Consider the following 144,179-nt stretch of genomic DNA (forward strand, 5'->3'; position numbering starts at 1 on the left):
AATCCAATGTGGTGGTGGTGTTATGGATTTTGGGATCCAGGCTTTTTGACAAGTTAATGGTTTCTTAGAAGTGGTTTTTATTGAAAGTAATTGCCAGCTCTGTAGCTTTAGTGGGTGTGTTGGTAATGGATCACTGAAAACAAATCACAAAAGACACACTGGGTTTCATGTTCCTTCCAGTACGCATGTGTTCTCACAGCCATTGGCTACATACCACATAATTGCACTTATAAAAATACAACTGCATACAGTATATTGGTCTGTTGCCATTTTACCACAGTTCTGAAGAAGCTGCAGTACTGCAGAGTTTGGAATTAATTATTATTGAACACACCTGATTCAATTATCAGCTAATTAACGAGGTATTCAGGGCTGATTTTGGTCTTGTAAGCAGTGTTCAGAAAGGCATCTCAAATTGGACGTGGACAGTCTGAGCAGCTAATGACCACATGAAATCCCACCTTTTTCAGTAAGAATCAGTCCAGATTTAAATCTTTGAATCAGTACCGAAACTTTACAATGAATAAAGCAGTAATGAGGAAATCTCTCCCTTTCTTGCTGTTCTTCAATGGTCAGGACCACCACAGAGCAGGTATTACTTAGGTGGTGAATGATTCTCAGCACTGCAGTGACACTGACATGGTGGTGGTGTGTTAGTGTGCGTTGGGCTGGTATGAGTGGATAAGACACAGCAATGCTGCTGGAGTTTTTAAATACCGTGTCCACTCACTGTCCACTCTATTAGACATTCCTACCTAGTTGGTCCACCTTGTAGATGTAAAGTCAGAGACGATCGCTCATCTATTGCTGCTGTTTGAGTTGGTCATCTTCTAGACCTTCATCAATGGTCACAGGACGCTGCCTATGGGGCGCTGTTGACCGAATGTTTTTGAATGGTGAACTATTCTCAGTCCCGCAGTGACAGTGAGGTGTTTAAAAACTCCAGCAGCGCTGCTGTGTCTTATCCACTCATACCAGGGTAAAACACACTAACACACCACCACCATGTCAGTGTCACTGCAGTGCTGAGAATGATCCACCACCCAAATAATACCTGCTCTGTAGTGGTCCTGGGAAAGTCCTGACCATTGAAGAACAGCATGAAAGGGGGCTAACAAAGCATGCATGAGAAACAGATGGACTACAGTCAGTAATTGTAGAACTACAAAGTGCTTTTATATGGTAAGTGGAGCTGATAAAATGGACAATGTGTGTAGAAACAAGGAGGTGGTTTTAATGTTATGGCTGATCAGTGTATATATTTATGTGTTAAGGGACAATTTGTTTTAATGTAATTTTTAAGAGGCTGTGATGTAATGTAGATTTTTATTTTTAGTTGAAGGAAACAGAACACCTAAAGGTCCATATCAAAGTCGTCGAAGAGAAGGTAAAACCATTCATCCAGACACAAACGTTACACATTTGTTTGTAATACTTTCATGAACGCAGTTCTTTGTGCAGAATGAAAAACTATTGCATGAGAGGAACTGTGCTGAGGATCGGGTGGCAAAACTCAAAAGAGCAAACACAGACATCAGGGTGAGCGCTTCTCCAACAAGAATGCACTGTTCTGTTCTAATAGGTTCTAATTTCTTGCTAAAATATCAGTACGTGTTTACCCATTGCAGGAAGAACTGGAAGAAATGCAGGTGTTGCTGAAACTAAAAGAAAGTGAAATTTCCAAGGCAAGTGTACAAAGTTTTAATTGTGTATACTAAAGCATGTCCAGTTCATAATATATGATGAACCAAAACATTATGACCACCCCCAAAAGGTGCATGGCAATCCCTTTTTTGTTACATTTGTCCATGTGATGTCAGGGATTTATTAAATGTTAGTAGTTTTTCGTAGTATGCATGTTGAATACAGCAGATATGATCAGCGTAAAGACCCAAGTGACATTGATAAGTACCTTCAAAATAGCAAGAGGTGCTATTTTGGTGAGTACCCACAGACAGTGGTCTGAGGAGAGACAAGCCATGAACTACTGCATGTTGTTGGGAGGCCAAGACTCATTAATGCCATGGATCTAAATGCATTGGCATCTGGTATGAACCAAAAGAAGAGCTACTGTGGCTCAAATTGCAGATAATTTTAATTCTGCTAATGAGGTAAATGTCATAAAACAGTCAGTAAATTTTATTTATATAGCACATTCAAGACTAAAGTGATTTATAATAAAAAGACAAAAAAAGATTTCCACGTTCCATCCACTGCGTCCAAATACAAATGTTCCAAATGTATACATTAAAAACAACAATGTACAGTCCTCAATCCACAGTTCAATGGCTTAACGGCTGTTGAATGTTAATCCATAAAAGTGTGTTATAAGCTTAGTTTTAAGATCAAAGATGGAGCATGTGAAGTGTCACTTGGGAGACCATTTCAATGTGCACCGAACCCTTCTGTGTATGGGGCTGCAGAGTCACAGACAAGGCAAAGGAGCCATTGCTAACTCCAGTGGAAGAAAGATGACTGGTCAGCCAAGAGATGGCACCTTGCAACGTACAGAAGTACAGGACCTGCTGGTACCACATACCACAGGGCTCCTAAAGATGTAACATAGTCAGTGTCTCAGCAGGTCAGAGGTTTTGACAGCATATCAGGTGGGTGGTCCTAATGTTTTGGCTCATCCGTGTATAATCCACATTGAAAAGTGTTCAAGTCATTCCCCAGTTATTTCATTAGAACTGTGTGTATATATAGGGATTGTATTTCATTCTGTTAGATTAACACTAATGTATTTGTTTACTTATACTACTTCAAGCTGAACTTAACCAAACTGTGAATGTTAATATTTTAGAAAAACATCACATTGCAAAAGCTAACGGACACATATCTGGAGTACAACCGAATTACAGAGGTACGTGTTCCAGTTATTTATACTGATGATTTGTAAGATACACCGTTTAGCCATAACATTAAAACCTTCTCCTTGTTTCAACACTCACTGTCCATTTTATCAGCTCCACTTACCATATAGAAGCACTTTGTAGTTCTATAATTACTGACTGTAGTCCATCTGTTTCTCTACATACTTTTTAGTCTGTTTTCACCCTGTCCAAAGACATGCAAGTGAGGTAAATTGGAGATACAAAATCGTCCATGACTGTGTTCGATATAACCTTGTGAACTGATGAACCTTGTGTAATGAGTAACTACCGTTCCTGTCATGAATGTAACCAAAGAGTGTAAAACATGATGTTAAAATCCTAATATACAGTACAAACAAACTGAAGTACTATGGCAATCTCTAATAATCTGCTTATTACCAGTGTCAAGATGTGTCTGATGGCTAGTCTGCAACCCCTGTTGGCAGACGTGATTGTCGTGCCACTAGAGGCCGCCAGAATGCACAGGGGTATTAACTAAGTTCAACATTGTGACTATGCTGCTTAACAAATTTTAAACTGCATAAACACACCAATGGACAGAATATCCTCATATGGACCAGACTACTATCCACTAGAAGTTCTCCAACCACTAGAAGTTACTTGAACAATTTATTACTGTAACAATTTATTATTATAACTAGAGATGCATGAGTACCGATACTGGTATCGAGTATTTGCCCGATACCGCGCTCATTAACTTGTACTCATACTCGCAAACGAGGCTCCGATATTAAACATCCGATATCGTGTGCCTAGTGCACGTTGCTGCGTTATGCCTAGTTCACACTACACGATTTTTGCCCTGATTTTCGCTCGACGACTGGTCAGCGCTAGATTTGCCGGCTCGGGACCAACTCGGCGTTCGCTCGGCGATCAAAACTCGGCTCTCGCTCGCTAAGTGTGAACTATCCAACAACTCCATCCGACCGGCTCGCTGAGTGCTCAAGTTTTCTAGCACGTCAGATATCTGATCTGAGATGTGCGACTGGGAATGAGTGACATGTCGAACAGCCAATGAGAATGCAGGATACGGTGTGAGGGGAAACGCAGGAGAGGAGTATAAACAGGTGGGACAGGGGGATAATATAGTTTATGTAAGAATACACCGGCACACACACGGTTTACAGTATTTCTGACCTGATCGTTCTCTACAAAACATAACAACAAAACACCAACATTGCAAAAATATTTATTAACCTCCAACTCACTACAGAACAATCCATGCTATTCGTGTTGCCAAATCCACTCAGATTCATTTTTTTTTCCTCCTTGATTTCATCACATCAGCGCACAAACACTTTGATCACTCGCTACTTGTTGACGTGCATTTTTGGACGTGGTATCATTAAACTTCTCGTCACTTCTCACGTGTGTTTTTGTTTAAAAAAAAAACGGTATTCTCAATGGGTATTGGTATCGGTATCGGTATCGGCAAGTACAAAAATACATGTACTTGTACTTGTACTCGGTTGGGAAAAAATGGTATCGATGCATCCCTAATTATAACTGACTGGCTTCTTTGTCAATCCAACTAGTTAAATAGAGCACAGAAAATCTGTAAAATCACCCAGCTCTGCAAAAATAAATAAATAATTAAACTTTTTGTTTTGCTTTTTGTTTCTCTGAAGGGTCTGCAGTTTGATTTGAAGAGATTACAAGAGCAATCAAAGCAAGTGATTTTGAGGTAAATGCCAGCAAGGACTTTGTATTAATGGCAAATTAAGTAAAATTATTGATAAGCATTATATTATTGATCCTGTATTATTATACTTGGTGCACTGAAGCACTGTTCCTGTGTTAGTTGTGCAGAATAAATAACGCAGTTTGCTTCTGTATGGCAGGTTTGATAAGTGTCCTGTGAGTAACTCTGGCCTGAAAAGTGGTTACATCCCCAACTACTACTCATTACATCATGAAATGCTAGAGGCTCAGCCGGTAAGGCTTTAGACACATTTAACACAAGAAAATTTCTGCATTCAGTGTTTAATATTGTTTGGCCAGGACATTGTTTTGGAGCTTAAAGCAATGATCATTTACATTACAGTTGCAATAACAGACATTAAAAACTCTTAACATGTTATTCCCTTTGGTATTAGAGTGCATGTACAGATGGAAACAGTGGCTTAGGGCCTGAGATTCAGACTCCTTCCTCTTCAAGGAGAGGCTACCAGAATATAATTGACAAGATCACATCTGCAGACCTCAAACAGGTCCTTCATGCACCATACATCAGTAAAAGGGTAAAAAATGTATTTAAAATGCTTTATCAATAAAAGCTGCTAGGCATATAGCATATAGCATTGTAAAATGATGTATTTATTTTTTAGGATGCTTTTACAACCAAAATACTACAGTGCCAGCAGGACAAGACACGGGAGACAAGCTCCAAAAGAATAATGACAATGTAAGGAATTATCACTGTTTAAAAGTAATTTTGGGGTGAAGTGGGACATTGCTTGAAGTTACACACTTAACCTTGATCCTCTGTATCAGTGTAAATATATGAAAATTGTTAATTTATCTTAACAAAAAGATAATTTAAAGTTAAAGTTAATTCAAATAATTAGATTTTTTATATGAATTATTGTTATTTATACATGTACACTGATCAGCCATAACATTAAAACCACCTTCTTGTTTCTACACTCACTGTCCATTTTATCAGCTCTGCTTACCATATAAAAGCACTTTGTAGTTCTACAATTACTGACTGTAGTCCATCTGTTTCTCTGCATGCTTTGTTAGCCCCCTTTCATGCTGTTCTTCAATGGTCAGGACTCTCCCAGGACCACCACAGAGCAGGTATTGAGGTGGTGGATCATTCTCAGCACTGCATTGACACTGACATGGTGGTGGTGTGTTAGTGTGTGTTGTGCTGGTATGAGTGGATAAGACACAGCAATGCTGATGGAGTTTTTAAACACCTCACTGTCACTGCTGGACTGAGAATAGTCCACAAACCCAAAACATCCAGCCAACAGCACCTCATGGGAAGCGTCCTGTGACCACTGATGAGGGTCTAGAAGGTGACCAACTCAAACAGCAGCAATAGATGAGCGATCGTCTCTGACTTTACATCTACAAGGTGGACCAACTAGGTAGGAGTGTCTAATAGAGTGGACAGTGAGTGGACACGGTATTTAAAACACACACTAACACACTACCACCATGTCAGTGTCACTGCAGTGCTGAGAATGATCCACCACCTAAATAATACCTGCTCTGTGGTGGTCCTGTGGGGGATCCTGACCATTAAAGAACAGGGTGAAAGCAGGCTAAAAAAAGTATGTAGAGAAATAGATGGACTACAGTCAGCAACTGTAGAACTTCAAAGTGCTCCTATATGGTAAGTGGTGATAAAATGGACAGTGAATGTAGAAACAAGGAGGTGGTTTTAATGTTATGGCTGATCAGTGTATTTCATTATAAAATATTAATTATTATTAAAAAAAATTTATAGGGCACAGCAGTCTGTTACACTTCACAGGCATTCTACAAACTTATAAAGAAGAATGTGTACATGTGTAAATGTGTACAGAGATTCGAATGTTATTGTGGTTGCAGTCTAAGAGAGCTGGAGCAGCCACAGCCCGTGTGTGACCAGCATCAGGAGCACAGACTGACCCAAACAACCCGGCAGACGAAGGAGGTACACAAAGCTGTGACCTGGTGGAAAGCTCTCAGGCCGGAGGGTGAGAGGAACTGTACCAAGGACACGACGGACAGAATCAGGGTGCTGGAGGCTGAGCTGATTGCTGCACAGCTCGAGGTGATGGTTCTGCAGGAAACACATTCAGGAGTTAGTTTGGATGTCCCGCTACTGTGTCCAGTAATGGAAAGGAAACACCATAGGACCACCACTGGCCAGCTAGAATTTGGGTGATGGTGCTTGTACAAGTGCATACACCCCATCAGCAATACTGATGTCTTTAGTTGTTGTGTGTGTTCTTTAGCAATAAGTACTGAAATGAGTAAATAAGTCTTCGTATTTTGGACAACATGACAATTCAGTATCTCACAACTACAAGGTGAACCTGTACATACCTGCCACTTTATTCTCCAGGTTGACTGGATCATCAGCCAGTCCACATAAAACATCATAATAGACTATTGGACATTGTTGTTGGTGCCATACAGGCTGGTTATGTCAGAAACTTGGATACAGTTAAGATTAAGGTACAGGTCTAGTAATCGGAGGGTTGCTGGTTCAAGCCGGTTCATTTACATTTACATTTTCAGCATTTAGCAGACGCTTTTATCCAAAGCGACTCACACAATGAGCAACTGAGGGTTAAGGGCCTTGCTCAGGGACCCAACAGTGGCAACTTGGTTGGTAGTAGTGGGGCTTGAACCGGCAACCTTCTGTTTACTAGTCCAGTACCTTAACCACTGAGCTATCACTGGTTCAAGGCGAACATGTATGTGAATCCTTTGAGATGTGTTTTAGTACTATTATTTATTTCCAAAATAGTTATTTACCTAGTTACTGTAACCCTCTACTCTAAAAAAATTTTTTGGTTTATGGTTACTTCAGGTCCAGAAAGGTAAAAAGGAGCTCCAGAATGTTCAGGTCCTGACTGAGAGGAAGGATTGTGCAGTCCAGACAGAGCAGATGGGAGATGAGAGCAGAGATGAAGCAGAGAAACAACACACGGCTGCAGAGAAGGTGCTGGAGTCTCTGAGAAAGGTGGAGGTGATGGTGGAAAGGGCATTGCAGGCTGCTGAGGTGCTTACTGAAAGTGAGAGGATGATAAAGGATAGGATGAAGATGATTGGTCACAGGGTGGAGGAAGCTATCTGCAGAGCAACGGTTACAGAGAACCAGATGAGCACACTGGAGGCCCAGGTTGCCCGTACACTGGTATGTGCTTAAGCCTATTGCAGCATTTTAGCATTGTCAAACTTATGATTTGGTAGCACTAACTCAAATATAACAGCCAAAAGTATGTGGACATCTGACCATGAGCTTTAATGTGGAGTGCCTCCCATTGGGGCGATAACAGCTGCCCTTTCTGGGAGGGCTTTTCACCATTGTAAGTCTTTGGGAATTTGTGCTCATTTTGTAAAAAGAACATATATGAGATCAGGCATTGGGAAGGTTTTTAATTGTTTTAATGCAAATCCAACATGGCAAACCATTCTTTGAGCCCACTTGTGCATTGGGTGTTGTCATCCTTTCCATACCCGATTCTCTAGAACCTTGAATATGAACCTTGAACCTGAACCCTTCCAAGGGTTTGAAAAACCCTGTACTAGATGATGGTGTGATCTATCATTCAGTCTAATGGCACTGTGTTAACACCTTCCAGTTGACTCTTGGCATTACGCATGGTGATCGTTGGCCGGTGAGCAAGCAGCTGCTCTGTCATGGAAACCATGAAGCTTCTAAAGAGAAAGTCTAGAACTAATATTTGGAACTCGGCACTCCGAGTTGGTCCTGTTTTGTGAGCTTACATGACTCATCACAGTTGACTTGCTGCAGCTCTGGTTGAAAACTGTCAAAAACTGACTTGTTTAAAACGTAGCGGTAAAATATGCTAGCACACCAGTATACATCGTGAATACATCGTATCGAATCTCAGCTCTGCCATCCGGCTGGGCTGGGCGGCCACATGAACAATGATTGGCTGTTGTTCACAGGGTGGGAAAAACCGGAACAGGGTTCCTCATAACTGGTGCAATTACGACCTCTGCTGGCTGATTGATGGCATCTGCGCAGAATTGAGGAATAATGCTGCTCAGGGTGTGGCTCTCCGTGCACAAGGCTGACCCGCATATGAACTCACCTCATGCAGGTAAAAAGATGCAGTCAGTACTACACACGTGTCGGAGGGGGCGTGTGTCAGTTGCGAAGCTCCTCAGTCAGCAGTGGAGGGTTGTATTGGTAGAGGTGAAGCTTAACACAATCAGGGTAACTGGATACAACTAGATTAGGGGAGAAAATGACTGTTAAAAGTCATGAAGTTCAGTGCAACTAATTCTGATTCCTCTGTGTATGGAAATTGCTTTGTTCTGTTTTTGATTTAATGCATCTGTTAGCAATTGGTGTGGCAGAACCACAACCCAACAACTATAAGAAAAGAAAAGGGTTTTATTCTTGTCTGCAGAGAAGACTGGCACTGACAGAGTCTCACAAAGAAGCTCTTCCATTAGTGACTTTGTAGGTCAGTGGAAGATTCCACCGAGATTTCTTAGCTAGAACAGAGGAACTAGTCTAAACCAGCTAGAACTAGGTTTTGGAGGTCATGCAATGTAATTCATGCACTTCTTGTCACGTAAACCACTTTCCAATAACATTCCATTGTAGCTGTATTCTTGGAATATTGGAATATGACTACTGGCAATCATGCCCTAAATATATCAACATGTTCAAATAGGGATGTAACGATACACCACAAGACAGTTAAAAATCGGTGCACATGTGCCACGATTCGAGTCGGTTATTCATTTAAGATGAATCGATATTCACTTTAAACAGTAGAGTGCACTGGTGCTATTCAACTTGCCTGGTTGACAGCACTTCACAAAGTTGCCAGGTAGGGGAGTTTCCAGCCAAATGTATTTATGTGAGGATACTTTTTTATTTGTATTATTCACTTATTTATATAATGTTCATTTATTTATATAATGTTGTACCTACTTCAGAAATAAAAGGGCATTCATTATTTAGATGAATAAAAGATAAGCACAAATACAGTATTTTATTGTATTTTTTTAAGAGAAATAAAGGGAAACTTTGTCATAATTTGTATTCAATTTAATTTTGTTTTAAAAAAAAAAGGGAAAAAATCGTATCGTGAACCCAGTATCGTGAATCGTAGCGCGTTGTGGGTAGAGTGTATCGTTACATCCCTAGTTCTAAGTATTCATAATACATTTAGCATTGATTAACATTTATCTCCTACAGGAAGAGTTCACACTTATTGTACTGAACCACACTAACAGAGCAATCGAACCAAAGCTGACGAGTATAAACAGAACCTTAAAGTAGTTTACATACTGTACTTTTGGCCTTGAAAACGTGTTCTTGAATACCAGTGTGTACAGCTTTAAATTAATTTTTGAAAGCCTTATTTCAAATAATCTGTTTTGAGTGATTTAACAATTGTATTACTTAAGTCATCAGATGTATCTGCAACCCCTGATGAAGCTGATGTCAGGCAACCAGAAGTTTGCAGGAACATGACTGAGCCTGGCAGCCAAAGCTCGTCGTCTGCAACAAAGGGTAAAGATGAATTTCTTTTCACATAGTCCAGAATCTCTGCCCACATAAGATGTCCTATATATTGCTTCAGTGTACTGTTATTTTTTTTTTTTTTACAATTCGTCCTCTTCCTACTGTATCCTCAGGGGCTCTGTGGCTTCCTTCAAGCCTCTTAAATCAAAGTGGGAGGATTACTCCTCCTGCATTTATCTTGGTTTAACACACTGGATAGGATTACGAGAATCATACAGTAGTACCTAGTATTCATTTTATATTACAGTGTGTGTGCTGTTCCAATCTATGTCCGATCGATTTAAATTGCAAGATAGGAACTCCATTTAAGTTCAAGAATATTGAAGAAATCTCAAGAGTAATTAAAGCAAACAGGATGCACTTTACCAAAGAATTTTCAATTCGGCACGGTGGCTCGTTGGGTAGCACTGTCGCCTCACAGCAAGAAGGTTCTGGGTTTGATCCCCAGACGGGGCGGTCCAGGTCCTTTCTGTGCGGTTTGCATGTTCTCCCCGTGTCTGCGTGGGTTTCCTCCGGGAGCTCCGGTTTCCTCCCACAGTCCAAAAACATGCAGTCAGGTTAATTGGAGACACTGAATTGCCCTATAGGTGAATGGGCGTGTGTGTGTGTGTGTGAATGAGTGTCTGCCCTGCGATGACCCTAATTGGATGAGCAGTTAAGAAAGTGAGTGAGTGTTTTCAATTCGACATTATGGTTAATTCAGTAAAGATTCATAGGTAAAAATTACCATTATATCCTTTCTAAATCAACCATAAACGCAGCACAAAGATGAGATCTTCAGCTTTTCAATCTTATCATGTAACTGTTGGTTTCCTTGTTTTACCATGGCGTGATAGGCAGTGTTATTTGCTTTGCAAATTAGCAGGTAAATGAAATACAACATGTAGGTTCTGTATTGTAGCAGCTACAATAGAGATCCTTTCGGGTGGATGTTTTTTTGTTGCCACACAATTTGTCAGTATACATTTTACATAAATCACTATTAAAAATGGGGGTGGCCTGACAGCAAAAAGGTCTTGGGTTCGAATCCCAGGTGTATACAAGATTTTCAACAGTCGAACAGTCAAATGCTATTATAAGTGTGTGGTGCTGCTGTTTGTCACTTTACAGTGGCATGTTGGGAATCATAGAAAAGTTTGAGACAAGACCAAGCTTACTCTAATCCTATGTAGAAAATTCCATTCAACCTAAACATGAGGCCAACATTACAAAAACAAAATTTTTGTTGGTTACGTCTTATTCATTTATTAAACATTATTAAAAAAATAATACAGAACAGAATAGAAAGCCTTCATTGGTCATATTTACATTTACGCATGTACAGTACAATGTTTTTTCTGCATATTTCTGCTTGCTTGAAGGCTGGGGTCAGAGTGCAGGATTTTTCTGCTTTCTGCTTTTACATCCAAGATTTTACCAAGCCATAGACCCAAACAAAGAAATAATGTACCATTGCATTGGATGCAGCTTTTGCAAGTGAAACCCACACTTTTTAAATGCATTTTCTTTCTTTTTCTCCTGATTTGTAGTGTGTCTAATTTTTACCCAATTGCGTTATGCTTCCTCTCTACTGGTGCTGACCTCCACCCCGATTGTGGAGAGCGAACTGACACACGCACCGTCTGACATGTGAGCAGTAGTTGACTGCATCTTTTCACCTGCACGAGGCGAGTTCATATGCGGGTCAGCCTTGTGCACGGAGAGCCACACCCTGATCAGCATTATTCCTCGACTCGGATGGCATCAACCAGCCAGCAGAGGTCGTAACTGCATCGGTTATGAGGTCCCTATCTGGCTCCCTCCCTGGATGAACAACAGCCAAACATTGTTCATATAGCCGCCCAGCCCAGCCGGATGGCAGAGCCGAGATTCGATAAGATGTATTCAAAATCCCAGCTCTTATCTGGTGTGCTAGTGTATTTTACCGCTGCGCCACGTGAGGGCCTGTGAAACCCACACTTTTGATCTAAATCTGCAATAGTCCCATTTTAAAGAAATTTTCTACCATATGTTTAGCACATAAGTGGGATGCTTGGGTGGTGCAGCTAAAGTACGCTAGCTCACTACTGCTTAGATTTGGGGATCTGGGTTTGAATCTCAGCTGTTCTTTTGGAATGGTTGAAACTGCCTAGTCACTGGAAGTCCCAAGCCCGGATAGAAATAATAGAGTTGCGTCAGGAAGGGCATCTGACATAAAAGCTGTGCCAATTCTGGTATGTGGACCTGAGCCAGGTTGATAGCACAGCTGAGATTCAAATTTGACAGCTCAAGCTTATGGGTTTTTTAATAAGTGGGCTATTATGGGCTATTTTAATAACAACACTTTTCATACAGGTTTACTGTATTGGTGTACAAACTAGCGGTAGCTTTTCTGTTACTATTAATGTTTTGTTTGCACCCCTCCTGCCTGTCCATTAGTAGAACGGGGCAACTACTGACAAAATGGACCATTCACAGTGGACCATTCTTAGAAGTATACATACCAAGTGCACTAAAATGGTCAGTTGATGTTACAACATGATATTTTATTGATATAAAATATTTTAAACCTGTAGCCTAATCTGTTTAAAGCTGTTGGATTAAGCTTAGAAATTCACCTCAGCACATTACACAAGCAGCACAACTTGCCGCTTACCCTGTTGGAGTCTTCTGATGGACAAAAGGATGATCCTGTTTGATCTTGCCGACCAATGATAGAGGCTCCTTTCTTGCATAAATTATGATAATCATTTTTCCAGTCTGAGTTTTTATTTATCCTCTCTGTGAAATAAATAACTGTGAGATATGAACATGGGGTCATGTGAGTAAGTATTTCAAAGTTCCAGGGTGGCAAATGACCATCAATTTTCTACTCAGCTAAAAGTAATAACAACACAAGGGCCACGTGCAGCGTGTCGTGCGTTCTCAGCCTGATGATTAAGCGCTTCATGTAAATGGTTGCCAGGTTATTGTTGCCCGTAGATATGGAGGCAGAGTGAGAGGAAGCAAAAGCATAAAAAAAGAAGTATGGAAAACCAGACGGCCAATCATACGTCCGATCCTGCTGTAGTACGTCATAGCAAAGGACAGGCTGGCTTTTTATTGCTTTGTAACACTTGATTTACATGTCAGCTCAGTGAGATGCAAATAAGACAGTGTGCCTCTTTGTAACTGCTTCTCTTTAAACAGGTGGCTTGCTTTTGTGCGCAGGAGCTGAGGATCATATCCAAGAGGTAAGAGCTCTATTTGTGGCATTTTTTTTGCAATGCTATATCATATAGTTTGTATAGATACAAATTGTGCTAGAATCAGTTGCTATTATGGATCCTGGTTGGAATAAAACAATTCCTGGGCTAGGTGATTTCAATTTGAAACATCTGGAAGAAAGTAGCACAAATTCCTCTCTGTCTATTACAATCAACAGAGACGGTTGTTACGCAGCATTGCTGGCATTTTTTTATGTTTCATAATTCCTATTAACTAATACTACTGGGCACCAGGTAACAACAAGCTAATTAAGAGTCCCCCCCAACATTAGAATGACCCGTCAGTCCATAATAGGAAACAACTGGGCTAGACATTTAGATTAAATATTGAAGTTTTGAGCATGTGTGTCTAATTTCAGTCTGGTTTCCAGTGAGAAATCCTCTGTACTCTGAATGTTTATCTCTTGGCAAAGCCTTTTCTGGGCAACATGGTAAGGACCCACTTTGTAAAGGCTTGGCACCAGGTTAACATGTATGTGCAGAGCCTCAAAGTCTAAAACTTCCAGTTGTTTCTACATTACTTCCATGAAGAAGATGCAAGTTGCATCTTGTGCAGTGCAGTGTGTAATGATAGACTATTTATTTTTAAGGTGGAATCATGCCCAACTATTCTTCACTTGGTCTTTCTTATTAAAGAAAAAGCAGGGTAAAAACGGGCCTGACGTGGTACAGAGGACACCCTCATTTTTCAGCTGCGGCTTGCTGGAGTGTCAGGAAAGAGAGCGCGAGGCAGTAGCTGCCCAGAGAGGAACAAAAAGCCTTCTCCTTAAATGGTCAAAGCTCCCAGGAGTCAAATGGAGGCTGGTGCAGGGAAAATAAGTCAGGGAAAGGAAAAGACAGAGTGTTTAAGTTTTGAGGAGTGCTGAAGTTACGGAGAGGAGGGGGGAGCAGCTGGAATCAGGAGAGTTTAGTGAAAGTAGGGAACCGGTGAAGTTTGTAATGCCAACAGGATTTTCAGGTACAGTCCATATCTATTGATTTTTTTTATATAGATGTTTGCATGAGTGCAAGAGTGAAGTTCCTTGTATAGCTGAGCTTTAAAACAAGTGATTGTTGATAGGAATGTTTTTAAATTCTCATTTATGGATGAGGTATTGGTTAACAAACGTGCTGTAGATGATTGAAGCTTTCATAGCTACATTTCAACTGTAATAGATTCTGTTATTCAAAGCTGAACTGTGTGCTGTTCCTTGATGTAGCATGTATACATGTAAATGTATTATTTATTATGATTTATAATTTGCACCTGCTTTTTACATAGAATTTTCTACCTCAGACATATCTGCATAATTTTATACATACATAGTATTCCTATTCCTATGCTTATTTTACTGTAGAAGCACTTTTTAGTTCTACAATTACTGACTGTAGTCCATCTGTTTCTCTACATACCTTTTTAGCCTGCTTTCACCCTGTTCTTCAATGGTCAGCACCCCCACAGGACCACTACAGAGCAAGTATTATTTAGGTGGTGGATGATTGTCAGCACTGCAGTGACACTGACATGGTGGTGGTGTGTTAGTGTGTGTTGTGCTGGTATGAGTGGATAAGACACAGCAATGCTAATGGAGTTTTAAAATGCCGTGTCCACTCACTTTCCACTCTATTGGACACTCCTACCTAGTTGGTCCACCTTGTAGGTGTAAGGTCAGAGACGATTGCTCATCTATTACTGCTGTTTGAGTTGGTCACCTTCTAGACCTTCATCAGTGGCTGAAGGTTTTTGGTTGGTGGACTATTCTCAATCCAGCAGTGACAGTGTGGTGTTTAAAAACTCTTATCCACTCATACCAGCACAACACACACTAACACACCACCACCATGTCAGTGTCAATGCAGTGCTGAGAATGATCCACCACCCAAATAATACCTGCTCTGTAGTGGTCCTGACCATTGAAGAACAGCATGAAATGGGGCTAACAAAGCATGCAGAGAAACAGATGGACTACAGTCAGTAATTGTAGAACTACAAAGTGCTTTTATATGGTAAGTGGAGCTGATAACATGGACAGTAAGTGTAGAAACAAGGAGGTGGTTTTAATGTTATGGCTGATCATTGTATATGTAAATAGTTGTAATTATTATATTAACCATAGATATGTAAGTTGACTGTTGTTAGTTAATGATGCTACTATTTGCACTTCTGGTAGATGCTAACTGCATTTCGTTGACTAACTGTACTGAGCAATGACTAAGTTGAATCTATCTAAATGTAGTTTTATAGGCAGTTGAGATAAACATGGTTTGCTCAGCTTGTTTTTGCTGATCATTTATTTATGACAAGGCTTTAGGTGGTGCACACCTGTCTTACATTGGTTGTCACAGTTTCATTTCTGCTCTGTCTCTGCTCTTTGTACACCCAATATTTTAATAATTTGCCTAGCTGCAGCCAACTTACATAACCAAGGGGCTATGTAACTTTCTCATGCAGCCTTTGCGAAAGCTTTGCCGTCAAGCGACTGTGAGACTGCTGCGGATCTCGAGGGACCCGGCAGCCGGATGACCCCTCATGTCCTCTCTAGATTTATTTTCTTCTGAGAGCGGAACTTTTCTGAACGAAAGCCTGCTAAGAATAGCTTCAGTCAATGAGAAGATCATTCACATTAACCAGAGCAAACACACAAACGCGGATGCACTGGGGGATTTGATCACAATGCTGTATTCACATGTGTCATGCTCAGCAGGTTAACATGCTGTTGCATGCAGACTCTGTGGTCATGCAAAACGATGCTTTTGTATACCGTGGGTAATGTGAGTCCTGGTAATTAGACAAAGCTTTGCCTTAGTCACAGGTGAATAACGCTAGAGTTTTCAATAATAATTTCGTATGTTATTGCTCTTAACTTGGAAAATGTCACATCTGTCCGATTTTTGTTGGAAATAAGGATGTTTTAAGCCTGACAGCCTAAATCTTGTGAATAGAAATCACAGCAGAAACCCCATGTCTGGATAAGTTGGGACAAAACTCTGTCATTTGTTAGTATTCTTGAAATTTTATTTCCCTGACAAAAGTGCAAAGAAAAGTTTTCCACTATGCTGATTGACCATATTTATTTATTTATAAGCAAGTTTAGATTTTGATGCTTGTAACACACTCGAATAAGTTGGGACAGAGACATGTTCACCCCTGTAATGCATCAATTTTTAAATGAATGACACTTTTTAATGGTTCAAGAACTGAGGATACTAATTGTTTAAGTTTTGCAAGTGGACTGGTTGCTCATTCTTGATGGAAGAATTTAGCGGCTCGACAGTCTGTGGTTGCCATTATCTAATTTTCCTCTTTATGATGCATGATACATTTTCAGTAAGACGGATCTGGACTGCAGGCAGGCCAGTCAAGCACATGCACTCTGTGTAAACAAAACCATGCTTTTTTTTTTTAGCATGTGCGTATTGTTTGCTATAAAAACTGACAACAACTTGATGGCAGCATCATGTCTCTCTAAAATCTTATTGTGTATACTTGTGTATACTTAAATCTTGTCTGATTTAGTGGCTGTATGCCAGTTGAATCCATCATAAAGCATGGCAGATATTGGGGCACTCAGGTGACGCAGTGCTAAACATGCTAGCACACCAGAGCTGAAGATGATTGGCCTCATTCGCAGGGAGGGTGCCGGCGGGGGTTCCTCATAACTGGCGCAAATACGACCTCTGCTGACTGATTAATGGCGTCTGAACAGAGACGGGGAATAATGAGGATCAGGGTGTGACTCTTTATACACAAAGCTGATCCACATATGAACTCTCCTTGTGCAGGTGAAAGAAAAGTGTAAAGAAAGTTTGTCTTTGTCTCTGTCCCAACTTTTTTTTATAATTAGAATTTTGATATTTTTTTGCATAATACCATTACGCTTATCATTGAAAATGGGCAGCACAGTGGCTTGGTGGGTGACACTGTCACCTCACAGCAAGAAGGTCCTGTGGTCCTGATTCCCAGGTGGAGTGGTCTGGGACCGTTCTGTTAGTTATGTTTAGGACCTCCAGTTTCTTCCCACAGTCCAAATACCTGCAGTCGGGTTAACTGAAGATGCTAAAATTGCCCTAGCTGTGAATGTGTGTATGCCCTGTGAATGAATTTAACTGACACATGGACTGAGTACCACCTGTCATCTTACCAACTAGGAATACAGTAAGCTTATTTTTTATCTGTAATTAAATTTTAGTAAAAGCAAACAAGAGGTTTTGATGTTATTTAAATAAAATGTGTTTTGCATTTAATAAAATAATAATTTATATAGTCATGTAGCTAGCCTTTTCAACAGGTGAACAAAGGTCTGTCTCACATCGCATACTGCATATTACATACAGTATATCAAAATACAGTTACACCTCTGGTAAGGTGCTGATTTGATAGTCAAATTAGTACATGACACCTTTATATGCTTTGGACAATTGTGGCTTTCCTTCTAAAATTCAAGCATCTTTGTTGTTCTGGATAGGACTTATTATGTTATCACAAATATAAAAGCAAGAACCGGGAACAGTCCCACAGAAGCTAACATTTTCCCAGCAGATAGCAGATTAACTTATTATCTCAAATTCACTAACAAAGCTAAGAGCATTTCTCGTACTAATAGGGTTTAAAATATACCAGTCAATTTAAAACCTAATGTGTGTATGGATTTAATTTATGTAATGGCTGGAATATTACCTGAATAATGTTATGTATCGATGCACCGATGAGGCATAACATTATGACCACTGGCAGGTGAAGTGAATAAATAAATAAGGAAGAGTGGTAAACTGGCGACAGGGTCATGGGTGGTGAGCGAAGGCTGGCCCGTGTGGTCCAATTTTTGAAGAAGTTAATGCTGGTTCTGATAGAAAGGTGTCAAAATACACAGTGCATCACAGTTTGTTGTGTATGGGGCTGCATAGCTGCAGACCAGTCAGGGTGCCCCTGCTGACCCCTGTCCACCGCTGAAAGCGCCAACAATAGGCACGTGAGCATCGGAACTGGACCATGGAGCAATGGAAGAAGGTTGCCTGGTCTGATGAATCACGTTTTCTTTTACATCATGTGGATGGCCGGGCCGTGTGTGTCGCTTACCTGGGGAACACATGGCACCAGGATGCACTATGGGAAGAAGGCAGTGTGATGCTTTGGGCAATGTTCTACTGGGAAACCTTGGGTCCTGCCATCCATGTGGATGTTACTTTGACACGTACCACCTACCTAAGCATTGTTGCAGACCATGTACACCCTTTCATGGAAACGTGTTCCCTGATGGCTGTGGCCTCTTTCAGCAGGATAATGCGCCCTGCCACAAAGCAAAAATGGTTCAGGAATGGTTTGAGGAGCACAACAACAAGTTTGAGGTGTTGACTTGTAACAGGTGGTACGTGTCAAAGTAGCATCCTTCCTTGGACCACTTTTAATAGACACCCACAAGAGCTGCAGTTTTGGAGATGCTCTGACCCAGTTGTCTAGCCATCACAATCTGGCCCTTGTCAAACTCGCTCAAATCCTTACGCTCGTCCATTTTTCCTGCTTCTAACATCAACTTTGAGGATAAAATGTTCACTTGCTGCCTAATATATCCACCCCCACTAACAGGTGCTGTAATGAAGAGATAATCAGTGTTATTCACTTCTCCTGTCAGTGGTCATAATGTTATGCCTCGTTGGTGTGTATGTATGTATGTATATATGTATATATATATATATATATATATATATATATATATATATATATACTGTATATACCTGTATATATATACTGTATATACTGTATATAGATACAGATACAGATACAGATAGATAGACAGATAGACTAGATAGATAGATAGATAGATAGATAGATAGATAGATAGATAGATAGATAGATAGATAGATAGATAGATAGATAGATAGATAGATAGATAGATAGATAGACCAAGAGTAGGTAAAGTAGTTTTTTAGACTTGACTGCTTAGAAATCTCAGTGTATTTATTAGCATCTTTGTTCCAGGGCCAAGGAGCATCTCAGGATACAGATTATCTACCCCAAGCTTCGAATGATTCATCTGAACCATTGGTGATCTGTGTCAACACTGTTATTTTAGAGGCTTCAGCTTCAGGTACTGAACATTAGTCATGTTCCCTAAAAATATCTAGCTTCTAAACCTGCTTAAGCGTGTGCTCAGCTACTGTAATGCAATTTCTTTAAAGCATTCTAAACAAAGCAAAGTCTGTGGGACATCTTCTAAACAATGTTGATTTCTGTTTTAGATTATTTTCCTGTGGGACTGGTGAAAAGTCCATCAGTACAAAAGGAGACCGTCCAGGGCAGCAAGAGTGGGTGGACTGCTCACAGAACTTCAACAGGCCCTACATGTGAAACACAGGAGAATGTAGCTGGGTCAGTGTTTACATTCTCCCAGTTCTTGCAGGAGGAGTCGTATGTATGTTTATGTAAAATCCCCTAGCAGATAGGGCCTACGCAAACTGAAACTGTGCAGAAACTGCAGAGTTTACATTGTCGCGCACTAAAGCTCCAATTAATTACTACTAGTTCCTGCAAAAATCCACACAGAGCTTTTATTTTAAGATGAAAAGCTGATGTGTCACTAAGCAGGGACATGTTTTGTCTTAGCTAATACAACAGGATGTGTCCTCGGCTGCTATTATGCAAGTGATTAATTGATTCGAGTAAGGTCTGTTCAGTGTTTATAGAGGACAATATTTTCCAAGCACGTGTCAGTTGAAAATCTCCTCCTTTGTGTTCTTCAGACCAGAGGAACCAAGAAATGATGACGACTGTCTTTTGAAGTCTGAAGAAACTGAAAGCCATGTAGTTTTACCTGAAAAACCTAGTACTGGACAAACACCCAGACCGCAGGAGGGCAAGTGTTTCAGTAATAATCAAGAAACTAACGGAAGGCTCCAAGCAGAGCCAGCAAGTTTTGGAAGTTCAGAATCAGGACCTGGTCAAGTTTCGGTGCTTGTGGAAAAAGAGCACTGTGAGCAAGCTTTCAAATCAGCAAACCTTGATTCCAGTGAATGTGTATCAAAGTACAGTGGATGCTGCAAAGAACAGTTGGATGCTAGTGGCAGGTGCCAAGAAAACAACCAGAGCTTAAAGGAACCAACTCTCAGCTGGAGCTGTCAAACATCAGAATTAGGACAAGCCAATCAACCTGGAGCATCCACAGTAAAGGTGAGAGAATGTGGTGTGTTTATACAATTGAATACTTAAGGGATTCTTCCTTAAAACAGTTGATAAAGAAATATTGATAAAATGCTTATTGGATGGATGGATGGATGGATGTGGATGGATGGATGTGGATGGATGGATGGATAGATAGATGGATGTGGATGGATGGATGAATGTGGATGGATGTGGATGGATGGATGGATGCTTGGATGGATGCTTTATTGATCTCTAAGGAAATTAAAGAAGAAGCTAAAAAAAAAACCGAATCTATAGCTATGCATATTTATGACCAGGTTGTCAACAAAACATCCTTGCCATTCTAGTGATCACTAAAAGCATTTTTCTAAACCAACTAGATCATTGTATCAGACATGAAAATGTAATTTTGCAGTTGGGTATCTGTGCCAAGCTAGCAATCTTCAATTGCAGATTTTTATAGCAGTCCCTTTGATGATGCTCCAAATTTAGATGATTTAATGGCATTTTTAAAATAAGTAGCTTTGTGTGTTGTTTACCCGACTGCTGGAATAGATGCACATGAATAGAAAACTAAAAAATTATAAAAACTAAACACCGGATGCATGAGCAGCAGTTTGGAGGTGGTGGCAAATGTCATTTGTTCTATTAAAGGCATGTTTCAGCCCTTACTGTTCGACCTAGGTGGCTGTCATGTGATTAGGGCAAACTGGGAAGTGGGCACCAGGAAAACTGGCTGAAATTGTGTGGTCAAATAAAAAAAACTTGTTTGCAGGTACCTTCAGCTGGCCCCTGACCTGAAACCTGTTAAAACCTTTTTAAGGGGATTGAATGGTTTTAGTCTGCAGAGAATATCCTTTGAAGGTGCTTCTTCCTTTTAAAGACTTTACCTCTGCAAAGCCTGAAGTTTTGAAAATTCCCGGTGAGGGGATATGCCTAACTAAATGTAGTGTAAGAAGAACAGAGAATAGTTCGATCAAAAATGCTTTACTAAATGCACTCACCCAGCAGACAATTTTGAGGTTTTAAGGCCATGTTGGTAAGCCACCTTTCTGTGATAATGCTATAATAATATATTCCAAGAATGACCAAACAGATCTGGCATGAATTATAAAATGCTGGAACACAGATGTCCCTGCCCACAGTCAATTTAGTTTTACAATTCAGGCATTGGGCTTGATAGACTTGAACGCTGCCATGCAATACAGCACCTTCTTTAAAACTGCCACCTTAAATCTTAACTGAAGTTTGCTGGATAAATAAAAGCGTTTTATGAGTATTTCTGGCCAGATTGGGTTATTAGGTTAGAATGAGAAGAAACTGCAGTACGTCTAATGCCAAGTTCACTCTACACTACTTTCCAAGTTGTCAGGTCGCTGTACAGTTCACACTACACGACTGGATCTCTTGTAATCGAGAGTCTTTCAAGTCGGTGTGGCTTTCACACTACATGACTGATCAGCGATAGGGGGTTTCACACTCCACGATCTATCACCACCTGGAGCTTCTCTGGTCTCCCAAACTACATTCTGTAACGAAAACAAACACGAGAAGTGACGAGGGGTTTAATGTCCAAAAATATCATGTCCAAAAATGCACGTCAACAAGTAGTGAGCGATCAAAGTTTGTGTGCTGATGTCCAGTGTAAAATCAAGGAGAAAAAATAAATGAATCTGAGTGGATTTGGCTACGCAACCAGCATGAATTGTTCTGTAGTGAGCGTAGAGAACGAAAAGGTCAGAAATACTGTAAAACTTGTGTGTGCCGATGTATTCTGATATAAACTATATTATCCCCCTGTCCCACCTTTTTACAACTCCTCCCCTGTGTTTCCCTTCACCCCGTATCTTGCGTTCTCATTGGCTGTTTGACATAGCACTCATTGGCAGTTGGGATACTCAGATCCAGATATTTGACATGCTAGATATCTCTCTTCAATTCGAGCCGCGAATGCCGAGTTGCTCTCGAGCCGGCAAATCTAGCGTCGACCAGTCATCGAGCGAAAATCAGGGCAAAAATCGTGTAGTGTAAACTAGGCATAAAGGGGAAAGGGTGAGAGGCATTCAACCCAACAAGAATGTACTTACTGTTAAGCATGGTAAAGATAGAAATATGTTTGGGGCTGTTTTGCTGCAAGGGGGATAATTGCATTGTACAAAGTGGGAAATCATAAAAAAAACAGTAAGTTTACCTTGAATTTCATTCCTCTAGGATGGAATATGGTGTTCCAGCAGGATACTAATAAATAAAACATGTAAAATCTCTTTTTGGAATGACTATACTTCGTTTCACTTCCCATCACTGATAGTGGTCATGTATTGAGGGCAGAATGTTTGTTATTTTTTTAAGTTCCGTTCTGGGCTTGAACAGTCAGTGAGTACACAGTGAGTGGTATCTGAGATGCCATCAGTTAAGCAGGAGGGACATGAGAAACAATTTCCTTTCAGTCCCCTCTGGTAGATGCCAGGCAATGTTTCTCAGTGATAAAAGGAAATGCATAGGGTGGCATCAACCAAGATGCCAATGTTGTGGATAACTGACACTCTGAACCCATGACCAGCCGATTGATTTCCCAAGGACTTGGGTTCTGTCCCAAATGCTTTACGTTACATCCCATTAGGTTTCAACAAAGCACTTAGGAGGGAGGGCCTAGATCCGATTCTCATTCATGGTTACATCCCTGGTTACTGTCTGAGGTATTTTACCCATTTTCTTCGTGGATTTTCTTAATATAATACTGTTTCCTTTAACCTTTCATAATATCAGACAGGGGATAGCTGTATTAAATTGCCCTAGGTGTAAATGAGTAAGAAAATGTAAAAGTACTGCTGTACTCCAGAATGTACTTTTGCTTTACATTTACATGGCAGGGGCGGCACGGTGGCTTAGTGGGTAGCACTGTCGCCTCACAACAGAAGGTCCTGGGTTCGATCCCCAGGTGGGGCACTCTGGGTCCTCTCTGTGTGGAGTTTGCATGCTCTCCCCATGTGGGTTTCCACCGGGAGCTCCGGTTTCCTCGCACAGTCCAAAAACATGCAGTCAGGTTTATTGGGGATACAAAATTGTCCATGACTGTGTTTGATGAATCTTAACGAGTAACTACCGTTCCTGTCATGAATGTAGCCAAGGTGTGTAAAACACGACGTTAAAATCCTAATAAATAAATAAATACATTTACATGGCAGCAGAGTCACTGCAACATTTCTCAGAATAAAGCAGCATGAATTCGACATTTGAGTTAAATTAAGCAAGCCCCAAGTGATTTGTTTACCTGTGTAGGCAAAATCTGAACCCTCGAACCCTTCTCTCACATTTCTTGACGTTTGTGTTTATCTACAGCAAGAAAACGCTTCTGAATGTGAAGCAACAGCTCCATCTCAGACTGAACCACCTTCTCCTAAAGCTTTACACCTTGCATTGCCAAAGCCCCTTGCTCCTTTCTTCTTCCCACACACTCGCTCGCGACCAGCAACCGCCCCCACTATGCCCACACTGCCTGAAGAAGAGGAAGATTCTCCTGAAGAGATTGACAGCTCTTCCTCTGAAGTAGGTCCTTTTTTAACATACGATCTAATTTCAATAGCTGCGATTTTTGTGTGCGGATCTCCTGCTACTGCTTGTTTTAAATCTGTCAATCATTGTTGTAGGCTGTTTTCACTGTGAGTCATCCAGAGTTTATCCTGAGTTGGGGTTGCTATGGAGAAAGGTTGTTTTGAATACACTGTAAGCTGAAAATATATACTTTAACACCGAAAAGATAAGATAAATCTATTAAAAGCGCCTGGTTTCTCAACAAACCATATCAAATCCTGGCACTGTAACAAATTCTTTAATACAGAATGTAACTGATTCATGTTTCTATTAATATTTTCGTCTTTTAATGTTGCTTGAGTTGAGTTGAAGGAGGTTTTACTCACAGCCCTGTAAAACAGGATGTCAAATAATTTATCATCCAAATTAGGCACAATGGCACCCTTAAAATGCCCACAATTCATTTAAGGCCACAGTAATTAAAAAGTTTAAAGTAAACAGTGCTTAATAAACCTGCTTGAAAGCAGATTTGTAGAATAGTAGCATTCCATGATCAGAAAGTCCTCCTTGTATAAACTCAGACCACCTCCTTGTTTCTACACTCACTGTCAATTTTATCAGTTTTATTTCTTTACTGTAAGACAATATGACATAAACGCATACAAATATATACAGTGATTAAAACCATGTCACAATAAAACCCGGGAGGAACTGGATTTACTTTTCTGTTCCTTTTTTTAGAGAGCACAGATTGTTTAATAAATCAACAGACTGTAACAGGCTTTAAAGTCTGAGCACTCACAGAATCTTACACAGCCCTCATAAAGTTTAGGACCCAGATAAGATTCCACTCAGGGACTATATTAAACTCTAGAAATCTAATCTTAGTCTTCAGGTAGAAACAAATATAAGTGGTTCTTTTTGCTGAATGATGGCTAAATTGTTTTAAACTTAAGCACTCCGCTTTCACCGGGAAACACTAGGTGCAAGGCAGTAATACCCTGGACAGGTCGCCAATCAATTGCATGGTTTTGACCATCCCAACAGGACACAGCTGAATGTGTTGTTTTTGCCCAGAGTTGCACTGGATGGGTAGGACTCTCCCAGGACCACTGCAGAGTAGGTATTATTTACGTGGTGGATCATTCTCAGCACTGCAGTGACAATGACATGGTGGTGGTGTGTTAGTGTGTGTTGTGCTGGTATGAGTGGATCAGACACAGCAGCGCTGCTGGAGTTTTGAAATACCGTGTCCACTCACTGTCCACTCTATTAGACACTCCTACCTAGTTGGTCCACCTTGTAGATGTAAAGTCAGAGACGATCGCTTATCTATTGCTGCTGTTTGAGTCGGTCATCTTCTAGACCTTCATCAGTGGTCACAGGACGCTGCCCACGGGGCGCTGTTGGCTGGATATTTTTGGTTGGTGGACTATTCTCAGTCCAGCAGTGACAGTGAGGTGTTTAAAAACTCCATCAGCATTGCTGTTTCTGATTCACTCATACCAGCACAACACACACTAACACACCACCACCATGTCAGCGTCACTGCAGTGCTGAGAATGATCCATCACCCAAATAATACCTGCTCTGTGGTTGTCCTGGGAGAGTCCTGACCATTGAAGAACAGCATGAAATTGGGCTAACAAAGGATGCAGAGAAACAGATGGACTACAGTCAGTAACTGTAGAACTATAAAGTGCTTTTATTTGGAAAGTGAAGCCAATAAAATGGACAATGTGTGTAGAAACAAGTAAGTAAGTAAGTAAGTAAATTTTATTTATAAAGCACTCTTAAAACAACTTACGTTGACCAAAGTGCTGTACATCGAATAAGCATACATAACAAGGAGGTGGTTTTAATGTTATGGTTGATCGGTGTATTTTGGGGGGCTGTAGGGGGCATATTCAGATATGCTCAAAATGCCCTTCCCCAATACACTGATGTAAAAATTATAAACAAAACACATTCCACTCAACAGCTTTGCAGGAATGCCGAATATTCAATTAATGGCTACATAATTACTGATGGACTAGTTACTGATGGACTGTGTGCTAGTCACTAAAGAGTCTGTAACAAGTAATTGCCTTCAACTGTGGTTCTAAATGTTTTGGTTCCCATTATTTCATAACTGTCTCCCACTTTGTTTTACTTTATTTTAATATATTATTAATTATTGTGTATTAATGTATTATTTGTAAATCTTGTTTGTGTTTATAGGCTATGTCAGATACCAAGGTAGTGAGTGTGACTTTGGCACCCCCTGCAATTGTCCTGTCTAGACAAGTCTGCCAACAGGAATTGGAACCACTGGAGAAAGCCAGGTGTGTTCATCTTCACATTTACAGAAATCAGCAGATGCTTTTATTCCATTTCACTTACAATATACACATAGACTGACAAACAGGTGAGTCTTCGAGTTGTTATTGATTTTTTTTAAAAACAAAAAAAGATCATGCTACTACCTGGGTGCTAGTCCATTGAGTTTTGATGCATGTCTTCCTTGAGTCCTGAGGTGTGGCTTAAATCAATCCAAACTTGCGGCTCAGAGGGTACAAGGTATAGAATGGTAAATACCAAGTGATTGTGGGTAGCGGCACAGTGCAGCGGGATATTCCGCAAGCACACCAGCACAGAGATTCTGAACTCCTCAGGTTCGAAACTCGCCGTTGCCACCGGTCGACTGGGCGCCATCTAGCAGGCATAATTGGCAGTGCCTGCAGGGAGGGATGACCGGAATATGTGGGCTGACCGGAATATGTGGGCTGGGTCTTCAAACACTGTGTAAAAACCCTGATTGGCGGATAGAGGCGCCTGTGTAGAGTGCATGAGTGGAAAAGGGTTCCGTTAAGGGCTGCACATGGGTCGGAGGAGCAATATACCCTCTTCAACTGCAAAAAATCGAGGATCCCCAGCAGTGGAAGACAAATTGACTACACTAAATTGGGAGGAAATGTGAGAAACGCACATACGATATATTTATTTTTAAAAATTGCAAGTGGGATTTCTGTCTTTGATTAAGAATGCACTCCTGTAATATTTATTTCTGTTTGCCATCTCAGACCACACAGCCCCAGACCCCGGCTTTCAAGAAACACCAGCTCTGGCCCTATTACCACAGTAGGTATGTCATACAAAATCAATCCCAGACTTTTCATGTCGACTCGTTAAATGTTGTTTAATGTGCTGCTACTGGTCTGTTCCAATTTCAGAAGGTGTAAATCCTACAGAGAACGAATCTTAGGACTGATTCATGACTTGCTGATTTTGAACTGACTTACTGTGTCTATATTTGGTCAATATTAGAGGAGGTCCACTTGTGAGGCTATTTTTAAAAACAAAAACAATGGAATTAGACGATCCTGCTTTGATTACAGTTTATCTTGGCGTACTTCTCTGGGCTAAGAAAAGATGACACTGATGATGATGTGTGTGTGTGCATTCATACTGGCATGCATTTATGTGTGCGTTGTCAGACGATCATGGTCATGTGATAGACCTCGTGAAGGACAAGCTTCCAGAACTGCAGCTGTCGGAGAAGGACCGGCAGAAGAACCTGGAGCTGCTCGAGGAGGCCAAGAAAGTGAGCGATCGCTTCCTGAGTCGTAGGGGCCGTCGTTCCACCAGTAGCCTAACTGATTCTCCGACAGGTAACCCCCGGCCCTCTTTAGTCTTCCTGGCCTCCAATCTCCAACTAATAGGCTTAAACTAACACATTGCTTCCAGTCTCAGAGGCTTTAACTTGCTTCTCATCTACACATATGAACGTTTTCTATTCCTCAGGTCTTCACTCAGATGTCTCTACTTAGTTCTAAACTAATAGATCCTTAAACTGTAGTACATGTTTCAAGTTGCCATATAGTATAGCTCTATAGGCTTTAACATTCCATTCAGATCTAGCGTTCTTGACCTCCATTCTCCATTCATCACCAACCTTCCTGGCATCTACTCTCCCAGAATCTTTAGTTTTATTGAACTTTACTATCAAATCAGGTTCAATCTGAGTGTTGTATGTTTTACCCATTCACTCAGGCCTAGACTTTCAAGCTTCTACTCTATACTTAATCTGCATCCTATTGACTTCTGTTCTCAACTTAACTCTAGCTTTACAGGCTTTAACTCAGTTAAAGTAGTCCTAGTCTCACAGTCATCTTTACAGGCACTGCACACTCAAATCTAGTCTTACTGCTCTCCATTCAGCATTAGCATTACATGTCTGTACTAAGGCTTGGCCTTAAAGATCACAGACACTCAAACCTTGTGCAGGCTGCAAATCCAGGTAAATAGTAAAACTCTTGGTAGTGGTGGCTCAGTGATGAAAGTCATGGACTGGTAATAGATAATATGCCCATTCAAGCCCCTCTGATGCCACTGTTGTCTCTAAGAAGAGCCCCATTCCATCTATTGCTCAAATTTTATTTGGTCTTAATCGTAAGTAGGTTTGGAATAGTCAACTAAATTCCAAAAGCATCAATGCAAATCTAAACCTAAATTCATGCTCAACATGAGTCTGTTTTGGTTCCAGCACTCTCACCCAATCCAACTCCAGGCTCTTCTCCTGTACCCTCAAGAAGCAGTTCTGTTCTAATTATACACTGATCAGTCATAATATTAAAATCACCTCCTTGTTTCTACACTCACTGTCCATTTTATCAGCTCCACTTACCATATAGAAGCACTTTGAGGTTCTACAATTACTGAATGTAGTCCGTCTGTTTCTCTACATACCTTTTTACCCTGCTTTCACCCTGTTCAATGGTCAGGACCCATACAGGACCAACACAGAGCAGGTATTATTTAGGTGGTGGATGATTCTCAGCACTGCAGTGACAATGACATGATGGTGGTGGTTAGTGTGTGTTGTGCTGGTATGAGTGGATCAGACACAGCAGCAGCGCTGCTGGAGTTTTGAAATACCGTGTCCACTCACTGTCCACTCTATTAGACACTCCTACCTAGTTGGTCCACCTTGTAGATGTAAAGTCAGAGACGATCGCTCATCTATTGCTGCTGTTTGAGTTGGTCATCTTCTAGACCTTCATCAGTGGTCACAGGACGCTGCCCATGGGGCGCTGTTGGCTGGATGTTTTAGGTTGGTGGACTATTCTCAGTCCGGCAGTGACAGTGAGGTGTTTAAAAACTCCATCAGCATTGCTGTGTCTTATCCACTCATACCAGCACAACACACACTAACACACCACCACCATGTCAGTGTCACCGCAGTGCTGAGAATGATCCACCACCCAAATAATACCTGCTCTGTAGTGGTCCTGGGAGAGTCCTGACCATTGAAGAACAGCATGAAAGGGGGGTAACAAAGCATGCAGAGAAACAGATGGACTACAGTCAGTAATTGTAGAACTACAAAGTGCTTCTATATGGTAAGTGGAGCTGATAAAATGGACAGTGAGTGTAAAAACAAGCAGGTGGTTTTAATGTTATGGTTGATCGGTGTATGTTAAATCTTACATATAATATCTACAAATAAGTTCTGGGTTTTTTTGTATATATTGTAGCTGTATTTGCAGAAGTCACAACAAGCCCAAGTTCATCCACAAGTCAGGTGAGTTGACTAATTTGCATATTATACAAAACTATAACTATTCCTAGTGATTTCTGTACTTCCTGAGAACTGGTCAGATGAACTTTTTATATCACTGTTCACATGCTTTTGTATTCACAGCGTCTGGAGGTACCTGCTGTGCGAGACCATGGAGAAGCAAATAAGTCCAACCAGGAGGTCAGTTCAGCTGCCAAACATTATTTTAAACAGTATTTACTCATAAACTAAGTCGTTGTCTGCATTAAACATGTTGTAACATTAGTTATTTCCTTCTTCTATTTAGAGTCTAAAGAAGCTGGTAGAATGGAAGCCTCCTGAGAAACGTAAGGTGTCCTCTGGCACTCTGACCCCTCGCCATGCCACCTCTGACCAAGCTCAAGTGCCCGCTATGCCACAGAAGGAGAGTGTAGAGCCCTCATACACTACTGACAAGGTTAAAAAGCTTTCTCCGACATCTCCGAAACCTGAAAGCCAGACTCCAGCCACTGGAGTGGCCAAGCCGGTGCCACGTCCACCCACACAGCAAGCACCATGCACGGCTGAGATCAAGACCATTGGGGCCTTCCCACCCCTCATGAGGGCTGTCTCGTGGGACACAGTAGGTTCACTAAATATGAGGACTGGAGGGCCCAGAGGTGATGATGGTGGCCTTTCCTTCTCGGACACCGTGATTTCTCCTGGAAACCAGAAATTGTCAAAAATGCGAGAGGTATCTTGGACTGTCTTTTTTATAATTTTGCCGCCAGTTGGTCTGCTAAGATTTTTAGAGCATGACGATAGGTAGAGAAATTCATCATTAACTTTTCCTCTGGTGTTCTGCTGTAGCAGGGTTACAGTCGATGGAACCAATAAAAATAAAAATAAGAATAGTATAGTATATACTGGGAAGGAAAAGCAGTGCCTGTAGGTTGATTGCCTTAGTCTCTAGAACTTTTTTAAAGCTTCACATGATTCAAAAGATGAAGTAGATAGATAGATAGATAGATAGATAGATAGATAGATAGATAGATAGATAGACAGACAGACAGACAGACAGACAGACAGACAGACAGACAGACAGACAGACAGAGGTTACCATGTCAGTATGGGCTAGACTAGAGAGAAATGGCTAGCGAGAAATAAGAACAGTGTTATTGCTATCAGTACCATCATTGTCATTATTAATTATTATTATTACTAGGCGACACAGTGGCTAAGTGGGTAGCACTGTCGCCTCACAGCAAGAAGGTCCTGGGTTCAATCCCCAGGTGGGCTGGTCCGGGTCCTTTCTGTGTGGAGTTTGCATGTTCTCCCTGTGTCTGTGTGGGTTTCCTCCGGGAGCTCCGGTTTCCTCCCACAGTCCAAGACATGCAAGTGAGGTGAATTTTGTGTAATGAGTAACTACCGTTCCTGTCATGAACCAAAGTGTAAAACATTACGTTAAAATCCTAATAAACAAACAAAGTATAGTTACTACTATACTAATTTCTACTTCATTGGTGATCTGTTAAAAGGGTTCCTAGTATTATTTTTTTAAAGAAATTATTGCATTTTTATTTTAAAAATCATCTACAGCTGTTTTGAGTTATCAATCTGTAGTTGTTTATCATTTAGGAACATAAGTTGTTGAGAAACCAGAGCATCTCTGGGCCAAAGCTACCAGACCTGAGTGAGACGGCAGAACAGGATCGAGGTATGGACTTCCCCCAAACCCAACCCCAAGTGTGATAATTTACTTACTTAAAGCTCATACATGCATTTATTTAAAAAGAAAAAAAAGAATCTTATATCATTCAATTGGCTCATTGTGAACTGCAATGCTTGCTATTACACAAACACACCAGAAGGTGGCAGCACAGCCCACTCCCGAGATCCAACTACGAGCTTTTTAACTGCAGCAACTTTAATAAATGCAAACGTCGTCAGTGTATTACTATTTTATTACTATTTTACTAATACGCTATATATCTTTATTAATATATAAAATCTGTCATTTTTGCTAGATATCTCGTCTCCTCTAACTGCAATGGATGATGAGGCGAAAGAGAAAGCAGATGCCATGCCCAACATATCAGACATCATGCTGCGCAAGCTCAAACTACACAGAGGCTTACCAGGCTGGTGAGGAAAAACACACACACACACTACACTTACACTACACACACCACACACTGCACAAAATACTTCATAAATCCAAAAGTGTTTGAGACATAAGAGCTGTGAGAGCTCAGAAGTTTAAGAGGTGATGCATTAACAAACACTTCACACTGCAGAGAAACATTTAAAGAAGACACAACCGGGTGCCCACTATGCCACAGAAGGAGGCTGTAGAGCCCTTATACACTACTGACAAGGTTAAAAAGCTTTCTCCGACATCTCCGAAACCTGAAAGCCGGTGCCACGTCCACCCACACAGCAAGCACCATGCACAGCTGAGATCAAGACCATTGGGGCTATTCCACCCCTCATGAGGGCTGTCTCATGGGATACAGTAGGTTCACTAAATATGAGGACTGGAGGGCCCAGAGGTGATGATGGTGGCCTTTCCTTCTCGGACACCCTGAAATCTTCTGGAAACAGCCAGAAATGGTGTGTAAAAACACACGCTGCAACCAGAGCTGGCTCTCGAGTACGTCGTATCAAATCCCAGAGGCTTACCAGGCTGGTGAGGGAACAAAAACACACACACACACACACACACACACACACACACACACTACACTACACTACACTACACTACACTAGACACACCACACTAAACCACACACACTGCACAAAATACATCATAAATCCAAAAGTGTTTGAGACATCACAGCTGTGAGAGCTCAGAAATGTAGGAGGTGTTGCATCAACACTTCACACTGCAGAGAAACATTTAAAGAAGACTCAGCTGGGTAATGTGTCATTACTGGTACAGAGTAAAATATAAGAAAAACATCAAATAAAAATGTAAAAATTTGAATGTTTTTTTAAAAAGTATATTGATTTCAGTTTTTAAAAATATGTCTGACATTTTGCTAGATTACTAATTACTAGGGATGTAACGATGCACCACAAGACAGTTAAGAATCGGTGCACATGTGCCACGATTCGAATCGGTTATTCAATTAAGATGAATCGATATTCACTTTAAACAGCAGAGGGCACTGGCGCTATTCACCTCGCCTGGTTGACGGCACTTCACAAAGTTGCCAGGTAGGGAATTTTCCAGCCAAATAATTTTTTTTAAGGATACTTTCTTTATTTGTACTATTCATTTATTTACATAATGTTGGGTTTGTTTTGAAATTTCATTTCAGTTTTTTTACACAATAAGCATTATTTGGCATAGTTTGTACCTACCTTATAAATAAAAAGACATTCATTATTTAGATAAATAAAAGATAAGCACAAATACAGTATTTTATTTTATATTTAAAGAGAAATAATAAACAGAAACTTTGTCATAATTTGTCTTCAATTTCATTTTGTTTAAAAAAAATCAGGAAAAAAAGCGTATCGTGAACCCAGTATCGTGAATCGTATCGCATCATGGGTAGAGTGTATCGTTACATCCCTACTAATTACTACTACGTTTGTTTGTTTTTTTATTTGCTAATAAAGGCTTTGTAATGTTATAAATTAATTACAAATCATTTATTTATGTGCTTATTGTATGTCATTTAATTTACAGGGTTTGAAGAATTAATTTTGTTTTAAATAATTAATATTTGTGTTTATAATATTTGTTTTATAAAAATGTTTTAACTTAGTATAATATACTTCTACACACAGTAGATTTTTGAATGACCTATCCCCAAGGTCTTGTTAGTTTCTAAGACAGTTTCTTAATTTTGTTTAGATGTTTTAATTCTGGTAGAGTTGTTTCCAAAAAAGTTAGATGTAACTTCACCAGAAGTTATATAAACATTTAGTTACTGTTACCATGCTGTTTTGTTATTATTAATTTTGTAAGACTGTATTTTTAGATTTAGGTTCATTTTATTAATTTTTTCTCTCTCTGTTAAAAAGCTGAAGTCGTATTTGGCCTAAAACACTTAACAATCTAAAAAGTGGACATGCTACATGCTAAATGCCAGTAACAATATTTATTCACCTAATTCACCTAATGCACCCACAAGGTATAAGTGTAATTAATCTGACCACAGTCCGGGTTAGATTATTTACAGTTATAACTTGTCGGTGCATTAGGTCAGAGAGATTGAACAGCTGTCACCTTCAAAATGTAGTATTCTATTAAAATATCTAATATACAAGGGATCTTCAAAAAGTTTCAAATGGTGTCAAATGGTATTTTCGAAATGGTGAGGGTGGGAGGAGTAGTAATTGGTCATGTCTGAGAGACTGAGAGAGAGCTTATAGTCCAGATTTAGCACCATCTGATTTCCACCTTTTTGGGCACTCAAAGAAGCCTTAAGGGGAAGAAGAATTTTATGTGATGATGATGTGAAAGAAGCGGTGCATCAGTGGATCAGCTCAACCAAAACATTTTTGCTGATGGCATTAAAGAAGTTTGTACGATGCTGGGAAAAATGCATCGGATGGTGACTATGTAGAAAACTCTTTGAAGAACCCTTGTATATGATCTGAGTCTAATATATATAATGAATAAATATCAGCAAAGTGTATTTGCAATATGCAAAGGTGAATAAAGAGCATCAGTACATCAGTGACTAACATACACATGTTTTGTTTCAGTGCACCTCCACTTACAGAAAAAGAGGTCGAGGTGGGTATCTTATCTCCTCATCATCTTATCTCCTCATTATCTTATCTCCCTGTGACTTTTCTTCTGTTGGTGACTTTCTGACTTTGTATTTCTAGTGTGTAGTCGAGCAGTAAGGCAGGACAGCTGAAACTACTGGTGCAACTTTATTAAATAATCCCTGACAAAGGCAGGATTATGGGTCATTCAGAGGATGTTTTTTATTACACAAAGGTTGTACACAGTGGGCTGTCTAGCACAGCTGACTGGTGGATGGTACACCATGTTCCTGTCCTTTACATCTAGGCACAAACATGCTTCTGTGGATGCGATCTGCTCCCAGGATGACGCTAGCAAACTGGATGGGGTCAAGGCTGGAGGTCCGTGTTGTTTGTGGCTTCCCCTTCTGACATTCCCACTCTAGTTGCTTCACCACAAAACAGGGACGCACTGAGCATTTCAACTTCCTCTTTAGCTCCAGATCCGCTTTGATGTCATTCCTAATGGGTTGATTACTGAAGCATAAAACAGAGACAATGTCGCAATGACGTTTATGGATTTTTTATAGGGGTGTTTTGGGTTTATCGGGTGCCAACATTTTCTTTTTCTTGGCCTCCTCACATGACATTTCAGTTTTTGCATTAAGATTAGCCTTGTTTATTAGATTCCAGGTAAATGCAGGTTTCCGGGCTTCTGGGTGTGAGGGTCTTGTTTTTTTCCAGCTGACATCATTTGTTATGTATCCTCTCTCGGCAGAATGCTTTTGTACAGCTGTCTCTGGCATTCCGGAATGACAACTACACGCTGGAGACGCGACTGAAGCAGGCAGAGAGGGAGCGCAACCTTACTGAGGAAAACACAGAGAAGGAACTGGATGAGTTTAAAAACTCACTGAAGGTCAGCTTATAGGGGAAATAGGCTCATCTAAGTCAAAGTTAGCTCCAGAATTATATGTGTTATTGGTAAAGATGGGTAAAAAGAATTTGTGTAATTACAGGTTGGATTTCTCTCTTTTAAAAATATGATGATTAGCACCCTTATAAATTCTTATTTACTAAAAGTAATTTGGCATGCTCCCATTTCTATAGTACTTCAGTATTTGTCTTTAGGTAGGTTTATGTCCCAATCTTCCCTGTCTGTGGTCATGAATTGTGGATAATACAAGAATAAGTTTGCAGGTAGCAGAAATGAGGTTCCTTCCTCTGGGAGGCATTAAGCTCTTTTTTTTTTTTTTTTGCACAGCAGAGCACGGCATCACTGTGGCAGAATGCCGAGCAGAGGGAGTCCTACCAGTCCCTCATCGAGACAGTGGCAGTGTTGCATCGCCTTGCGAACCGACTTTCAGGCCGGGCGGAAATGGTGGGAGCAGTGCGCCAAGTGAGTGTCTAGCAATTAAATATCATCTGTGTTCTATATGCTTATATGTTCTATAAGTGAAACACAAACCCCTAGAGTATGGAAGTGTGATGCAACAGCATTCCTATATTATAATTAATATGCTAGAGTTAATCCATCCTTTGGTTATAAGGATGTTTTTTTATTAAGATCTTAAGGTCATGATTTATACTTTGATTACATTAATGACAGGACAGGTGGTTACAGGTTACACGTGAACCATCAGTTCAGTTAATGTAAAACGCCATCACTGCAAATTTGTAATCATCAACTTCACACAGAAAGAACCAGGACTGCTCCACCTGTGAATCGAACCCAGGACCACCTTGTTGTGAGTCAATAGTGCTGCCCTGGCTATAAGAGCACTTGGTTCAAAAGTGTACACATTTCAAATAATTCTGTTGCACAAATGGTAAAGCAGTGCATGTACATAATCCATACTGTTATATATTTTTGGAAACGGTGAGGGCGGAAGGTGTAGTAATTGGTCGTGTCTAAGAGACTGAGAGAGAGCTTATAGTCCGGATTAAGTGCCATCTGATTTCCACCTTTTTGGACGCTCAAAGAAGCTTTAAGGGGAAGAAGATTTTCATGTGGAATGATGATGTAAAAGCAGCGGTGCATCAGTGTTACATCATCACAAGTGCTTAACCAAAAACATGTTTTGCTGATGGCATTAAAAAGTTGGTACGACATTGGGAAAAATGCATAGGAAGGCGACTGTAGAAAAGTGTCATTTGTTTATAAAATATAGTTAAAAAAACTGCTGAAACTTTTTGAAGAAACCTCATAGAATAAATGTAAATAATTAATATAAATACATTTTATTGACAAAGTAGTATGTGTATCATTTTCCTAGTCACAAAAAAATAATCTGAAATCACAAGACTGTCATTACCTACCTTTTTCTTGACTTGAAGTGTACATTTGTACATTTTTGCTTTGCTGAAATGATTGCCCTCGGCTGTCTTTTAATAAACATGACTTTAGCACTTAGTAGCTTCTGAATAAAAAAGTAACATCAAAGAAAAAACACGCTGACTGTCTGAAAATGTCACAGATTGGTTTACGTGTTAAACATTAGTGAATTTTTTCTACATTTGTACACAAACGCAGCCCATGCCTCCACTTGAGTTTCTCAAGGGCCACAGGAATGTGTCTTTTTTCGGTGGATAAGATTGTGTTAGTGAAAGATTGAGCTCTGTGTTATGCTTACCCTTGAGCTTAATGTATGAGCCAAAGTAAACTTTGTGAATGGAGAAGCACTCAGAGATAGGTCTGTTACTCTGAGCAACACTGATGTTAGATTCTGCATGCTTTAAACCCTGCTGTGAGTTCAAATACCTCTATAACATCTATTTGAACTGGTAAAGGCAACAATCACACATACATCTATTTTTATATCTGCCATTTTTTCATCATTATAATCCAAGAATTTACCCATAAATGAATCAGTACTTGATTATGCGGCGGCACGGTGGCTAAGTGGGTAGCACTGTCTCCTCACAGCAAGAAGGTTCTGGGTTTGATCCCCAGGTGGGGAGGTCCTGGTCCTTTCTTGATTATGCACTTATTACTTTGGGTTTGAGCAGTAGACCAGTGGTATAGTAATATAATTAAAAATGGTATATTAAACCATGCCCAAGTTTTCTTGAACATAGTAGTAGTTAGTAGAGGTCTTGCTTTTAGACAAATTACAGGCTTTTAACACATTGGCTAAGTGGGTAGCACTGTCGCCTCACAGCAAGAAGGCCTGGGTTTGATCCCCAGGTGGGGCGGTCTGGGTCCTTTCTGTGTGGAGTATGCATGGTTTCCTCTGGGTGCTCCAGTTTCCTCCCACAGTCCAAAGACATGCAAGTGAGATGAATTGGAGATACAAAATTGATGAATCTTGTGTAATGAGTAACTACCGTTCCTGTCATGAATGTAACCAAAGTGTAAAACATGACGTTAAAATCCTAATAAACAAACAAACCTGCATGGAATTACTTACACTGCTTTGATGTGGCAGGAGAAACGGATGAGCAAGGCTACTGAGGTGATGTTGCAGTATGTGGAGAACCTGAAGAGGACCTATGAGAAGGACCATGCAGAGCTTATGGAGTTCAAAAAACTGGCCAACCTGAATTCTAACCGCTGCTATGGTAGCTCAGCAGAAACTGGAGGTAATCTTTCATTGAGTTTAAGGTCTGCTTGAATGCTGAATGTTATGAAAGTTTTTATGACTTATTGCATTTTTTGGTGCAGATGAAGGTGTTCCACGTACGGGTAGATCCATGTCTTTGACGATGGGAAAGGTATGGCATGTTTTCAATTTTGAAATAGCTAGGATAGAAATATAGTGATTAAATAAATAAAGCAAATTTTAAAATGTGTTGATCTGAATTTGGTACTTTATCTGTTAAGGCTTTACCTAGAAGGAGAGTCAGTGTGGCTGTAGTTCCAAAGTTTAATCTTCTGAACATCCCTGGTCAGACTCCAGCCACAGCAGGTCCGGTTCCTTTCCCTGGCATTGCTGCAGGTCTCAGTGCACTTCCTGTAGTAGTAAGTCCAATTTCTTTTTGCCGTTTCCTGGCTCACAGTAGTACAGTACTTTGTTCTGGGTGCAGTCCGCATATTTTGGGTGATTGTTGATTAATTCTATTTATTTTGCACCCAACATTATCCTAAATCTGTGCCTTTTATAATTATACAGCAAACTGTTTCATATACTTCATTTAGGCATAACATTATGACCACCTTGCTAATATTGTGTTGGTCAACCATGGATCGGACTTGTTTGTCCAGCACATCCCACAGATGCCTGATTAGATTGAGATCTGGGGAATTTGGTGGCCAAGTCAACCGGGAACACCCCACAAGAGCTGCAGTTTTGGTGATGCTCTGACCCAGTCAGCTGTAATATATCCCACCCACTAACAAGTGCCGTGATGAAGAGATAATCAGTGTTATTCACTTTATCTGTCAGTAGTCATAATGTTATGCCTGGTCGGTGAATGCTGGGATTCAATGCTGGCATTTAAGGAAACATCGGATGCTTCTCGGGAGCATGTGTAGGAGCTCACTAGGTATTCGGACAGACCCCTAGTTATTAAAAAATAGTATTCTAACAAGGCACTAATTTAATTCGTGCCCTGATTGTTTGAACCCACTTCATGCCCTGGAGATGTTTCGACAGAGCACCTTCAGACAAACCTTCAGCTGCCATCAGCCATATTGATACTCTTGTTTAATATATTCACACATATAAAGCTGCTGAATTGAAGAAATCTTAATATGCTTTGCGGTTTCATGTAGTGTGAGGCAAATGTGAAGACTGACTGCGCTTCAGATGCATCACAGCCAACTGGAGGGGAAAAGTGAGTTACTGAACATTATCTATTCATAATACCCAATAAAAACATGCCTGAGCAGTGTCAAGTTCTGGAAACGTCGTCTTTCTTTTTCTTCTTGAACTTCTCCTAAGACCGAGGCAGGGTCATTTACTGTTCTTTTTGAAACAGGTTCTGTTATCGTGGTGTACTGTGCTGCATGAGAGTATTATCAGCTTGTTTCCCCTGAGAACCCCCAATCACAGGATTAATCATTTAAACAGGAAGTACCACAACATATGCATCTCGTACAAAGTTTTTATAAGCCTAGGAGGGATGTAGCCTTTAAATTCTCACGTCCATTGAAAGCTGGTGTGAAAAGTTTAAATGCACGTTCAATTAACACTCAACACTCTCTTATCCAGTTTGCTAGTAGACGTTGATATACTATAGCAAGATGCTCTCAGTGATCAATTTCTGCTAATAATTCTCTCACATAGCTTTCCTCTTAGCACTGAATGAACGTATTTGAGATTCTCTTAGCTTTTTAATTCCTTTTAACATTAAATGTTTTAAATTATTATTATTTTCTATCTTCACACATTTTCCCCAATTCTTCTCCCAATATAATCAAATCCAATTACATCTGACCGAGGAGGGTCACTATTGTCACAAGCCCCCTCTGAAACACATGCAGTATGAGGCAGGTTCATATGGCGATCAGAATCACGTACAGAGTCACGCGTTGATCGTCATTATCCCCCATTTGATTGTGCAGGCTCCATCGATCAGCCAGCAGAAATTATGAGGAAACCCTGTTAAGCCATTGTCCTGCCAATCGTACATAAGTGCTCAAATTCTCAGCACTGGTGGGCTAGTGTGTTTTACTACTGAGCCACCTGAGCGCCTCTTTGGATTACTGAATTGATTTCCACGCACAACAGAAAACATAAACTCAAGTGACTCAGCAGATTAATATGCTGAATTGACCATTGTCTTGTTGGTCATTTCATACTAAAACCATGGTGATGCACCTCCCTCTGAATTAATGCTTTTTAAGACTTTTGAATGGGTCTGTTTAAAATTATTTCCATTCAATCAAAGGAGCATTCATAAGGTCAGGCACTGATGTTTTGGATACATTCAAATGTCAAATGCAGACCATGCCGTTAGAGGTGTTCAATAGGCTCCATGCAGGCCAAGGACTTGATCCACACCATACTTGCTAATCAATGTTGTTATGGGATTAAAAGGGATCTCCATATACATTTGGTCATATAGTATTGCTTCCCATTTAAAAACCCCTCTTCTACAAATGTTTTTAAGTGTAACTTATCACGTTTGTACCTTCTGACTTCCTAGTAACATACACTAGCAATGTGAAATAGTGCTGCAGATCAGCCCAACTCAGCTGCAGGAGGATTTACATGCCATTCCAAAATTAAATCCAAACATTTGTGCTAAAGTGTTTGACAAAGGCCAGGCTTAGAGCTCAGCGTTCATTCCTGTTAATACAGTGAGGCTGAAAAGACCAAGTCTGTGGGTGATGTGATGTGATCTCATGCCTCAATATCAAGCTTTAGACATAGCATGTCTTCATAGGCATATCGGCAGTTTAAATACTCCCTCAAAAACAAATTGTAGGTCCAATGTTGCTTTGACGACTAGCTTTACAGTTGGGTGCTTTTAAGGTAATGTCATTAAGGTAATCTAAGGCCTTAGCTTTGCAGCTGACCGTACTCTGTGTAATAATGGCTCAAGTTTATAGTTCCAGTGCTAACACCTCTTTCCGATTTGAAAACAATACAGTGGAAAAGTTCTTGCGGAGCAGGAAGGTGAAATAACAACCCCTACCAAAACTTCCTGTAATCTGGAGGAGATCAGAGCCGAGATGAAGACCAAGATTGAGGAGGAGGCTTACAATAAAGGGTAAGAGTTAAATGTGCATTATATAATAGGTAAGGTAAGGTAAGGTGTAAGTTGTTTTAGCCCTTTGACCAAAAATCACCAAAATGTTTCTCAAGCAATTATAATAAACTAAGAAACACATACTTGTTTGGGTGCTGTTTTTTATATAGGAGAGATGTTATTCCAATATATTTTGCTTTATATACTTTTGTCCAAACAAACGTCCACAAAATTTGAGTTATTTTACTAATTTTGTTCTTTAATTTGCTGGATCAAAAATGCAGAAAACAAAAAGTGGTCATTCAACTTTATGCCATAGCCTTCGAATTATTTGTCCTGTGATCAGCCTGTGACACAACTGGCAACTGGTGTCTGAGGAAGGGAGGCTGGATAGGGTAACGCCTCATTGCCGCTGCAACAGTTACACCTGCTTTTTGATCAAGGTGTCTGCACAAGAAGTGAAAGAATACTTTAGAGTAGAGGTGCCCAATAAATCGATCGTGATCTACCAGTCGATCGCACCGTGCAGGCTGGTAGATCGCACCTCATTCAAACAGGTCAACGTGATTGACATGAAATGTGACCACTGTTTCTCTAATTTGCGGCTCGTTACCATAGCTACACCTCAGCCCACCTAAAGCACGGCAAATCTAGAAAGTTTTCATTCATCAGTAGCCAGTTTGCATTTTTGCATTTTTCCCTTTTGTAACCTACACTGTTTGTGAAGATGAGTGCTCAACCAGGCACAAAGAAACCGAAAACGGTTCGATTCGAGCAAGACCACTGCAAATACGCTGTTTAGTTCATACGTGGAAGAAGCTGATGGAGAAATTTTAACCCTACAATCATGGGCCTCTGCTGGACAATTTCGTGGCTTGCTGGCTGAGGAAAAATATCCAAACATATAAAGATGTGCCACATATTTAATAACATTTTTTTGGACCAACCTGTATGTGTGAATAAGCCTTTTCCCACAAAAAATAATTGTCTAAATATTGGTCCACGCTTATTGATGAAGAATTGAAAGCCTGCTTTCAAAATTGAGAATATCAATATAGGCAACTGAAGCGCATTTAAAAAAGCTTCTTTAAATAAAAAATAATAAGGCCAACCTTTTTAAAAAGTAGATCGTGATGACCTGTCGACTGAAATAGTAGATCTCAAGCCATGACATTGTGGGCACCCCTGCTTTAGTGTATGCATGGTACGGCTCTGCCGCTGATTGATGGGGGAAAAAGAGTGGGGTGTGCTAGTCTAATTAAAATGATTTAGTTAAGGAGACGTGTTTACATAAAGTGTACAGTGAGCTCCCAGCTGAAATAATTTGCTCTAGAGAGCAAATAGTTTGTATGATATGTGTTTTAGTGTTATATTTTAATCTTCAAGTTTAGGAGGAATGGAAAGGGTTGGTAGAAAAACGGAACTAGATTTATAAACGTTTTCTAATCAAGAAAGCACTTGATTACACTGTTGTTGGTTACTGCATAACTGTACAATGGTTTCACATCATGTACATCATCAGGTATCAGGAAGGACTGAAAAGACTTAAAGAGCTTCAGGAACTCAAGGAGGAAGAAGAGAAGACTGAAGAAAATCAGACAGATTCAGACAAGATTCAAGAAGAAGAGTACGAAAATGAAAAGAAGACAAACAGGTAATGGTGGTTATTATTGGTATTAATGGTATTATTATTCTTATTTTTGCAAATGTCAAATATTTATTATGTTACAAATGTTTTTAACTTATAGACACATTTAGATAAAATAATGAAAAGTTAACTGCCTCCTAGAATTGTCTCTTAAACAAAACATACACAAAGAGAACATGCAAAACTTCAACCAACACCGGGTTTCTAATATAACACAATCATGCTTGAAGAGAAGAACAGTGCTTCATTCAAAAATATATAGACAAAACTACATCTTTTGTGGGGTGTTCCCGGTCTGCAGTTGTCAGTATCTATCAAAAGTGGTCCAAGGAAGAAAAAGTGGTAAACCAGCGACAGGGTCATGGGCGGCCAAGGCTCACTGATGCACGTGTGGAGTGAAGGCTGGCCCGTGTGGTCCGATCCAACGGACGAGCTACTGTAGCTCAAATTGCTGAAGAAGTTAATGCTGGTTCTGATAGAAAGGTGTCAGAATACAAAGTGCATCACAGTTTGTTGCGTATGGGGCTGCATAGCCGCAGACCAGTCAGGGTGCCCATTCTGACCCCTGTCCACCACCGAAAGCGCCAACAATGGGCACGTGAGTATCGGAACTGGACCATGAAGCAATGGAAGAAGGTTGCCTGGTCTGATGAATCATGTTTTCTTTTACATCACGTGGATGACCGGGTGCGTGTGCGTCGCTTACCTGGGAAACACTTGGCTCCAGGATGCACTATGGGAAGAAGGCAAGCCGACAGAGGCAGTGTGATGCTTTGGGCAACGTTCTGCTGGGAAACCTTGGGTCCTGCCATCCATGTAGATGTTACTTTGACACGTATCACCTACCCAAGCATTGTTGCAGACCATGTGCATACAATGGCCAGTAACTGTCTGTAGGACATGGGTGTACCTAATGAAGTGTAGTTTTTAATTAAGCATTTGATAATTAGCTGATTAACTACATTTTTTTATCAGTATTATTATTGTGTCAGCAGTGGAGTAGAAATCCCTGTTTCACTTCTACATGAATATTAAATTTTACCTGTTTCAAAGCACACTGACCAATTTTAACATCATATTTCTTTTTGCCTACAGTTGGTGTGAAAAAGCGACAGAAGTCCTGGATCGGATATGTCCAAAGGTGTTTAGGAGAAACCGGACGCTATGGATCATTGTCTCTTTGTTTTTTGCGTTGTTCTTTTTGCTCAATCTGATAAACTTCTTCAGCAACCTCTACAGTGATACACCTGTACACACTGACACATCGACAGAGAAATCTAGCGTCCCGGGCAAGAAGAAGTTTTTCGGACTGCACGTAGGACCGAAGCGTCCCAGTCCAGATTAAAACAAAGCACACGGATGTATACAGTATGTGTAAAGACAATCCAAGGAGTCGACTTGAACTTTAGAATTTGCTTGTGGTGAACATAATGTATTCACATTTAATTTATATGCTTTAGAAAAAAGTTTATACTATGAAGAGTAATATTGCATAATCATCTATGGTTATTTAAAATATCCAGTTGTCCTTGTGAAATTATATATTGATATACTAGACTGTTACATTTTACATAAAGGTAATAGAGATCTTTTTATGGCTGATGTTACATTTGAAGATAGTTGAACTTAACATTTGCATACATTTGTAGAGGATGTGTATTTAGGGCATTTCTGGCCTTATTTTCAGTTAATGATTAGCTATAGCTGGTGATTTTTCTATACCCTTATAAATGGGGCATTAAAGTACATTAAACAGAGCTCTTTTGCTAAGGTCAGGAAGAAAACCCAATCGATCACCTTAGATGGTAAGAAAATGAACCAGATCCTGTAGAAAGAAGAAACAATCTAGAAAGAAGCACCTGTTTTACTTTTGTCCATATACTTTGTCATATCTTCAGTCAAGCCCCTGTGTAATTCCTACCTGATTGTGGACAGAGTAAGTCAAGTGCCAGCAATGTGTTCTATCTTTAGGCAGGCCGTGTTTTTGGTGGATATTTGCAAAAGAAGCTACGCTTATTTATATGGGCCAAGAGAGTCACCAGCTGTAGTCCATCACAATTGCTGAAAGAGTAATTCATTAAGAAAGTCCATGCCCAGGTGGCACAGCGAGAAATTCTGCTAGCACACCAGCGCCGAAATTCTGAAGCGGGCATAATTGACAGTTCCTGCAAGGAGGGATGACCAGACTATGTGGGCGTGGTCTTCAAGCGCTGTGTAAGGACCCTGATTGGTGGATAGAGGCACCTGTGCAGAGTGCATGTGCATGGGTCAGAGGAGGCGTGAGCAGCAATATACCCTCCTAAACTGCAAACAATTGGGGATCCCCAGCAGCGGAAAACGATATTGACTACACTCGATGCATAAAAAAGTCCATGCCCCTATGTAAAATTACATTTCTACACAACCAAATTCATAATACAAAGTAACATGAATAATTCTAACCCAATTAAATTTTTAGAAAACCCACAATCAACAGAAATCATCCAAATGGTATTACATGCCCCTTATAAGTGTATGACAATGTCTATCTTTAGCTGTATACAAAACCCCACTACTCAACTCTTATGATTTTACTTCTCAGGTTTTTTGAGAAGCATAAGAAATGAAGTACACTCTTTAAGTCTTAATCTTTGTTTTGTTTTTGTGTTTTTACATTCTCTGTTTAGACTTTATAGGTTTTACATTCCAAGGTAGCGCCATACATGCAATATTTTAGGACACATGACTGATTTTGTATTTCTGAGGTCGAAAGAAAATTGATTGATTGATTTTGACGTTTTGGATCCTCTTTGAGCACATTAATGTAAATGTTAGAAAGCACCTTTTCTCTTCACAAGACGTTTCTTCATTTCTTAAGATGTTTGCACATGTGTGTTAATGGTTGTCCCACTTCACCTTTTAATAAAGGTGCCTAAAAGCAGCAGTTTCATCCTGTATAATGAAATGCAGTGTGGTACATGCCTTAATTATTTTTTACATCTGTTGTGTGGAAATTAGGAAATGAGCATTCGAGGAGTACATGAGTGAAGTGTGTTCCTCTGTGTGTTGTGTCCACTACTGGCTGGTCAATGTGCAAAGTTATGGAGACAGCAATCTTGGACAACTTATTTTTTGGGCAATATGATAATGTATGTAAAATCAAATAACACAAAGGCTTATGACTGTAATTGGCATTATGGAAATCTTCTCAACATTTCTTTCCCAAACCAGTAAATATATATATATATTTTTAATATATATTTTGTTTATGCATTTTTTCCCGACTTTTAGCATGTCCAGTTGCCCGATTGCGTCATGCTTCCTCTACACTAATGCTTTGATTGAGGAGAACGAAGCTAACCCACGCCCCCTCCGACACGTGGGCAGCAGTTGTATGCATTTTGTCACCTACACTACACGAGATCAGCTGCGGATCAGCTCTGTGTACGGAGAGACACACCCTGATCAATGCACTCCTTCCCCATCTCTGTGCATGCACCATCAACCAGCCAGCAGAGGTCATAGTTGCATCAGTTATAAGAGAGTCCCTATCCGGCTTAATACCCCACCCCAATATGAACAACAGGCCAGTCGTTGTTCATGTGGCGGCTCAGCCCAGCTGGCAGGCAGAGCTGAGACTCATTTACATTACGTTACATTTTCGGCATTTAGCAGACGCTTTTATCCAAAGTGACTTACAGTATCCAGTCTAAGCAACTAAAGGTTAAGGGCCTTGCTCAAGAGCCCAACAGTGGCAATCTGACAGTGGTTGGATTTAAACCAGCAACCTTTTGCTTACTAGTCTAACTGCAGTAGAGGAATACTTGATTACAACAGTGGCAACCTATTCACTAAGACTCGATGTGATGTATTCGAGAACCCAGCTCTGGTGTGCTAGTGTGTGTTTTTACAACTGCGCCACCTGAGCGGCCAGTAGCTTGTTTTTTTTTACAGCATTTGCAGGCTGAATGGTGAGAAGACTTATGAAGATTAGCATGACTCTCCGTGCACAGTAAAGCTCAGTGTGAGGCTTTACTGCTAGCCGATGAAAAAGATGCTTATCTCTCAAATAACTCGAATATTTTCTTCTTAATTTTTTAACATCTTACTACAAACCATTTAGGGTTAGAGCTGTTCTGAAGACAAAGGTTTGCTACAAGCTTCCTTAAATTAATATATTGTCAAGGGTTTTCATTAATTTATCCATATTTTGAAAAAATCTGCCTTTTTTGTTAAAGCTGTTTTCTCAGTTTATCAAAAAAGATCACAGTGGAACCACACCAGTTTTAAAGTGGTCGTAGTACAGTAGTTTGTAACCTTGCCAGGGGTTTGAGGTAATATTTTGCACACCTCAGCAGAGAACAAAAGTGCAAAATTCATTCTGACTGAACGGCTGCTGACTCACTGATTCGGGCTGATTTTTTTTCCCTGTGTTTCTGCGTCATTTCCCTTTTACTAATGGAATGATGTAGTTTGTGGAGGTGTTTTGCTGGAAGCAGGACAGGCTGTAGGTCAGTGACATTGCGGAAAGCCATTGGAACATTAACTTCTTGTCCTGTATACTTCTGCCATTCACAGGTTCAAATACAGTGGCAAGGCTGAACATCCCTGAGAGAGGATAAAATCTGTTTATCTCTAGGCTGTGAATCTGTCATGATTTGCACAAGGGAATAACTTCTGGGACACTTGTTTACAGGCACTCCCAGCAAGAACCCAATTATGGCATTTGATTAGTCACCATTATGTCCTTTAATGGATTCCGAAAGCCACATTTTCCCACAGTATACCCTCCTCCAACCTATTGAAGGCTGAGTAGTAACTAAATACGACGATTCAAACATATTGGCCACATTCAGCATTTGTCTTCAAGAGTAGCACAAAACTATATATCACTTAATGTTTCTTTGATAAGTGTTTTGATGAATATGTACAGTAATACCATATGCTAAAACGTGTCTGTACTATTTTTGATACCATGCGACTAGATAACTGTTAACTACCTACCTAATTATGGTAGTTACGTGCCTTTTTTTTGCTATTTTTTTTATATCTGTAAGAAACATACAACTGTGTTTCCTTTTCTTCACTAGGAATGTATAATTTTATTACTTCTTGATGTGAGGCATACTTGACTAGTCAAAATGACCTAAAGACTAAGAAGAATTCAAGAATACTTCAAAGCCTTCACAAGTAAAGATGGGTCATGGCTCACCACTTTGTGCCAAACTCTCTAAGAAAATTGTCAATGTGTTTTTTATGGATTTTCTTCCTTTTTCTCCTGATTTTTAACGTGTCCAATTTTTACCCATTTGCGTTATGCTTTCTCTCTACTGGTGCTGACACCCACCCCGATTGAGGAGAGCGAACTGATTTGTTATTGCATCAGTTATAAGGTGCCTATTCGGCCAAACGTTGTTCATATAGCCGGATGGCAGAGCTGAAATTCGATACGATATTGTTTTCAATATTCGAAATTCCAGCTCTGGTGTGCTAGCGTGTGTTTCAATTATGTACAACCTTGCCTAGAATTTTTTTTAGTCATTCCCATCTGCCATACATAATTTTGTAAAAAGATGTAGTGAATCTAGACAAACATAGAGTACTTGGACATCAATTCTGTGCAGAAATGCCTGAGCCAATCGCAGATACACACAAAAAAACAGTGTACTGGGGTTAGATGAGTCCTTGTTTCAGCTTGTTTTGAGGAATAAAGAAACTGTGAGTTTTCCATCTATTGAAAATGTATGACGTGGGATGATGAGAATTAAACAACGACAACCATGACTCTTGAGCAGCTGAAATTTCACTTGCAAAACTTACAGTCAGTACCTAAATGATGAAAGCAGCTTCAAATTCTAAATTTGTTAACATGCTGAATACAAGTAAGTTGGTCAGTAAAATTATTCTTTAAAATGTTTAATCTTTACTTCTTAATTGTCACTTAAAGGTTTAACAGAATTAACAAATCACAGAATGTTGTTTTATACTAAATAAATGAATGCATTTGTTGTGTGTTCTGTCTTGTGAAGCATTCTGAACTACTGCTGTATGAAAGGTGCTATATATAAAGATTATTAATATTATCATTATTGCATTCTATGTCCCAACTTTCCTAAAAACAGGTTTTGTATTACACTGCATCCGTGAACTATAATTTTAACTATAATTATAAACTATATTTGTTGAGTACATTTTAGTGTGTAATTTGCCAGGGCTGGGCTTCTGAAATTCACATTCCCTGCTGACCTCATCAGAGATGCAAGTGCACCTCCTGTTTCCTCTTCCCTGACTGTCTGGCCTTGCCGTAACACTCAGTAAGGCATTTTTGAGAAGGAAAAAAAACAAACAAAAAAAAACACCCCCTTACTTTCTCCACAGCATCCCAGGGGAGCTGGACACTTTATAACTATTGGAACACGAACATAATTCGGTCCAAGTCTCATCTTTGAGTGCTTGAAAAGGACAGACACAATGGCACAATTTGGGATGGTGTTGCTGCTTTTGACTCAATCTGTCACATCTGCTTTTATTATTAATCTCACAAAGATTAAAGGTGAGTCTAAATATCTAAATTATATTTAAATTTAGATTATTTATTATTTAGGTTTTGTCTGTCAGAACTTGATGCAAATCAGAATGCACTTGATTTTTCTTTTCCCTAATATAAACCCAATTTAATATAACCTCTGGCTGGCTCATTTTTCTCTTTTTCTCCAACAGTCTACCCAGAGCATGGCACTATCTATGGTGTTTCTCAAGTATCCCACTTGGATGGCTATGCATTCAATGCATCTGTTGCAAGAGATGTGTGTCACCAACTGGGTTTGACTATAGCAGACAAGTCGCAGGTGAAATACGCTCTGGATCATGGCTTCGAAACATGCAAGTACGGTCTGCAACAATTCAGTAAACTTTTCATGCACAGTTCGTCCTATGAATTGCGTCTTCAGTGGGTCTTTGTTTTGTCTTTCAGGTTTGGCTGGATAGATGAACAAGTTGCTGTAATTCCCCGAATTCAATCCAAAGCAAACTGTGGTAAAGGTGAAGTTGGAATGGTTGTGTGGAGGCAACATCTTTGGGGGAAATTTGATGTGTTCTGCTTTAATTCAACAGGTAAGCTAATAAAAAGTTCAGTGTATAAAGGTTTTTGTTGCCTGTATGTGTAGAGTGACAAACAGGTATTCAACCACTTTCTTTGTTATTTAATATATTCCCAGTGCATTTAAACTAAATGTTGTTAAACTGAAATTGAAACAAGTTTGTTAAAAGCATATTGATAAGGGGAAACTTTCAATTTGTTAATGCTACAAATACAGTGGTACCTTATAACTCAACGTCCCATAAACTCAAAATCTTTGAAACTCAACACTTGTTGAGAAATTTGTAACCTTAAACTCAAAATTTTCCTTAAGCTCAACATATGTTTGCGCTCGGCTTGAGTGGTGCGATAAAATGTTATGTGAACATGAGACGAATCTGCATTCGTGTGGAATAACTGTCAAATTTACTTTGAAAGCTCCACATGTATCTGTGTTCAGCTGGACTTTTTCCCTGTTTCACTTTTAAACTTGTGTTATAGCTCGGGGTTCTGAGAAATTGTGAGAATCAGCTTTTCCAAGAAAGTCTAAAAAGCTTATCATTAAAAAAAAATAATGTGACTTAATGTATTAAAAGAACGACATAAAAAACGAAACCTCTCTTAATTATTACTGCTTGTTATTGTATTTTTTATTGATTTTTAACTGTTTTTTAATTGTATTTCAGTGTTTTTATATTATACTTGTGTGGTTTTCAGTATATAAGTGTCAAAAACAACCACATTATTTTACATTAGCCTAAAATATATGCAGTTCCATGGGACCATGTTTAAATTGTAACTACTACTTAAGTAAACCTAAAGTCATGTATGCATGTTCAAGGGTCAAATGTTAAAATCCCATCATAAAAATCTATGCCAAGTGGTACTTGGCAGCTCAATGAGCTTTCATCTTTCTTCGAGCGTATGTACAGTTTCCTGCTCTGCTAATCTTGTGTCTTTTTTGGCTTTAAAACATAACAGGGTGTAGTGTAGGAGGAAATGGGAAATTTTGAAAGTGAAATCATCTCGAATTGATTTCCTCTGACATTGGATAAAATAACACAAAAGGAAATTAATGGGAATCACTGACATCTCACAGATTTTACCAAATCATATAACAATGACTGATTTCATATGCAGATTTATATTAGGAATTAAATATTAGGCTTAACAGGCTTTCCATACATACTTATGGGAAAAAATACCTTGAAACTCAACGCCTTTAAAACTTAACGCCCCTCCCAGGACTAACTGACGTTGAGTTTTAAGGTACCACTGTACAAACGCACACATGATTTTATTAAAAAAAAAAAAAACATGCTGTTTTATGTTGGGAAAATTTTGTCCAAGAAGTAGTAAATTAATCAGCACACCCCATGTTCATTTTTTCAACACTGATTTCTGTTTCTGTTCCTCTCTTGCTGCATACCAAATGCACACCACTGCCATAAATGTACATGACAAATGAATAGTTGTCAGTACTAGTGCAAATAAACTCACATTGTTGCTAACAAGTTTTACACAAATAAGAAAAAAATTAATGGGAATCACTGGCTTCTCACAGATTTTACCAAAGCATATAACAGTGACTGATTTCATATGCAGATTTTGAAGCACAAGAGTCTCAAACCACCACTGCAAACAGCCAACCAACCACAGCTGGAGCTCATTCACATCCGACTACTCATTCAGCTTCACACGGCTCGCAGTTTAATCTCCAGGTCACTTCCTCCAGTCCTTCTCACTCAGTCAGGCCAAACTTCCTGGAAGAAAAGGGTGAAGCACATGCTCTTGGCAGCAACAGCCCTGCCAAAGGAGGTTGGTGCATTTTTCACTCTAAATATTGTTAGATTTATTCTGCATGCAGATGTTTTAAGTCTAAGCCAAACAGCTCAGCTCATCTGAAATTCCACATGTGTATTGTCTTATTTCCTAGCTGGCTTGATTGCTTCACTCGCAACCATCTTTATCTTCCTGCTGGTCATTGTGATTGCTGTGTGGTACTTCAGAACGTAAGTGATGGCGTACTTTTTTTTTTTTTTTAGTTTTTGACCCCCAACACCAATTCCAATGTAAATATACAGTACGTAAAGCCCTGCCTCCCAGACAGCATTTGCTTCATGCACTTCAGGTTTCTTTGTTTACTCGTCTTCTTTCATGTTTCCTTACAACAATAGTATATTTTATACTAGCTGTTTAGCTGAAGAGTCCCCCATGTTGGCATTTGTGACCCTTACAATGTGAATTAAGTGAAAGGCTGTAAAGGCTTGTGGCTGGACGAAAAGTTGTAGTTTAGTTTTAGTGGAGAAGTGGTGGGATCAATTCCTGTCAGGGTTACAGTGGGTCGATGCCACCTGCAAAACTAAAATACACCTTGGGCACGGTGGCAACTCACCCACACACAGTGCAATTTAAAATAACCAGTTCAGTTACATTATTGAATTGAAAGATGGAGAAAAATTCACATCAGCTTGGGAAGAACATCTCTTTACAGACAGTGTATGGAAACGCAGGACCACAAGACCATAAAGCTTGTGTGGAGACAAGACTGCAACCCACCATGCTGCCCTAATAGACATTTATAATCAATAAGGGGGCTTGTTTAGAAATGGGGATTATAGGGCACTTTTTAAAAAGACATTATGCCATGTTTTGTTGAAATACAGTTGTAGAAAATTATTGCATAAAAGTGATGGTGAAGCTTGTGGATTCAATGGAAAGCCCAGTGTCTGTAGAAGATCCAGTCTAATACAGCTTATTATTTTTTACTAACCGCTTCATTCTGGTCAGGGTTACACAGGGTCTGCTGCCACCTGGACCGCCTTCTTCACAGGGCATTATCACAGGGCTTCATTTCCTTTTAACAGTACTCACTCACACCCACTTCTTCCCATCAGCCTTTTAACAGCTTCTTGCTTTGTCGATCTGGTGTCTACAAGAGAAAATGGAAAACTAAGTGTGAAATCTTCTCAAACTGATTTCCTCTGACATGCTGGCATGTCCCAGGGCATTGTGTACTCAGTAACTTACTGGGAAGTCTGGTTTGCCGTGACCCTCACGTTGCTGTGCAGCGCTTGTCTGCTAGATGTGCCATTATGCCACCCTAATGCAGCTCAGAGAACCAAATGAAGGCATATTTTTCTAACAAAACTTATAAATGACTATTAATGAATTAAAAGCAAGATTATTCATGGTAACACAGATAATAATGACAACACAGTCCTGACCAAAGCAATTTTAATTAAAGAAACATTGTATTAAGAATAAAGATAACATAAATCAGGCATTTACTTACTAAATAAATATAATCAATTGTCATAATCTACTGAACTGATCCTCTTCTTACCTTCTAGGTCCAGGTTCTGTGTGGCACTGTGGAATGGAACGCAGCCAAAGAAATGCATAGAGACTGAGGATCGTGGGAAACAAATGAAGGACTTCCAGTCTGGTGTGGAAAACCACAACATGGAAACCAAAAACGAAGTCACTGTAACTATCAATCCAGAAACAGAGGAAGCTGGTGCTAAATCAGTCAACACCTACGAACACTGAGCACAGCTAGTGCTTGTATTGTTAACCACAGTGGTTCCCAAACTTTGTAGACCAAGTATTACCCCTACACAAAGAAAGAGTACCACCAGAAAGTCATTTCACTGAAACATGCATGCTATACACATACACAATGTAACTTCAGTTGATCTGTGTCTGTTTACAGAAAGGTAAATCTGCATGACTTAATGGATGCACTGTTGAATCTATGTAAAACTATAAATACAACACAGTTTTAAACAGATTCTAAATTAATATATTTTATTTTCATTTTACAAAGTAGTCTTTAGTACCTAAATGTTAAGGGTGCTTCATCTACCAACAGTGGTACTCATACCACAGTTTGGGAAACACTGGTTTAACAGAATGGCATCAAACAAATAAATTTATTTTTTAATGAAACAATTTTTTATGTAATTAAACACTGTTTTGCTGTTGATTTGTAATGTAGTTGATGTATATAATGTTTTTTATACTTATTTTGTTATAACGCCACATCTTTAAGTAATGTCTTGTTTTTAATAAAGCTTACATGCCAGTGAATTGATTTTTTTTTATTACAGACCTTTATAATATTCAGAGAAAAGCATTGGCATCCATGTATTTACTGCTTAGTGGTGCAACCATGCATAACAAACGTGTCTTTTTGTTTAGTTTCAATGAAATACATTTGAGCCAATAATCCAAGCAGCAAAGTCGCATTTCAAGTAGCAAATGTCACATTTTAAATGGATTCATGGATTTATGTTATTGTACCACCAGTTTGAGGATGCTATGAGGAAACTAGTACTATTGATAGTAAAGGCTAAGGCTGTGTTTAGAGATGCATATTATATGCCATCCTGTAACAAGTGTCAGTAATTTAGCTTTAACTGTAATATTGTTTTGTGAAATTTAGTGTATTAATGTTTCATCTGTACTTGTCTACATATTACCTAAATAAAATGAATATACAATCTCTCTCTTAAATACAGTGGTACCTTTAACTCAACGTCCCCTAAACTCAAAATCTTTGAAACTCAACGCCCTTCGTCAAGAAATTTGCACCCTTAAATTCAACGTTTCCCTTAAACTCAACGTGTTCAGTTTGTTTTTTAAAAAATTCTTTATTTTATTTCAAATTAACAATGAACAGCTGCTTTGTTCAGCGCTCGGCTTGAGTGGTGCGGCAAAACGTCATCAAAGTGTGAATATGAGACAAAACTGCAATTGTGTGGAATAACCGTCAAATTCACTCTGAAAGCTCCACATGTATCTGTGTTCAGGTGGTTTTTCCTCACTGTTTCACTTTTAAACTTGTGTTACAGCTCGAGGTTCTGAGAAATTGTAAGAATCAGATTTTTATTTTAGTGTTTTTATATTATATTTGTGTGTTATTTTCAGTGTATAAGTGTCAAAAAACAACCCCATTATTTTACATATGCCTAAAATATATGCAAGTCCATAGGACCATGGAACGCATTAACAGGTTTCCCATACATCCTTATGGGGAAAAAAATACCTTGAAACTCAACGGCACTCCCAGAACCAATTGACGTTGAGTTTCAAGATACCACTGTATACAATTCACTGCATGGATATGTTATTTCAGCATAGATAATCTGAATTTGACTTGTGATGGGTGATTTAACCCCATCTCCAAATTATCTTTGTGAGACCCTGTCTTCGCATGGTTAACATGTATTTAAGTTATGATGGGGGATTTAACCCCATCCTCAAAATACCTTTTTGAAACCCTGCATTACCACATATAACCTGTATTTGAGTTATGATGAGGGCTTTAACCCCATCCCCAAAATTTCTTTATGAGACCCTATATTCCCATTGATAATCTGAATTTGAGTTGTAATGGATGATTTAACTCCATTCCCAAAATACCTTTATGTGTCATATTCTCACAGATAACTTGTGAGTTATGATGGGGGGGACCCCATTCCAAAAATACCCTGAGGACACACACTCACAGATAACTTTTTGAGTTATAATAGGGGATTAAACCCCATGCCCAAAATACCTTAATAAGACCGTTTTCTTACAAATAATCTGCATAAGATCTATCTCCGTGTTAGGAAAACCATCTACCTGTAGAAGAAAACTGACTCCATGTTGGACGGGAACTGTGAGGACTAAATCCCTAGACTTGTTTCAGAAAATGCTGATCTATAGTGTATTTTAACAGATATAGGGACAATAATTAAGCCAAGGTAAAAAATGCCAGTTTAATTTCAAATAAAATAAAATACCTTAATATTTTTTTAAACGTGTGTAATGATTGAGTGGCTCCCAGCTCCTTGGAAATAGTATTCCAGAGCATTGGGAACCACTAACATTGTTGTTGGATGATCTAAGAGCCCTGGTTTGGACTAACTAGTAATTAGTTCACTAAGATAAACAGAAACAAGACTGTGAAGACATTTATAAACCATTAAAAGTGCTTGAAGTGCTGGTATACTATAATTCCACTTTCTTGTAGGTGTTAGGACTCTTGCAGCAGAGTTCTGAACAAGTTGCAGGTGTTTACAATTACCTAGAACGTTTGGGAGGGTCAAACAACAGAGCATACACACCATTACCAGGTAAAAACAATTCATTCACAAAGCTTTGGTTTGATGACTTTTCTGTCCTAGAAAACAGTTTATTAACCACAATAACAATATAAATAAACACTTGGGTATTTTGTACTGTTTTATGTATTATTAAAGCATACTCTTATATAGCTCTATATATACAGTATTGCAGTTTTTCTGTTGCTAACTGGAAGAAAAAGGCCACAGACAAGCTTTCAGGGTGTGGAATAAATAAATACACAGCATATTACAGACGACTTCAATCATTAAAGCATGACCTAGACGAGTTTTCCATTGTTTTTGTAGCATTCTACACATTTAGGAATTAAAACGTCTGTTTGTTTTTTACTCATGTCTATACTTCATATAATTTGTACTGGAAATCTGAAAGATCTGCTATTCTACCAACAGCTAGGTTGGCTGTTTACATTAAATAAACATGCTTTTAAAGCGTCGTCTTTTATAAGAATACATACATATTGAACATTCAAGTCAAACTCAGAAGCACTCGATATTTTCAACGGTGGCCACTAGGGGGAGCCACTTCACCGTCTTTAGACTGCCAGTAGTTCCCCATACAACCCCCTCCCACTTCACTCCCACGGTTCCAGGCCTATTTCTTGTCAGAATAACAGTCTACAGTACAGATGCATGCACACCTGCTTTCACATGGAAGACTTGAGCTGCATTCACACGGACATTGCTGGAATTCGTCAGAGAACACATTTGCTAACCAAAACATTAAAACCACCTTGTTTCTACACTCGCTGTCCATTTTATCAGCTCCACTTACCACATAGAAGCACTTTGTAGTTCTACAATTACTGACTGTAGTCCATCTGTTTCTCTGCATGCTTTGTTAGCCCCCGTTCATGCTGTTCTTCAATGGTCAGGACCACTACAGAGTAGGTATTATTTAGGTGGTGGATCATTCCCAGCACTGCAGTGACACTGACATGGTGGTGGTGTGTTAGTGTGTGTTTTGCTGGTATGAGTGGATAAGACACATCAATGCTGATGGAGTTTTTATACACCTCACTGTCCTGCTGGACTGAGAATAGTCCACCAGCCAAAAATATATCCAGCCAACAGCGTTCTGTGACCACCGATGAAGGTCTAGAAGATGACCAACTCAAACAGCAGCAATAGATGAGCAATAAGGTGGACCAACTAGGTAGGAGTGTCTAATAGAGTGGACAGTGAGTGGACATGGTGTTTAAAAAACTCCAGCAGCGCTGCTGTGTCTGATCCACTCATACCAGCACAACACACACTAACACACCACCACCATGTCAGTGTCACTGCAGTGCTGGGAATGATCCACCACCCAAATAATACCTGCTCTGTGGGGGTCCTGGCCATTGAAGAACAGCATGAATGGGGGCTAACAAAGCATGCAGAGAAACAGATAGACTACAGTCAGTAATTGTAAAACTACAAAGTGCTTCTATATGGTAAGTGGAGCTGATAAAATGGACAGTGAGTGTAGAAACAAGGAGGTGGTTTTAATGTTATGGCTGATCGGTGTACATTACATGACCAAAAGTACCTAGACAAGGGCGGCACGGTGGCTCAGTAGGTAGCACTGTCGCCTGACAGCAAGAAGGTCCTGGCTTCAGTCCCCAGGTGGGGTGATCCGGGTCCTTTCTGTGTGGAGCTTGCATGTTCTCCCCGTGTTTGCGTGGGTTTCCTCCGGAAGCTCCGGTTTCCTCCCACGGTCCGAAAACATGCGAGTGAGGTGAATTGGAGATACAAAATTGTCCATGACTGTGTTTGATAATAAACTTGTAAACTGATCAATCTTGTGTAATGAATAACTACCATTTTTGTCATGAATGTAACCAAAGTGTGTAAAACATGACGTTAAAGTATCTAGACACATGACCATGCCATCACCCCTCTCCATTTGTAGCATTTTCAGTCTGCACTAGACTAGGAAAGCTTTCCAGAGTATTTGAGTATGTTGGAAGTCACAACTCTCAGCAATATATGTGGCTAAAACACATGAACTTAATAATAATAAGGGCTGTCCACATAGTGTATGCCAAACTAAATTGTACTGAAAAATACTAAAAATAATGAGCTTTTAATAAGGATTGGAACACATCCATAGATGGTTTAATGATACTGTACTGCATTCAAATCTGCATAGAATTAACTGTTTAATTCTCAGCTGGATGTGATTGATTAATACAAACTGTCATTCTGGTCATGAATGCAGTGGGTTCGGCTCCACTTGGAGACGCTGGCCACAAGGCAGAACAACTTGGACCCGGTGTTACTCAATCGCAGGGCAATTCAATCCTATTTAGTAAACAATAACTAATAAACCTGCATGTTTTAGGGGTGAAAATTGCTGAAATACATGAGGAAAGCAACAGATGTGAAGAAAATTCAGTTTTTTTGCGCTGGATTGGGCTGTTTAGGATAAGAGCTGGTAGCCACATTTAGCTTCTCCCTCATATACTTTACTGATGTGAATGATTGACTGGTGCATAATTATGGTGAAGTGAGGAACCTTTTTTAACAGATGACAGCGTAGTTTTTAAGCATGGCCATGTGTCAGTGTTTCCAATTGGCATTAAAATAAGTGCCAAATAAGAAATAACTAAAATGTTCCTGTGAAAGCAGCCTAACAGTGTAGTTACAGGTTTCCTTCGCCAACCTGAGCAGCAGCAATAAACTAAGAACAGTGAACTTGTGGCTCTGATGTGTACAGTCGTGTATAAAAGGCAACATGCTTGGATAAGTCTATGGCTATGAAGGGCTCGCAGTCTTGTGGAAGCGTATGCAGTACTGTCACTGCGCTTGTGAACCCAGGGCCTCGGACTTCACGGCATCGACTAGGAAGCTGAGCTCATTACACAGTGTCTCGTGCCTGTAAGCCATGCGGATCTGTGCTACGTTGGTGCGCCGGATGTCGTTCCCCTCAGGCCCATCCGTCAGGTAGTTGGCACCTAAAAAGTGCTTTTTCTCCTGTAGAAGATAAAGAAAAAAGAGGAAATTATGCTAATGTACTGCTTGCTTTGGGAAGCTATTTGTGGTTGACCAAACAGGCAACAGTCAGGTTTGACTAGTTTTGATAGCAAAAATGAGGAAGAAGGATCAGTAATGTCACTGTGTCTGTATCGACCAGCTGATGTTGCATTGCATAAAACAGGAATAATAATTGGTTCATTGAACATTGGTTCAGTTTTCTCACTTGCCTTCACGAAATTACTTTGTGACACTCAATGGATTCTGTTCCACTTCCGAAACTCAACTCAAAAAAATATATACTTAATGAAAATTGAGGCAATCTGGTCCCACTGTGGTATACAAGATGTAACGTAAAGCCTCCACAAGAGGGCATTCACGTACAAGTTCAGTTCATGCCTGTTAAAATTCATGTATTTAATCATTATTCACTTTTTTGGCTCACGACCCTTGGGTTTAAAAAACCCTGGTTTACACCACTTTATCCCAGTCAGGGTCATGACAAACAGGATGCTAATCATATCTGTATAAAGATGCCCGCCCAGCCGATAGTACCACTAGGAATTCGAACCCTACAGTAGTTAACTAGCACAATTTACCGCTGCACCACCCGAGCACCCCATTAGTTTTGCTGATTAAAAAATAAACTTGCAAACACAAAGCTGCAGCATTTCTTTATTATAAAAAACAATAAATACAGTACAGGCATTACCTGATGAGACAAACCACTTTGAAGCACACTGTTCCGGGCAATCTCACATAAATCACATGTGCTCAGTTTCCACAGCTGAGCAGCAATAGCGTACTCCTCCATTAGAGCTTCCTAAATAAAGACATATTAGGTAAAGCTTTGTGCCACCATTATGATTTCGCAGCACATTTCAGAATTCAGCTTTTACGATCATGTCATTTTCGTGAGCTTGTGTGGTATAATGGTCACAGAGGTTTGTCGCCGGTAACAGCTGGAACAGCAAAACTTTACCAAATCAAAGATGCACTTGAACGATCCGCTGTGGCGATCCCTATGTCATTTCCACAGATCAGTACTCGCCGGATGCTAGTGGGCACTTACTCACCTTATGTTCACAGCTGGTCGTTTGGCTTCACGACTCGGTTGCCAGATTACAAACATGGCAAAACGTACATCACATTACGTGTCTTTGCTGTTTAAATAATATTTTTTCATGGCCGCTCAGGTGGCGCAGCGGTAAAGTACGCTAGCTCACCAGAGTTGGGGTTTCGAATACATTGTATCGAACCTCAGCTCTGCCTTTCCGACTAGGCTGGGCGGCAGTATGAACAACGATTGGCTGTTGTTCTTAGGGGTAAGAAAGTCGGATCATGGGTCCTCATAACTGGTGCGACTGCGGCCTGCTGGCTGACTGATGACGCCTGAACAGGGCTGAGGAATAATGCTGATGGGGGTGTGGCCCTCCGTACACAGTGCCTGTCAAGTGTATGAACTCGACTCTTGCAGGTGAAAAATGCAGTCTGTACTGACTGTGCGTACCGGAGGGGGCGTATGTCAGTTGAGAGGCGTCCCCAGTCAGCAGTGAAGGGTCGAATCAGTATAGAGGACGCAATCAGGGTAATTGGACACGACTAGACCGGGGGATAAAAATTGGGGGGAAAAAGTATATATATATACTGTATATATATATATAAAAAAACATTTTTCATTATTACTCCCTTACTATTAAGATCGCTGTTCATTTATATGGCAGAAAGAGAAATGTGTAAGCGAAAAAAAGAAGCTTTGCTAATGTATGTTGCATCACTTCGTTCGTAACCGTTGGGGCGGCACAGTGGCTCGGTGGGTAGCAAGAAGGTCCTGGGTTTGATTTCCAGGTGGAGCGGTCCGGGTCCTTTCTGTGTGGAGTTTGCATGTTCTCCCCCGTCTGCATGGGTTTCCTCCGGGTGCTCCGGTTTCCTCCAACAGTCCAAATACATGCAGTCAGGTGAATGTGAGATACAACATTTTCTGTGACTGTGTTTGACGTTAAACTGACGACTCTTGTGTAACCAGTAACTACTTGTCCTGTCTTGAATGTAACCAAAGTGTGTTAAACATGACGTTAAAACCCTAATAATATTTAGTCTTGCAGGGCTTTTAATCATATCTGACTTCTAGTGTCCCAAATCCCACATTACTGTACTAAATGTATGCGGTATGTCTATGCACTATAAATGGTATAGCAACACTCTATGTAGTATATGTGTATGTAAGATGTAATATCTGATTAGTAGCATAAGGATCTGACCTTGGTGTAGTGGAACTGCATGGGGTCATCAGTTGAGAGAGACACACAGAGCCCCTTGTGTAGAAACTCTCGCAGTGGGTTCTTTGAGTACTCGAGGAACAGACTGTTATTGCTGAGAGGGGACATGGCAATAGGCACCTGGGCGAGGTAATACAGGTACTGCAGCACAGGGCTCTGAGAAAACACATCCAGTCCAGAGAATTGAGTATTTAATCACAATTGATTTTGTTATTTTATGTACTATTCTTAAACAATATGAATGTTAATACAAACATAAAAGCAGACATCAGTAAACATAAGGTGGCACAGCGGTAAAACCGTTTTACCGCATTGCATTGCACCCAGTGATTTCAGGATGCCAAAAGCACTGCAACAATGACCAGGATTAATAGTGGTAAAACACTATTATGCTAGCCCACTGCTGCTAAGATCTGGGTTCAAATCTCAGCGTTGCTATCAACTGAGTGTCTACACAAACATGATCGTGTATGTCTGAGGATGGTGGCCAAAGCCCTGTCATGGATTGGTGCCCTGTCCAGGGTATTCATTTTCATCAACCATTTTATTCTGGTTAGGGACTCAGCAGGTCTGGTTCCACTGGCGTTGACCCCCCCCCCGACTATCATGTCTGTGTAAATGCCAAGCTGGCTGACAGTGGTGGGCTAGCATAATTGACCACTGTGCCTCACAAGCACCTTCCCCATTATTGTGGATTCAATCCTTCCAGGTTTTAGGTGGGTTTTAGAAAAACCATGGGTGTGGTCATGCTCAATTTCAGCGACATTAAAAGCCAAATCTAGTCTGGGGTCAAAGTGGCATCCATTAGTACATAGACAGGAAAGCGGAAGGGTTCATATACTGTAGGTATTTTCTTGAGCATGATAAGCTAATGGAAAGCTTGTGGGTGGAACAGGCTAAAAGCCACTTTACCTTCTTAAGGTTCAGACCGTGGGAGATATTATCCACTGTGAGGAAAGCTGAGACCAAGTGCGTGATGGAGCCAGCCTCACCACAGTGTGGACGAAACAGGAAGGTGCTGAGACCTCGCTCCCTGCGCACACACATTTAAAAAGGGACAACCGGTACATATCATACACTTTTCCAGTGCAATGAATATGACATATGACATTATTCCCCTTTTATTTCATTGTTACCCAATACAGATCAGGCCTCTGATATGACAGTAGTTATAGAAGGTCTGATGTACTGCAGGAGTCTCACACACTGCTTATCCTCCAGAGATTATTCCAAGTATCTCTAATCCCTGCAGTAAAACAGCCCTCCTAAATGGAATGATTAATGCAACCCCAGTGTGGTGCATATCATTGCTGTAGGACAGTCTGTTCCCTATTTAAACCCTATTATACTAAGTGTCTTAGTATCTTCCTCCAGCTAATGGAAATTCCACACTGGACATGTTCCAAGGACTGACATTCAAGTGCTGAAAACACTACTTACTTGCGCAGGTTGTTGAGCACCATGATGTTGGCATACATGTGAAAGAGGTAGTAGCTGTAAGGCGGGTTTTCATCTGAAGTCCACTGCTCAGGTTTGGGGCTCCTGAAAGAGAACATGTGATCGCTGTGCTTGGACTCATCATCCACACTGTCAAAACCTGTAACCTAAAAGATAAGAGAAAGCAAAGTGGTGGAGCTGAAAAGCCCTGTTTCTTTTTCTTTTTTTTAATAATCTCACAGGGCCAGATAAAAAAAAAACAGACTTAAGATGCTTTCTAATGTTAGAATAAATGAAGAACATATGCAGAGGGCAGAAAATGCAGTTGGGAAAACTGTGTACATCTGAAAGGTCATTTCCTTATTAAAAAACACCCAAGTGGTTGCTCAGCATCTGGAAAAGCAGCCAATGCTTTGACTGTGAGAAGAAGGAAATTGTGAAATCTCATTGTATGTTACAGCACACTACATTTTCCTCCTGTTTCACTTTAAAACTTGTGTTATAGCTCGGGGTGCTGAGAGATAATTTTAATCAGCTTTTCCTAGAGTGTCTAAACCGCTTATCAATGAATAAAGCCTAACGTAACTTAATGTATTAAACGAATGACACAGGAACACTAAACTTCTCTTAATTATTACTGCTCTTAGGTTCTCTTCACTAATGAAATTACTTAAGTTAAGTTTTGTGCACTTCTACACTCCATAGGAAATAACAGAACAGCCAGCACAAAAGCTGTTTTGCCACTTCTCATGTGAATGCACCTTTACTGAATGGAATACGGTATTCCAAGATTAAGCATCTCCACGATTAAGAAGCATAAGAAAACAATAAAGAAGCAAAGGCAAAGGGCAGGTTTTATTGTATTTAACTGTTCTAAAATTGTATTTCAGTGTTTTTTTATTATATTTGTGTTATTTTCAGTGTATAAAGTGCCTAAAACAACCCCATTATTTCACATTAGCCTAAAATACATGCAATTCCACGGGGCCATGGAACGCATTAACAGGTTTCCCATACATCCTTATGGAAAAAAATAACTTGAAACTCAGCGGCATTAAAAAAGTCAACGCCACTCCCAGAACCAATTGACGTCGAGTTTCAAGGTACCACTGTATCTACATTTACAAGCAGCCTGATAATCCATTAATAATCCGACTAATAGCTCAATCGGAATAGAATACATCCCTGTACACACCTCAGTTAAAATACACCTCAGTTGAAAATGCCAATACTTCTTTATAAATGAACAAGGTGTGTAATCCTTTTACATTCCCAATCTGAAAGTTTGATCTAGTTTATAAAGATTAAAAAATTATTAGGAATGTTGCAAAACATGACATCTTTCCCCCTTCTTTAATAAGTCAATGTAAAGTACATTTTCCTGAGTTCGCAATAAGTTTAAAGCAATTTAAAAAAGCAAACATGCCAACACAGTAATGTGTACACTAAGTGGTACTCTACATATTTGCGTCATTTTGGATTACTTGTAGCATAAACAGAGATCAGATTGCAGAAAGACAGAGATCAATGTTTCTGTAGGACACCCCTAGCCAGGTCAGTAGCTTGCTAAACTTTAAACTTTACTGCACCACCCGAGCAGCCCATGAACTGCTTGATACTATTTTCTCTGGTGGTGTTCCTGTATTTGTATAAGGTCAGGCTGACCAGCTTTGGTTCAACTTACATATTTGAGAAAAACATGCAGCTCCTTGTGCTTCTGGGGATTTACTGTGGCTTCAAACAACGGAAGGAAGATGTTTTCCAGCATCTTGGCAAAATTGGTAACCAGTTTCCGCGACTTAAAAATATCACTGCAAAGAAGTTTGAATAAAGGTCAGAATTATTGGCACTCTTGATAAAGGTGGGTAAGAAATATGCCATAAAATAGTAACAGTATTAACATTATTTCTTTCTTTCTTTCTTTCATGTTTTGTGTATTGTCTACCAGCTGTCACGTGACTAGCCACCGTCTTTTGAACACCGGTACAGCATCAAGTTGTGATTTTGTAGCACTTACTATATTCTTGGCACCTGAATGATCCAGCGCATGTTGGGTGAGTGCACTTTATGCTGAATGAACCAACTAGAAAGGCTCTCCCATTCCTCAGGGGAGCGACCGTAGATGGAGAGGCGGGGCTCGGCATACTGGTATTTACTCTCCTCCAGATTATGAGCAACTTCCTGTCAATATAAAGGAAATAATATAAAATCCCATTAAGTTCCATTAAATGATGAGACAGCAGGTAAAATGCAACAAAAAAACAAAAAGTAGTGGATTGTCTTTATTCATTTTTGTATATATATAAGCAAATTCCTACTTTGATGCCTGCAACACATTTAAAAACAGTTAAATACATAGAAAATTAAAAAAATTAATCTATGCTGACATGATTGATTAAAAATGGCTCAACTGATTACAAACTACGAATGGGTCAAAGTTAGCCAATTTGTCAATAGTCCAACACTAAGAAAAATGGTTCTCCACACACAATTGCTAAAAATGAGGGATTTTGCCATCTACAGTCCATAACATTATTAATAGATTCAGATAACCAAGAGAAATCTCCCATTTAGGGCGCACAGCGGTAAAATAAGCTAGCACACAAGAGCTGACATCTCAAACTCGTAGGTTCGAAACTCAGCTCTGCCACCCGGCTGGGCAACTACATGAACAACGATTGGCTGTTGTTCATACAAGGTGGGGAGCAATTACAACCTCTGCTGGCTGGTTGATGGTGCCTGCACAGAGTCAAAGAATAATGCGTTGATCAGGGTGTGGCTCTCTGTACACAAAGCTGATACACATATGAACTCCCCTCGTGCAGGTGAAAAGATGCAGTCGGCTACTGCACACGTGTCGGAAAGGGCATGTATCAGTCTCGCTCTCCTCAATCAGAAGTAGAGATTAGCCTCAGTAGAAAGGAAGCGTAATGCAATCGGGTAATTGGATACAACTAGATTGGAAGGAATATTGGGAAAATGCAATGTTTGGGGGAAGAGAGGGGCTGATGCCCTGGAATTGATTGGCATCCTGTCCGGGGTATAGGAATTTGTTTACCACAACAGCTTACAACAGCAGCTATAACAGACAGTTTCTTAGCTGAGTACCAAACTCCATTCTGTGCTACTCAGAGTGTAACTATACCAGGGGGTTATAAAGCAGCCCCTTCAGGAGGTATGGGATAAAGTCTGTTAAAGATCAGGGATAAAGTCTGGACCCACATGGCTACTACGAGTCTGATAAAAGATGTGTACCTTGATCAAAAGTGCAAAGTATTCTCCCTTGATGTGATTATCTGTTTTCAGGTAGATTTCTCGTAACTCGCTCGCACCCACAGGATTGTATTTTGAATTAAACTTGTCGAAGCGGTGAAAGGTTTGTCTGCCCTGCAGGAGATTAAAATCACCCAACGTCAATACTATACAATGTCAAAAAGTGTCCGATTACAAACGCCAAAAGCAAACAGCCTACCGCATGAACATCTAGCGAGTCCACAGTGAGGTCATAGGGGTCCATGTTGAGGTTGTTAAAGACCTGTTTAAGGGTCAGTTTTTGTCCGGCATTTTCCAGCACCACACGCTCTGCGTCCGTTTCGTAGGTGGTCTGGATGAAGTTCAGGAGGTGTTTCTGGTTCATGCAGGCTGCAGCATGGATGTGAGTGTCTACCTGTGTACAGCCCATCACAACATGCTTTTCAAAATGTCATGATTATTGTACAGCAAGTATGTATTACTCAGGACAAAGATTACATCCTTAATTCATTTCTTGACCAATTTGTTTTTTGTTTTTTATTTCCTCTTTTTATCCCCCTTTAGCACATCCAATTGTTCAATTCTGCATCGTGCTTCCTCTCTGTCTATGCCGAACCCTGCCCTGACCGAGGAGATCGAAGCTAACCCACATCCCCTCCGAAACATGGGCAGCAGCCGGATGCATTTTTGCCACCCACACATTGATGAGTGTTGTGCCACCTACCGTTGCATGTGAAGAGACACACCCTAAGGGCACTCTTCCTCATCTCTGTGCAGGCACCTCTAATCAGCCGGCAGAGGTCGTAATCGCATTCTGACAGAGAGAGACCCACATCCGGTTCTTTGTCCCACCCCCCAACTGAGCAACCGGCTAATCGCTTCTCATACAGCCACTCAGCCTCGAACCAGTGAAGCAGAGCTGGATTCGATACGATGTACTCAGAATCCAGCTCTGGTTGCAGCGTGTCTTTTTACCGACCAATTTGTATTACAGTGGATTCAGCAAGTATTAAGAACCTTTGACTCTTTTGTACACTTTGTTGTGTTGTGGACTTGATTTTAAATGGATACAACTGCTGGTTTTACCCATTAGTCTGCCCTTAATAACCTATTATGATGAAGTAAAAACATGTTTTTGAGACCCACCCAAACATGTTTTTCTCAGACCTCTGAGACCCACCTTTCTGACATTGTAGAAATCTCTGTGCGGTACACCCTTGAGTTCTTTGAGCTCTGCCATTTCATTCAGCATTTCATGCAGGTAGAACTTTGAGGCAAGGAAATTCAGTCGCCTGTGACAATACGTCTTTCTGCAATACATGAAAGATTCATTCATGAGAAGATGAAGCATTTGGCATGTTTTTATAATAATATGATCCACTGAGTCAATATTAGGAATGAATATAGGCCCTCGAACGTCCTTAAAAATACAAATTAAAATTTGTACACTATAGATTGTGTGGATTTATTTCTGTATTTTGTCACCTAAATAGGGTGTTGATGTATTTACAATGGCAGTGAGACGGAGAGAGCTGAGAGCGGTGCTACCAACCTGACCAGGCATCCTACAGACACAATTGGTGTGTCTGAGGTTAAAAAACAGATCGGATAGGGTTTCCCCTCATCCAACCCCCCTCACAATGTGACATTTGCTAGCATAAGTGGTGAAGGGTTCACATAGGGCATAGCGTGACTTTCCATAGTCTGTATGGCTTTTTGTGAGAATCTCCTACTGTCAGGTGTAAAAAGAAGAAACCTACAATTACATTTATGTCAGAGGAGGCAGTTGCTAATGTTAGTTCAAGTGAAAGAGGAACCCCGGAAACGCTGGGCGCAAGGTAAAAATACACCCTGGACAGTGAGCCAATATCCCCTTAGAAACAGCAAATAATAGCTGCGTCCGGAATCGCATACTTACAAAGTATGTACTAGATTGGAGGAAGTATGCACTACTCTGCCGGTAAAAAAGTACATACTTTAGTACAGAAGTGTGCAGTATGCACACAACACCGCTACGTACTACATCCGCCATCTTATCAACGTCAAGTGATGACGTGGTAACGTGATGATGTAATATCACCATAGTTACAGACTCATTACAAACCACACTCGCCAATATTTTGGATATTTATCGTCTTTTTGTTATTTATTCGTCTTTAAAAATTGTATTTTATTCATCTTACTTACACTTGTAAACAAAGGACGCTCGGTTTCCGTTATCTTTTTTGTTTCTTATTCCGCTTTGAACGCCTACGCAGCTCCAGTTGCATTATGGGATACATTAGCGGACCACAAGTGTGCATCGCTTGCATACTCAAACATGGCTGCCCAATAAGTAGGGCATAAGTAATAAGTAAGGCCCTACCTAATTCACGCCCGTGAAAAGCTCATTACGTACTGTAAAGTGAGCCTTTTATCTTGTAATATGCTATTTGCTGTGAAATAGTAAATTTAAGGTTTGTGTTTAGCGATTTACCATTTTTCATTCACGTAGCGTTCGAGAGGCTCACGTTTACTGGTCCTAGCAATCCTACGGCAATTCAGTTAGCAATCGTTTAATTAATATTTATTCTAATTTAATGATTTGTGAAATTAGTTTTAGACATAACACACTCACGTAGGTCCATCTGCGATCATGGCCAGCACGTGGCTCATATCGATGGCGAATGTCTCCAGGTCTGGGTAAGGCAGACAGTGGGGTCTGTTCGCTTTCACTGCCTCAGTATCGTCAAACACATGTATGATGCCGTCCCTCATTTTCAGCTCATAGCTCATATTCTCCGGAATGTTTTCCATGCTGTACGGGTCCTCTCCTTCCCGAGGGCATGGCCAGATATCTGCACAGTGCATGAGACAAAGAGTAGACTTTCGATTTTTTTACCATCCATTTACCTTTAAAAAAACTTTTATTGCTTTATTCAGGTTTCTGATTTGTTCGTTTGTTTATTAGGATTTTAACGTCATGTTTTACACTTTGGTTACATTCATGACAGGAACGGTAGTTACTCGATACACAAGATTCATCGGTTCACAAGTTTATGGACAATTTTGTATCTCCAATTCACTTCACCTGCATGTCTTTGGACTGTGGGAGGAAACCAGAGCTCCCGAAGGAAACCCACACAGACACGGGGAGAACATGCAAACTCCACACAGAAAGGACCCGGACCTCCCCACCTGGGGATCGAACCCAGGACCTTCTTGCTGTGAGGTGACAGTGCTACCCACTTAGCCACCGTGCCGCCCTCAGGTTTCTGAAACGAAGAAAAGAAGTGGCACAGCTGGTGGGTGCCATGCAGGGACATGGGTCCTTGGAACATTGGTTCAATCCTCACTTCCAGTCACCATCTGTGTGGAGTTTTGAATGTGTCCACATGGGTTTTCTAATGGTATTCTGTTTCCTCTCACTTCACAAAATATTCAGAAGGTGGATGGACTACTCTATAATGGTGCCTGCTTAGTTACCACTAGGTGTGAGCATACAGTGTATCACAAAAGTGAGTACACCCCTCACATTTCTGCAAATGTTTCATTATATCTTTTCATGGGACAACACTATAGACATGAAACTTGGATATAACTTAGAGTAGTCAGTGTACAGCTTGTATAGCAGTGTAGATTTACTGTCTTCTGAAAATAACTCAACACACAGCCATTAATGTCTAAATAGCTGGCAACATAAGTGAGTACACCCCACAGTGAACATGTCCAAATTGTGCCCAAATGTGTCGTTGTCCCTCCCTGGTGTCATGTGTCAAGGTCCCAGGTGTAAATGGGGAGCAGGGCTGTTAAATTTGGTGTTTTGGGTACAATTCTCTCATACTGGCCACTGGATATTCAACATGGCACCTCATGGCAAAGAACTCTCTGAGGATGTGAGAAATAGAATTGTTGCTCTCCACAAAGATGGCCTGGGCTATAAGAAGATTGCTAACACCCTGAAACTGAGCTACAGCATGGTGGCCAAGGTCATACAGCGGTTTTCCAGGACAGGTTCCACTCGGAACAGGCTTCGCCAGGGTTGACCAAAGAAGTTGAGTCCACGTGTTCGGCGTCATATCCAGAGGTTGGCTTTAAAAAATAGACACATGAGTGCTGCCAGCATTGCTGCAGAGGTTGAAGACGTGGGAGGTCAGCCTGTCAGTGCTCAGACCATACGCCGCACACTGCATCAACTCGGTCTGCATGGTCGTCATCCCAGAAGGAAGCTGACGCACAAGAAAGCCCACAAACAGTTTGCTGAAGACAAGCAGTCCAAGAACATGGATTACTGGAATGCCCTGTGGTCTGACGAGACCAAGATAAACTTGTTTGGCTTAGATGGTGTCCAGCATGTGTGGCGGCATCCTGGTGAGAAGTACCAAGACAACTGTATCTTGCCTACAGTCAAGCATGGTGGTGGTAGCATCATGGTCTTGGGCTGCATGAGTGTACTGGGGAGCTGCAGTTCATTGAGGGAAACATGAATTCCAACATGTACTGTGACATTCTGAAACAGAGTATGATCCCCTCCCTTCGAAAACTGGGCCTCATGGCAGTTTTCCAACAGGATAACGACCCCAAACACAACCTCCAAGATGACAACTGCCTTGCTGAGGAAGCTGAAGGTAAAGGTGATGGACTAAACCCAATTGAGCACCTGTGGCGCATCCTCAAGTGGAAGGTGGAGGAGTTCAAGGTGTCTAACATCCACCAGCTCCGTGATGTCATGGAAGAGGATTCCAGTAGCAACCTGTGCAGCTCTGGTGAATTCCATGCCCAGGAGGGTTAAGGCAGTGCTGGATAATAATGGTGGTCACACAAAATATTGACACTTTGGGCACAATTTGGACATGTTCACTGTGGGGTGTACTCACTTATGTTGCCAGCCATTTAGACATTAATGGCTGTGTGTTGAGTTATTTTCAGAAGACAGTAAATCTACACTGCTATACAAGTTGTACACTGACTACTCTAAGTTATATCCAAGTTTTAGTTCTATAGTGTTGTCCCATTAAAAGATATAATAAAATATTTGCAGGAATGTGAGGGGTGTACTCACTTTTGTGATACACTGTATGCTTAAATGTATGCAGGAGTGTCATCCTGTGAACAGCGTGTTTAGGTGGTGCCAAACCCGCCATAACACTGACCATGATTAATAGAAATGATTATTTTTCAGATTAGAAAAAATAATAATTATTCATTTATTTTGGTTTTTGTAGCTGTGACCAGAGGCAAGATGGACCATTTTTACCAGGACACATGGCACTGTGAGGCACCCACACATCCGGCTCAGTTACTGTGCCAGCCTAATATATAAAAAGTACATTAGGATCAGATACACACTGTACCTGGCTGGACATCGTCTTCTTCTCTCCACTTCAGGTTTTCAGCACTGCGCAGGAACTTGGCAGTAGACTGAGGAAAACGATGATAGGCCAGTCTTGAGTATTTCTCCCTGATAAATAATGCCTTCAGCAGACTTTTGGCTGCATGCTCATAGTCATCGACAGTGATCTGAAACCAAATACTGCAGATTATTGATCAGCATTATGGACAGCTAAGCAGCACTCTGAATTATGAGAATATGCAGCGACATTTACTGATGGTAAAAAGAGTGAGCGAGTGAACGCACCCCCGCACAGTAATCTCCACTGATGGTGACTCTCTGGTACTCGGGAAAGTTGTCCGTGTTGGTGGGACAGGCGAGAGAAGGGGACACGAGTGTAGTAGGTGCAGCTCCACCCCAATCCACACAAACTGGGATTTGCATGGACTGAGATCGAATCATCTTTAAACTCTTCTTTCTGTCAATTTTGAGAAAAAATGACAAATTTTATTCATCAAATCGTAATCCTCAGTCAGCTTCAGAATTAAGGCCTCCGCATACTTCCTGCGAAACTCAGTTTGCGAGCGGTGCACAAAGCCTTCGCGAGCTTACAAGCAGGCATACTTTCAGCGGTTTTGTTTTGCCTGTCAGGTCTGAAACAGTCTAAAACAGTCTATGATTGATTAAAAATGGCTCAACAAAATACGGATCGGTCAAAGTTAGCCAATTTGTCAATAGTCCAACACTAAGAAAAATGGTTCTCCACACACAATTGCTAAAAATGAGGGATTTTGCCATCTACAGTCCGTAACATTATTAATATGTTTTTTAGGATTATGATTTGATGTCAGCTCTTGTGTGCTAGCTTATTTTACCGCTGCGCCCCCTAAATGGGAGATTTCTCTGGTTATCTGAATCTATTAATAATGTTACAGACTGTACGTAGATGGCAAAATCCCTCATTTTTAGCAATTGTGTGTGGAGAACCATTTTTCTTAGTGTTGACCCATCCGTATTTTGTTGAGCCATTTTTAATCAATCATGTCAGCATAGACTGTTTTAGAACCACAGCTGCAGGTGACGCTGTGACATTTACGATGTTACGTTCCATGACTACGGAAAAACGATGGCTGCGTCCGAAATCGCATTCTTAAACAGTACGTACTAAATTAGAGGCAGTGCGCACTGCTCGGCCGGTACAGAACAGTATGCAAAGTGTGCTGTGTTTGCATACACGAAAAATGCTGCCCAAGCAGTAGATTATCCGGGTACTTTTCGCATAGTGTTTAATGAATACTACATATTTGGACACACTACCTGCTTCTGCGTACTGTTTAGTATGGAAGTATGCGATTTTGGACACAGCCCATGATCACAGTTCAGACGCTGCTCAAAATCGTCCATGTTGGTTCTCTTTTTTTACCGAATAATCACAGGCATTGTCGCAGAGTGTCGTCATCTGCGGAGTTCGCCCAGCTTCCATGTGTGCGAGCGAAGCCTCTGTGCCACGTCCATGGTTGTTTGCTTTCTCCGCAATTACGTCACATTGGTCGCCGAAGCGAGCGTCGTCTCCGCATGAAGTATGCTGAGACCTTTAGACTGACACTATTTTTTATGCATTTTCTCCCCTTTTTCTCCCCCTTTAGCGCGTCCAATTTTTGCCCGATTGCATCGTGCTTCCTCTCTGTGTCTGCCGATCCCTGCCCTGACCGAGGAGATCGAAGCTAACCCACATCCCCTTAGAAACGTGAGCAGCAGCCGCATGCATCTTATCACTCACACATCGATGAGTGTTGTGCCACCTAGCGTTGCGTGTGGAGAGACACACCCTAAGAGCACTCCTTCCTCATCTCTGTGTAGGCGCCTCTAATCAGCCAGCAGAGGTCGTAATTGCACCATTCGGACAGAGAGATACCCACATCCGGCCTTAGTCCCGCCCATCTTGAACAACAGGCCAATCGTTGTTCATATAGCCGCTCAGCCTCGACCGGTAAGGCAGAGCTAGACTGACAGTCTTAATGGCTCAAAAAACTTGTACAACTGAGCATGGGCTTGTTGGACCTCTGTTGTCAAAACCATGGCTACTCTTCTAGAAAGGCTTGAGATTGTACACAAGATTAAACACTGTGTCTGTAGGAGGTTCTGCCTGTTCAGTCGAAAGAATATGTTGCTCACTAGAGCTGACATTTCTGCACTCGTCCGGCAGGCTAGGGCACCTACACAAACGGTTGGCTTGTTGTTGACACAGGTAGGGAGCCGGACGGGACCTCATAACTGATGCAATTACGACCTCTGCTGACTGATTGATGGCGCCTGCACAGAGTCGAGGGATAATGCGTTGATCAGGGTGTGGCCCTCCGTAGACAAAGCTGAAGTGCATATAAACTCGTCTCGTGCAGGTGAAAAGATGTAGTCGGCTACTGCACGTGTCGGAGGGGGCGTGTGTTAGTCTTGGCTCTCCTCAGTCAGGAGTGGGGGTCAGCATCAGTAGACAGGAAGCAAAATGCAATCGGGTAATTGGATACGACTAGATGTGTCCTACTGAGGTGCCTTAATTCAACGCGATAATCTGACTGAATAAAAAGAGAGCATCCAATGCTTCTTCAGCGGTGAAGACAATCCCAGAATTCAGTGCGGCACAACATTTCACACAACAAATTACGAATATGCCGGACAGATGCAGAGCAACGAATGGAGGTCTTTTGAAATGTAACTAAATTCTCATTGATTTTGAATCGAAACGCTGTCTAAGTAGTGCTTCTGAATAACCTGCCTTATAAGTTCAATGTCTAGGTAGGCAGCAAGGCATCTCACTAGGTGTTCAAACAGACCCATTATACCAGGACATCCCTACTGGCGACTGTAGCAGGATTTTGAATATTTTACTGTCATGATCAAGAAGACAAGGGATGCCAGATATCAGTACTGACCTTTTAACCGTCTCCTCCGAGTGCTGTTCAGCCAGTTCGCGCAACAGCTCCCGGTCCTTGATCTGCCGCAAGCCGATGGGGCAGTCCTCAGGCACCGTATACATGGAGATGGCATCTTTAGTCTCTTCGTCCTTCAGCGCTGAAGCGTACACCTTCTCAGCCAGCAAACGCACCTCCTCGTCCACATCGCTCAGCGTGATCTTGGGGAATTGCCGTGGCATTTCTGCACAAAAACAAGCAAACGTTTTATCTTTAATGCTTTGTATCTATAATGGGCTGGACTTGTGGTGTCAGTTGAGTTTTGCTTACCATCAGAACTCTTAGTGATACAGTATGTAGAACTAGGGCTGTCGCGGTGAAAGAATTTCCCCTTGCGGTATTCAGCGTGGCTCAACACCGCGGTATGCGGTAATATCGCCAATTTTTTTAATTTATCTGGATTTTAGAGCTATATAAACAAGCTTTATTGCTAGGCTACGATTCAGTATATTATTGCTTTATAATGACAAAGATGAGACAGCCTTAAGACAAATCAAATGCGTGTTTATTGCTAAATACAGAACAGAGCTAAGATACGCAATAAGAATGCAAGTCTTTTCTCTATTAAAAAAGGTTTAAATTTAGCTTCTAGCCTAGGCTAGATATACACTGTGAAACGAAAAAAAAGTGTTTAGGCTAAATATTTTAAATGCACAACTAATCAAAATATGATAAAAAAATTGAATAAAGAATAGTCTTTAAGACCTTAAACCTGCGTTATCATGCGCGCTAGAAAAACCAACATGTTCCCCTGATGTGGTTCCAGAGAGGATCTGAGTGGGGTAGTGATGTTCCCGCGGCACTAAAGCTCTCTCTGATGGTGTGTGTGCTCGTTGCACTAATACACACGTACTGTACCTGCATGCGACTTTAGAGCGCAGAGGAAATCTAGCCTGGTTGTCGCGCCACTGTTAACTATCTATTTAGTAGGTATAATTAACATAACAATATATACTACAGGGTGGGCCATTTATATGGATACACCTAAATAAAATGGGAATGGTTGGTGATATTAACTTCCTGTTTGTGGCACATTAGTATATGGGAGGGGGGAAACTTTTCAAGATGGGTGGTGACCATGGCGGCCATTTTGAAGTCGGCCATTTTGGATCCAACTTTAGTTTTTTCAATGGGAAGAGGGTCATGTGACACATCAAACTTATTGAGAATTTTACAAGAAAAACAATGGTGTGCTTGGTTTTAACGTAACTTTATTCTTTTTATACGTAACGTAACATTTTATTTAGGTGTATCCATATAAATGGCCCACCCTGTACATTTCAAGTAATTTATTCGTTTCAATACATTTTTATTCAACCAAAAAATACATTTAAATCATTCCAGCAAGCCAGCAAGAGAATATTTGCAGGCTGCAATGCCATATTAACCGTCATTAAGTGTTTTAGTACGCCAAGGCTGTTTGAATATAGTCTAAATTACTTTTTATTGAGTGTGAACTCAATTTGATCATTAATAAACTTGCCTTTATTAATGTTGCCATTGTTTCCATTTTAAAACACAAACTCTGACACTCAGCAGCAACGGATGCGAACAGGTTGCGGGAAAATGACGCTCTTAGCTCATTTTCATTATGAACTTATTTAACATTTATTATGCCCGGATGTAAGCGTAAAACAAGATGGACTTTGCAACAAAAAAAAAAAAGAAGAAAAAAAGAAAAAACGTGAACATCGCGGTGTTGCGGTTACTTGGCATGCCCTGCGGTTGGCTGATCTATACCGCGGTATTTCAAAATTGCGGTTAGCGCGACAGCCCTATGTAGAACTATATTCAATTGTTAATATTCAGTTATTACACTGCAGTCTATCATGCTAGCCCTCTAGCACTAGGACCCACAGTCAAGCCAATGGCCTGGTTGGGCACACTAAGGCTTGATGAGGTTGTACCATACTGCTAATGCAAATGCGACAACTTCTTCAAATGCGTCTTCTCCATCCACCTAAATGAGCGGCAGAGGAATACTTCTAGTATAGCGTGTTCCTCTGTGCCTGTTTTTGCTTGACGTATGAATCCGTCACTCTGGGCGGCACGGTGGCTCGGGGGGTAGCACTGTCGCCTCACAGCAAAAAGGTCCTGGGTTCGAATCCCAGGCAGGGCGGTCTGGGTCCTTTCTGTGTGGAGTTTACATGTTCTCCCCGTGTCTGCGTGGGTTTCCTCCGGTTTCCTCTCACAGTCCAAATAACATGTAATCAGGTTAATTGGAGACAGTGAAATTGCCTATAGGCGAATGGGTGTGTGTGTATATGTGTCTGCCCTGAGATGGACGTCCAGGGTGTTACTGTGTGCTTCGCGTGACCTTGATTGGATGAGCCGTTAAGAAAGTGAGTGAGAGCCAGCTCAGGTGGCGCAGCGCTAAAGTACGCTAGCTCACCAGAGTTGGGTTTCTAGATGCATCGTATCGAAACTCAGCTCTGCCTTTCCGACTGGGTTGGGCGGCAGTATGAACAACCTTTGGCTGTTGTTCAGGGGCTTAGGGGTAGAGTCGGAGCATAGGTCCTCATAACTGGTACAACTGCGGCCCCTGCTGATTGACTGACGGCGCCTGCACAGGGCTGAGGAATAACATTGAGGGGGGTGTGACCCTCCGTGCACAGTGTCTCTCGGTGTATGAACTCGGCTCGTGCAGGTGAAAAATGCAGGCTGTACTGACTGCGTGCCGGAGGGGGCGCAAGTCAGTTGAGTGGCGTCCTCAGTCAGCGGCAAAAGGGTCGAATCAGTATAGAGGACACAATCAGGGTAATTGGACACGATTAGAATGGGGATAAAAGTTGGGGGGAAAAAGTGGGGGAAAAATAGATAATGAAAAAATAAAAAATAAAAAATAAAAAAAGAAAGTGAGTGAGAGTGTTTTTCTGCTCGGGCCAAGATGAATGTCATGCAAATACATAACCATGACCAAGGGCTTAGGTGGCACAGAGGTCTATTACAGTTGTCTATTTGTTTTGGGTGGCCAAAGCGATGGACTAGCCAGTCCAGGGTATTCCTGCCTTAGACCCAGTGTTTCCTGGTGGAACTGGACCTGCCGCAAATCTAACCAGTATAGAGGGTCACATTATTTCACAGCTCAATAGTTACCGTGCTGTATTATTCTCACAATGCCATGGTTCTAATTTAGAGTAAAATACTACAGTCCAGGGTTTGGTGAAACAATGAGAATCAGTTTCTCTCCGCCATGTCAGTGTTTCACTTCTTTCTATGTCATATCAAGAATGTGTCTTATTGGCAGTACTTTAAGAATGTCAGCAGCAAACTAGGGCAAAGTTCAATCAGATTGAACTATCAGCAAGATTAGCGGCATCGCCTCACTCCGTAGAAAACAACTGCAGTCAGCGCAGAAGCAATTTAGCCTTGAATCATGTGAATGAAGAACAATTGTCAACATACTTCCCCATCTAACACACTTACAATTCAGGCGACGTGTCAAAAACAATGCAACTCTATTTTGCAACTCATCCATCACAGCGTGTCTGTTACAACCCATTACCTTGAAATATTTTGGTTTGGGTTCAAACCTGCTGTGAGACGACCCCTCGTTTACTGCCACGCTCGTAATCACCTCAGTCACTTTGTACAGCTTCTATCAACATGATGGCTAGAAATAGCCCTACAGTGCCAGGTGTGTTTCTATACCGGACTGGAAAGCTGGTTAGTAGGTCACAGACACACCGCTCTACAAAAAAAAACCTCTCATGTTTCTGAAAGGACAGATGCAATAACAAGAGTTCTGGCTTTGACTTTGCGACTGCCCCTATTTTAGAGACAGATTTGGATTTGTACCAATGGTGCCAGCCTCTGGTGTCCTTTCTCAGGCAGAAATGTCAAGGTTTGCATTCCTTCCAGAATATATAAGAAGCTCGCATTCCAGACGTGCTTGTGCTCCTGATTCACACAAGACCTCAGACTGAATGCACAGCTCACTGATTACTGGCTGTTGTGGGTAATTCATCTCTTTCTATTGTCACTAGCCTCTAGGAAATGATAAAGCTGAGATCTGATTGCTGACTGAGCATTTTTGTCTGAGTGAAAACAGCCAAGACATTGACAAAAAAAAATCATGCTTCATGTACCCATCCTTATCTCTGTGTAATTGCAGTATTTCAAGCCAAAAGAATAAAAGCCAGTTGCTTTAAGCTGTAAACTCAAGTGGAGCTGACCGCCCCATCACGGATCCAATGCTTGAACCCGGGACACAAATTACATGCTGTCATTCCACCTGTGATGTTTCACACATCTTATGCCTAGTTCACACTACACGATTTTGGCGCTAGATTTACCGGCTCAGGAGCAACTCGGCGTTCGCTCTGCGATCAAAACTCGGCTCTCAATCGCTAAGTGTGAACTACCCAACAACTCGATCCGACCGGATCGAGATTTCTAGCATGTCAGATATCTGATCTGAGTTGCACGACTGGCAGTGAGTGCTATGTCGAACAGCCAATGAGAACGCAGGATACAGTGTGAGGGGAAACGCAGGAGAGCAGTGTAAACAGGTGGGACAGGGGATAATATAGTTTATATCAGAATACATCGGCACACACACACAGTTTTACAGTATTTCTGACTTGATCGTCCTCTACAAAACATAACACCAACACTGCATTGCAAAAATATTAATTAACCTCCAAATACAGAACAATCCATACTGTTCGTGTTGCCAAATCCACTCAGATTCATTTATTTTTCCTCCTTGATTTTACGCTGCACATCAGCACACAAACACTTTGATCGCTCGCTACTTGTTGATGTGCATTTTTGGACGTGGTATCGGTAAACCTCTCGTCACTTCTCACGTGTTTTTGTAAAAAATAAAAATAAAAAAAACAAATAAATAAAAACTTGTTTGGGAGACTGGAGAAGCTCGTCTGTGATTCGAGTTGGTGATAGATCGTGTAGTGTGAAACCCCCTATCACCGATCAGTCGTGTAGTGTGAAATATACACCGACTGAAAGACTCCCGAGTGCAAAAGATTCAGTCGTGTAGTGTGAACTGTACAATGACCCGGCAAATCAGAAAGTCGTGTAGTGTGAACTTGGCATTAGCCATTGAGGTATTAATATACGTACATGACAGAGGGGTTGGCATTGGCCCAAAATCATTTCTATCTATTTTGCTCACTGCTGCATTGTCCCAGAGGAAAAAAGGACTGTTCATTGGACCGGTTCATATATCTCTGTATAATTGCAGTCTTTTGTGCCAAAAGAATAAAAGCCAGTTGCTTAAAGCTGTAAACTCAAGAGGAGCTGACTGCCCCATCATGGATCCAATGCTTTAACCCAGGACACGAATTACATGCTGTCATCCCTCCTGTGATGTTTCACACATCTTAGCCATGGAGGGGTTGGCATTTGCCCAAAATCATTTCTATCTATTTTGCTCACTGCTGCATTGTCCCAGAGGAAAAAAGGACTGTGTTCAGTTCACTGGACAAGTGCGACCTACCTTGCTAAAAACCCTCACTGACCAACAGCACCTTTTGCTGAAAGACTGATCACTGAAGAAAAAACTGTACCTATAGATTGAAATGCTGGTTGGAAAATCATGTTAGGATGCTGATTATATCATTGGCCACTAGGTCCAATACATGTCCAGTACATGCACCAGTCAGATTGATATTCAGTACCAGGTATCTTCCAGTACATAGACCAAGAGGACCAGTAATCTGCTAGTTACCATTTCCTAAGGCATTTCAAAGTCCATAATAGTCGTGTAATGGGACATACTAATCAGATCATGTGTACTAGCAGTTGAGCAAATCCAGGCTAAAAACACGGCAGAAGTGCTGCTGCAATCTAAAATGTTCTGTGTTTCAAATCTCATACTTAGGGTCTAATAAATTCATGAGAAAATGTGCTTAATTTCACAGATTTTACAGATTTTTAAAGAAAAGGGCCACATTTGACGGCAGTCGTTAAATAACAATCATAAATTGAATGATGTCCATGTTTTGACACCCCTCCTCTGGACGGTACAAGTATAAACTGTACATAGACAAACTATAGGGAGCATAATACTTAATACTACATAATACTGGCTTGTTCTTTTGAGGCGCAAAACAGACTACAAATAGATGATCATGTGTGTAGAGAAACACACTTTTCCACTGATTATGGAATCCCCAAAGGGACAAAATGCACTCAATACGTAAACACACACATCAAACACTGTCAGCACAGTACACCATAGAAATGTCTCTTACACTAACTTAATTGCCGTATGATTACTAGGACCGCCTCTTATTGCGTACACTTATTATTATACACTTTGCAAATGAAAAATGTTACATCAAATTATTATTATTTATTTTTATTTTTTTTGCATTTTCTCCCGATTGTTAGCGCGTCCAATTTTTACCCAATTGCGTTATGCTTCCTTTCTACTGGTGCTGACCCCCGCCCCTGATTGAGGAGAGCGAACTGACACACGTCCCCTCCGATATGTGAGCAGTAGCCGACTGCATTTTTTTACCTGCACCAGCCAAGTTCATATGCGAATCAGCCCTGTGCATGGAGAGCCACACCCTGATCAGCATTATTTATCTACTCTGTGCAGACGCCATCAACCAGCCAAAAGAGGTCATAATTGCATCAGTTATAAGGTCCCTCTCTGGCTCCCTAACCCTGTATGAACAACAGCCAAACGTTGTTCATACAGCCGCCCAGCACGGCCGAATGGCAAAGCTGAGATTCAATACAATGTATTAGAAATCCCAGCTCTGGTGTGCTAAAGTGTTTTACCGCTGTGCCACGTGAGCAGCATGTTACATTTAAATTTCACATGAAACGGCTCAATTAGGTAGGGCCTTATTCATACTATGTCCTAAATGAAAAGTAATACAGTAGTAACTTGACACCAGTGGTAATTCAGTATAATATTTAGTAGTTGGAAGCTCACAGCACAATAGCACTTATGTAAGCTGCTGCTTTTCTATTTTTTTCACCACATCAGACAGTTTTTCACTTGCACATCTGTCAGCTGTGGCTCCTTGCAGGGCTGGAAACTAGGCGCTGTGAAGACATGATGCGTGACCGAAAACGATGCATCGATCAAACACTCCCACTACACCAGCAGCAGTTACAGGTGAAGAAGTGAACAAAACAGGAATTTAACAGCTAGCCCGAGAGACAAGAAAAACCACAAACCCAGAAGCACAGTAAATAAACACTAATAAATAATTCAATAAACATGGCACGACTTTAATCATATGCAAGATGCGCTGTTGGCGTATGTTTCCACTGTATATCACCTAATGTAATTAATCATCATACATTAATCCAAAATGTAACTATGTGGCTGTTAAACAGTCATTGAAGAAATAACCAAAGTAAAATAATACAGTAGAAATATAAAACAGAAATCCAGCAGCACTCTCATTTTAGTACCAGAGACTGGAGTACTGGGTTCACTTTATATATTAAACACAAGCATCAAGCAAAATAGAGGTGCTAAGCTAATTCACATAACGTCTTTTATCTCCACATGGTTAAGCTATGACAACATTGCATCTATTGGCCAAAGTGTATGCCAATACTTGGCCCCGTTTCAAATCTCACCATTGGAAGTACACACTTGTTGACATGCATATTTGTGGTGTGCAAGCCTCCGAAGGAGCAGAGATTTAAGCCATGTTTATTTGGGACATGCCCAATTTACTGTAAAATAAAGCTTTTAGCAATGCAGGGCAATAAAGTAAGCGCTAATAAAGCAGCGGTAAAAACCAGAGCTGGATTCCGGATACATGGTATCGAATCCAGCTCTGCCTTACCGGCTCGAGGACGAGTGGCTACATGAACAACGATTGGCCGGTTGTTCGGTTGGGGGGCGGGACAAGGGGCCGGAAGTGGGTCTCTCTCTGTCCGAATGGTGCAGTTACGACCTCTGCCGGCTGATTAGAGGCGCCTGCACAAGAGATGAGGAAGGAGTGCTCTTATGGTGTGTGTCTCCGCACGCAACGCTGGGTGGCGCAACACTCATCAATGTGTAGGTGAAAAAATGCAGGCGGCTGCTGCTCATGTTTCAGAGGGGATGTGGGTTAGCTTCGATCTCCGCAGAGTTCGGCATAGACAGAGAGGAAGCACGATGCAAATTGGATAACTAGACGTGCTAAAAGGGGAGAAAAAGGGGCGAAAATGCAAAAAAAAACAATACGAAGAAATATTTAAGCTAACGAATACTATTTATTTGAAAATGTCCCAGTCAAGCTCTGACAACCCCAATGCAAAATCTGTTTGTCATTACTGCATGGCCACATTGGATAGGTATCTAATAGAATTTGACCCATGCCACTGGCATAGCACATTAACGATGGCACAAAGCCATGTCGATTGTCCAGTCAGTCAGTATCTGATCAGCCCTAGTAAACAACAAAACAGATCTGCTGGAGGCATCAGCATTCAAATCAGCTGACATGAACATCAGAAATGAAAAACGTGTACAGTTCTGTATACACAATCTTGCCGTATCATGCAGCAGCCCTCCATCCCGGAAAACCACAACACTAACCTCGATGAACCGTAGCATTTCTCCCCTAGCTCTCCCACGCTACCAAGGACAGATCCGAACCTCAAGACACCAAAACAAACCCGGCCTCCCTATGTCCTGGCATGCACAGCTGTGCAGGTTCACTCATCCTTACCATCAGCTCCTGTCAGTGCCATGTCACCCGTGGCTGTGTTCCGATCGAGTACTACAGTCTTTCTGGCAGTGCCACTCTGAGCCGCTGCTCTGCTGCAGCAGCGCTTTTGTTTTCTTGAATATTCCCATCTCTCTCTATTTTAAGAGGCCAACGCTATCATTTCAGCAGAGCAGCTAATCCAGCAAGCATGTCGCAACCGGCTGTCAACAGAGTTCACTTGCCTACTGTCCCATACTGGAACACCTCCTCCCAGGCTTACAGAGGTTCCCCTCACATAATCCTATTCCACCCATCACAATAAAGTTCCGTTCTAAACTCAGTTCTCATTCAAACGTTAGCGCTGATTTGACTGATGATCTTTTACTTGGAACGCAGCACAGGGCTCAAAATAAATGATTCAGCAGTTCACAAGCGCCTGGGATAGCGCTGTTATAGATCCCTGCTAATAAATAATCCACTGTCCAACAAGTCCAACGTCAATGCTAGGGCTCATCCCAAAATCCTGCTGTGCTAAAACTAAACACACCCTTTCTCTGCTGCTTGCACCACCCCCACAGTGGCCGAGGAGAATTGTAGACTAACAGTGGCTGACGTGTATGAAGTCGCTGACTACTTACAACAGCTGGTGGTGGCTTCTCACAAAGATCCTTAATTTACCCAAAGTGTCCTCAACCAGACACCAGGAGTCAGACAGCGCCAACTGAGACAGCAGTGGTCACATTTTACCATGGCTATGTAGAGAAACCATATCTGACCTTCTCCCCCTCAGAAACAACCAATTTTGTCAGATGCCCGCCCTCACAGAACCACATCCGACACCATCTCCCTCAGTCACTAACAACTGAGTCCGTTGGGCGCCTGGCCAGCAATAATGAAATTAGGACTCGCAAGCATGAGCTCTCCTCATTAGTGAGCTGGGGTATTAGACCGCTGGCCCACCTGGGCACCCAGACATCACAATATTGTGGAGTGTGTCTGTGGGAGATTAAAAAAGCATTTCTGAGATCAGGCACTGATGTTGGATGGTAAAGCTTGGCTTGCACTCGCCATTCCAGTTCATCCCAAAGGTGTTCAATAAGGTTCAGGCAGGGCTCTGTGTATACCACTGGAGTCCCATGTCATTGCTGAGTTTGGGTTTTTCATGGGTCTTCCATGATGGTACTTTAGATTCTTCCCACTTGCAATTTAAAAACATCCTACATTTGGTAAATTGACCGTTAACAGTTAATGTTCCCCCCAAGGTGCACCGTTTTCTGGTAATGCTGAATCCGGTTGGCAAAGATGAAAGTGAAACCCAGTGAAACACATGCTGTCGCCATTAGTAACGTGCCCCTTGTTGACCAAACGCCAGTTTTATAAAAGGTCAGGATTACAATAGAAAAAGAACAGCATATACCCCCATGCAAAAGCTTGAGCTAGCTACATACAGGGTGTTTGGGACAACAAAGGGTGAGGCTCACCTGATCCGCCTGTTGTTTGCCCCATCTTTGTCTCTATTTAGGAACGAGTGTCTGATGAACACCCAAAGGGATCAACTGCCTATATCAGTATCCTTACAACAGGTCCAAACTAATCTAGTGGTTCTAGTCCATCTGGCAGCCTGAGTGTTTAATAGAGCATGGCTTTAAAGCCCACAAAGAGATCACATGGGTCTCCACAAGCATGGTTCAGGTTACCTACAGCTGTGAAGAAGTAGATAAATAACATGGCCAGATTTATCACAAAGGCATAATTATAGATTCTCCCTTCACAGATCTTCTCTACGAATCATCTCACCAGCCAAGTCGTAATAAAACTAATTCCGATTCAGTCGGCGGCTTTATTGATCAGAAGATGTAAGATTAATGTGATACTGTGCTGATGTGAGAGGGAGCTCAGCCAAAAGTGTTTCTCCAAAACGGCAGGACGTTCTACACAGCCTCTGTTAACGCTGGACATGGTCTAAACGTGACCTGTCCTTTCTTAAAAGGAAAACAAATGTTTGCCACTATATCTGACAATCTAAGCTGTCTAATTCCTTTCATGAGTTTATATTTGGAACATGATATACACGAGTAAGCAATTCCAGGGCCTTCATTTATTACCATGCTGTGAAAAAAGTAATTGCTTCTATCTGTATCATATAATTAAATACATTTTTTTTTTTTTTTCATTTCATTTTCGAGGTTTTACCTTCGGTTTATCTCTGTCAGGGTCGTGGTGGGTCCCGTTTCCCTAATATTACTGGGCACACCGCAGTAATACATCCCATCACGGACAGGATGCACCACATTCCCTTACACATCATGTTTGTATGCAGACACCTGATCTTCATGACCTATGGTATCAACAAGTCTCGGCCTCCTACCGACCTGTCAGTGATTTATGGCTTGTTCCTCCTCAGACCACTGTTTCTAACTAATCATCACTCAACTCCAATCACCACCCCCACCAGGGGCGGCTCGTTCCTTAGGGCAATCGGGCGACGCACCACCAATTTTTCTATCACAGCTGTTACTGTTCTGGAGTCAGTCTCGGAATATCGTAGTCCAATCAGCGTCGAGTTGTGTTCCGTACAGTACCGCCCCTCAGTATCGCTCTCATAGACTCTCATGTTAAGGCTCTTTTTTTCGAACTGCAGGCGCTGCAGTACAATCTGAATGGGTTCCGGGAGGGCTCGCACTTACGTGCTTGCATCACACGTAACCTGAGCTGCGTCCGGAATCGCATACTTACAGAGTACGTACTAGATTGGAGGAAGTATGCACTACTCGGCCGGTAAAGAAGTACATACTTTCAGTACAGAAGTATGCAGTATGCACACAACACCCGTACATACTACGTCCGGCATTTTACCAACGTCAAGTGATGACGCGGGACGTGATGACATAATATCACCATAGTTACAGACTCATTACAAACCCCACTTGCCAAAATTTTGGATATTTATCGTCTTTTTGTTATTTATTCATCTTTAAAAATGTGTATTTTATTTATCTTACTTACACTTGTGAACAGAGGACTCCGTTTTCCACGTCTTTCTTGTTTCTTATTCCGCTTCGATCGCCTACGCAGCTCCAGTTGCATTATGGGATACATTAGCAGACCGCAAGTGTGCATCGTTTGCATACTCAAACATGGCTGCCCAATAAGTAGGTCATCCGGGTACTTCTCGCGTACCTCTTTATTTGCACTATGTATTCGGACATACTAACCGCTCTCGCGTCCTCATTTCGCGTACTATTGAGTATGGAAGTATGCGATTCCGGACGCAGCTCATGTGTTGCAATCTCGTCACCATGACTACCATTACCTCAGTTCGGAGCAACTCCATCGTGTGATCAGGATAAATTAAACTTAAGAATTGGGGCCACCCAGACCAAATTTAAACATCAAGCATCTACAAAGGGGGGAAAATCATATAAGTTACAAGTAAATTACAAGTAAGTAATGTAATTTTTAAGTTGTGAATTATGATTGCACTTATTGTATCTCCCCAATTGTTTAATTGTACTTCTTTATTCATTGCACATCAGCCCCGATGCCAATCTTTATTCTGGATCTGCTGCATCTAAAATAAAATGCTATCTGATAAAGGCTGAATTAAATTGTTAGTGTGAAGGCTTTACTTCATTTTATGATTGATGGTAAAGCTGGTCTCTCTCCATGTTCAAAGTTATTTGTGAGGGCAAACTGACAGATGACTTAAGATGTTAATTATTCAAGCTTTAAATTACCCCCCCCCCCCCCCCCCCCCCCCAAGAGATTTGGCAGGAGCCGCCACTGACCCCACAACCGACAAGTTCGAAATGTCAGCTCTGGTGTGCTAGTGTGTTTTACTGCTGCGCGCCACCTGGGCGGATTTTTTTGTTAATTTGATCATTCATGTTAGCAATTAATACACTCCATATTAATGTAAATAACTTACAATGTAATATTTATCAGTGTTATTTCTAATCATATGTTTTAGGCACTTGGGTGGTGTAGCAGATTTGAATCTCAGCTGTGCTATCGACCAGCTGGGTGTCTACACAGACATGGCTGTGTCTGAGGGGGAAATGGCCAAAGCCCTCAAAGGGATTGGCGCCTGTTCAATCCATCATACTAACGGATCCACCGCTACCCAGACCAGGATAAAGCGATTGATAAAAATGAAATGAATGAATGATGCTTCCAAGTAGAGGAAAGGAGAAAGAGATGGTTACCTGTGTCTCCTCTGTTTCTTCTCTTCTGTTCAGACAGAGGGAGAGAAGCTGCGCCCCGCAACATGACTGATACCAACTGCAACTGATCTAAACAAGACAAGATTATATTTCAATAAGATTCATGTAGGTACCAAGTACCATCATCATCATCATCATCACCATCATTATCATCCTCCTGTCAGAACAGCAGACTGACTGGCACGCACTATTTCCTCAACAACCTGGTGAGAGATTTAATGTTCCAATGCGACAAAGGTTTACAAATCATGATTGCAGTCAAATAAAAACTCAGAAGCATTATAATCATTCCCAGCATTATAACGAACTCTCACCTTTTACTTTCTGCTTTACTGCCTCTCCTGGCTGCATCCTCATCAAACCCCTGAGGAGAAAAGCACAGACAAGCGGCTTAATCGGGCGGAAGAATCTACACTTGTTATTCGCTGACAACCAACCAATCCACGACCAGCATTAACGCGCGGGCAAGAGCTAACGGCTACATGATTGGTCTAGAGTGAATAAGTTGCCAGTTTTCCCGCCCACTGCTGTCACCCAGCAGCTATCGTATGAGTTTTGCGCAACGTGCAGGGTTGCCAGGTCTGACGTTTATCTGCAAACTACGCCGCCGTTAATTAAAACACTTCTCCAAAAACATTATTATTCATTTATTTATTAGGTCTTTAACGTCATGTTTTACACTCTTTGGTTACATTCATGACAGAACAGGTAGTTACTCGTTACAAAAGATGTTCAAACACAGTCATGGATAATTTAGTATTTCCAATTCACCTCACTTGCATGTCTTTGGACAGTGGGAGAAAACAGAAGCACCCAGAGGAAACCCACATGGACACGGGAACAACATGCAAACTCCACACAGAAAGGACCTGGACCGCCCCACATGAGGATCGAACCATGTGGGCCACACAGTGGCTGAGTGGGTAGCACTGTCGCCTCACAGCAAGAAGGTCCCGGGTTCGATCCCCAGGTGGGGCGATCCGGGTCCTCTTTGTGCAGAGTTTGCATGTTCTCCCTGTGTCTGCGTGTACAGTGTTTCAGACCCCGGACAGGTCGCCAGTCCATCACGAGTCAAATTACACACACACATTATGGCAATTTCTAGTAGCTCCAATTGGCATGACTGCATATCTTTGAAATTGTGGAAGGAAACCAGAGCACCCAGTGGAAACCCACGCAGACACAGGGACAACATGCAAACTCACACAGAAAGGACCCGGACCGCCCCACCTGAGGATCGAACCTAGGACCGTCTTGCAGTGAGGCGACAACTATTATTATTAATTAATTTATTCATGTGGGCGGCACGGTGGCTCGGTGGGTAGCACTGTCGCCTCACAGCAAGAAGTTCGAACCACAGGCGGCACGGTCCAGGTCCTTTCTGTGCGGAGTTTGCATGTTCCCACAGTCCCACAGTCCAAAAACAGTCAAGTTAATTGGAGTCATTGAATTGCCCTATAGGTGAATGGGTGTGTGTCTGCCCTGCGATGGACTGGCGCCCCGTCCAGGGTGTTACTGTGTGCCTTGCGCCCATTGAAAAGCTGGCATAGGCTCCAGCACCCCCGCGACCCTAATTGGTTAAGCGGTTAAGACAGTGAGTGAGTGAGTAATTTATTAATTCTCCCATATAGTCATTCATCCTGATCTGGGTTACAGTGGGTCAGACCCCGGACAGGTCACCAGTCCATCACGAGTCAAATTATACACACACACACACACACACACACACACACACACACACACACACACACACACACACACACACACACACACTCACTCACTCACAGTTATGGCAATTTCTAATAGCTCCACTTGGCATGACTGCATGTCTTTTAAATTGTGTAAGGAAACAGGAGCACCCAGTAGAAACCCACACGGACACAGGGACAACATGCAAACTCCACACCCACCCACTTACAAATAGAAGTATTTAGAAATAACAAGCCACCTTCTGCATGCTTTAGAAGATGGAAGGAAAGTAGATTATCAGATTTTGGTTTGACGATGCTGGAACTTCATCATGATGATTCTGTTTTTGTACTTGATTGCACACCATAGGTATCATTGTACAAGACGTTTTTACTGGGGGTGGGGGGGGGGTTTAATTACTAGTCATATTTGATTGTTAATCTGTAAACCATCAAGGGAAAAAGTAACAATCTTGTTTAGTCTTGTTTAGTTAGGGGCAGTTGTAGTCTAGTGGTTAAGGAACTGGACTAGTAAGCAGAAGGTTGCTGGTTCAAACCCCACCACTGCCAGGTTGCTACTGTTGGGCCCTTGAGCCCATAACTCTCAATTGCTTAGACTAGTATAATGTAAGTAGCTTTGGATAAAAGCATCTAAACGCTGAAAATAGTACAGAGTAAGACCTTTAAAGTCTCTCATTACAGAGTATGAACCCATCAGATCGGTTATTGAATCTGTTTAAACGAACCGCCTAACTTTTAAAAAATGTGTTGAATCGGTGCTTTTTTCCCACAATACCTGGCAACCCCTGACGCTGTGCTCAGCAGTATGAGATAGCAGTACCGTTATTGTTGATAAGCGTGATGTTCGCCAGAAATCTAAATAACCTTGTTGCACACACACACACACACACTATTTTATTTATTTACATTTTCCGTTTTTATGAGCCGCAGTTAAAGATGTTTATGTGCTTTCAGTCAAACTGCGGCGACCTTTCAGTTGACCTACATCCACATCCGCCATTAAAAACAATTTACACTTAGTGAGATTTTAATGGATATGTTTTCCTCCGAATGACACATTTAGCTGATCTACACATCATACACTGGGTAACGCCAGGATGTGAATGGTTTGTAAATTAGCGAATATCAGCACTCCGTAGCTCTGACGTCATCTAAATGTACAGCAGTGTAGTGGTGAGCTGCACACTAGCAGCACTCTATACACACACCTGCCACCAGGTGATTGTTTGTTTATTTGGATTTTAACGTCATGTTTTACACTCTTTGGTTACATTCAAGACAGACACACGGTAGTTACTCGTTACACAAGGTTCATCACTTCTCAAGGTTATATCAAACACAGTCATGGACAAATTTGTATCTCCAATTCACCTCACTTGAATGTCTTTGGACTGTGGGAGGAAACCGGAGCACCCGGGGGAAACCCACGCAGACACGGGGAGAACATGCAAACTCCACACAGAAAGGACCGCCACCAGGTGAGGGACAGTGGGTGACTCAAACTCAAAAGAATCTTTATTGGCATGACAAATAAGGACATTCGTATTGCCAAAGCAAGTTACAGAGAAATAATAAAAATAACAATAAGAACAAAAATATACAAAACAGTTACATGTGCAAGAAATATAAAATAGAATAAAATAATAATATAAACAGTGCAAAATAATAACAATAAAAATTATAATATTTACAGTAATGAGGAAGCCTAGTGGTTAAGGTAAAGGACTAGTAATCCAAAGGTTGCTGGTTCAAGCCCCACCACTGCCAGGTTGCAGCTGTTGGACCCTTGAGCAAGGCCCTTAACCTTCAGTTGCTCAGACTGTATAATGTAACTGTAATGTAAGTCGCTTTGGATAAAGGCGTCTGCTAAATGCTAAAAATGTAAATGTAAATGTAATAACGATCAGTTTGTGTGTGTGTGTGTGCGTGTGTGTGTATGAGACATGGTCACCCACTGTCCCTCACCTGGTGGCAGGTGTGTATACTGTAGAGTGCTAGTGTGCAGCTCTCTCTGTGCTCCCCCAGTAGGTGGGGCAGTTTGTCAGGGTCTGGGAGGGAGGTAGAGTTGTGGATGATTTTATAAAATTTGGGGAAGAATTGGGAGCGGATGTGGTGGTACTTGGTACACTGGGTGAGGAAGTGCAGCTCTGTCTCTACTGTACTGAGAGTGCAGTGCTGGCACAACCTCTCCTCCCGGGGCAGCCAGGACCCACACAGCTCCTCTCTCTCTCAGCCTCTGTTATCTCGCTCTCTCTCAGCCTCTATTATCTCTCTCTCTCTCGCTCTCTCTCTCGCTCTCTCTCTCACAGCTACATGTGTTCGGTCTCTCAGTGCCCTTAGTCACGTGACAGTACCACAACAAAACACAGCAGAGCCCGAGCAGTAATGTGTGCGAGGAGCGTCTGTACAAACATGGAACGGGAGAATCGTGCTGAATGTTGCGGAGCAAAAGTAAAACTGAAGTATCGATACTATCGATATCTGGATCGATCAGCTCATCCCTAGTAATAAGGTTAGAACAGCCATGTGACTGGTTAAATTTTTAAGCACAAAATCAAAAGAAAAGAGCACGTATTCTTCAAAACACAAACGCGGAATGAGAGCCTCACTACGCATGCTCCGATTCACGAAACTGACCTACGTATCTGGGTCGTTTCGTGAATTTGCGTCAAGTGCGCAAAGTACGTAAAGTGTGTTTGTACTTCACCTATGTATAATTTACACTATCATTTCCATAAAATTGACCCTATTTCTGTATGTGCAAAGAAACGTATTCACAAACATACAATCTTCTGACAGAAATAAAAATAAAAGAATGAAAAAATATTAATTAGATTTAAGAGAAAGTTTCAGCAGGAAGATTTATATATGCTTCTGCTAGCTTTAAGATGCATCCAGCAGTGTTAATTTCGTTGACGAATGATTTTTGTCATAGTTTTCGTCAACGAACCTTTTTTTCATGACGAAAACGAGACGATGACTAAATAAAAACTACAAAAAAAAGATAAAAACTATGAGAAAATGAATCGACACTTTCGTCAATGAATAAAAACGAGACGAAAATGTTTGGCAGGGACGACATCCAATAACTGATTTAGTTTTGTGGAAGGTAGGGGCAAGTTAGGAAGAGATCCAATCAGAACTACTTTAGCGTATGTGGAGGGGCGGGACAAGCCGATTAGCCATCCAATCAGTACTAATCTTTTGCAGTACCGCGTTAAGAGCACACTCGCACAGATTTGATCTAAACCCGGGAAGACTAGCCTGTGAACTTTCTTTACTCATGGAACTAGATTAACTCCACAATGTCAACAGGGAGAAAGAGGAGAGTCGATATATATGGACACATTTCTCATTTGACGTCATGAAAAACAAGACAATGTGTAAACCATGTGGGGCGATCTCAGGTAAAAACACAACACATCTGAAACATCTGGCACTGCTGGCAGTATAATGGCAACATAATGTCACAGCTGCTTTTACAGTACCCAGTTTTATAAAGAATGTAATATGCAATTTGTTATGAACAATGCATATACTTTTCAGGCAGAGCAGGCCTACTGGTCATTAATATTTTGTTATTGTTATGCTCAATAAGCAAGGTCAGTTAAATAAAGATGTTTGAAATAAGTTAAATCTGTTTTTGTGTGTATTGCACATTCAAACATTAATAATATTCCATAACTGGTTAAAAATGTTTCATTTTGTGTAAGTGTATATAATGACTTAAATAATTTAAGGGAAGTGATAAAAAAAGCATTTACATTTTACACCCTTTATATTTATTTTAGGGCGGCACGATGGCTAAGTGGGTAGCACTGTCGCCTCACAGCAAGAAGGTCCTGGGTTCGAACCCCAGGTGGGGCGGTCCGGGTCCTTTCTGTATGGAGTTTGCATGTTCTCCCCGTGTCTGCGTGAGTTTCCTCCGGGTGCTCCGGTTTCCTCCCACAGTCCAAAGACGTGCAAGTGAGGTGAATTGAAGATACTAAATTTGTCCATGACTGTGTTCGATATAAACTTGTGTAATGAATAACTACCGTTCCTGTCATGAATGTAACCAATGTGTAAAAACATGACGTTAAAATCCTAATAAACAAACAAATGTGTATTTTAGTCGACTGAATCGACTGTAGATTTAGTCGACTATATTCTTATGATAATTAGTCGACTAAAACTAGACTAAAACTAAAACAATTCAGATGACTAAATTATGACTAAAACTAAATTACATTTTAGTCAAAAGACTATGACTAAAACTAAATCAAAATTTGCTGTCAAATTTAACAGTCTGACAACATACACAGTGACGCGTCGGTGACGTCACCTTGCTAAACACACGTGACTGACAGCCCTATGATGAGCAACTAGTAATGAACTACTGAATCACTAAACTTACACATCATTGATTTTCATGTGTATTATAATATTGCTTATTTACATTTAAATGAAATAATTTATTGCAGTTCCATAAATGAACATAATCATTTGTACTTGCTATTTATGACAGTTCTGATAATAAACTGAAATTTGACCAAATGAACGGTTTTCAGAATGTTTTGTGGTGTTTCTGCGCCATCATGTGGATCTTTGCTGAGGTAAATTGTCTTGTTTGAATCAGCTCGTCTTCCGGAGAGATTTACTATATAAAGATGAGTAAATAAACATTAAACAATGTAGCTGCACCAAAACAGCGTCTGTACAGGAGCTCAAATACTAAAGAAAATCAAATTTAACACGTTTCCATGTTGTGTTTTGAGCACTGAAGCATATCGAGTGATTCACGAGAGGAAAAAGCAAAAAAGTTTTACTATTAAACTGAAGAGTGAAGGTGAGCACAAGAAACTGGGAGGTTTTACACGAGCTGAACGTGTTTTTACTTCTTAAAATACAATGTATAAATCACACATTAAACGCAATGTGGCTGTTTTCTTCTTTTGATAGAAGCAGTTGAGAGTGCAGTGCTAAAATACTCCTACATGAATGATAAACATGTGCATTTATTATCGACCGAAGTCGATTTTATTTAAGTTAATAAAAATTATTAACTTAAATTCATTTTCAGTTAGAGGTTTTTCATACAATCATATACAATCATATAATAACAAAACTACATTTTCACTGCAGTTCTGTGGCTTACAAAAAATAACAGACAAAAGCATTACTGGAAAACAAATGTTTTAAACTTTAAATTATTTTTTATTTCATTTTTTTATTTACTGCCGTAAAATATCCCCACACAGCTCTCTCTCTCTCTCTCTCTCTCTCTCTCTCTCTCTCTCTCTCTCGGTGCCGCTCAGTCACGTGACGGTACCACAACAAAACACAGCAGATCAGGAGCAGTAATGTGAGCATGTAGATGTGAGAGGAGCGTCTGTACAAACATGGTTTTACTTTCTGATAAAACGGGAGAATCGTGCTGAATGTAGCGGAGAAAAAGTAAAACTGAAGTATCGATACTATTGACATTTGGATCGATCAGCTCATCCCTAGTAATAAGGTTAGAACAGTAAATGTGTCAATGCCTAGCCAACTAGTTCACAGCTCAGATACTGATTATAACCCAAATAACTCATACATCATGACTATTATTATTATGAAGGATACAGACTTGTGCACTGTGTGTAGTACACTAACTAAACGAAAGACATTACAGCAGTGAGTTCATACCCAAGGTGTTGGTACTTGTTAGCCTAGTCGCTAGTGTTAGCTGCTAAGCTAATTGCAGTGATTTGAGCAGCAAGCTCTCTGTATTTACAACTCTATTATATTATTATTGTAATACATACATTTTTTGTAAGTAGCTGCTCTCAGTAGGGTTGTAAATAAATTCAGAAGTTAAAAGTGGTTCGATTTCTTGTTTCTGGGTGATTTACTTTCTCACAACGTTACCATCATAGCGTATCACCACCAAGCGGCTAACTGATACCACGTAGTTGTGTTTGCTGGGTGAATAAATTTGTGCATTTTTAATAGTGACCGAGTACATGTGTCCTTGTTCATTTATAGTAAAAAATACATACAGATATTCTGTTTACGTTTATAAGCACAAAGCACGAAATAAGAGCCACTGCGCATGCGCCGATTTGCGTAGGATGCGCAAAGTGCGTAAGGCGCATCCGTATTTTACGTACGTATAGTTTACACCTTTATTAACATAAAATTGCCCCACTTTTTAACAAGGCAGGTGTGCAGTCCATTGATCTGTAGCTGTTGCGATGCTTTGTGGTTTGAAATTCCCTCTGCAACAGTAACAACATCTTTTGTTTTACCTGGTCTTTACCTGGTTTCCTTTAGCTACAGTTTTGTGTTTTGCTGAACTAACACCCGTATTTAACACTGGCACGTACTGTATGTGTCAGCTTTGCAGGTCATGCATTCTGCCTCCCAAGGATCCCGACCGAGACAAAAACTTGGATTTTTTTCTGTAATTTCTCTGTGAATTTTTATTTACACTTAAGCATTTTTAAGAAAAGTGCAAGAATGCGGGACCTAAAGAAAAAGGTGAAATCAGTGCAAAAACACAAAGAATAGCTCATGCAGACTGCAAAAGCCGAATCCTGGACATTTTTGGTGATTTAGAAATTCCAACTGGATGCATTTTTTATGTCCAAAAAGAGGACATGTCCTGGAAAAAGAGGACTTATGGTCACCCTATATTACTGATCCTAAAGCATGCTGCTAGTCTGTATGACCGGTGGGCCCGCGTGTTATATTTACTGACTTATTTACTTTAGCCAAAATTTATTGTCATATTACAAGTTATATGTTTACACTGAACAACTTCCATGTATTTTGTAAATATAAACAAATTACAACAAACAAAAGTTTGATGCCTGCAACACTCTTAAAAAGTTGGGAGAGAGGCATGTTTACCACTGTTTTACATCACCTTTCCTATCAATTACACTTTAATCATTTGGGAACTGATTATAATTATTTGTTGAAGTTTTCAAAGTGGAATCTTCCTGGATACAAGACATTAGCTGTTCAATGGTTTGCCATTGGTTTGCCATTGTGTAACCCTAACCCTCTTCATGACAAGGCATACATTTTAACAGGAGACAGATCTGGACTGCAAGCAGGCCAGTCAAACCTTGTTTCTAAAACGCATGTCTTTCTAAAATACCAATACTGTATATGCCTCCAAGTCAGTGGTGTCATTGCACCCCCCATACCATGACAGTTGTTGGGTTTCACTAATGTGTTATGAAGAACTTATTGTCTGTTTTTTTTTCCTCAAAGTGCCCTTCAGTAAGAGGAATGTGTCCTAAAAGTCATAAATCCTTATAAACCCATATACGTCTGGTTGAAATTACTTCAACCCGCTTTTACAAATCTGTAGAATATACCCATACTAATTGGTTAATATTTTAAAGCATAGCTATTTAATGAATTTGGGTGAAAGCCAGTTACAGAAACAAAACCAGTTAATGAGGCCACAAAGAGAAGTGTAGTCTAAACATTTTCTAAGAACAGGGTCATGGGTTAAAAAGAGACAGAATTGGGACTCTTCATGACAGAATAAGGAGCTTGATATTCACAAAAACCTGCTACCTATGAATCAAAAGGAGTTAGTATAGGAGTTTCTATATTCTAGTTTTTATTCTATAAAAACTCTGTTAAATTATATATTTTTAAATCAAATTGTATAAGGTTGCCACCTGATCTGCTCCTACTGAAGCTGTTCTTTTGCACTCTGGGCTCTAGGTATATATGTATCTTAGGGCTGACTTGGGAAAGACAGAAGGGGCTAAAATCAATTTCATCATCAATTTCTAGTCTACTACCTTAACTGCTTAATTACCACTATCCCATCCATATGTAAGGACAGGGATATGAACTGACCATTACAGAGAATTACTAAAGATTGAAGCCAGTCAGGCGTTTTAAACTCTTTGTCAGGCTTGTGGTGGATACAGAGCTTAACCATCCATCCAATTGATTAAACTAGGGGGCCAGTCCATCACACTGCATCACGCAATAAATGTGCCATTAAAGCCAGTGAACAATTTTATGTAGCCAGTTAGCCTATTAGGAAGGTGAGAAAAAATTGATTACCTAGAGTTATACAGCACCAACTCTTTCTGCTGTACCACAGTGGTGTTAAACTAGTAGAAATATGTACATTATAAAGTGCTTAAAAGAGACAATGGTATGTTAAAACAGCAGGTAATGCTGGTGCTGCATGGCTTATGGCTGCTGTGTTCGATCGGTCTTTTTTTAATAACTGTGTGGAGTTTGGTATGTTCTCCCTGCATTCATGTAGGCTTGTTTTCCCCAGAAACTTACTGACAATCCCCTACCCCCCATTCCCAGCAGATTTGGTCACCCCAATGTTACGTCCTTGGATTAAGACAATTAAAGCGTGGCCGTGTTGATCTGCTTTTGAAGCAAGTCATGCAAGTCTCTAACCACTAGGTGGAGCTTTAACCTTACAAATCTGAAAATGTTAGCTTTCACATTACAGGTCATTATTAAGACTGAAGTGTGCTGCAAATCATTTCTTCTGCAGAGTATTATTATCCCTGTGCTAACCCTGGAGAATTCATGACCTCTGCAGAGGTCATCAGTGGCCACATGTTAAGAGTCACACAGGAAGTTCAACAACCTTTTTGTATGTCCTTCCAAGGATTCACTCAGCCTTGAAGAGAAAAGCTCAACAATCTGCAGCCAAAGAATGTGACAAGCACATTTATAGTTTAGACATTTTTCTTAGCGAGAAGGTTAGCCAGGATCAGACAACTATTAGTATGGGTTGCTAGAAAAATTTATTTACTTTGTAATATTCTGTGGGTGAGGGACCTTTATGGAGAATTCTTCATTTTTTCTTTGGGCATGACTTTTCATTGTCCATCAATGAGCGAAAACTAAAACTACAAAGTGCTACAGATTTAGTAAATGTGTTATACAAATATTTGTATTATTTATATTCAAGTTTAAACTTGAACTTTACACTTAGTTAAATAATTCAGCAAAATAAGTTAAACCAAACAAATTGGTGACTCTGTGGGGCTCAGCACTGTTTTAGGGGTTTTATATTAAAACAGCATGACTGTGACCATAAAAGTACATACCTGGAGTTCCTACTCATTAAAACAGGAATGGTAATTACGTGTTTAAGAGGAATGTCCTATGGCGTGCCTGTCTCAATACTGCGAAGCCCTTTGCTCTACATCTCTAAAGAATGTGACCCTTCCAGCCCCCCAAGAGAGCAGCATCCTTTTTGGACTGTCTGTCTTCCATCAGACATGGTTCCACTTTAGACCCGGTCCGGTTTGAGCCGGAATGCAACTCACACCTCTACTGCCCACCAGGGACTATAATGTGAATCTCAAGTCAACCCAGTTTTAGGTCTGTCAGGACTCCTTACAGTGTCGAACTATCAGGGACAACAGAAAACCACTGTCTGTTTCATTTTATTTCTGTCATTTTCTGTAGAACTGAACAAAAGAGGTCTTAACAACTTCAGCTTTATAGATTTAATTTATAGTTTATTGTATGGCAACATTACTCACAAAACCAACCACATTTACAAATATATTATGACATACATAAAACATTTATTACCACAGTTTAAAATATATAACATGGCAGTGAATATACAATATACCTACAATGCCCATATTCCTTTACTGTACAAAAATAGTATCTCTTTAAGTCTTACAAAGTCATATAAAACGAATAAGAATAACAATACATAAACAATCTTTGGCATATATACATATACTGTTAATTATTATATATAGATTGCACATATCCCTATATGAAAATATATATATGTATTCAAGTAGAGTACAATCCTTATGGACTGATAAGGCATTTTCTATCATCTAAGGCATTCATCTCTCATACAGTGCCCAATAACATGGTTTGAGACAGAAAACAGCTTCATGGTATTATTCCTAAATCCATTTCCCTAGAATAAACGATCCACGTCTTTCTCTGTTGCATTCCATGACTCTCTGATAAAGTCCAGAGGTTTTCAGTGAGAGCATAGAAAAAAGTCCTCTAGTGGTATCATCGGAGGTCCTGTAATCCCACAGCATAGTCCATCAGAGGAGCAGCGAAATTCAGTCCATTACCTCAGGTTTCATCTGTAGCCGTTCTGCTCTTCCTTGAATCAGTGCTCCAGGCATACACCAAGAAACTTGCAGTGCTCCAGCGCAGCATTCCTCTTTCCCTGCCTCTCTTCGACAGTGCTTGCGGAACAGCTGTTGTGCTTCGACGAGGCTGACTTTCAGGAGACTCGGCTACTCTCCCAGTCGCTTGCCTTGCGAAAGAATGTGCCGGAGAACTCTTGGCAGGAATCTGAGGCATGTGTATCTCAGTGTTTGTTTCCATTCCCTTTGCCCCTGTACCGTTCATGTCCTTCTAAGAAGTGCTTCCAGCTTGTCCAGCCTCCACACTGGCTGCAAGTGGCCACCCTGCATTTCCAAGCTCATCCGGCTGTCCGGGACTGACCTACGCCGGCGTCCATATCCCAACGGGCTGATCTTGTCAATGGGAGCGCTGCCAACTTTTAGCTTATTGGTGAGCTGATGAAGACGGTGCGCCAAGTCATGCACCGTACACGTGCCCAGAGAGCAGCCTGACCTCCGTGACTGGTTGATGGAGTTCTTGGAACGCTTCGTCCGCACAGGAATACCAGCGCTGAAGAGGATAAAAAAAAGGAGGATGTTTATTTTTTTTATTTTTGGCTTACATGTTTTAGCTCATGTTATAGTTTTGGCTTGTAATTTATTGATTAATAAAAAAAAAGGATTAATCAAAATTCTTACCTGGAATGTGGAAGCAGGGTGTCTTTGACATCCTCAGCCCTTACAAACTGACCAGGCTGTGTTTCCCTCAGTGTAGACAGGCTACTCAGATCCCGTTTTATCCTCTGCAGCCACATGCTAATAGGAAAAAGAAATACAATTCATTAGATACAATTCAAATCAATTGACAACAATGCAAAAAATTTGCAAATAAGGTCACAGATGAACATACCTTTCTTTTAAAACTTGATTGAGGTTGAGTTTTGCACTGTTCACACTGGGTGTGACAGTGAGCAGCAGACAGCAGCAGAAGAACGACAGTAGAACCAGTTTCATTTTGTCAGTAATCTGTGGAGAAACGAAATAAGACACATGAGTCAATGTTGAAAATGAATTTAAAATGCTTCTCTCTAGTCCACCTGCAGACATCTTTCCTCGCTCTGCCAAGCATGAGTTGCTCTGGCTTGCACAAGAGTCCAAAAGCCGGTCTATTTACATTTCTTTAAAATAGAAAACCCAGGGGTCATGCTTTGAGCAAATAAGTAAACCAGTCATCTGACCAACAGAGGCAAGGACACAGGCTGTACAGCCTAACCAGGAACAGCAAATATGGGTAATTTTAAATCCACCAAAAGCCGGCCAGAGTCTACTCACTGTAATTCACTTTATGTTTTAGTATAAGGCAACCCTAAACTGATTAAGACTTGTAGCATACTGAATCAGCCCACATGCACAAGATAACTGTTGTACTTATATAACAAGACATAACTTATTCTTGTCAAGTAGACTTCAGCCTTGACCTAAAAAAATAATACAGCCAGCAGCTAAAGGGCAAACAAGTTTTGCACCACTTGCACTGACATGATTCCATACCTGTTAGGAGGTGTAGTTGAACTTGAGATCTCGTAGGAGTCCCTGCAGAGACAATAATCCAGTGGCTCCTTTTTCCTGTTGTTCCTTGAAGAAAGGCAGCTGTGACACTCAGCTATTAGTCTGACTCTCCACACCAGCCGTGAGAGCATTTATACTGGAGGTAGGAGGGGCTGGATCAAACTCTCAATCCCCCCCCAGCCAGGATTTCCACGGCAGCCGCAAACATGAGGGAATCGCAAAACAGAATATTCTACTTGTTTCTTTTCAAACAAAACAATACTCGTATTATCAAATGATTCACCTGACGGGAAAGCTGTGTAAATTATTACAAAGCTAGTTTCTACAAGTCTGAGGGTTTATTCAGGTTGTACACTTCTGAGAGGTTAATAACATTGCTCATGCTGAAAGTATTTGGGAGGGTAAAAGCATGTGATAATTGCGTTCAGAAATTAGGACAAAAGGTGAGATCTGAATTTATTGTGAAATGATGGATACAGAATCAAAAGCAACACTGTTATTTGAGGTGTAATCTATGACAGTGTCAATTTTAGGTTAAATGATCAAACTTGAAAAAAAAAAGTGAAGTATTTTCTGAGCTTGTAGTCAGTTTAAAAACCTTTCATTCATTAATTCATTGTTTGCTTTATCCTGGTGAGGGTCGCGGTGGATCTGATTTATTGGGCGAAAGGCAGGAAACACCCCGGCCAGGTCACCAGTCTAGTTTGTAGACTACTTTTGTAGAATGGTTGACAAATATAGAACAACAGTAATATAAGTACATAGTATCTATATACTAATATAAAAAAAGGAGCGACAGAAAATGTTTTATCCTTTATAAAATACTGTCTTAACTATTGTGGTGGAATGTTGGACCATCCCTTAAAAAACTACTTTAAAGGATAAAAAAGGTGGAGATCTGATTCTACTCTCTAACATTTTGGGGAAATGTAATCATTTTTCAATATAGTGAAAACACTATATTGTATCATAGCTGTTATCATATTGTTTGTATCATAGCATGCTGTAAAATCTGACTTGCTATTAAACTTAATGCAAAGTAAAACTGGCCAAACCAGCTCATACACCGATCAGCCATAACATTAAAACCACCTCCTTGTTTCTACACACACTGTCCATTTTATCAGCTCCACTTACCATATAGGAGCACTTTGAAGTTCTACAATTACTGACTGTAGTCCATCTGTTTCTCTACATACTTTTTTAGCCTGCTTTCACCCTGTTCTTCAATGGACAGGACTCCCACAGGACCATCACAAAGCAGGTATTATTTAGGTGGTGGATCATTCTCAGCACTGCAGTGACACTGACATGGTGGTGGTGTGTTAGTGAGTGTAGTGCTGGTATGAGCGGACCGCTGGAGTTTTTAAATACGGTGTCCACTCACTGTCCACTAAATTAGACACTCCTACCTAGTTGGTCCACCTTGTAGACGTAAAGTCAGAGACGATCGCTCATCTATTGCTGCTGTTTGAGTTGGTCATCTTCTAGACCTTCATCAGTGGTCACAGGACGCTGCCCATAGGGCGCTGTTGGCTGGATATTTTTGGTTGGTGGATTATTCTCAGTCCAGCAGTGACAGTGAGGTGTTTAAAAACTCCATCAGCACTGCTGTGTCTGATCCACTCATACCAGCACAACACACACTAACACACCACCACCATGTCAGTGTCACTGCAGTGCTGAGAATGATCCATCACCTAAATAATACCTACTCTGTGGTGGTCCTGGGATGAGTCCTGACCATTAAAGAACAGCATGAAAGGGGGCTAACAAAGCATGCAGAGAAACAGATGGACTACAGTCAGTAATTGTAGAACTACAAAGTGCTTCTATATGGTAAGTGGAGCTGATAAAATGTACAGTAAGTGTAAAAACAAGAAGGTGGTTTTAATGTTATGGCTGATCGGTGTATTAAAATGCTAATTGTCGCTTATATTTGTTGGTGAGTAACAATCAAAATAATAGTGTAACTTACGTACAGCCTTGATTGTTATCGTAAAAATGTGTATGTTTAAACATTGTGTAAATTTTTTTACCCAATGTTTCCCCTGGAATTTTATCAAGGCTGATGGATGTAGGCTTAAGGATTGTTTTCTCCATTTCTTTTTAGGGATACACTTATCAGTAATGGTCAACCATGGTCTCACAAAGCTACACAAAAATCAAATATAGAAAGACTGCCATTAAAAATAGTCCATAAATTTTGTGTTAAAAGGGAAACTTTTATAAGCACTATAGGGCCATTTAATACACTGAAAGAAAAAGAAAATATTAGGAATGTGTGTTAGGACGATGTCGAACTGGGCCGTCAAGCAGATGTTGATTACAAGCCCCTGAGGGGTGAATATTTTAACAGAAAAAAACACCATTTCAGGTTCTTCCACTTTTGTTTTCTGAACTAGTGCCGCAAAAGTTGACCTATAACTGGTAATGTTATGTATGTGATATAGGTCTTGATTTGTTTTCCACAAATGTTTCTTCTCTGAAAGAATTACTGACTTTTATATTGGTCTATAAGATACTTGATGTCTCTGAAATAACTAAAAGATAACATCTTAAGATCTATGATACAGTCAACATTCACTTTCTGGATCAGTTGGTCCATAAATATGTTTAAGTGAAAATAGATTGACCACTGTCAGTGGTTGCATCATTTAAGTGCTGGAATTTCCTGCAATTGTTTTATCTACTCAGTGACAGGCAAACACAGCTCTGTATAAAAGAATGCAACACTGATAGGTTACATTTCAGACAGCATGTCAAGACTGTTTGGAAATGTTAATTAATGCCAGATGAAAATTTATCGTCACGTACTGGGCTTTATCCTTTTATGGAATTTTTGAGAGCCTGTGCAAAAGGCTAATGGCATCATGGGGGGTTGTTTATGCCTGTTTAAGGATGTTTGCTGACTCAGTATGCTGTATGTATGAGTATGAACTATCAGTCGTTGTAAATTATTAGTCACTTTTTAAAGGAATGTGAAGAGTCAGGTGTACCTGTAGTAAAGGTGTGATGTGATTTTGATGATGGAAATGTGTTCAGTATTTTCCACTCATACTTAATTTGTATCTTAAAACTCACCCTTAAAACACCCTTAAAAATAAGTAGTGTGTCTTTCATTTATGTTTTAACAGTTTATCTGTAATGGAAAAACTCACATTTCCAAGTGCAGTAGCAAGTCATAGCAATTACATCAGAAATATTAGTATTCAACCTCTTATGGTTTTTTTATACAATGATTATGCATAACATTATGACTACCTTCTTGTTTCTACACTCACTGTCCATTTTATCAGCTCCACTTAACATATAGGAGCACTTTGTAGTTCTACATATACTGAATGTATAGTGTATGTGTTTAGCCTGCTTTCACCCTGTTCTTCAATGGTCAGGACCCCACAGGACCACCACAGAGTAGGTATTATTTGGGTGGTGGGTCATTCTCAGCACTGCAGTGACACTGACATGGTGGTGGTGTGTTAGTGTGTGTTGTGCTGGTATGAGTGGATCAGACACAGCAATGCTGATGGAGATTTTAAACACCTCACTGTCACTGCCGGACTGAGAATAGTCCACCAACCAAAAATATCCAGCCAACAGCGCCCCGTGGGCAGCGTCCTGTGACCAATGATGAAGGTCTAGAAGATGACCAACAGGCTAAAAAGGTATGTAGAGAAACAGATGAACTACATTCCATAATTGTAGAACTATAAAGTGCTTCTATATGGTAAGAGGAGCTAATAAAATGAACAGTGTGTGTAGAAACCAGAAGGTGGTTATAATGTTATGGCTGATCGGTGTTTATCTGCAGTGCAAATATCCATTTCATATGTGTACAAAAATATGAATGTATTTAAAATCATATACAAAGGTGTGTTTAAAAACTATATTGATGGTGAGAAAAACTTTATAACTTTAGTAATTACTGTTGGCAATTACAGCCATGAAAAATCTACAGCTTTTTGTGGCATTTTGGTTTCATTTACAGGGTACAGCGTTAGACTTCAATTTTTCAAAATTAAAAGGCATTAAAATCAGTTTTCAACATGGGTAGCATGTTGGGTAGATTTCAGTGGGTAGCACTATCGCCGCACAGCAAGAAGGTCCTGGGTTTTAATTCCTAGGTAGAGCGGTCTGGGTCCTTTCTGTGTGGAGTTTACATGTTCTCCCTGTGTCTGCGTGGGTTTCTTCAGGGAGCTCTGGTTTCCTCCCAAAGTCCAAAGATATGCAAGTGAGGTGAACAGGAGATACAAAATTGTCCATGACTGTGTTTGACGTTAACAATTTGAACTGATGAATCTTGTGTAACCAGTAACTACCTGTCCTGTAATTAATGTAACCAAAGTGTGTAAAACAAAGTTAAAATTCTTAAAAAATAAAGAAACACTGTGGACACCTGTGGGAATTGTTTGCATCAACTTTTAAAGCTTTATTTACTTTTAATGCTGCAAAACATCTGTAGTTTTAAGCAATGAGTTGCTCCAATAAATGTTTTTTAACCTCACCTTACTTACTCTGTATGCTTTCACGTTATTTACTGGACTGCTTAAATATCAATAAAAACTGAAAAAAATTATCTAAAACTTTTGGTCACTAGTGAATATTCAAATTTTTCAATCTATTTAATTTCAATTTAATACATAAATTCATTTATGCTAAAATTATATACTTTTGGTGAGAGTCAAAGAAACAAGAAAGTACATTATGAGTGCATCATTTCTATGAATTAATGCACAGAACATACATTAAATAATAACAACAAAATGATTAAATACATGTGTTCCTTTCACAGTAAAAACAGTGTACATTATAGATTATAGAAACACCCCCCCCCCACTCTACCACCACTTGACCAGTCTTTCCAGATATATTTTCTGTCTGTTAAAAACAAGGTATTTACCAAGCAAGAGGTACAACATTTTCTCAGAACCTTAAAAAAACTTGACATTTTATGTTCAGTATATAACAATATGCTCTTCCGCCCCTCTTTTGCCACGGGAAGGATTCCTGGTATAGGAGCTGTACTTCTTTGAATGTTTGAAACACTTACACATTATGTTAACATATTAGTTACATATTAGCTTTTTCATCTTACAGTCTTTGGTCATGTATTATTTTTGTACAGTTCATATACAGTATATTGCTAATGCTCCTGCCACTGCATGTCTGCAAGTCAGCTTTACATTGCGTAATTTCACAGAACTGTGAGGATTTGCCTCAATTTAGCCACAAGAGCATTAGTAACACCCCCCCCCCCCCCCCCATAATCAGATATGCTTAGAATGTCCCCCCCAATATGATGATGTAAAAAATAAACATATTCCACTCACTATCCACAAAGTTGAATCAGTTCATCTGGACACAAGTTTGTTGTAGAGATACGTTTCGCCACTCAATCCGAGTGACAGTCATCTCTACAACAAACTTGTGTCCAGATGAACTGATTCAACTTTGTGGATTTGTGTACCTGGACTATTGAGCATGCATCAACATATTCCACTCACTATTTTCATAATGATTAGATTTGTCAATGTTCCCATTAGTTGTTGATATGACAGCCCCCCTGTAAAATACCTCCTCAATGCTGTAGCAATGGATCCCCCCCCCCCCCCCCCCCCCCCATATATTGCTACAGCCTTGCGTCTATGGTAAACAGCCCATCAATATGCACAACCTTGACAGCTGCTTGCACCCCTGACCCGAGCTGACAGCTACGGTGCTAACACAATATTCACCTTATTTTTCTATCTTACAAGAAAGAACATATTGCAAATGAGCTCCTGCATGCAGTGTCAACTTTCCCAAAACACCGTGCATCCCGAGCCCCTCCGTCAGCTCGAGCGCGCCCACGCCCACGCCCACGCAACAACAGGGCTCGGGAGCGCGCGCCTGCGCACTGGAAGCATCGGTGTCAAACATGGCTGTGTTTTTGAAGGAAGAAAAATGCTGAATTGGGTTGGAGGAATTCGCCAAAATAGGAAAACATGGCTAGACTGGCCGACTATTTTATTGTTGTCGGACACGACCACGAAAAGAGCGGTAAGTTTTTGGAATATTTCTTCCCTCAGGCGCTGAGGAACTGAAAGTGTGATGTGGTTTATCGAGGCCGCCAGCGTTCACAGAGTTAGCTTAGCATAGGCGGCAGTTTTCCCTCAGAGATTTCAGCGTTTGCTGTGTAAGCACGAGCTGTTTGAATTTTTGTTTTGTTTTCGTACGTAGAAAATAAAGTCCTTACTTAGCACGTCTTAGTGAATAGTTAACCTGGTATTATATGTAAACCGTATTAAACTTTGTATAGAAATACTTGGACAGGAATGAGCAGTAAGTCTTTCCAGTCTTATTGCTGAGTGTGTTTTCAATCACAGCTTCTTATGACTGTGCAGGTTTGAATGAGATAGCAGGCACTGTTTTTATTATGTTTTGAGCCTTATAGGATATGCATTGCATTAATACTAACAAAATGACGTCTGACGAAATCATGCACTCATTTCCACGACTTAACTTATTTTTCTATAACAGTGACCTTCCATAAATGCTTTAAACATCACAGCATTAATAACATGCTGCATTGGTTATCTCATACGTCACTTGTTGGTCATCCTGTTTATTCAACATGCATATCATTCAGCATCTCATGCTGTAAACATGTCTGTTTATTTCCAGAAAACTGACAGATCATGCACAGCGCCCAAAGGATCACTGATTTTTCTTTGCGATCTCTATATATGCGAAATCCCTGTTCAGATCGAACATATTCTGCCACAACTGTGGTGGTTTCCATATCACAGACCTTGTGCTGCATGGGAAGGGCTCTTTGCAGAACTAACACGCTTCCTTTTGTTGTGGAAAGCGGATGCACTGTTCTAAACCAAGAGGAAACAGGAGGGAATGAGAGTTATGAGCGCTGGAACTGCGCAAAGTAAATACTGAGCTCATAGGTTACGCGCTTACGTTACACACAGGAACTTCAGTCTGTAGTGTTAAATCATTACTCCATATACTGGACATAGTTTAATACTGCAAATAATTGACAGTTTATCAGGTACACACATACATACAGGGGTTGGACAAAATAACTGAAACACCTGTCATTTTAGTGTGGGAGGTTTCATGGCTAAATTGGACCAGTCTGGTGGCCAATCTTCATTAATTGCACATTGCACCAGTAAGAGCAGAGTGTGAAGGTTCAATTAGCAGGGTAAGAGCACAGTTTTGCTCAAAATATTGCAATGCACACAACATTATGGGTGACATACCAGAGTTCAAAAGAGGACAAATTGTTGGTGCACGTCTTGCTGGCGCATCTGTGACCAAGACAGCAAGTCTTTGTGATGTATCAAGAGCCACGGTATCCAGGGTAATGTCAGCATACCACCAAGAAGGACAAACCACATCCAACAGGATTAACTGTGGACGCAAGAGGAAGCTGTCTGAAAGGGATGTTCGGGTGCTAACCCGGATTGTATCCAAAAAACATAAAACCACGGCTGCCCAAATCACGGCAGAATTAAATGTGCACCTCAACTCTCCTGTTTCCACCAGAACTGTCCGTCGGGAGCTCCACAGGGTCGATATACACGGCCGGGCTACTATAGCCAAACCTTTGGTCACTCGTGCCAATGCCAAACGTCGGTTTCAATGGTGCAAGGAGCGCAAATCTTGGGCTGTGGACAATGTGAAACATGTATTGTTCTCTGATGAGTCCACCTTTACTGTTTTCCCCACATCCGGGAGAGTTACGGTGTGGAGAAGCCCCAAAGAAGCGTACCACCCAGACTGTTGCATGCCCAGAGTGAAGCATGGGGGTGGATCAGTGATGGTTTGGGCTGCCATATCATGGCATTCCCTTGGCCCAATACTTGTGCTAGATGGGCGCGTCACTGCCAAGGACTACCGAACCATTCTGGAGGACCATGTGCATCCAATGGCGGTGCCGTGTATCAGGATGACAATGCACCAATACACACAGCAAGACTGGTGAAAGATTGGTTTGATGAACATGAAAGTGAAGTTGAACATCTCCCATGGCCTGCACAGTCACCAGATCTAAATATTATTTAGCCACTTTGGGGTGTTTTGGAGAAGCGAGTCAGGAAACGTTTTCCTCCACCAGCATCACGTAGTGACCTGGCCACTATCCTGCAAGAAGAATGGCTTAAAATCCCTCTGACCAATGTGCAGGACTTGTATATGTCATTTCCAAGACGAATTGACGCTGTATTGGCCGCAAAAGGAGGCCCTACACCATACTAATAAATTATTGTGGTCTAAAACCAGGTGTTTCAGTTATTTTGTCCAACCCCTGTACATATAGGTTTAATGCCCCAAATCACTCCAGAAAAAGTTACAGGAAAATACCTGGAGTTGTACCAGAGGATGATACAAGACTGATTAATAGATCCCTGTAACCTCCTTATACAAAATATTACTGTTTGATCAAGCAATCATTCTAAATGCAAGTTTAATTGCTCTTCCCACTGCTAAAGGTTTTTCCAACTTTACAATTAATAGGTATGTGTATAAGTAGCTTTTTTTCTATTTTCCCCACTTCCCCCCCCCCAATGTTTCTCCCCTAATCTAGTCGTGTCCAATTACCCTGATTGCGTCCTCTATACAGATTCGTCCCTTCACCGCTGACTGAGGACACCTCTCAACTGACATACGCCCCTGCATTTTTCACCTACACGAGTCGAGTTCATACACTGACGGGCACTGTGTACGGAGGGCCACACCCCCATCAGCATTATTCCTCAGCCCTGTGCAGGCGCCATCAGTCAACCAGCAGGGGCCGCAGTCGCACCAGTTATGAGGACCCATGATCCGACTTTTTTACCCTCTAACCCTGAACAACAGCCAGTCGTTGTTCATGCTGCCGCCCAGCCCAGTCGGAAAGGCAGAGCTGAGATTCGATACGATGTATTCGAAACCCCAACTCTGGTGCGCTAGCGTACTTTACCGCTGCGTCACCTGTAAGTAAGGCCCTATAAGTAGCTTTTTGATCTATAAACTACTGCCAGCATTTCTCACAAATTCCAAATACATATACATCCAATACATGAACATTTTAAAAGAAAGCAATACGTTTATTACTTACTTTTTCTAAACGTAGAGTTCGGCGGCACGGTGGCTAAGTGGGTAGCACTGTGTCCTCACAGCAAGAAGGTCCTGGGTTCAATCCCCGGGTGGGGCGGTCCGGGTCCTTTCTGTGTTTCCACCGGGAGCTCCGGTTTCCTTCCACAGTCCAAAGATATGCAAGTGAGGTGAATTGGAGACACTAAATTGTCCATGACTGTGTTCGATATAACCTTGTGAACTGATGAACCTTGTGTAATGAGTAACTATCGTTCCTGTCATGAATGTAACCAAAAGTGTAAAACATGACGTTAAAATCCTAATAAACAAACAAATTGAACTTAGAGTTCAGAAATCAATATTTGGTGGAATAACCCTGTCACTCACTGTGTCTTTGTGTGGTGTCCTCGGGTCTTACATTGCTGTTAGGTGACAATTTACCACTTCCTGCACAAAAAAAATCAGGCAGCTCAGCTGTGTTTAATGGTTTGTGAACTTCCATCTTCCTCTTTACCACATACATGAGGTTTTCGATATGGTTCAGGTTTTGAAGATTGGGCTGGCAAGACAGGGCTTTGATCTGATGCTCCTCCAATACCTTGATTTACTTGACTTATCAGAAATTATGATCTTCTTCCAGTCCTCACCCTGGCTTTTCTTTGCTTTTTACTGATGAAGGTTTTTGCACATTGAACCCTGCTCCTATGAGCCTGTTTCAAACTGTACTTGAATTGCACTTGTCCCCCAGCTGCCATTTGCTATAGGTCACTTGATATCAATCTATGGTCTGTGTGTAACAAACTTTTTTCAAACTCAAAACCTTTTGTAAACACTTTTTTGACATAGGGAGTAGTTACTTTCTGATTTCAATTACTTTTGAGGTATTACCAGCAATGTTTTGATGAGTTTTTATACTTTTCCTAAATTAAATAAGATTTGGTTCAGCTGATCATATAACTAGTACCTAATTAAGGAGAATACAATGGATTAAACAATGGAATATCGGCTACTAAATCCTTCTTACCAAATGTCCCCTTTAATGGATGGTCAATTCATGTTATCCATTATTATTATTAATTTACTCAGCCACCAACATATCCACTGGGTGAATGTTTTTTTGTTCAAAGTAAAGAAAAATGGAATCTCAGGTTAAAGAGTAAAGATTTGCTTTATTAAAGCAATGTTCAATATAAATAACACCATGTTTATGTAAGCAGTGCTAAAACACTGCAGGTGTTTTTGTGCCCTGTTAAATATGTCATTGTTTATGTGATAAGCTGATCACTAAGTAGCTCATATAAACTCTGGGGTTTCCCATAAGTGGATAAATAAAGTGCTTGTAAACCCAGTAATCAGATTATGTGTAAGTTTGACTATGGTGTGTATGTGAACTTACTAATTGACTAAGGTGACAGCTGTTTGAGACAAATGTGTTAAGCACGGAAAACCAAACACCTGCAAACACATAGTACTCCAGAATCATGCTTGGGAAGTTATGTAAGCTATGTCTTAAGAATATTGATTACCGCCAGTTATTCAAGACTCCACATTCCTAAAATAAATAATAAAGCATTTTTATTATTTATAATTTTTAAACTCTGTATGGCTTTGGCTTGGAGGTGGAGTTCATGCAATTGTGAGTCAGGATTGGAACCACAGCAGCCAAATGAGCTTGACAGTGTCTTGGTCATCTTGCAGTGATTGATTAAGCTGAAAAAATTGGTCAGTTACTTCACTCCTGCTCTTCAGAAAGACAGATGTCTGCAAATTCTGACTAGTCTATGCTTTATAAGTTAGGAGTCCTGACCTTTATCCATTTTCTGTGTGTTTATTTGACAGTAGCTCTTTTAAATAGGTAAACAGTGTCCTCGATCTTGGATTTAGACGACCAGTTAAGACAAACTACTTTCTTGTGTAGGGGAACAAAATTTTTCTGGCATCATGGGGACTTTCAATGACATAGCGCACATCGCTGTGGTGCCAGAACCATTTCAGTTACAGCGTAAAGATGAAAATGAACAAGAGAATTCACCTAGCTAAAACCTGCTTCTGTCAGTTTTACGTAACTGTAGGCACAGTGCCCCGATAGCATTTTTGGCCAGGAAGAAAGAAATTGGTATGTCCACTCTCCAGCTGGGTCTTGCAACAGAAAAGTTAAAAATAGTGTGTGATGTATCCTCATTTAAATTCTTTGTGGTTTCAGAAAGTCAAATAGCGTACAGTCATATTTCAGACATAATTAAAAAATTAGGTAAACTAAGCATTTTTCTTTCTCAGGTTGCTTCATGTTGTCCTGTGGGAGTCTTTACATGTACTTATTATACAGATTGTTAAAATATTTTTGTCAGAACTGTTTGATGAATGAGGTCAGTAAGATGAAAAAATGAAAAAACTGTAAGCAGATTGAGGAAAGCCATTACACAAGAGAAACCATCATTTATAATGTTGCATTTAAAAAAATTAAGCATAGTATGTGAGTAAATGCAGTCTGAAAACTTAGTGCCAGATTGTTTGTACTGTATTTAATTGCAGAAATTGTGCATGATTTAGTAAATTTTGCACACTGAGCGTTTGTAGTAATTCCTGCATGGAAAGGACACGGCCCTAATGACATACCTAATTCATCAGTTTAGTCTCAGCAGCTTCTATTGTAGCACAGTGGTTTTTAATCTTTTTGTCAATAGGCCACAGCATATGGCAATAAGCAGTTTATCTGGCAGATTCTGTGGAAAATGTCTCTGCTGTTTGACATATTGTGGTTTGTCTTGACATGTTTGCATACTCTTTGAATCCCAGACTTCTCAGAAATAGTGCCACTATTCAAATGGCTTTTTAGTAGTGTGGCACCGCAGTGTAACACACTTGTATCAGGGTGCTCTTGTCCTAACTTAATGCAGCCCCCCTCAACAAGTTTCAGGTTATTTTTGAAAAATTGAGACAAAGGCAATACTAACAGTATTGTTTTGGATGGTTTACTCATTAATAATCTAGCCAAAAGATATTTTGTATTTTTTCAGTTTTTCCATCTAATTTGTATATACTCAATTTCCCTGTGCACTCTGGTGCAACCCATGCTGAGGGTAGGGCTGCAGGCTCGCACACACCTCTGTTGACATGTGAAGCAGCCAACTGAAGCATCCTAACAGAGAGCCTCATCATTTACAGAGTACCAGACTAATATTATTTGCCCCAGGCTAGCAGCTGCCATGTAGAAAGACTCCAGTATTTCAGCCCTTGCTAAAAAAGCTATGTTGGCTAAGTCATTGCGATCGAGGACTTCCTGTCCTACATTAAAACATTTGCACACACTCCAAAATGTTATTGAAAGCTTTCCACAAGAATGAAGGCTGTTAAAGCCACAAAGTGGTGGGGGAACTCCATATTAATGATCTTGGTTTGCAATAGGATGTCCATAAAGTTCATGGCGTTTTGGCAATATAGTGTATTTCAAAGATAAAATGCTGAAATCTGAGAATTGATTTAATGTGGTCAAAATTAAGCAAACAAAAGTAATTGTATTCTTTTTTTTTTATCTTTGTTTAGCGGTTTATATTATGTATTGTGTTAAACATTATTCTTAAGTACAGTCTGTGTGCTATTTCAACAAAGACCTGTTTATTTTACTCATTACCAGTTACATGAGGTTTATAAAATAGTAACATGGCACATTCCAATAAATTTTTTTTCAGCAGTCCTTTTTTAATGCATCAACAACATTTTTTTAATTATTAGCATTTTAGAATGATGTACATCATTGTGTCCTAAATACAGCAATTTGTTGCAAAACAAAAAATGTGGCACAGTTAAAGCTTCACTTCTGACAGTTCTTAAGATCTGTTTTATGTCTGTATGGGCAGAAAACAGAGCAGAACATCTGTAAACATGCTTGCAAATTGTGTTTGTCAGGTTTAAGTATCTACCAAAGGCTTAATGAGAAACACTGAGTTCGCATCCGGTTCACGTTATGCCATGTGATTTGTGAATTCAGGCACATAAACATTTCAAACCACCAATGCAAATCCCTAAGCCAAACTAACAAGACAGAACTACACAGGCTCTGCAATACAAATCCTCCTTTTTTCTTTTTGCAACTGTAGAATGTTAGATTAGTATTTAAGAAGGGAATCTTCTAGTCTATAGATGGATGAACTTTTCACAAAGGCTAATTGGTGATTTGGATGCTGATTAAAGGTACTTGGCTTCCTCCAATCACTCCTAAATAACTTTAGCAATGTAAATGAGGGTATATTTATCCTGCATTGGTAATATCATTAGAAAAGAGTGTTTGCACCCAAATGTGCGCCTGATGTGGCAAGCTGTATATGATTCAATTCTGTAAAATGCCAAACATCAAGCTTTAAATAGAATACAAATGTCATTTTCAGCCGACCTGTAATACATAGATCTTAATCAGTGGTGATGTCACACCAGCAGAAACCCTATTCTTTTACAGTGGACAGTATACATGACTAAATCTATAGAATGTATCCAGAATCTACTACTGCACTGTAATTATATAAAAATGCACATATACACATGCTCATAATGGACATCAGTTAACTGATTATTAATAGCTTGTATTATCTGATTAGGTCTATAAAAAGATTTTTGTACAGCCTGTTCAAATACACAGATTTTTTAGATGCCATTCAAGCTTTTGATTGTCTTGGTATCTGATTAGCTTGCAGCTGATTACATAAAGTTACCTGGTGGTGATATGTTTTAAGTGTCAGGTGTGCCAGAGCTAGAGTTTTTTTGGCCCCTGGGTACGACATTTTAAATTGAGTTTTTATTTGACTGTAGAGACTGTGCTTTATTTCATGCGTTTGGATTTATGGCTGATCTAATAAAACTACAGTAAATCATATTTTTGATGGTTTAAACCATGGTGTTCTTTGCTTGCTTATCAGTGCTAATCCCATGGCTGCTATGCAATTTTATTCCTTCATGGAATTTTATGTTTCTGATATTCAGCTTTGATAACCTTTGCAAGATGAACTACAATATCCTTCTTTCCATGTATAGTTGTTTTACTAAATAGTGGAAATAGCTGAAATTGCAGCTGTAGATTTTCATTGGCTGTGCTGTGCAAAGACTTAAAATACTTAACTAACGTGGTGAAATTGTTTCAAAAGCTCCAGAAGGATTAAGATGAAGTCTGAGGAAGGTGCATTTAGTGCAGCTGATGTAAATATATGAAAAAGTTCACCTTAAATTTAAAACCCCTGATTTATTGTGAAGAACTGCTGCTGAGAGACAAACCAGAGGATGAGTTTCTGCACACTGGTATATGTGTTATTCTTCCCTAACCTCTTCTTCTGCCAGTGCAAAAAAGCTGTCTCCTAAATCAACATAGTGATTTATTTAAAAAGTAAAATCCCAAGCTCTTTTTTACTGTAGCTAATTACACACAGGTGGTTTACAACTTCGTTTACAACTTCGACAGATTGTAGATGTGGAATGCATTGCTTTAAGATATGTTTCTGGTAGAAAAAGATGTGTGTAGGAAAAATAGATTGGACATAAACAAACAGATTGAAAATGAGTTATATTGATGTACACTGCTTTTACACTCTGTTTTCTGGTATCATGTGTTTTATAGGGTCATAAATGTATCTGTTTCAAATTATCCAGGTTAATTTTTGAAGACTGTGTAATTGTGACTACCCCTGTTTTATTGAAATGTGATTTTTATTATGCAAACATTGGAATTTCCAGTCTTTTTTACATGTTATTGGACAGTTATAGTAATGCATGATACATTTTATGTGAAAACATCTGGAATACCAAGAATTCTATAAGGCAGAATTTAACCACTATGGGATTTCGAACATGTGATTTAAGTTAGAGTAGGGCACGGTCACCTGAATTCTTGTCATCGCTGGTAAACTGCTCTAACCCAGGCTGTTTTGCCTGTGATAACTGAGGACTTGCTTAAGGATAAATTGCTCCCTAGCTCCAGATAGAGTTCTTTAGAGGTCAATCCTTGAAGGAGTTGTTGACAGCTTGTCTTACAAATGACTGGAACTCTTGGCACTGGAATCCTGGATCTGTGCTTTTTCCATTACACACCAGTCCAACTGTAATTTCATGATTCACTTTGTATTGTCGAATCTGCCCCATGATACAAAATATTTGATTACAGATGCATATTTAAAATAACATTGAAATCATAAATTCCTGGAGCCTTTCTCCCGTTTTGTGTAAGTAAAGTGATCTGATTTAACGAAATTACTTTGGTTTATCAGTTCCATTCATTTGGGGCTTCAACACAATGCTACTTGGAGCATACAGTGATGTGGCTATGACTTCATGTCAAAACAAAGGCTTGTAGAAGTGCACACTTTGTTAACATTGCTGTTTGAGTAAGTAAGGGTCTACCAGCATAGTATTTAATTATCACAATTTAATAAAGATGAATAATAACTAATAAATTAAAGACATTCTTGTATGTAAAATATGTTTTTTTTGTGTTATATTTGCCATGATGTTCATATTTCCTTTACTGTTAAACTTCTAATTGCTAAAAATCTACATCAGCCCAACTGTACTGGGAACTGCCATTCCTGGCAACTCTAGCTTTCAGCTACCTATTTCTAAACCTGTAACAGACTGAAGCAATTTTACATGATCACAGCAGCTTATTGACTGGAATTTACTTTTATAGCCTAAAGTATACTCCAGAAACTCCAAAATGAGCTAAAATAGCTACATCATGGGCACTATCCTATTTTGGATAAACTTACTTGCCCTCCATATTCTTGTGACCTAGGGGGTAGGCTAGCACTTGCCAGATGTTTGAAGCCGTTGGCTGTGTATTCATACCTACCAGCAATGTGATCACACTGGAGCAGTTGCTTTTACTGCGGCATGGTACATTGCTGCCTTTTCTCTCTTAGTCATGGCCTGTTGTGTCTTTTGAGGACCATGAAAGGCTGGTCGGGTTTAACATTTCCCAATGCACATTAAACCAAACATAAATAGTGATGACACATTGTAGAAATGTGAAAACATTTTAGTAAGACAAAAATGAATCTTTAGAAACATGAATACAGATGTAAGACCCACTGTGGACCAAAACACTTATGTGGATTTGGGCAGGACATCATCTGTTGAAATCTGCTCAGTTTTCTTTTCTTTTGTAAATTGAAAGCCAGTATGTTTTATTTGTTCACTAAGCTTGCTTCTAATAAAAACATCTTTCTAAAGGATTTTTTCTTATAGTGCAATTTTAGACTTGGAAGGTGTTTAAAAAAAGAAAATGGAGCTGTAGGTTCAAAGGTTATAATTTTGTAAACCAATGTAGTGATTTTAGATGGCCTTTATCCAGTAGTTTAAGAAATTACATGATAGTAAGCCATGCAGTTCTGCTCATAGTCAACATGTTGGCAAGAATTAGAAGATGATGCAAGCCTAAGTCAGTTTCATAACATAAGACTGAGGGCAATTAAAAAATAAGTTTTACTGACAGATTTATTAAATTGCATTTTTCCTGTTCATGTTTGAACCAAGTCTGTCTAGAAAATCATCTTTAAGCAAAGTACATCTTTTGCAGTGGTTTGTTAGATAAATGCTGAATGTTTTTATTATTTAATTATTTGATAAATTATTTGAGGAATATCAATTTTAATATGACTTTTTTCACTAATACCTTGTTTTTTAAGATACACTGGTACCTTCTTTGGTTTAAGTGTTGCATACTTTTGACTGTGTTGCAATGGCCATATGACTTTCCTCACTGAAAATGGATCAGGACAGACAGTAAAACAAATTGCTCTTTGGTGCTTTGTGTGCCCTCACAACAAATGATCTCTGGAAAAATCTGTTACTGCAAGAAAACAGACTAAATGGTCATTTGGAAAAAGAAGTAAATCAGTAAATGCAATCAGTAAAGTCTATAGGAGAAATATTTTAAGTCTTGGCATGTTCTGTGTGTTGGTTTCATCTGGCTACTCCTGTTTACTTCCACCTCCCAATAGCTGTCCCCAAGTAAAACGTTTAAGTGTGTGTGTATGTCTATATGTCCCTGAAACACTTGACCTTGCAAGTATGGCAATAAAGTATAATAAAGTAATTTAACACATAACAGATACAGTTGCAATCGAAAACATTCAACCCCCAAAACAAATTGTATTTATAACTCTAAAACTTTTTTGCAGAGCTGGATTTTTCTTTAAATGATTTAAATGACTTAGCAAACTTCAGTAGGACAGTAAAAGAACCTGTCTTACTGCAAAAGACCTACAGTATGATCTGATGAATGCTGGAACAAATCTGTTGGAGGCAACCATAAAATCTAAGGACAAACAAGGACTCCACAAAGCAAGCCAATATCAATTAAGAAGCACAGGAAAGGTTGACTGGAATATGCCAGAAGGAATTTGGATCGACGACCCCAAGCACACTTCCAAGTCAACCAAAGCTCGGTTAAGGAATCAGTCCTGTAATATCCTGACATAGCCTACGCAGTCTTTAGATACAAATTCCATAGAAGGTTTTTTTTATTTAAAACTTTTTGCTTGCATGTGTGTAAATATTCTTTTTCTGTATATTTTCATTCGACTTTACACACATCACCGTTATACTTTAGGTGAGGGGGTTTAATATTTCTGTTCTAAATGTATATGATTATAAAGGATTACTAATATTTATGACATAAGTCAACCAAAGCTCGGTTAAACAATCAGTCCTGTAATATTCCGGCGTAGCCTGCTCAGTCTTCAGTTTTAACTTCCCTGGAAGCTCTTCGTTGGGATTTAAAGGAAGCGGTTGCAACATAAAAACCATTAAACTTAAATAAACTGGAAGTTTTTGCAAGAGAATAGACAAATATTTCACAACTGCTCGGATGTATCTAATTATTCTTATTCTGTATGTTTTCATTCATTTGATTCTACACACATCAGTGTTATACTTTTTAAAGTGAGGGGGTTGAATATTTTTGTTGCAAGTGCATGTGGTTATAAAGGATCACTAATATTTATGACCGCATCTTTGTATATGTTACTGCCTTTACTGGGGCAGCACGGTGGCTAAGTGGGTAGCACTGTCACCTCACAGCAAGAAGGTCCTGGGTTCGATCCCCAGGTGGGGCGGTCCGAGTCCTTCCTGTGTGGAGTTTGCATGTTCTCTGCATGTCCGCGTGGGTTTTCTCCCACAGTCCAAAGACATGCAAGTGAGGTGAATTGGAGACACTAAATTCTCCAAGACTGTGTTCGATAAAACCTTGTGAATGGATGAACCTTGTGTAATGAGTAACTACCGTTCTTGTCATGAATGTAACCAAAGTGTAAAACATGATGTTAAAATCCTAATAAATAGACAAACAAACTGCCTTTACTGCCTTGTAATATTAAACTATTCCAGTTTCAACAGTGTTTTGAGAGCAAGAGGGTTCTTAGCCATACGTATTGTATCTTAGCTTTTTTAACATTATGGCTGAGCTTAAATAAGCAAGTTGAAATCAGTGATCAGACTCTGACTGATCTAAGTATTAAGTTTATCAGTGGTCCGTGTCAGAGAGAGCATAGTCACTACCCTCAGGCTTGTAACATCATTGTAATAAATCACAACCAACTGATTTTTCAATGAAACTTTTGTCATAATGGAAACTCAGCTACAGTCCATTATTGCAACAGGATCCTTCGGCTGAATTTTCCTCTGCTGGGGGCTAATACAGTTGCACAGTTCTGGACTTATTAATGTTAGTTGATCATTAATAACCATAGTGAATAAATAATAGGATAATGAATCAGACGTTCTGGACCGTTTGATTGGCATATTGACACGGAGGACATGAGGAACGTAATGCACATTTAATATTTATGTGTAAAAATTTGATGACCCAACAGGGCACATATTTTAGTATTTTCATTGTGCTGTATTTGATCATGCATGAACTATTCAACTTCAAAACAGCATTTTTTATGTCTTTTTTTATTTCTGTTTACAGGTTCAGGTGATGGAAGTGGTAAAATTATCCAGCGCTTTCCTAAAAAGGACTGGGATGGCACAGCTTTTCCTCAGGGTGTGGAGATGGTGAGTGCACCTTGCAATATGCAGGGTTTCCTCTGTTGTTACTTTAGGTTTAGGTAGGTGATGGCTGGTTTGTTAGGGAGGGTCAGCAGACCTACATTAAAATAAGAAGAAAATTATACAAAGTAATAACAAATAGATTCATGTTTTCAAACAAAATATTTGATGTTCCATAGTGGGTTATGAAATAGTTGTAATGGTACTGATTAGAGATGTACCGATCAGGGTTTTTGGCACCGATTTCGATCTCCGATCTCCTTTCAGGGCGATCGGCCGATAGCCGATTCCGATCGGGGGGGGGGTCAACATGCCCACACACACACACACACACACACACACACACACACACACACACACACACACGCAGGTTTAATGTTATCCAGTTCAGTCTGAAAAAAAAACTTTAAAAGAGCCTCACAGTGAAGATAAACCGGAGACAAACGCAACAGCGCGCGTGTGTGTGTTTGTGCCTTTAAGAGATGATCTGTTTAGTGTCGCTAAGTGATTCATGAGTCGATTCGTTTTCATGCGAAGAGTAAGTTCTTCTTCTCAGTTATCTCTCCGTGTTTACTGTTATTAATTAAATGTCGTGGTTTTAAATAAACACCAGATACTTCAGAACAGTTGGTGTGACTCTTTTACATTAAAAAGCTTAATTTAAAAGCTTAATTAAACTGCTATTACCACAGATCTGTAACCGAGTCAGACTCGTTCCGTCTAAAAGTTTTCTGATGATCCTAAAAGTTCAGCAGATGATCCTGAACTAACGAATTTGATAATGAATAAACTTTTGCCTCTGATTGGCTCTGTAACGTTTTCTGTTCTCATCTACATCACAAGTAAGAACCGCTCACGATTTACCAAAGTGAACCAGGAGTTTATATAACGTGCTGATAGAATCGACTCAGATGTGACCGGGTTGAATTATCTTTTTAAAGTAAATATTTCAATCAGCAAAATTGCATCATATGTATGATGCACAACGTTAATGATGTTATTTTAGGTCATGAAGAGCTTTCACGATGGTTTCTGTACGATTGTTGACGAATTTTGATGTGATGGTTGGTGCTTCGTAGCTCAAAGTCTGGAACAATCCACTGAGCTGTTAACGTGATCTTTTATATATCACACGATCGGATCGGCTACATTTAGGAAATATCGGCCGATTGCCGATAGCATATTTTGATTAAAAATCGGCCGATACCGATTCATAGCCGATCGATCGTCCCATCTCTAGTACTGATAGTCATTTACCCATCACTATCGATAAAGGAACTATGCCCTGATCTTGTAAATAAGACGAGACATTGCCATCCACACAAATTAACCTAAAGCTTAGAACCCCAAGCTCGAAAACTGATTTCACACACGCTCAGATATACCCGGGTTTGTAACAGAAGTATGTTCTTGAATGAAGTTGCACTAGTTTTTGCCTTTTCCTTTAGCTTAACAAACAACAGTTGTTGTTGTGTAAGGAATTGTATAACAATGAATGGTTTCATTTAATAAAAATGATGACAGTTTAAGTGCAGTCATTTTTTTTTCGTGCAGCCAGGAATGCATGTTTGGTGCTCATATCTGCATTGTCTCTATCAATAAAAACATAATTGTTGTTTACTTAAACGGCTGTTTGACGTCCCTTCGTTTGGTCTAATTGGAACACTTATTTCTCTTAACTATGTCTTTCTGCTAGGGGTTGTTTGTTTATCTTATCATTGTTTCTCTGCTGGGGGTTTGTGTCTTGTAAGGCCACTAGCATAAAGATTCCTCCCCCTGGTCACTGGGTCATTTCAAGCGGTCTGATTTTTATGCTGAGGGTCAATTACCAAAAGGCACAAATCATCTTGGTCCAAGACCAAATATTTGCATATCTGAGCTAGATAAAAACACGCCATGGATCTTAACAGTTACTCTAAATCTGTCCTTGAGTTCATAAAATGTTTATTTGTTTATGAAGCATGCTGTTCACTGACTCACTATATAACATAATTAGCCATTTTCTACCAACAGTGTTGTTTTGTAATCTATAAAGTGACTGTGACTTTTCATGCTTGTCTCAGCCGAAGATCAGATTCTGATTAAGCGTTAACTGAACATGAATAAATTAGCAGATGATGTAGACTTAGTTTAAATACTCAGTGTTTGTACACTAGTAAGTTGTCATGTCAAATTTACATGTACCCTCTTTAGAACAGAGACCTATTTGCTGTACGCTTTTGACATGCGTGCTTACACTACTGATTTGCTCAGGGAAGTCATGCAGATGTGTGAAAGTGATCACAACAATTTAACAATTTTTACTCTTCTAATAATTAGACTGATTGGGGTGTGGCAGTGTTTTTTGCTGTTTCTTGTACTAGATCAGTGTTTGTTTTGTCCAAGTCTTATTTACATCGTTGTTGGTTATAAACAACTTATCTAAAGATGATTTTTTCTTGGTAAGACATAGAACATTCCTCATTATTACTAAACCCCATTTGGCAGAATTAAGGGAATGTACTCATGATTCCACATTTTAATATTCCCTGTTGTGTTTTGCTGAGGATTTGTTCAGGAAGAACAGAGAACAGTTGGGCACTTTTGGATTGCTCAGGCTATGACAAAGAATCCATGTTTAGTAGCTGGAGACCAGACTTATTAGTGGGAAGTGAAGCCTTATGCAAAATCAGTTTTTATTGTCAACCCCAGATCATGTTAATAATAGACAAGTCTTATCCAGCACTCCAGCATAAGACTTTTTAGGTGTGTCCTCTGCAAACAGTGTGGACAACATGTAACATTTTGATTGTAGCAGAAACGTTGTCAGTGTTATGTCAGTCTTTAAATATCATGCAGGGCCAGACTTGATTTCATAATAATAATAAATCATTGGAAAAAAACATTTATATATAATTTTTTTTCATCATAGGCCATACTAAGATGAAAGCCATATTAATAATGGCATTTTAAATGAATCCAACCTAGACCAAACACAACCACAGTCACTGTTTCAAAGTACAGTGGATTCAGAAAATATTGAGACCCCATGACTTTTTTTATTTGTTTTTTAATTCATTACTTTATTCAGTACTTTGCACCACTCAAGGCCACTCCAGAACTGTTTTGGCTGTATGCTTTGTGTCATTGTCATGTTGAACAGTGAACTGAATTTAATGCACTCTAAAGAAATCTTTCTGTATGTGGCTGCATTCACCCATGACTAAATTCTAAACAGTCTCTCTGTCCCTGCAACTGACAAATGATTAAATGTATGTTAATGAGTAAACACGCCAATTAAATCCATTCAAAACATAAAGTGTCCACAAATTTCCACAAAGATTTGCCTGCTGACGGCTTTCCTAAACCAGCTTACAGAGGGCTTGATAATTGGTTCTGGTCTAGAGATTGCTAGTTTGAGTACAGACAATGCCTGGTCTTATTGTCCAGTCCATAGCAGCATATTTGATTTTTTGCTCTGGTAGAATAACATCCCCATCACTAAGTTTCGCTTAGCACCCTTCTCTAAACATGTTCATTTACCTTAGAAATTAAAAGAGAAAGGATTGAGTGCCTGGAGTCTTTCAGAGGATGTATATGTTAACTCTAAGTGGTGGCTAAATTAGAATGACTCAGCTTGTAAAAGAGAATTTTTAATAATACAAAATTCTATTGTTTATTGAATGTAATGGATTTACTGTACACAATGATGTTATAGGGGTGCAGTATGGCTTTAAAAGTCATCTACATAGAAACGTCAATGATAAACTGGTTAATGAATAACCACCAAAGAATGATTAATGCTGCCTGTTAAAAAATGTCTTTTACAATTATTTTCAGCTGATCCTTGATTCCAATTGAGATCACAGCTAGAGTCTGTAGTAGTAAATAGTACTGATCGTTATCTATGTTCTGACTGCTGAACTGGTTTTGCTCAGTATTAAAGTTCGTCTTGCTATTCTACATAAATGCTAGGTTCACTATGTTACACTTTTTTTCATTAATAAAGCATGTGACTTGTTAATATGAAACTCTGATGTGCTTTATACTTTGATAGGAAGCTATAAGCTTGTCGGTTAACTGTTGACTGGGCGGTTATTGGTTAGAATTGGTTACACTGAAATAGAAATGCTCTACGTTTGCTGACTTGACAAAAGAATTTAGCAACATTTGCATCCCTATGTCTTATGGACATTTGTGACTATTGACAGTAATGATATTCTAGCAGTATAATTGAATTGCACTATCTCAGTATTTACAAAGTTTATAAAGTATTTATAAGTTGCTTTGACACAACTTTTGCTCATGACGGTGGATACATGGTAATGTAATCGACTTTGTAGACGATTGGATAGGAATGTTGTATTTTTAGACTAAATCTGAATGAACACATAGTTCAGGCAGTATGACATGGTTGTTTTTGCTGTTTTTGGGACAGACAGCAGACACAGCAAACATGTAGAGCATTTCTAAATATAGATTTATCCCTCTCTTCTTTAGCCAAACATCACCAGATGTTGCTGGTCCCTCAGTTGTACAATATAGTTCTTGATGTGTTTAGTTATTGCAGTCCAGCTCTGCGAGCTGTTTCTACCAGTTTGTGCTGGCAATTCACTTTATAGGCCTTTGCGTGTCTGCAATCTCCCAAGAGTCCTTTTAATGACAAATCTGTTGTGTTATTGGTCTGTTTTGTGCTTACCATCAAATGATTTTGTCTATGAGAATTGAGGCATTTTAATGATGTTAATAGCATTCATATGGTAATTTGTTTATGTTTTTACATTTGAGGCTTGTTTGCTGGGGGTTGAATAGAGTCCTATCGCTTTGGTTGCTTGAATTCTTGCTTTGTAGTTTCAATAAAGATGCTGTAAAGTGTTATATTGTCTTAAGTGTAGAGTTATTGATAACAGATTTTGCATGTGAACAGATAAAACAAAACAAATGGCACTGCACAAAAGTCTTGTGGCAACAGCTGCGTCATAGCCATCTAATTAAGCACAGATGAGGAATGTTCCAAATCTAACCTACCAAGACACCCCCCCCCCCCCCCCCCCCCCCACAAACATATTTGCAAGTTTTCCCTCCAAAGGTGTTTTTAATCTGGAAGAAGTGAATCAGTTCAGCCGTTTGCGTGCTGTTTGAAGATCTGGCTTAAGATTTTAGCATACTGAGAACTGTTCACCTATTTGTTCCCGTTCAATTCACTAACAGCCAGTTACCTGCTGCCTGAGAATTCACACAAAAACCATCAACCTGCAGGGGTCGAGGACAAAGTACCGGATGTGGGTCTCTCTCTGTCAGAATGCGATTACGACCTCTGCCGGCTGATTAGAGGCGCCTGCACAGAGATGAGGAAGAGTGCCCTTAGGGTGTGTCTCACCGCATGCAACGCTAGGTGGCACAACACTCATCAATGTGTGGGTGGCAAAAATGCATCCGGCTGCTGCCCATGTTTCGGAGGGGATATGGGTTAGCTTCGATCTCCTCGGTCAGGGCAGGGTTCGGCATAGACAGAGAGGAAGCACGATGCAAATTGAACAATTGGATGTGCTAAAGGGGGAGAAAAAGAGGAAATAAAAAAATACCTTGAGGGGAACCAGACTCAGCAGGGACCCCCATCCTCCTTGGGTGACCTGGAGGATCATTTAAATAGGATTTACACAAGTCATACATCCACAAAATGAAATTAAACTAAAAGTTATAACATAGCAAAAAATAAGCAAATTGAGTTGCACTATGGAAGGGTGTTATCATTGCAATTTATTATTAAAACTCAGTGTACAGTGTATAAAGAAATAAACCAAATATGCAATTCGCCCAAAGGCACCCAAACTTTTGCACATAACTATAACTGAAAGTAATAGGACAGTTTTAAATCAGCATGAAAAATTAGGTGTTCAAATGGTACACCGCTACCTATTAAGGCAGGCTATATACTTTATGTAAACGGCAGGCAGTAAGTTATAACTATATATTTCCTACATGCTCTGACCTGCTTGCCTTAGCAATAGCATCATTGCCAACCTAGTTAGTCTTTATTGTGGTTTTGCTTTCTAACTTGGAAGACTGGAATGTGTGTCATGTTCATTGACTGGTTCTTACGTCCTGACTACTTCCAGCTCTTGGAACCTGAAACCTGCCCAGCACTCATTATTTTGGGCTAAAGTGAGGCCATAACAAGACAAACAAACATTTAAAAAAAGAAGTATGGTTTCCCTCAGGACCTTTAACCTGCACTTTATGTACACGTCTGTTACGCACTCATTATGTTTCTGTCTCAGTGGGCTTTAAAAGTCTGCTTTCTTGAGCTTTTAAGAGTCATTCAGTTTAAAGTAGATTAATGTGGCTCCACTGTCACAAGCATAATAGAAAGCACTGTCTTTCTTTCTTAAGATGCCCAAAATCTTTTATTTTTTATTTATTTACAATTTGGAAAACATCCACTGATGCAGACTCATCTGATTATAAGAAGTTATGTGCAAACTAGGAAAACAAATAGTCAGTTTTAGATCTCAGCACAATTTATGTTGTACTCTAAACGAATTAAACTGCTGACAGGAAAATTAAAGAACACATTTTTAAAAGTGTTCAATCACTGCCAGTAAGACAATTTAATCTTTTTTACTGTCTTTGTTTAAAAAAAAAAAAAAAAAAAAGCAGTAATGAAATAACATTCCTTTTTGGTGGCTGACATCCTTTAACAAAAGAATTTGACCTTCCAGCCTGGGGCAGATTGTAAACGTTTGTGTCATGTCTCTTGTCTGCTGGCTTTGACTTTTTGAGCTGCTCCCCCCCCCCCTACTGATTCCCTGTTGCAATGAGGAATGTGGTACGTACTTCCGGGAAAGATGCACGTTTTTTTTTTGTTTTTGTTTTTTTTAAATGTTGTATCATGGCCTGTTAAGTGTCTGCAGCCTCTCTAATTGGATTGGTCCTCTAGGGACATGGATACACTTTGGCTCGTACTGAAGTAATTGTCTACACAGAGTTGTGTATTGATTTAAAGGGCATTTGTAATGTTACCATCAAAGGGTTTGTGTTTACATTCCTGGCAGAAAGCTTAAATCACAGGCATTAAGTGACTGAACCAGATATTTGCTGCATTTCCTTTGCACGATTTTGATTCACCGTCACGCTGAGCTCATCAGTAAGCTTTAAGCGAGGAAAACTGACCAAGTATAAGGCGGTAATAAAAGAAGAGTCACTGCAGTAGTTATGTACTGTTGTCTATATCAGTTACATGTTGCTACTTAGCTGCAGCAGCTAAGTAGAGTTATTCACCAGGAAGTATTATATTAGAATATTAGACAAATATTAGACCGTTAGCTTAGACAAGCTTACTCAGTAATGACTCTTTAATACACTGATCAGCCATAACATTAAAACCACCTCCTCGTTTCTACACTCACTGTCCATTTTATCAGCTCCACTTACCATATAGATATTACTGACTGTAGTCCATCTGTTATTCTACATAAATTTTTAGCCTGCTTTTACCGTTCTTCAATGGTCAGGACTCTCCCAGGACCACTACAGAGTAGGTTATTTAGGTGGTGGATCATTCTTAGCACTGCAGTGACAATGACATGGTGGTGGTGTGTTAGTGTGTGTTGTGCTGGTATGAGTGGATCAGACACAGCAGCGCTGATGGAGTTTTTAAACACCTCACTGTCACTGCTGGACTGAGAATAGTCCACCAACCAAAAATATCCAGCCAACAGCGCCCCGTGGGCAGCGTCCTGCGACCACTGATGAAGGTCTAGGAGATGACCAACTCAAACAGCAGCAATAGATGAGCGATCGTCTCTGACTTTACATCTACAAGGTGGACCAACTAGGTAGGAGTGTCTAATAGAGTGGACAGTGAGTGGACACGGTATTTAAAAACTCCAGCAGCGCTGTTGTGTCTGATCCACTCATACCAGCACAACACACACTAACACAGCACCACCATGTCATTGTCATTGCAGTGCTGAGAATGATCCAACACCCAAATAATACCTACTCTGTAGTGGTTCTTTGGGGGTCCTGACCATTAAAGAACAGCATAAAAGGGGGCTAACAAAGCATGCAGAGAAACAGATGGAAAACAGTCAGTAATTGTAGAACTACAAAGTGCTTCTATATGGGAAGTGGAGCTGGAAGCAACTGCATATTAATGGTAGTGATTTCTCAATCCCAGTATGCTCAGTGGTATGGTCAGGTGTTTGCATACATTTGCATGAATTGTAAATAAAAGTAGCATTGCTTGTTATGTGAAATATAAATAAAGCGCTCGTTTTAACCATTCTTTCCTCCAATCTTATTATGAAGCGGTAGTGGTTTTGTCATTAACTGCACAATAATAGCATCACTGTGTTGTAAAGGGATGTTTACATCTAGTTTGTTTGTCATGTTTCGGCCACCTGTTATCACTACAGGAGAAAAACAGCTCTATAGTAAAACTATAGGTCAGTGACCATCGTGTGGAGCTTTTCCATTGTTTCGAGAGAGCAGGAAGGGTTGAGCATGTGAGGGACAAGTGGAACAACAGTTCATGTCATCTTTACACGGTCAGCGCTAGAAAGCAACAGGACCCCGTGACCAGTGATGTAAAGTTTTGGCTAACCTGCAACAGGAGGACCTTGTTTTGTCAGGTGAAGAACACAAACAGACAGAATCAAGCCTGCTGATTGGATGGAGTATATAGTGGGCTGTGCTGGACTTTAAGAGTCACGGGAAGCACCTGTGTCTAATGCGTTATCGCTCTGCTAATAGGCAGGGGGCTGCTGGGTGACGCAATACTGTATTGTGACTTTTTTTTAACTCAAGACAAAGGTGTTTACACTTAGCCGACCAAAGCCTGCAGAACTCCTTAAAGGGGTCATTTTGATTCTTGTTTAGGGTTGTTTTGGATGTTTAGTACCTAGGACAGGCTTTTCAGATGACTTTGGTTTACGCCCCCCCTGTTGCACTGTTGGCTGCTAAATATAAAAACATGTAACATAGACAAAGTCAGTGTTGATTATGATCACAGAGGGAATATTTTTCAGGAGTTTCCACAGTCTGCTTGGGAGTTTCTTCCCAGTTTTTGCAGTGTTATTTTACAGGAAGTCAAACCGAAAGCAAACTGGCTTGAGTGAATGGATTACCAAATCGCTTTGGATTTCCTAATATTTGCACGTTTTGTAATCCACATTGAAGTGTTTAGGGTTAGGATTCCTGTGGAGAGCTTTATGTGTGTGTTTCTGTTTATTGTGCAGTTAGAAATGCACTAATTTTTGCCTGATGTTCTCAAAGGACTATGCACAAAAATATTCAGACCTAAATAGGATACAGATTCAAAACATTAGGCTACCAAATTAAACTGCAGGTTTAACTAAAATTATAACCAACATGGAATATCATCGGCAGGCCAAATCATAGGCCTCGTTTCCAGTTTTTGTGTCTTCATATTACACACCACTTGGTCTGTGGAGAATTACGGACATCATTCTCGACCTGCTAAAAATATCTGTCCTTACATTGAACCACACATGAGGGATTTCATACCCAAGCCGATATACTCAGCTGGAATTGTTTTGTGAACAATACTCAGCTGAATTAGATACAGTTTAGCTTTACAGTCAATATTGTTATGGTTAACATCAAACCACCACCATGAAGCAAATAAAATAAAGGCTGGACTGTTTGGTTTTACTGTGTAACGTAGTGCAACCATGCATAATTTTCTGTTCTCTTCTTAGTTTTTAACCCTGAATATATTCTGTATAGTCAGATCCATGCACATGTGTCTGTGAAAAGTGCCTTCAGTCTGGCTCAGCTGAGAGCGTCCTACCTCAGATCTGGTGCTGGCTCTTGGACCAGTTGACAAAAATAGACCTTTGACATGTTGAGGGTTTTGCACCCAACTACACAAAAATTCACTGTTGGCTGGAGAGCTTGAGGATCGCCTGCGTCTCTCCTTGCCTTTTCTTTCTTACATTCATGTCATTGTCTTGTCTTCCTGAGACATGCAGTTGTTTCGTTCCAGGTAATAGTTTTGGCTATTTTAATCATCCTTTTGATGTGTGTGGTGGTGTTTTAAAATAACCCAAGGTATGAAGGAGCGTCATGACACGCGCAGCCCACAATTTGGGTAGATTTACAGTACTAAGTTCACTATTGATTTAACTAAATTTGGATAAACACGCAATATCTAAAAAGAGTGTTTGTCTGATGCATTAACAATGCCAACTTTTTATTTATCAAAAAAGGTTAGTAAATAAAATGACCAAATGGGCATATGTGAAATTTGGAGATTTGTTTCAGATGTTTCAGACTAATTGTAACTATATTTTCGGGGTTGTTTACCCCATTTTCCTTTAGTGTATAATATTTATGGACATGAAACTTAGCTAGGAAAAACGCTTCAGAGAGGTCATTCAGAGAACGCAGCCCACACTTGACTGCTTATGTGGATTGTAGACACCACAACGTTCTCTTTGTCCTTTAGGCGAGACAATGCGTCCCGCTATTTATAGTTGTCATTAAACTGAAACGTACAAATGAAGTAATAGAATACAGCAGACCGCAGATGAGGGTCTAATATGGTTGTCCTGTTCTTCATGCTTGCTCTTGTGCATCGATTCTTAGCGGGTCAAGCTGCAGATATAGTGTCGCTTTGTGGAAGGAGTGGCATGCCACTTGCTACCCACATGATGAGGAACCCTCACCAACTATGTTACCGAGTCTGTTTGGATCACAAACACTTGGAACACTTTAAGTGCCGTTGTCACTTGACTTTGAGCTAATATAAGTGGCTGGCCTGCTGTCCTTAATATGACTCAGCTGGTTCTGTATAAGCACTAATGGATCAGGATAGGTTAGTCACTGTTACAGGCATTCTTCTCCTGTTGAAAGTGTTCTGTAGAATGACTGCTTAGTGAAAATCTGTTTAATGAGTAGCCCCTCTTCCTTATAACTCTGGGTTGTTTATCTACACTTATTGCAAACTGTCTGTCCCTGTCTGTCTATCTTTCTATGTGTCTGTCTTTGTCTATGTATCCGTCTGTCTGTCTGTCCGTCCGTCCACCATCTAAAAAAATTTGATCGCTTGGCACCCTGTCCTTTGGTGCCCCGTCCATGACCTTTACCAAGAAATAGCCGTTGATGCAAATGAAATGGAAAAAAAAGTTCCCAACCAGCTAATGCTTCTGTGGATTAATGTATGCACACCGATCAGGCATAACACTATGACCACCTCCTTGTTTCTACTGTCCATTTTATCAGCTCCACTTACCATATGGAAGCACTTTGTAATTCTACAATTACTGTCTGTAGTCCATCTGTTTCTCTACATACTGTTTTAGCCTGCTTTTATTCTGTTCCTCAATGGTCAGGACCTCCACAGAGCAGGTATTATTCAGGTTGTGGATCATTCTCAGCACTGAAGTGACAATGACATGCTGTTCATCTTGTAGACATTCATCAGTGGTCACTGGACGCTGCCCACGGGGCACTGTTGGCTGGATATTTTTGGTTGGTGGACTATTCTCAGTCGAGCTGTGACAGTGAGGTGTTTAAAAACTCCATCAGCACTGCTGTGTCCGATCCACTCATACCAGCACAACACACACTAACACACCACCACCATGTCATTGTCACTGCAGTGCTGAGAATGATCCACCACTCAAATAATACCTGCTCTGTAGGGGTCCTGTGGGGGGTCCTGACCATTAAAGAACAGGGTGAAAACAGGCTAAAAAAGTATGTAGAGAAACAGATGGACTACAGACAGTAATTGTAGAACTACAAAGTGCTCCTATATGGTAAGTGGAGCTGATAAAATGGACAGTGTGTGTAGAAACCAGGAGGTGGTTTTAATGTTATGGCTGATCGGTGTATGTTTATGGGTTTAGGTGAGATCTGTGGGTGTTCATGTTTGTTCATGTAGTGTGGAATTGTAATACTGTACATTATGTCACTTATTAAACGAGATGTTTATTCCACAGCATTAATTGCCTAAAGTTTGTTTTCACAAACCCAGTTGTTTAGGTGTTTGGCTTTTGTAATTACTTCCAGCAAAAATGCATTCAAATGACTAAATAGAGAACAATTCTGTCATAATCAAATATTATGACTGCTGTTATGATGACAGTCTGTCATGGGATCTGACTTCATTATTGGCTCCGTGCTTGGATTAGTCATCCAGGGTAATAGAATACAGCAGACAGCTTAAGGCTTCTGGCTCAGAGAAGTGCACCAACATAGAGCTGCCCAAGTTCAGCCTAGCTGCTGCGCTCCCTACAGACACCCTGAATGGTCTTAACATAAGCTAATATTACTGTAAAAAGACTCTTAAAATAATTCCTGCTGTCTTAATCAGACAAGCCTGTAGGAACCTTTCAGATCTAAGCTAGCTGTTGTTTTGATTTAATTAATCAGGCATGTGTAAGAAACACAAATTGAGGCTTAAGCTTTGAGTGGTTGACTACAGGCCAGAATTTTGGCAGTTTGACTGAGTTTTTGCCAGTCAGACTGTAGCAGTTCAGAGGGTAATTCTCCATTAGTTTTTTCCCCTTTGTGTGCTCAGGTATGCAGCTGCCATGTTTATCTGTTTTGCTCTAGAGATTTTTTGCATACTTAGCATATTTTCTTTTTTTTTTTCCTGGCACCTGTCCCAATCTGGTTATATGGGGAGCATCCCGCTCCTCCCCCTCTACCTTTCAGTGTTACAGATTTCCTGCCTGCTATTGTGTCTACTGCTGGATAGGGACATCCTGGTTCAAGCATTCGGGTTACTCCTCTTGTCGTTTTTACCTCAGAGGTTACTCTTTCGTTTTCTGTGTATTTCTCTCTGTTTCCTTCCCTCCCTGCTTCTGCACGTTGCTCATGTCTTCCTCATACAGTGACGTTTCATGTCAACGTGATGTTGGCAACGTACGACCAGATCTTCTGATGCTTTTGTTCATATGTATGGAGAGGAATTAGTGACAAACTGAAATGCAATTACTACCATGGAAGAATGTGAAATGCAATACACGTCATTGCTTATCCATAGGAACATGCGGAATACGTGCCAAAATTAAAAGCAAGACCTGTGTTATATTGTTTTTACATCTCTCAACGATACACAAGCATTTGAAAAACAAAATCATGAATTTGTGTCAGAATTAAGTACAATCAACTGTCAAATTAAATCAAGGCACATATTTATTCCTTTTACTGTGCTGTGCTAAAGCATGCCAAAATAAAAAGTAAAATAGCCATTGCATTAATGTAATATCACTCTACCCTTTTTTAAAAAATGCATTTTCTCCCCTTTTTCTCCCTCTTTAGCGCGTCCAATTGCCCAACTGCATCGTGCTTCCTCTCTGCCTATGCCGATCTCTGCTCTGACTGAGGAGATCGAAGCTAACCCACGCCCCCTTCGACACGTGGGCAGCAAGCCGTATGCATCTTGTCACCCACACATTGACGAGTGTTGTGCCACCTAGCGTTGTGTACGGAGAGACACACCCTAAGAGCACTCCTTCCCCATCTCTGTGCAGGCGCCTCTAATCAGCCAGCAGAGGTCGTAATTGCACCATTCTGACAGAGAGAGACCCATATCCGGATTAGTCCCGCCCACCTGAACAACCGGCCAATCGTTGTTCATGTGGCCGCTCGGCCTTCAGCCGGCAAGGCAGAGCTGAGATTCGATACGATGCGAGATCCCAGTCTGGTTGCAGCGTGTGTTTTTTACCGCTGCGCCACCTGAGCGGCCATATCACTCGACCTTTTAACAGAGAAACAATAGACTACATGTAGGTTTGCATTTAAAAGGATGAAATGCTGAATTACTGTCAGAGCTTGAAATGCAATAAACTCACAGCTGTACTACATTTCACTGTGGTGCTTTGAGTGTACAAAAAGAAAATGCAGTGTCAAATCACAATCCATTACCGAATTTGGGCCGTGGTTAAGTGCCTGTACAAACACAATTGATCGAGCTATTTTGTTTTGTAAATGCAAATCCTTGTGTGTTGTTTTTCAGTGAAGTGGTCAAGCGACGTAAAAACTATTTAATAGAGATATTGCTTTACTATGGAAAAGCAATGACGTGTGTACATTGCATTTCACATTTTCCACTGTAGTAACTGTATTTCAGTTTGCCACTAATTCCTCTTCATACATATTAGGATATAATAGGACCTGGGTAGACTGCTTAGCTATTACTCATTACTTTAACATCATTTTAGCTATTAATCAGGCCTATCATAATTAATGCACAACATCCTAATTAGGCCAATCGTGACCACAAACAATGGTCTAACAAATCTGCACTATTGTGTATAGCTGCACTAGCAAACCCTAGCCATTCCTTTCTCAAACAGGGCCTGTTGTGTCTGTTGAGTTCCCGTTTAGACTGGTGGCACAGCTGAGACTTGTATCTCAGAGATACTGAGCCAAGGCAATGGACCACTGCAGACCACTTACTCCTTCTTGCAAATACGTTACTTGAGTATTTAGAGATTGGGTTGGGGGTATGCAGAGACAAGGCAGGAATGGGGCTAGGCTCCACTTATTATCCATCCCCAACTTTGACTTAATAGCCATTCCATTCCAGAAGCCAGCTGAGATACGTGTTAACCCCAATAACTTTCACCTCCAGTCAGGCCATTACGCACAACTTCCTGGAGTGTTCTACATCCTTCTCTCTCCGACTATAACATTCTGAACTGAGTGAGTGGCGGAGAAGACGGATGTGTGCCATTTCCTGCTCTCTGATGAGAGGATGAAGTAGTAGCTGAAAAAGGACATCCTGCTCATGGTCAACAATGCACCAGCCATTTTAGGCAAACAAGCTAACGCAACACCAACACCTGGCGACCTGCCTCATGAAAGTCCCTTCTCACCTTTCTTTCCAGTAAGCTCTCTCAAAACACTGGGACGTGCAGTTTGACGTACATCAATAATCACAACAATCATTCCTGGTGTTTTCATTTGTTGAACTTCCAGAAATCTCACAGCAGTTACTGGAGCATGTACAGTTCAACCTTTCAAGCCTGTGTAATGATGTTCTGTTCTTTGCTTACTTCCAAACTCTGTGAGCTCTGGTTTCCTCCCACAGTCCAAAGATTCGTAAGTGAGGTGAATTGAAGATACAAAATTGGCCGTGATGCTGTTTCGACATTAAACTTCAACTGATGAATCGGTATGGCGACTAGTAAGCTGTGAAATGTGGAGAGCGGCTTTACGTTTTAGACAGCAATCCTATGTTTACTGATCCTGGATAGGGCGGCACGGTGGCTAAGTGGGTAGCACTGTCGCCTCACAGCAAGATGATCCTGTGTTCGATCCCCAGGTGGGGCGGTCCGGGTCCTTTCTGTGCGGAGTTTGCATGTTCTCCCCGTGTCTGCGTGGGTTTCCTCCGGGTGCTCCAGTTTCCTCCCACAGTCCAAAGACATGCAGGTGGGGTGAATTGGAGACACTAAATCGTCCATGACTGTGTTCGATATAACCTTGTGAACTGATTAACTTTGTGTAATGAGTAACTACCGTTTGTGTCATGAATGTAACCAAAGTGTAAAAATCCTAATAAACAAACAAACAAACTGATCCTGGGTAACTTGTTGTGGCTTTGTAGCTCTTTATTAAGATTTATTTCTCCCTTCGATTACCCCAAAAAAAGAATATCAAATTTTTAGCAAAAATACATTTAATACAAAACTGTAAATCGTGTTTATTATTTTAAACTTGGTGCTTAGTGGTACAGCCAGCAGAAAGCGGTTTTGTCGTGTATCATGTGAAAGGTGCGTGCACTAAGTGAACTTGTGGTAAATGACGCGCAAAATCACCTGAGTGTGACACCTTGACAGTATTTGTTAGCAACTCTGATGTGCTTTCTGCTCGCTTCTCTTTTTCCACAGTTCTGTCAGCCAGGGGGATGGAGGCTGTCTCATGAAAGGAAACCTCCGACCTTTTTTACAGTGGTGCTGACGGACATCGAATCGGACAGACACTACTGCTCCTGCCTGACCTTCTACGAGGCTGAGGTCAACCTGCAGGTGAGGCTGACTGAAGCTGTACTTACAGTCTTTTTAAGGTTCTCTCCATATGGTTCCTTATAAAACCAATACATAAGACAGTTGGGATCATTGGGATTCATTTTGGAATAATGCCAAGGTGTGATCTTTGAGGAATTCAGAGATAAAATTTTTGATAACATCATGGACATTATTTTGTTAAAAAGTAGCTTCAGTTAGGTGGTCATGGTCATTTCAGCTGCTTCGTCTGTTGCTAAGAAGAAAAAGATAAATTGACACAAAGCATTTTTTTTTGCATTTTCCCCACAATTCATTTTCCTCACAATCTAGTCGTATCCAATTACCCGATTGCATTACGCTTCCCCTCTACTGATGTTGACCTCCACTCTTTACTGATAAGAGCCGTGACTAACACACGCCCCCTCTGACGCGTGTGCAGTAGCCGACTGCATCTTTGCACCTGCATGAGGCGAGTTCATGTGTGGATCAACTTTGCACACGGAGAGACACACCCTGACCACATTATCCCTAGTCTCTGTGCAGGCGCCATCAATCAGCCAGCAGAGATCGTAATTGCATCAGTTATGAGGAATCCTCTCTGGCACCCTCCCTGAACAACAAACCAATCATTGCTCGTGTAGGCGTCCAGCCTGTCGGTAGATGAGTTCGAGATGTCAGCTCTAGTGTGTAAGTTGAAGCTCAATACGCACTTAATATGCACACTTTAATTTCAGAGGCTAACCTATTGTTTGCACCAGTACCTGGTATTGTTGTGTAATCTTACCCTAACTTCGAACTTGGTAAATCGATTGGATTTATATTGTAACTGTACAGGCTTGATTTGAATTTCTCGCTGTTTGTTTGATTTAATGCTTTACATTCTTTTTTCATTGGGTTTTGTTGTTCTCTTCCTCTCAGCGAGAGGTTTATTTATAAACTCATTACTTGCATGATTGTTTCCAGTTACGGGCTTTAGGAAGGAATTTCAAGAACTGCTCCAATAAAAAGCAGCTCAGAAATTAAACTCTTCAGCTTGACCGATGCATGCACCGCACACCGTCTGTAAATAATATTTACTGTGTCAAACATCCTGTAACTGGTTTTTGAACTGGAATGAATATTGGCACAGGATCTGAAATTCAAACCTTAATTAGTGGAGTGGATGTTCAGCGTGGAATCGCAATACAGTGAATCATGACTTTTTATTGCTAGACTGTTTGGAAAGGTTCATTAGTTTACCCATGTATTCGGGAAATCCATTTAGACTTTTCTTCTCGAATGTAGAGTTATGAGAATTACTTTATTAATAGCTATTTATAAAAGAAAATCTGGATTATTGTAATAATAGAATAAGAAACTACTTCTGTTTAAAACAATGTGCTTTTGATTTACTCTTGTGTTTTACTGTTAGATTAGAATTAATGATGTCAAACCACACTCACAATCACACATCTTCAACCACTTGAGACAGCAGCTAACCACAGCACTAACCATAAAGAAAATATTCAGCCATGCTAAAGCAGAGCTGCTACTTAAATTCCTATCACTAACAAAACTAAAAATGCACATCTGATTACCACCAGACAACAGACACAACCATACAGTGATAAAATAAACTCTACCTTTTTCCCTTTGAAAAACCAAGTCTCTCACAAATGTTCCTGCTAGAAAAATAGCCAACAAGCAATTATGGTGTAAAAATTCCACTAACTTGACCAAAATTATTATTATTCATTATTAATATGCAGGTTTTGAATCCCCAGTTGTGCTATCAGTCGGTCGAGCGTCTGCATGCAGCTTGCTTCTTGCTTCACATTTGAGAAAAGATAACCCTGTATTGGGTGGCGCGGTGGCTAAGTGGGTAGCACTGTCGCCTCACGGCAAGAAGGTCCTGGGTTCGATCCCCAGGCGGGGCGGTCCGGGTCCTTTCTGTGCGGAGTTTGCATGTTCTCCCCGTGTCTGCGTGGGTTTCCTCCGGGAGCTCCGGTTTCCTCCCACAGTCCAAAGACATGCAGTCAGATTAATTGGAGACACTGATTGCCCTATAAGTGAATGTGTATATGGGTGTGTGTGTATGTGTGTGTATGTGTGTGTATGTGTGTGTATGTGTGTCTGCCCTGCGATGGACTGGCGTCCCATCCAGGGTGTTACTGTGTGCCTTGCGCCCATTAGAAAGCTGGGATAGGCTCCACCCCACCCCCACCCCACCCACACAACCCTAATTGGATAAGCGGATAAGAAAATGAATGAATGAATGAATGAATAACCCTGTATTGCCTAATTCAAATCTATCCAACCAGTAAAAGTCATTCATGTAAGCTTGGCACATTGTATTTGTGACGCCAAACTTGACTTTAGTCTTTACTTCTTCTTTTAGCTTTTGCAGCTCCTATTAGGGTTCTCCACAGTGAATCATTTGTCACCATCTTGCCTGGCCTGAACATTCTCTTGTGTTACACCAACCACCTACATGTTACATTCCTTCTCCCTCTCCCTTGTCCTTCTTCTCCTTGTTCCAGCAGTGTTATAGCTTCCATCAGTGCTCTGCTTGTCAACAAGTCAAGGTCAAATCAAGGTTTATTTGTCACTGTTAACAACAGTTAACAGTCGTTGTTAAAGTGGTATGACTGATCCGGAATGTCAATCTGACTTATGATCTGCGTATTTTATTTGGCACTTTTTACTTTTTAGGATGCACTTCCTGATGCAACACTTTTTATTTCTTCTTATTGGGGCTGGCACAAAGAGTACGCTGAAACGTTAACCCCCATAAAATAACATAATTTTGGGCAGACTTATGTAATTGTCAGTATTTACATTCAAATATCAAGAGGTTATGTTCAGTGAAAATAATATTGGAATGATGAAATGAATGAATATTGGAATGAACTAGTAAGTGGTATTGGAGAGAAGATTGTATTGGTGCATCCCTAAGCAAACCATTTACAACCCTAACTATGACCCTAAATCTGGTCACATTTAATGAGCTATTATTAAAAAATTCCTAGTGGTTAACCAGCTTTTTATTGAAATGTCTCAGTTTAATGGAATATCCTCTGGTCATTGTGAAGACTATGCAGTGGTTTGGCTGGGGGGTGACAGTACGTCAGGTCCTGAGGCTGTGATAACTTCCAGCTGTCTGTTGGTTCTCCCTCCCTCTCGATTTCTTGCGGGAGTCATCCTCTCTCAAAGAGATGCTTTAATGCTAGTCACTTGTACTTTGTGCTCCGATGTCGAGGGCCTAAGGCCACCCATGTGCATGCAGCTGCAGTGTAAAGTCAAGCATTCAGACCAAAGAACTATTCTTATTCAGCTCACATATGATTGACAGCTTTCTTCTGCCGTCCGTGTTTGTTTTTTGGAATTACAAATCATGACTGCAAATAAATCTAGCTCACGGACGGCTACTCTGATTGTTTGAAAAAAAAATAAAAATCTAAGCGACCAGGTGGTGCAGCGATAAAACATGTGAGCCTACTGCCAGTATTATCAGTTAATTGGGCTTCTACACAGACATGATAAGCTATTTCTGGGAAGGGAGGTGGCTGAACAGCCTAGCCATTGGAAGGTTCAATTGTAGGTGTGCTTTCAGTGCCGGTCCCAAGCCCCGATAAAAATCAAGAAGGGCATCTGTTGTAAAACTGTGCCAAATCAAGTACTCAGACCAGAATGATCTGCTTTGATGACTCCTAAATACAGGAGCGTCAAAAAGAGAAAAAAAAAGTATTTTTTTATTTAGCAATGTAGCACCTAACTATGATGCACCCTCCAGCATGCTTTACAGCTCCATATGCTTTTGAAATATGGAACTGAATTGAATTGATTTAAGCATTAAAATGCTTTTGCATTTTGGTTTTAGACCTTTTTGATAAAACTAATCAAGACTGATCTAAAGACAAGCAAACATAGCCTTTTCACAACCCACATAACCACTGATCTTATTTTAGTTTTTAGCTCAGACATGTACATATATTTTTGAGACAAGTGGCACTTTGACTTTCCTTTCTAATTAAAAAATCTGTGTTCCCAAATTACTGCTACTACTTCAGTTACAGCGGATGATTCGTCTCCATCTTGCCCCGTCGTGAACATTCTCCACTGTCCCACCAACTACCTGCATGTCCTCCCTCACTGCACACATTTCAGTCACACGTTAAAGCCATTACAAGCAGATGTGTGTGTAACTTTCAGCATCACTTCTAGTCTAATGAAATTTAAATGACACACAACAAACCTTTTTATAATGACAAAAAATCTGTAACCAACAACAGACTTTTTATTACTCGGTGGATAACTGGTGTCCAACAAGCATATTGTGACCCAATAAACTATCAAAAGCGGAGTCCAAATTGTTTTACTTTTGAAGGATCAACTTTTAATTCACAGTTACAAAAAGTGTCAAATATTGAGTCTAATGTTCATGTTATCAGATTGAAAGAAGCAGTTGTGGAATGTACTGTATTGTCTTTCATAATTGAGCCAAATCCTCCCAATAATACTGAAATGTGTTTCTGATCTGTGGGGTATTTTAATCCCTCACTAACCACAATAAATACTGTGGCTCTTATGGCATGTTTTCTTTGTCTGAGCAAACATAAGGCTTTAGTCGGCGGGGTCTTGTAAGGTAGGCACCAGTGAGCTTCTACGCATTATTAAGGATTCAAGAGGCAATCAGAACCAGACCAAGAGCATCTTATGTCAGGAGTTGAACACTGATTTTTTGTATTGTGTTGTGGAATGCAAAACATGGTTCACTTACACTGATCAGCCATAACATTAAAACCACCTCCCTGTTTCTACACTCACTGTCCATTTTATCAGCTCCACTTACCATATAGGAGCACTTTGTAGTTCTACATTTACTGACTGTAGTCCATCTGTTTCTCTACATACTCTTTTAGCCTGCTTGCACCCTGTTCTTCAATGGTCAGGACCCCCACAGTACCACCACAGAACAGGTATTATTTGGATGGTATTGGTCAGCACTGCAGTGACACTGACGTTGTGGTGGTGTGTTAGTGAGTGTTGTGCTGGTATGAGTGGATCAGACACTGCAGCGCTGCTGGAGTTTTTAAGTACCATGTCCACTCACTGTCCACTCTATTAGACACTCTTACCTAGTTGGTCGAACTTGTAGATGTAAAGTCAGAGACGATCGCTCATCTATTGCTGCTGTTTGAGTTGGTCATCTTCTAGATCTTCATCAGTGGTCACAGGACGATGCACACTGGGCGCTGTTGGCTGGATATAATTTTGGTGGACTATTCTCAGTCCAGCAGTGACAGTGAGGTGTTTAAAAACTCCATCAGTGCTGCTGTGTCCTATGCACTCATACCAGCACAACACACACTAACACACCACCACCATGTCAGTGTCACTGCAGTGCTGAGAATGATCCACCACCCAAATAATACCTGCTCTGTGGTGGTCCTGTGGGGGTCCTGACCATTGACGAACAGCATGAAAGGGGGCTAACAAAGCATGCAGACAAACAGATCGACTACAGTCAGTAATTGTAGAACTACAAAGTGCTTCTATATGGTAAGTGGAGCTGATAAGATAGATTTTTGCTGCAACTACTTTTTGTTAATTCTACCAAAGATTTTCTATAGCATATAAATCAGGAGACTAAATAGGCCACTCCAGGATATAACAGCACTGATTCTTAAACTAAGTGTTGGTTGACTTAAAAGTGTGCTTGGGATCACTGTCTTGCTGAATATTATTACCAAGGTTCAGTTTTGCCAGAAGGCAGAACTTTATTTCTCCGAATGTCTTGGGATTTCTTTAAATACATACTGCCAGTCACAGGACAAGGTTGCCATTTCCTGCAGCAGAAAACATCCCACATCATCACTGACCCACCTCCATGCTTTAAAGCCTTAAAATCAGCCAGATGTGTGACATTATTTGATCATTGTCTGGCTTTTTTGTTTATTCCAACTCCCTTAACAAGAAAGTTCTGGTTGCCCCTAAAACATATTTTAACAATTTAGCACATTAAATGCAATTTTCTTCTTTTTTGCATCTTGCAGATTCGACACGCTATTGTTAATGTCAATGTTCCAACTATCTTTCTTCACTGATGTCATTTTTTTAAAGACTTATGCAGAAAATAGGTTCCTTTTCAAAACCACATCAGGCCTAATGTCTCGGATTAAACATCCAGCTTCTGTGGCTCAAGTACATGACTTGTTTTATGAGCCATCTTGAGAGAAAGCCTGGAGAGGTATTTTGGACAATACTATAGGCAGGCAAAAGTCTATTGAAAGTTTTGAAGTTCTATTTGCTTGGTGTGTGTGGTTACTGCAGTAGCATTTACACTACAGACATACGTATGTATGGGCACAAAACATATTACCTATGTGAAAAACATTCATCATCAGTAATTACCTTTATGTAATTGGTTCTTGTATTTTTTTTTTTTCACGTAACAGACACTGCAGAATGATGATGAGGAAGATGAGGAAGACGATGGTCTAATCCAGCCAGCTGAGGCGTTTGCACCCAAAAGTCTGATCCTCGTCTCCAGGCTGGATTATCCAGAAATTTTCAGGGTAATGTAAAATAAACTACGTTGGCATGACGGTTCTTCTTCGCTATCATAACGGGCTCAACAAGTGGCCTATTATTGGTAACCTCTGCATTTCTGAAACACTGCAACAATACTGTGTGCACAGGAACTGCTAAATATGCATCATGATGCTTCTACAATACTACATCATAATGTATTTTATTAATAAAACTAATTTAGGAGGCCCTTCTTTAACATTATCATGACATGCTAACATGGTTAGTCTTTAAACAACTATTAGTCAGTCAAGTGCTTATAGTTTCTTCCACTAGAAACACAGTTGAATAAATCCATCACCGCTTTAAACAGCAGCATTTTCTCTATGAGCTGGCACATGCACACTAAAGGTGGATTAGTCTTAAATCAGTGGCCTGAACTTTAGTTCATTGTCGGCTATTGGAAATTTTAATTGGAGTTTTTTTTTTGGAGTTTTAATGTCATTTTTCCTGACACTGTTAATTGAGCATTGATTTTTTTTGTGGCTTCAGTTCATTATTAACTGAGTATTTACTTAATACTCAATAGTTTGTGGTTTGTGTTTGGTAGTATTCAAAAGCAACGCCAAAGAACAAGGGAGATCATTTAAATGTGAGGTGACTGCGTCAACTACAGTGGTAGCCTAGTGGGTAGAGCATTAAGCTATCAGTCGGAAGATTGTCAGTTCAAATCCAATCTATGCAGCCACTGTTGGGCCCTTAAACAAGGCCCTTAACCCTGTCTGCTCCAGGGGCGCCGTACAGTGGCTGACCCTGTGCTCTGACCCCACCTTCCAAACATGCTAGGATATGCGGAAAAAAAACGTTTTTCATTTCATTGTTTCATTTTTCATCTACTCACGTGTATATGTATATATGACAAGTAAAGGTGTTTTTTTTCCCTTCTAATTCTTCTTCAAATAGGTGTCTTGTATATACAGTATCAGAGTTTGGATGCAGAATATTTGCATTATTAAGACAAGAATTTAAAAAGTGCACTTGGGTGCTTTAAAAAGGTGTTTGTACACCTCTAGTATTAATTATGAAGATGTTTTTTTCTGTGCAATGATTAAAGCTCTAGACTTTTAGTCTGTAGGGAAACATTGAAGACTATGATGAGCTTTTAATGCACAGTTAGGCCTGTACAACCTGGGCCCATTTTTCCCCTTGTGACTTAGTGCTGCCTTGGCATTGCACTCACCTCATGATTTACAAATTAACTATTGGTCATGAGTGATTGTGGAAGATGAATTGTTGCGAGTCCTCACCATGTCTTTAACGGCACACTAGATTAATGATTACAGTTGTTTATGCATGCACATTGCCGTTTTTATGTCTGTGGTGGTGACTTCTGCTGTCAGTGACTTTAAATCTGTATTAAGTCTTAACTACAAGTCCTTGTGAAATGCTCTGATGTGTGTAGCGCACAACCAGGAGAGACATTCCTAATCAAATACACCACCCATGTGTGAGAATCTGTGTTTATTGTACAGGTTTTTGTCTATGTACTTCTATCTTGTATGTATCTGTATCTGTGTTTATCGACTAAACTGCATGTCTGTTTTTCTTCAGGGCTGTTTGGGGCTGATATACACAGTTTACATTGACAGTCTGAACTTCCCTCTGGAGGGTCTGGTGGCCAGCCTCCTCACATGCACTGTGCCTACAGCAGGAGGCTCCCAGGTGAGATATTACTTAGCCAAACAATTCCTTAAATGCCTCTACCCTTGAGCTAGTGTCGCTGTGGGACCAGTGTGGGGCTCATAGTGGAATGCGAGCGCCACGGAGGGTCACTTAGGGTTATTTAGTTCGTCTGACTCAGGACCTTAAGCGTGGCTGGGTCAAAGAGGAGGCGTCAGGTCTTACTGCGTGTATTTTTATAGGAAATTTAATAGAAGGAGGAGTTTTTTAAGGGCCTATTAGGTGTCTTGTTTTTTTAAACTAATAAAGACAGGTCATGATGCCACATGTGACATTTTAGACTTTTGCCATATACATTTAATGCAGTTTTTTGAAGGTTTTTCTCAATTTTACTTTTAGAATATTTAGTATACAAGATCTTTTAAAACTATTGAACCACTGTATCGTACCTAATCTATTAACGAACTGTACCAACATGGTCACACTGAGCTTATTTATTTATACAAACATTTATTGTATCAAATGTCAATGCTTATATCAAAAAATTAATTTATTAAATTTAATTACCTCAAAATAACATCCAGCTGTCTTGCTGCCTAAAAAATAACTTCATGCATTTGTGTCATTGAAATTTTTTTCTTTTGCATTTGGAAATTGGATGTATGTACTAATTAAAGGCTGCTGCTTTAAACATGCAAATTAAAGTATGTATCCAAGAGACATGGTGCAAGGAGCTAGATTTACCATCCATCATCTGCACTCCATTAATCT

At 40.3% G+C, this 144,179-nt stretch overlaps 5 protein-coding genes and 1 long non-coding RNA gene across 10 annotated transcripts in view; 3 read left to right on the forward strand and 3 right to left on the reverse strand.

The window, feature by feature from the left end:
* The first annotated feature begins 23,842 nt into the window (after positions 1 to 23,842).
* On the forward strand, positions 23,843 to 45,766 carry mrvi1 (murine retrovirus integration site 1 homolog). Of its 3 annotated transcripts, none has more exons than XM_063013048.1 (19): positions 23,843 to 24,039; positions 26,245 to 26,348; positions 27,087 to 27,148; positions 27,501 to 27,674; positions 29,541 to 29,587; positions 29,708 to 29,764; positions 29,871 to 30,296; positions 31,181 to 31,259; positions 31,570 to 31,687; positions 34,265 to 34,295; positions 35,028 to 35,168; positions 35,514 to 35,648; positions 37,678 to 37,831; positions 37,914 to 37,963; positions 38,073 to 38,210; positions 38,964 to 39,025; positions 40,787 to 40,906; positions 42,408 to 42,539; positions 43,629 to 45,766. In XM_063013048.1, exons 1-19 carry the CDS (start codon positions 23,977 to 23,979, stop codon positions 43,876 to 43,878), a joined length of 2,343 nt encoding a protein of 780 aa, XP_062869118.1. In that variant the 5' UTR covers positions 23,843 to 23,976; the 3' UTR covers positions 43,879 to 45,766. The 3 variants fall into 3 exon arrangements, with proteins under 3 accessions (XP_062869118.1, XP_062869119.1, XP_062869116.1); XM_063013049.1 differs by having other exon boundaries at positions 23,845 to 24,039; positions 35,517 to 35,648; XM_063013046.1 differs by lacking the exons at positions 40,787 to 40,906; positions 42,408 to 42,539; positions 43,629 to 45,766 and adding an exon at positions 39,170 to 39,435 and having other exon boundaries at positions 23,907 to 24,039.
* A 3,212-nt stretch (positions 45,767 to 48,978) lies between these two features.
* lyve1a (lymphatic vessel endothelial hyaluronic receptor 1a) lies at positions 48,979 to 53,827 on the forward strand. Its single transcript, XM_063013265.1, has 6 exons — positions 48,979 to 49,065; positions 49,233 to 49,398; positions 49,486 to 49,625; positions 51,196 to 51,408; positions 51,527 to 51,602; positions 52,944 to 53,827. Exons 1-6 carry the CDS (start codon positions 48,984 to 48,986, stop codon positions 53,140 to 53,142), a joined length of 876 nt encoding a protein of 291 aa, XP_062869335.1. The 5' UTR covers positions 48,979 to 48,983; the 3' UTR covers positions 53,143 to 53,827.
* A 4,016-nt stretch (positions 53,828 to 57,843) lies between these two features.
* On the reverse strand, positions 57,844 to 87,143 carry ampd3a (adenosine monophosphate deaminase 3a). Its single transcript, XM_063012463.1, has 16 exons — positions 87,101 to 87,143; positions 86,769 to 86,855; positions 73,892 to 74,114; positions 71,268 to 71,439; positions 70,984 to 71,149; positions 68,268 to 68,487; positions 66,831 to 66,960; positions 65,871 to 66,065; positions 65,654 to 65,785; positions 64,416 to 64,579; positions 64,083 to 64,209; positions 62,402 to 62,565; positions 61,874 to 61,994; positions 60,944 to 61,117; positions 59,395 to 59,505; positions 57,844 to 58,682 (listed from the first exon to the last, which is right to left on the reverse strand). The coding sequence occupies exons 1-16, from the start codon at positions 87,141 to 87,143 to the stop codon at positions 58,506 to 58,508; spliced, it is 2,406 nt and encodes an 801-aa protein (XP_062868533.1). The 3' UTR covers positions 57,844 to 58,505.
* Positions 87,144 to 97,998: 10,855 nt separating this feature from the next.
* Positions 97,999 to 100,988, reverse strand: adma (adrenomedullin a). 2 transcript variants are annotated; one of them, XM_063012921.1, is made up of 4 exons: positions 100,126 to 100,988; positions 99,485 to 99,600; positions 99,274 to 99,390; positions 97,999 to 99,145 (listed from the first exon to the last, which is right to left on the reverse strand). In XM_063012921.1, exons 2-4 carry the CDS (start codon positions 99,586 to 99,588, stop codon positions 98,857 to 98,859), a joined length of 510 nt encoding a protein of 169 aa, XP_062868991.1. In that variant the 5' UTR covers positions 99,589 to 99,600; positions 100,126 to 100,988; the 3' UTR covers positions 97,999 to 98,856. The 2 variants fall into 2 exon arrangements, with proteins under 2 accessions (XP_062868991.1, XP_062868990.1); XM_063012920.1 differs by lacking the exon at positions 100,126 to 100,988 and having other exon boundaries at positions 99,485 to 100,085.
* Positions 100,989 to 106,065: 5,077 nt separating this feature from the next.
* The window catches only part of sbf2 (SET binding factor 2), a 143,782-nt gene continuing 105,668 nt past the window's right edge, over positions 106,066 to 144,179 (forward strand). For both annotated transcript variants that reach the window (XM_063013531.1, XM_063013532.1), the window contains exons 1-5: positions 106,066 to 106,185; positions 119,171 to 119,256; positions 135,102 to 135,239; positions 141,656 to 141,775; positions 143,340 to 143,450. In XM_063013531.1, the coding sequence (XP_062869601.1) occupies positions 106,131 to 106,185; positions 119,171 to 119,256; positions 135,102 to 135,239; positions 141,656 to 141,775; positions 143,340 to 143,450 (510 nt within the window). In that variant the 5' untranslated portion in view covers positions 106,066 to 106,130. The remainder of the gene's footprint in view (positions 106,186 to 119,170; positions 119,257 to 135,101; positions 135,240 to 141,655; positions 141,776 to 143,339; positions 143,451 to 144,179) is intronic.
* On the reverse strand, positions 119,177 to 129,183 carry LOC134331953 (uncharacterized). The gene is made up of 3 exons (XR_010015186.1): positions 129,047 to 129,183; positions 124,815 to 124,862; positions 119,177 to 119,347 (listed from the first exon to the last, which is right to left on the reverse strand). It is a non-coding gene; the product is annotated as an uncharacterized LOC134331953 (long non-coding RNA).

This window comes from Trichomycterus rosablanca, chromosome 17 (genome assembly GCF_030014385.1).
Source record: "Trichomycterus rosablanca isolate fTriRos1 chromosome 17, fTriRos1.hap1, whole genome shotgun sequence".
NCBI classification, from domain to species: Eukaryota; Metazoa; Chordata; class Actinopteri; order Siluriformes; family Trichomycteridae; genus Trichomycterus; species Trichomycterus rosablanca.

What these genes read in the sequence shown, in the direction of transcription:
- adma (XM_063012920.1), bottom strand. Translation starts at nt 99,681, where the DNA reads ATGTCTGCAGGTGGACTAGAGAGAAGCATTTTAAATTCATTTTCAACA. An exon ending in AATCAAGTTTTAAAAGAAAG is followed by an intron (nt 99,391 to 99,484) that starts GTATGTTCATCT and finishes TTTTCCTATTAG; the next exon opens with CATGTGGCTGCAGAGGATAA. An exon ending in ACCCTGCTTCCACATTCCAG is followed by an intron (nt 99,146 to 99,273) that starts GTAAGAATTTTG and finishes TATCCTCTTCAG; the next exon opens with CGCTGGTATTCCTGTGCGGA.
- mrvi1 (XM_063013048.1), top strand. Translation starts at nt 23,977, where the DNA reads ATGCCCACACTGCCTGAAGAAGAGGAAGATTCTCCTGAAGAGATTGAC. An exon ending in CACAGAGGCTTACCAGGCTG is followed by an intron (nt 31,688 to 34,264) that starts GTGAGGAAAAAC and finishes GTTTTGTTTCAG; the next exon opens with TGCACCTCCACTTACAGAAA. An exon ending in TCAGTGCACTTCCTGTAGTA is followed by an intron (nt 38,211 to 38,963) that starts GTAAGTCCAATT and finishes GGTTTCATGTAG; the next exon opens with TGTGAGGCAAATGTGAAGAC.
- lyve1a (XM_063013265.1), top strand. Translation starts at nt 48,984, where the DNA reads ATGGCACAATTTGGGATGGTGTTGCTGCTTTTGACTCAATCTGTCACA. An exon ending in TAATCTCACAAAGATTAAAG is followed by an intron (nt 49,066 to 49,232) that starts GTGAGTCTAAAT and finishes TTTCTCCAACAG; the next exon opens with TCTACCCAGAGCATGGCACT. An exon ending in CAACAGCCCTGCCAAAGGAG is followed by an intron (nt 51,409 to 51,526) that starts GTTGGTGCATTT and finishes CTTATTTCCTAG; the next exon opens with CTGGCTTGATTGCTTCACTC.
- ampd3a (XM_063012463.1), bottom strand. Translation starts at nt 87,143, where the DNA reads ATGAGGATGCAGCCAGGAGAGGCAGTAAAGCAGAAAGTAAAAG. An exon ending in ATTTCTACAATGTCAGAAAG is followed by an intron (nt 66,066 to 66,830) that starts GTGGGTCTCAGA and finishes GGCTGTACACAG; the next exon opens with GTAGACACTCACATCCATGC. An exon ending in ATTCAGGTGCCAAGAATATA is followed by an intron (nt 64,210 to 64,415) that starts GTAAGTGCTACA and finishes ACTTCTTTGCAG; the next exon opens with TGATATTTTTAAGTCGCGGA.